At 39.7% G+C, this 140,181-nt stretch overlaps 1 protein-coding gene across 3 annotated transcripts; it reads right to left on the bottom strand.

Annotated features, from left to right (window-relative positions):
- Positions 1-21,579: 21,579 nt before the first annotated feature.
- On the bottom strand, positions 21,580-137,037 carry LOC133612405 (synaptic vesicle glycoprotein 2B-like). Of its 3 annotated transcripts, XM_061969791.2 has the most exons (15): positions 136,809-137,037; positions 82,079-82,611; positions 80,427-80,650; positions 66,864-67,044; positions 54,448-54,599; positions 54,241-54,374; positions 53,900-53,989; positions 48,277-48,390; positions 48,121-48,209; positions 47,963-48,038; positions 45,663-45,751; positions 42,292-42,425; positions 33,677-33,874; positions 29,340-29,499; positions 21,580-22,391 (listed from the first exon to the last, which is right to left on the bottom strand). In XM_061969791.2, the coding sequence occupies exons 2-15, from the start codon at positions 82,318-82,320 to the stop codon at positions 22,208-22,210; spliced, it is 2,067 nt and encodes a 688-aa protein (XP_061825775.1). In that variant the 5' UTR covers positions 82,321-82,611; positions 136,809-137,037; the 3' UTR covers positions 21,580-22,207. The 3 variants fall into 3 exon arrangements, with proteins under 3 accessions (XP_061825775.1, XP_061825776.1, XP_061825777.1); XM_061969792.2 differs by lacking the exons at positions 80,427-80,650; positions 136,809-137,037 and having other exon boundaries at positions 82,079-82,197; XM_061969793.2 differs by lacking the exons at positions 66,864-67,044; positions 80,427-80,650; positions 82,079-82,611; positions 136,809-137,037 and adding an exon at positions 56,201-56,312.
- Between the last annotated feature and the right edge of the window lie 3,144 nt (positions 137,038-140,181).

Raw genomic sequence — 140,181 nt, 5'->3', positions numbered from 1 at the left:
CTGCCGCTAGCTTCCACCTCGGCAGGGAAGAGTGCAACTCGACCAGGAAGGACAAATGTCACCGAGCAGTGACTCAGTTTGTGGTCAAAAGCTTGCAACGATTTGCCACGTAGATGCTCCTTCAGTAGGCGAATGTTCAATTGTCGTCGGAGAAAAAGTAGCATGTTTTCCTACAGCAACATTTTCACTCAGTCAGTATATTATACAGGTACAACTCATGAAATAAGAATATCGTGTACAAGTCCATTCATGTTAGCATCTCAACTTCAAATGTGAAACTATGTGATACAAAGTCATTACATGAGATATGTCAAGCCTCTATTTAATACAACTTTGATGATCATGGCTTACAGTTGTTGTTTTTTGAAAACAACACATTTTCTGAGATTTTCAATTTAAGGTTTTCTTAGGTGTAAGCAATAAACATCAACATTATACCAAGGAAAGGATTGACATTTCTCATGTTGCATGCCGTGAGCCTATACTTGCCAACCCTCCCGAATTTTCCGGGAGACTCCCGAAATTCAGCGCCTCTCCCGAAAACCTCCAGGGACAAATATTCTCCCGATTTTCAGGCGGACCTGAGTGAGGACAGCCTTTTTTCACGTCCGCTTTCCCACGATATAAACAGCGTGCCCGCCCAATCACGTTATTCCATACGAGGCGTCCGGCATACTGCCGATGAGCATGGTGCAGATGGAGAAGATCTTCTCGGCGTCCGTGTTGGCGCACACGTTGCCAAAGCCGACGCTGGTCAGACTGCTGAGGGTGAAGTAGAGGGCGGCGATATACGAGCTGCGCACCGACGGGCCGCAGACCGTGTTGTTGACGTAGGGCATCTCCAGGCGTTTGCCCAGCTCATGGAGCCATCCTTGGGGAAGAGACGGGAGGACAACAGGGTGACAAGAACTAAATCATCCAGACTAGAGATAAATTGTATTATTATGTTTATCTTACCTAAAAATAAATATATTTATTAATTTAAAAAAAAAAAACTAAATACATTTTTACTATATTTTGCTAAAAACATCAAAATTAATTGTATTTTTATTTGTATTTTTTCTGACTCCTTTTTACATCCAGCCATATAATTATACATGAAAATAAACATATTTGAAATAATTAATTTAAAATGATCATAATAATTCATTTAAAATGACCATATTTGTTTATTAAAATAATTGCTTGTTTATCAACAACTTTAGCATTTTATTCATTACATTTTGAAGCTCTCAGAAGCCAAGTTATGTTATATTCCTTAAGATTAAGTTTGAAGTATCAATTATCCAAACACAATTTTGTTTGCATATTTTCAGGATATATATATATATATATATATGAAATACTTGACTTGGTGAATTCTAGCTGTAAATAGACTCCTTCCCTCTTAACCATGCCCCCAACCCCGCCGCCCCACCTCCCGATATTGGACGTCTCAAGGCAGGCAAGTATGCGTGAGCCCGTCATTATATTAGTTTCACTGTCATGATCCGTGGCCCGGATCATGTTTTGTTATGTTCTGTTAGTTTTTGGACTCCCTGAGTTTCTGTTTGTGCACCTCTGAGTTTGTTTTAGTTTCCATGGGGATTAATTGAGTTCACCTGCCTCTGGTTAGTGGTCGGCACGCTCAGCTGCTGTCAACCACTAATCAGAGAGCTTTTTATTCACCTTGCTCGCCACGCTCAGTCTGGCTTCCTTGTTGGCTGTGTGCAACAGTCACGTTGGTTTTCCATGTTTTCTGGCTAATGATTCCTGTGCTAAGTTTTGGTTCTTTAGCTTCTCGTGCGAACGGCACGCTTTCCTTTTGTTTGGTTCCTGTCTGTTTGTGATGTGTAGGATTTATGATAATAAATCATATTCCTGCCTTCACGCTTTCGTCCGCAGTTGTCCGTCTGCATTCCTGACATTCACCTTGTAAATCTAAACAAACGGTATATTGCACAGTGTATTTTCTGGGTGGATGACAAAGATTTTTTAAAGTTTTAAAAATATTCCGAAATGTTTTATTCTTGTGTAATTTCCATATGTTTTATTTTGTTAAATTCTACAGAATCTTTAAAATATATATAAATATTTTCAAAAGTTTTTTAAGACCTCACTGTTGTCTTTGTAAGATCATGTTTGTGACGATCTGTCACTTCACTTCTGGTGATGTTTCCTTGTTAAGTGTTTGTTTCCTGTTGGCGCTCTTTTTTTTGTTCCCTTTCCTGCACGTCTCCCTGAGCGCTCGCTTCCCTCACCTGTCCCTGATTGGCAGCCCGGCACACCTGCCTGCAGTTGCCAATCAGGCGGCTATTTATGCCTGCCTCGCCTGTTCCTCAGGGCTCGAGGATTGAGTATGTTTAGGGCCTTTGCATGTATGACTGCTTCTCCCTATTTTAGATATATTAAAATCCTCTTACCTGCACGTCGTTCCACTATTTCCTGCATCTTGGGGTCACAGCCGCCGCGGCCATGCTGGTTCCTCACAATGTTAGCTCTAAACTAAACAAAATTGATGCTAATCCATTAAATAAGCAGAAACGAAAATTTAATTGGATCCGGAAAAATCCTATCAATTCCCATCCCGACTCCAAAGTGAAAATATGCATGAGAATATGATGTGTATATTTAGTTGAGCTACATAAGACTAAATAAGATAAGATTTTAATTTGATGATGTGTATATTGCATGAACTTATTTTAGTGCCCTCTCTTTGTTTTCTGGTATTACACCAAACCCTCGTTAATTGGTATTGTTAGTCTGTATGTTCACAAAGTAAAAATAACTAATTATGAATCAAAAATGTTCATAGGTACACCTTTAAAAAGTGTTTAAAACTTACTAGGGTTGTACGTGATACCGGTACTGGTATAGTATCGTGATACTAATGAACCAAAAATGGTACTATGTTTTTAAAGTACCGGTTCCCCATGACATTGCTGGTTTTACGAGCAGACGAGCATTTTCGGCAGCGCACAGTCACAGAGTACTTACAAGCAGACACGGTGTGTAGACAAAAAAGGGAGAACGGACGCATTTTGGCCTAAAAACTAAAGATAAAGGTGAAGGTAAAACACTGAAACGCCCTCAGGAAGAGGTGCTTTAAGACATGGCTAGCTCTCTAGCGGCTAACGTCCATCCGCAGTCGGCAGTGTTTTAGCTACTTCTAAATCACTAATTCTCGCCTCCATGGTGACAAATAAAGTTTCTTACAAGTGTCAGGAATCATGCTTCACTACACACCGTAGGAGGATACAATAGCTAACCGCTAACAGCAAGCTAGCACTAGGGTGACCAGGTGTCCGGATTTAGGCCGGACAGTCCGGATTTTTTATGCCCTGTCCGGCGTCCGGCGCAGCATCAAGCCGGACATGTATTTGTCCTCCTTTTTGAGGCACTAGGCTTGAAGAGCGGAGTTTTTTCATCTTTGCTGGGCTGCAGCGCGATAGCCAATCAAAGACCGTAAAAAATGCCCCCAACGCAGTAACATATCAAATGTTTGGCTAAGAGCGGTGTCGGATACAAATCTGCTTATCATTGGTTAAAAAAGTAAACAAGGGTCCATGTGCTGCTGCGGCATGACATTGACAGAAAGTTAGCCTCATGCCAAAACGCAAGACCTCGTGTAATTCTGAATGGACAAAAGAGCACGAATTTATAACGAAAAGCAGTCGAGACTCATTCCATGGCTTCTCATGCACACTTTGTCGATGTGATGTCGACGTAAGTAGTCAGGGGAAAGCTGCAATTGAACGGCATACGGGTACGGATAAACATAAAAATAATAAACGTGCGGCACCTCTTCAATGAGGACATTTTTTCGTGAAGTTTCGTCGCCCCTGGATGACAAGATAACCGCTGCGAGCTGTGCAAGGTGTACCATGCTGTAAAGCAGTGGTTCTCAAATGGTACCCTGGGGGTATGTAATGTAATGTAAGTTCTTAAACTGAACATCAAATCAAGTCGGCTATTCCATTCATTACCATAAACCCAGAGTTTCCCCCATGCCATGATGGTTTGACCCTCAATAAAATGTATGTCAAAAAGAACTGTGAAAAGAAATGCAACAATGCAATATTCAGTGTTGACAGCTACATTTTTTGTAGACATGTTCCATAAATATTGATGTTAAAGATTTCTTTTTTTGTGAAGAAATGTTTAGAATTAAGTTCCTAAATCCAGGTGGATCTCTATTACAATCCCCAAAGAGGGCACTTTAAGTTGATGATTACTTCTATGTGTAGAAATCTTTATTTATAATTGAATCACTTGTTTATTTTTCAACAAGTTTTTAGTTATTTTATATATATTTTTCCAAATAGTTCAAGAAAGACCAATACAAATGAGCAATATTTTGCACTGTTATACAATTTAATAAATCAGAAACTGATGACATAGTGCTATATTTTACTTCTTTATCTCTTTTTTTCAACCAAAAATGCTTTGCTCTGATTAGAGGGTACTTGAATTAAAAAAATGTTCACAGGGGGTACATCACTGAAAAAAGGTTGAGAACTACTGCTGTAAAGCATCACCAGTCCTACAGAAGTTTAGACTGCGGCATGAAAGTGGACCGGGAGATTTTCAGTGACTATCCCACAGCTAAAGGGATGGCCTGTGGCCGAACAAAAGCCAAGGCATTGTGCGAGAACGTCATCGCTCACTATTCGGTACAGGAACATACCGACTACATAAAAGAAAACAACCTACCCTTTTCCGTGGCAACCGACGCCTCAAATAAAGGAACAAACAAGTGTTTTCCCATTGTGGTAAGGTATTTTCACTTTGATGAAGGCATCCAACATGTCCTGTTGGATTTTTATAGTGACAGCAACGAAACGTCAGAAGCCATAACAAACCAGCTGCTGGCAAAACTTTAGATGTCTGGCTTAGAGGTGAAAAACATGTCTGCATATGCAGCAGACAATGCCAGTGTCAATTGTGGCAAACATAACAGTGTGTATCAGAAGTTGAAACTGAGCCAAAAAGATGTGCTCCCTGCAAACTGTTTGGCCCATATTCTGCATAACGCAACCAGATATGCAGCAAGCAGCCTTGATGTTGATGTGGAAAATTTTTTGTGGCATTTTTTTTAATTATATATGTTAACTACATTTAAGTCCACACATGTTATGCTTTGTGGTACTCTGCACTTGAAAAGATTCATCTCAGTGGTCACTTTTTGAACACCACAATGTATTAAATAAATACAAATACTGTTAACAAACACTTGACTTTAATATTTTTTCCTATTCAGCCACACAAACATCATCTTTAAACCACTCAAAATTGTACTATAAATAAGAGTATACCAGAGTCCTATGTACACCATAGTAATTTATTGATATGGCGCATAATGTCCTCCTTTTTGGTGTCATGGAAATGGTCACCCTAGCTAGCACCCCTGAATGTAAACAAATGTCATAGGTGGATCTACACCTAACATCCACTGTAATGATACCAAGTACAATAGCGAATGTAGTCGATACTACTATGATTACATCGATATTTTTTATCGTCACAAAATCTTTCAAATTCATATTATGTTTATAAACTCAGGAAATATGTCCCTGGACACATGAGGACTTTGAATATGACCAATATATGATCCTGTAACCACTTGGTATCGGATTTGTGGTATCATCCAAAACTAATGTAAAGCATCCAAACAACAGAAGAATAAGGGATTATTACATTTTAACAGAAGTGTAGATAGAACATGTTAAAAGAGAAAGTAAGCAGATATTAACAGTAAATGAACAAGTAGATTAATAATTCATTTTCTACCACTTGTCCTTAATAATTTTGACAAAATAATAGAATGATAAATGACACAATATGTTACTAAAAGACAAGTTGTCTAGTATGTTCACTATTTTATTTAAGGCCAAAATTGTTCTTCGGTGGCAATAAGAAACATATGTTTAATGTACCGTAAGATTTTTTGTTAAAATAAAGCCAATAATTCCCTTTATATAGAAAATAACTGAAAAGTATCGCAATTGTGATGATCCGTTGCCCGAATCATGTTTTGTTTAAGTTTAGGATTCCCTTAGTTCTGTTTCAGCACCCCTGTTTTGTGTTCCTGGTTGCCATGGGTGCTGATTGTGTCCACCTGCCTCTGGTTAGCTCACCTGCTCCCCGTCACTAATCAGAGAGCTATTTATTTCTGCCTCTCGCCACACACTGTCTGGCTGTTCTGTTTGCTTCATGCAACATCTATGTTGGTAAATCCTTGCTTCTTGTCCCTGTTCCTGTGCTAAGCTTTTCCTTTAGCTTTACCACAGCTTCCTCTGCTATCGGCATGCTTGTTCTGTTTTTGTATTCTTGCCTGATTTATTTATTAGAATACAATATATTTTTCTTACCTGCACACTGCTTCTGGATGTCCATGTGCATCTTGGGGAAACGACCTACGCATAACCATGCGACCACCCAACCGTAACAGGAATACATTTTGGTACCGGTACCAGTACTAAAATATTGGTATCGCGACAACTCTACAACCTACTAAATAGGGTTTTTTCAACAATCAGAGATCCCTCTGGACATGAAATAACACCCACACAGTCACTTCTTTATTTGTTTATTGCAATAAAGTCATCTCTTACCACATTACGCTTCAAATAATGCAGCTTTTAAAGAATATATTTTTAAAATATTTTCAAAGCCGTGGTTCTCAAACTTTTTTCACCAAGTAACACCTCAGAACACACTTGGCTCTCCGAGTACCACCATAATGACCAACATTAAAATACAGTACCGTAGTAAGCATAGGTGTTCATTAAAATACAAGGCAGAGCTTTTATTTTACAAGTACATTCAATATTTTTGCCCACTGTAACATTACACACGATTCACAAACAACGTCAACAATGATACTCCGTACATATTAACATACTTCTTTTACATACCGCTAGATGGAGCACGCATACCACTAGGTGGTACACGTACTACAGTTTGAGAATCGCTGTTTTAAAGCATTGTGGAGGGAGGTGTGGCCAGCGCGCCTGCAGGAGCAAAGGTCCCCGCCTCTGTTGTGGTGCTGAGGATGAGCACCATCGGATGGGGGCGGGGCATGTGCTGATGGCGAGACACAGCTGACAGGTGATTAGATTTCCCAGGTGTCTTTAACAGTAGGCGGCCGAGAGCAGGAGGGGAGAGAGGATACCGACGTGACTGAAAAGTCACGTTCTGCTGGAGAAAGACTTTGACAAAAATATATGCACATTAAAACTTTGTTAAAACTGCACGTTTGGCTCCTGTTCCGTGTCTACAGTGGAACTGCTAGGAAGCAACTTCTACAAGCATATTCTACAATGTTCTGGTCCTGGATTAAACATTTCCAAGCATACAAATAGTTAAATGAACTAAAAAAAACAATACTACAGTAATATTGGCCACTAGAGGGGAGCAAACCAGTCAGACAGTTTAGTATTGTGGCCACTGATTGGCTCAGCCTCAAGCAACATTACTATAGTAGATTAATAGAGTGCAGAGGTGACTTAAGGGTGTTTTTTATTGTCTGGAGGGCTCTCATAATGGTAAAAAAAACATTTAGTAGGTAGTAAACAGTTATAGTATAATAATGATTCTTACTTCGGGGAAATGCATTTATCGCAGTCATGACGGGAACCAATTAACAGCGATAAAAGAAGGACTAATGTATAGTAATGCGGCTTTAAGCTGAACCAATCAGTGCTCTGATTGTTTAGGTCTCATCTCATGGCCAATACGACTGTGGTATTAATATTTTACATTTATTTAGCCAATCGTATGCTTGAAAATGCTTCACTTACTCTCAAAATATATGCTTGAAAAAAATCAGAATCAGAATCAGAAATACTTTATTAATCCGAAGAAATTAAAACAACAACACTGTCAAGTTTGTTCCATGAACTAACACCCTTGATTAAATTATTACTATTGTTATGATTTGTCTTATTATTATTACTATTATTATTATGCTCTTTGTAAATGTTGGTCCTGGTGAGGATTCACGTGTGTAATTTCATGGGTCTGAAGCTGATAACGTTTGGCAAAGGCTGCTATAAAAAATGTTATATGGATGTCATAAATGGAGTCTATTAAAAATATGAAGATAAAAAAAAAAGCTACCTTGTATTAATGTTGTCTGTTTGAAGAATGAGATATTTTTCTGGGTTATATTGAATCATTGGAATCTGAGTATGTGCAAACATGTACATTATATCCTCTCAGGTACAGTCTCCCCACTTCTCCAGCTCCTCTTTCCTACAACGATGCCCGGAGGAGTCCTCTGACCTTTGACCCTGACTCTGCTTTCTAACTCTTCACAGGTCAGTTGCAGCCAGTCTGGAGAATTCCCATACGGCCGTTTTACTTCCACTTTTACTTCAGAATTGAATACAACATTAGTCTTGAGCAACAGTGGTAGGAACATACGGGGGCCAGTTACCCTGGGACCGCTTTTGTATGTGTACATGCGATGCAGGTGTGTACGAGACAGTCGTGTCATCCTATTCGCCCCAAATAAAATAAAAAAAAATAAAATAAAAAAATTAAAGTCAGTTTGTAGTTGTAAGAAATATTGACATTTATTCTTAAAAATATGGTCTTTTAAAAGGGAACTGTAGTTTTTTGGGGGAATTTTCCCCATCATTCACAATCCATACAGTTCTAAATAGTGAAACACTGCTTGCAAGAGGCGTCTAACAATGCAGATAAAGGGGATTAGTTCGGAATGCCCATGTGGCACTCTAAAAAACATACAAAAGCTGCCAACAATGCTCTATTTACATGTCGTGACCTGCATTTTAACCCAGCTATTGCATATTGTAAGAGCTAACACAGAAGTACTACTTTTCTGCACATCGCCTTGCTTACGCTGCTTCTCACCAGGAATGAGTAGCCCACTAGTTAAAGTACCAATGATTGTCACACACACTAGGTGTAGCGAAATTATTCTCTGCATTTGACCCATCACCCTTGATCACCCCCCTGGGAGGTGAGGGGAGCAGTGGGCAGCAGCGGTTGACGCGCCCGGGAATCATTTTTGGTGATTTAACCCTCAATTCCAACCCTTGATGCTGAGTGCCAAGCAGGGCGGTAATGGGTCCCATTTGTATAGTCTTTGGTATGACTCGGCCGGGGTTTGAACTCACAACCTACCGATCTCAGGGCGGACACTCTAATCACTAGGCCACTGAGTAGTTACTAATAACGTTGGTTGCTATCCGCCATAAAATAAAGAAGGAGCATGAGCTGCTTTTATTGCTCATGTATTGCCTTTAAGTTGGGAAAAGTTAATGCTCGGTTATGAATCATGCATTTCACACAGTGGTGTGCCGTCAAGGCCAGCAAGGCCTTCTCTGCTGGCCTACCATAACCAGAAATCATGATCATAATTAAAGATAAAAGTTATTTTTTATTTACTTTCCCTACATATCTAAAAGTATTCATATTCTCTTCATGTCATATTATGCTCCTTCCAGCGCTGTTGTTTTTAGGTTAGAGTTTTTATCCAATCAGAATTCAGCTAGCTTATGTTGCCATGCTGTACCAAATCTGCCCGAAGCCTTCAGAATCAACATTGTGGGCGTCTGTGCACTGTAAGTGAACTGGGACATACAGTTGATAGACAGTTGCGATAGCTAATCAGATCACGAGTTGTTGTCAGTAAGGCTTTCTAGCTGACTTAAGACAGATGTATATTGTGATGTTATGAGCTAGGTAACATAAGAACTCCATTACCCAGCATGCCACAGTAGTGAAGAGCATGCGCAGTAGCCCCGTTTAGGTTGTTGAATGTAGCCATGTCGGCAGCTTAATGTTTTTGATGAGCACGCTGTGGAGTAAACTTTAAGAACTCAGCCAACACGCCTCATCTGCTTCTTTTATGATTAGACAAGACAACACATGTATTTGCAAGGCCATTTTCGAGAAGGATATTTAAAGAGAAACTACATCTTGTGAGACCATGTCCCGGAAGCTAGCTGTATAAGCGGTACCACTGGCTTATACGGCGTCGAATGGGTTCTACAAATTGTGAGTTGAAATATTTTATTTCTTAATTTTTTCAAGTTTAATATGATTTTTGCAATTTTAATTTTGACAGTACCACATAAGATATGTTTTAATTGCTGATGTGGGTTTATTGATTTTTAAATGCGCTTGAAAATAACTTGTTTTGTACACTGATGAGGTGATTCAATGAACAGTAGTGCGTAAATGTGTTCCTGTATAATATTTATCCAGCAATGGTCATGTGGTGACATAAATGATGGTATTTTGAGAGGTAATCATTGAAGTCGGACATCACAGAAGGCCTAGGTGGGAAACGCACGGCCCGCCACTGATTTTACACGTAGAATAGAAAGTTGTAGCACCAAGCCAAGAAGATCAACTTTGAAAATCCACACGCTACCAACTTGATACTATATGGCTCTAAACAAATGGAACATTAGCTATGTGCACAAGGACACATTTAATCGGATTAAAAGCCTAAACAACTAACTTCGTGTAAAAACGTCATTCGGAATATTCTGACCCGATCACACATGTTCGGGTCAAAATTTCATTCTGACCAAGAGTGGTGGTTTATGCCGAAAGCCATTTAGATTGTAGCGCATTAAAACACATCTTCCGAAATTCGGGTTAGAATTGTCCTAACTGTGCATGTCTTAGATGTCAGATATACTTTGGTGGTGGAGCGGGGGCTAAATTTAATAGTCTTGGAATTAATTTATTGTCTTGCTGCTGTCTTCTCCTATTCAACATGTTCAGACGTAGCGTTATATATACTGTTGAGTTTGCTGCTTTAAAACGAGACTAGCAAAACAAAAGTATCTTATGGAGTGTTATGTATCTGTCATGTCTGTGTGATCATGTTTTTGTTTTGGTCATGTTCGTTTTGGTTTTTGGACTTTTTGTGCACTTTTGTTTTGTCACCATAGCAACCATTAGTTTTCACCTGTCACGTCACGCACCTGTTTCACATTTTGAGTCACGCACCTGCTTTCACTAATCATGTCCATAGTATTTAAGTTCATTCTTTTCAGTTTGTCGTTCTGACGACATCCCCACATTTATGCTCTGCAAATTTCTGACTCTTTTTTCATGTCCATCGCTCACGCTGCTCCTTTTTGTCCATGCCAAAGTAAGTTTTTGTTCCATGTTCATAGTCTTTTTGGGTTTCATAGTTTGTTCTCCGCCATTGTGCGCGCTTTTCGTTTGTACTTTTTTGCTATAGTCTTTTGGTTTCATACTTTGTTCTCCGCCACTGTGCGCGCTTTTCGTTTGTACCTTTTTCTGATATATTAAATAAATCATGTACTCACATTCCCGTCTCGCCCGAGCCAACTTTCCGTTGCATCCCGGAAAAGCAAACACCCAAGACCAAGTCTTGACAGTATCGATGTAACAATAGAAGAAGGGATCCAGTTGTCTTAACGAGCTGTTGTATTCACAAACGTACAGCTACTCCAAGTGCTAACTGCTAGCCTCTAACACATACACAGAATGTTGTAACATGAAGACTCGCCGCAACCCGTACATAATCGCGACATCAAAAGGATAGAGGAGCTAGATTTAAAAAAGAGATGTAAAACAAAAGTAGTGAACAGAAGGTGATGATAGATAAATACCGTGATAATGTCGGACAAGCAGAAATGCACAATCCATGTTTGTTTACAGTGGAAGTCACTGCTTAGTCAGCACCTGCGGTGAGCGAACTCTTCCGTTTATGTTAGGTTCTGCGCATGTCAAAGTAAAGTATTCCGATTTAAGTTGTGATGCATGAAAATGCACGTTATAATCAAATCATTTTTTTCATGATCTGAATGATGATCAGATTAAATAAATGTTGTCCACGTACACGTCGCTACTGTTGCGTAAGACCATCGCAACATCGATAGGAAGCATCTTTTTTTAAACTGAGAAGTGAGGATTATTCTGAATTTAGCAGCTGAAGGAGAACATAATTACTGAAAGATGCAAGCATCCCATCAGTCAGCATCCTTGTGAACATTGTTAGTCACTGTTTTATACATCTTCTTACTGGAAATTGTGATGTCTCATTTTGTATGCATGTTGGAAATAAACTCAAACCATTACCATATTTGAAAAGTTTAGTGGCTAGCAACGAATGTCCCACCCAGAAAATACGTTTGGTATTACACGTTATCATAAACGTGCCTGTTACTATGCTACATACCGTATTTTTCAGACTATAAGTCACAGTTTTTTTCATAGTTTTGCGACTTATACTCAGGAGCAACTTATGTGTGAAATTATTAACACTTTACCGTAAAATATCAAATAATATCATTTAGCTCATTCACGTAAGAGACTAGACGTATAAGATTTCGTCGGATTTAGGGATTAAGAGTGACAGATTGTTTGGTAAACGTATAGCATGTTCTATATGTTATAGTCATTTTTTCATTCATTCATTCATTATTTATTTATTTCAGGCAATGACATAAAAAAGTACAAAGTTGACAACACACAATAATATAAATTAATATGGTGCAAAAGGTAATGTATAGTATGTAATGCATGATTGTCCAGTTTTGCCTGAAAGAAAGTGGGAAGAAGATAATTTATTTAATCCCACCCCCAGTTCTCCATTCAGTGTTATTCACATGAGTTTCACTCTTACTTTGTTCAAGGATTATTATTATTTGAATGACTCTTACCATAATATGTTACGTTAACATACCAGGCACGTTCTCAGTTGGTTATTTATGCATCATATAATGTACACTTATTCAGCCTGTTGTTCACTATTCTTTATTTATTTTAAATTGCCTTTCAAATGTCTATTCTTAGTGTTGGCTTTTATCAAATACATTTCCCCAAAATATGCGACTTATACTCCAGTGCGACTTATATATGTTTTTTTCCTTCTTTATAATGCATTTGCGACCGGTGCGACTTATACTCCGGAGCGACTTATACTCCGAAAAATACGGTACATATTTACATCATGTATATAAAACAATGCTAGAGGTTTTAAACGTTTTTAGAGAGCTTTATAGGAAGAATAAATTGTATCCCCACTACCTGCATTGTTGGCCGCCTCCTACTATAATTTTTTTACTATTTTGAATGCACATAAAAGAGAAAGCCAAGAGTGTTCTTGTCTCAAATAAGAATTGTGAAATTTTTGGATGATGGGCAAAATTCTCCAAAAATGCAGTTCCCATATAAACCACTAATGGTAACATATATTAGCTGGTGGTGTTATTTTTTTATTTTTTGGTTGGAAAAAAGCAAAAATAAGTATTTGGAGCTACATAACTTATTAGCACGGGGGTCAGCAACCCACGGCTCTCGAGCTCCTAGGGGCTCCCTGGAGTTTTTTCTAAAATGGAAAAAGATGGGGAAAATATATATTTGTTGTTTTAATAATGTTTCTGTAGGAGGACAAACATAACACAAACCTTCCTAATTGTTAGAAAGCCCACTGTTTCATATGTTTGTGTGTATGCTTCACTGATGACAGTATTTGGCCTGCGCCGTTTTGTCCTACTAATTTTGGCGGTCCTTGAACTCACCGTAGTTGGTTTACGGGTACAACTTTCTCCGTCGCTGCCACAGAAAGACGTGTTTTATGCCACGCCTTCTTTGTCTCATTTTGTCCACCAAACGTTTTATGCTGTGCGTGAATGCACAAAGGTGAGCTTTGTTGATGTTATTGACTTGCGTGGAGTGCTAATAATCCATGCTAACATGCTATTTAGGCTAGCTGTGTGTACATATTGCATCATTATGCCTCGTTTGAAGGTATATTTGAGTTCATTTAATTTCCTTTACTTATGTCAGTGGTTCTTAACCCTAGGGGTTCGGTGAGTCGGCCTCAGGGGTTCGGCGGAGGTCAAAACACACAACACACCCGACTCATCGCGTAAATAAAAACTTCTCCCTATCGGCGTATTACGGATACGGCAACAGCAAAAGTCACACTGATTTGCAGGTGTGTAATTTGTTGTGAGTTTATGCACTGTGTTGGTGTTGTTCTTTGAACAAGGTGATGTTCATGCACGGTTCATTTTGTGCACCAGTAAAAAAAACATGGTAACACTTTAGTATGGGGAACATATTCACCATTAATTAGTTGCTTATTAACATGCAAATTAGTAACATATTGGCTCTTAGCTAGTCATTATTAAGTACTTATTAATGCCTTATTCGGCATGGCCTTAAAATCTAACCTAGCCCTCTAACCCTGGCCCTAACCCTAACCCTAACCAAATAACTCTAAATTAAGTCTTTGTTACTTAGAATATGTTCCCCATATTAAAGTGTTACCAACAACATATAACTTTGTCTTGAATTTGAAAAAAAAACCATTTTATTTTTCACTAAAGAAGGAATGCGCATATGAAACTGGTGGGGTTACAAGGTTAAGAACCACTGACTTATGTCCTCTGTGTATGTAATTTATATTTGCATGTCTCATGACACATTATCTGTATGTAATATTGGCTGCATTTCTCATTGTATGCCATGTTGTTCCAGACCACAGCAAATGTTACCATGTTGTTCCAGACCACAGCAAACATTACCCAGCTTGCAAAGATTGTAATAAATCCATTAGAAGAAGACAGCCTGTCCTTTCCTTTAACTTGGACGCACACATCTATACTTATGACAGTTTTAAGAAAGTAATTTCCAGGAGTTGTCTAACCCTCTGAGACACTTACTTAAAGGCCTACTGAAACCCACTACTACCGACCACGCAGTCTGATAGTTTATATATCAATGATGAAATCTTAACATTGCAACACATGCCAATACGGCCGGGTTAGCTTAAGTGCAATTTTAAATTTCGCATGAAATATCCTGCTGAAAACGTCTCGGTATGATGACACCTGCGCGTGACGTCACGGACATTTTGGGACAGCATGGTGGCCAGCTATTAAGTCGTCTGTTTTCATCGCAAAATTCCACAGTATTTTGGACATCTGTGTTCGTGAATCTTTTGCAATTTGTTCAATGAACAATGGAGACAGCAAAGAAGAAAGCTGTAGGTGGGAAGCGGTGTATTGCAGCAGGTGTTGTGCTGGATAACGCACAACACCGGATAACACAGCCGGTGTTTCATTGTTTACATTCCCGAAAGATGACAGTCAAGCTTTACCATTGGCCTGTGGAGAACTGGGACAACAGAGACTCTTACCAGGAGGACTTTGAGTTGGATGCGCAGACGCGGTACCGTGAGTACGCATGCAGCTGCGGCTTCCAAACATTTGATCGCTTGCCTGTACGTGCCTGTCGCTATGTGCATGTCACGTACATAACTTTGGGGACTTTGGGGAAATACATGTGCTGTATGAACTTTGGGGAGGTGAACGGTACTTTGGGCTGTGGGATTGAGTGTGTTGTGCAGGTGTTTGAGTTGTATTGGCGGGTTATATGAACGGGAGGGGGGAGGTGTTTGTTATACGGGATTAATTTGTTTCATATTAAATACAAGCCTGGTTGTGTTGTGGCTAATAGAGTATATATATGTCTTGTGTTTATTTACTCTTTTAGTCATTCCCAGCTGAATATCAGGTCCCACCCGCCTCTCACAGCATCTTCCCTATCTGAATCGCTCCCACTGATTCACTCTCACTTTCCTCATCCACAAATCTTTCATCCTCACTCAAATTAATGGGGAAATTTTCGCTTTCTCGGTCCGAATCGCTCTCGCTGCTGGTGGCCATGATTGTAAACAATGTGCAGATGTGAGGAGCTCCACGACCTGTGACGTCACGCTACTCGTCTGCTACTTCCGGTACAGGCAAGGCTTTTTTTATCAGCGACCAAAAGTTGCGAACTTTATCGTTGATGTTCTCTACTAAATTCTTTCAGCAAAAATATGGCAATATCGCGAAATGATCAATTATGACACATAGAATGGACCTGCTATCCCTGTTTAAATAAGAAAATCGCATTTCAGTAGGCCTTTAATGTGTTGCCTTCATTATAACACTTACATAAGGCTTTTAACATTTTGCGGCTACAGAAATGTTTTTATTTTTATTATTATTTTGGTCTAATATGGCTCTTTCAACATGTTGGGTTGCAAACCCCTGTATTCGCATATCACCTGACCACCACAGTCACAAACGCTTTGTTTCCCATGACAGTTGAAGCAGTTGAAAGCAGATAATACAAATGTTGGTGTTGGCTCTTGGACGTTGACAGTGGATCATCGAGAGAAACTCCAAAGAAAGAAAGAAACCCATTCCAATGCACTGACAATTTTGCTTTAATGGTCTGATTTGTCATTGCCACAAACAAACACATGTAATAATAAATATGATTCAAATCAAAGCTCCTGTCGTAATGAACAACGATCACAAAGAACAAATGTTGGCTTCTGCTTTCACTGGTTTCACACACAAATAAAGACACGGGCAAACTCAAATATATTAAAAGCCATTGTTGAGTTATTTTCCCTTTGTTTTCATAAGCATCTGCAGATGGCACCACATTATAAAATGTGAAAATATTGGCAATAAAAAAAAAACACTTCTAAAATATGGATTTTTTTTTGGTTATCAAGAAGTTGGACTTTCATTGCTACATAGATTCAGATTTACAGCAAGTATCAAATGCTTGTGTTTAGTTGGACTGCAACAAAAACCTTTTATTTGTTTCCAAGTGCGGCGGCTATTGTCAGAGGCCCGTTTTACTCAGCAGTGATGTCATGATGTTGCATACAGGGATGGGTACCTTTCACATGTCAGGTGCATGGGAATAAATACCGGTACTCAACGCTAATAATGTTATTTTGCCTGTTTAAATGTGTTAATAAATGCTAAGTGTAAAAAAAAAATCTTGTTTTCTCACACTTTTTTGTCTAATTTTTTTAAAGTACTGTACTGCACTGCATAGGAGTAGTCTTTGCATGCAGTTGCAATTCCGAGATGTTAGATAGCAGTAGTGTATAGCAGGGGTGTCAAACATACAGCCCGCGGGCCGGATCGGGTCCGCAAACAGGTTTTAAACAGCCCGCGGGATGAGTTTGCTAAGTATAAAAATGAGGCGAAATTTTTGAATGAAAGAAACTGCTGTTCTAAATGCGTCCACTAGATGTCATAACAGCAATTATTTGTATCTTTGTAGATGATGCTACATATGTAAAACAAATAAACCACACGTTAGTGCACCAGTCGAGGGAAATGAGCAAACTTCATTAAAAAAATCCTGTAATTAGATTTTTAATAGGAATGTCCGATAAATGCTTTAAAATGTATTATCGGAAATTATCGGTATCTTTTTTTTTTAATTATCGGTATCGTTTTAAAAATTTTTTTTTATTAAATCAACATAAAAAACACAAGATACACTTACAAATAGTGCACCAACCCAAAACACCTCCCTCCCCCATTTACACTCATTCACACAAAAGTGTTGTTTCTTTCTGTTATTAATATTGTGGTTCCTACATTATGTATCAATATATATCGATACAGTCTGCAAGGGATACAGTCCGTAAGCACACATGATTGTGCGTGCTGCTGTTCCACTAATAGTACTAACCTTTAACAGTTAATTTTATTTATTTTCATTAATTACTAGTTTCTATGTAACTGTTTTTATATTGTTTTACTTTCTTTTTTATTCAAGAAAATGTTTTTTATTTATTTATCTTATTTTATTTATCTTTTTAAAAAGTATCTTATCTTCACCATACCTGGTTGTCCAAAATAGGTATAATAATGTGTTAATTCCACAACTGCATATATCGGTTGATATCGGTATCGGTAATTAAATAGTTGGACAATATTCTGAATATCGGATATCGGCAAAAAGCTATTATCGGACATCCCTAATTTTTAATATTATTTTTTTATCTTGATGGATTGAAAATGAACACCAATGAGTTGACTGATGAACATTATCACATAATTTATTCAGAAAGTATAAATAACGACAAATAAAGATAGAGTACTATTAACCGCAATATGTAAGTGTAAAAAACAACAACAACAACATTATGAGTTGGACATTTTCAGAATGTGCTTTTTCTATTTTTAAACAAAGAAAATAATCTGAGGTTGTTTTTATTTTTAAGTTATCGTGCCAGGATTTTACCAGTCCGGCCCACTTGGGAGTAGATTTTTCTTCATGTGGCCCCCCATCTAAAATGAGTTTGACACCCCTGGTGTATAGACTACAGTCGCCAGGAAGTAGTATTTGCCATTACGCTGAATGTTCCAGTCTTTTCTTTGGCTGAGTCCTACAAAGTGTTTAAACTGTAAGTTTTGTATTGTACTGTTTGATTGTAACGTGCATCTCAGGTGTAGTTTTCATTACCAAATATGGAGGTTTTGAAATAGCCATATAAAATCGCTAATGCTAATCTGTAGCATGTCTTTAGCCAATTAACATTGAGCTAGCACGTTTTGAAGATTGGAGCCTTGTTGTACTTTTGAGCGCCTTTTTCTGCAAACGGACGTGACGTGCGACAAAAGTATCGAAATATGGCACGTTTTGATTTCAAGTGACACGTGACCTGGTAGTACTAACAGACATTGGTCAATACCTATAAAAAAAATTACTGAATTTGGTACCCATCCCTCTTCACCACTGTTCTGTTCATTGAACACAAGCCAAGTGTATAGCAGGAGTTATTGTCATAGCGTAATGTATTATTTTGTTTGTCAGCATGTATATAGATTTAAGTCCAGAGAAGTGCCATGGAGCTTCTCACACGGTATCAGATGTGTGTCACATGCAGAGAAAATGGATGATAGTGGTCGACAATCTACGGTTGACTGAAGAAGACAGTTTCGAACTTGCACATGTTGACAGACATAAACACGCCAAGAGAAAACATTAGACAAACATGCAGTTAGTCACTTACACAACCCATCGCAACACTTTGTCCATAAGCGGTCTAATCGTACATGTCAACACTGTACAAGAACAGTAACAACCAGGACTGCCTCGTCTGCACACACACACACACACACACACACACACACACACACACACACACACACACACACACACACACACACACACACACACACACACACACACACACACACACACACACACACACACACACACAGTTCTGTAGTCTCAGTGTGTACTCAGTGTTGTCACTGAACTACAAAAGGAGATTTGTGTCAAAATAAAGACATACTTGTGTGTAATTCTAGACAACACATGACAACTGTTGGACATTTTGTAAATAATCTGTTATAGTTTACATTGGGAGCCGCGATCCAAATTCAACCGTACAGGAGCAGCTGGGAAGTCATTCATCGTCACATGCAGGAAGTCACTTACAGTACATGTCAGTGGATTGGATTTTGCATCTTTTGACTGACACTGTAGTACTTCAACTATATGCTTATCAGTATGACATGTTTATTGTGTAGAACATAAAGCTGTTTTTCGTGTGCCGTCGATCCCAAAATGTATTTAAAATTTTTGGAATGGGTATCTTTAACTCAACAAATTGTTAAACATGATACGTTGACATTTGTTTAAGGTCTATTTGGGGTCTATTGGTCTCAGATGGTAGAGCATCCGGCCAGAAACTTGGGGGTTTCTGGTTCGGACCCAGCTTCTGCCATCCAGGTCCTTGCCATTGTGTCCTTGTGCAAGACACTTGAACCACTCTGCTGTCGGTGTCACTCACACTGATGCAAATGTACATAATGGGTTTCTCAGTGTAAAGTGCTTTGAGTGTTATGCATGTCCACACATGTATGATGTATTTGTGTGAATGCTCCAAAGCATGTGGTTTTCTACACCAAAATTCATCTATTTATTATTATTCAACTTATTATTATTCTTCTTCTCCAGATTTTGGTGCGCATTTTTCACCCGATTCAAACCGTTCCAACTTCAAACTGTTCAGCCTATTCGGGAATCGCGGGATTTCCCTTGACAAATTCCCCAAATTCCCAGATTTCCCAGAATTCCAGGTTTTCCGGGACATTTTTCCCATTCAAAATGAATTGGCCATTTTTCAAACTTGAACAATTTCCAAATGTTTCAACCTATTAAAACCATTCCACTTTCAACACATTTCACCATTTCGGAAATTCAAACTATCGCTTTTCCAAGTCCCAAAAAATTCCAGGATTTTCCAGAATTCCTGGTTGTCCAAAGCCCTATTTCCACCCATTCAACTTACTAAAACCATTCCACCTTCAACACATTTCACCATTTTGGAAATTCAAACTATCGTTTTTCCAAGTTCCAAAAAATTCCAGGATTTTCCAGAATTCCTGGTTTTCCAAAGCCCTATTTCCACCCATTCAACTTATTAAAACCATTCCACCTTCAACACATTTCACCATTTTGAAAATTCAAACTATCATTTTTCCAAGTTCCAAAAAATTCCAGGATTTTCCTGAATTCCTGGTTTTCCAAAGCCCTATTTCCACCCATTCAACCTATTAAAACCATTCCACCTTCAACACATTTCACCATTTCGGAAATTCAAACTATCGTTTTTCCAAGTTTCAAAAAATTCCAGGATTTTCCAGAATTCCTGGTTTTCCAAAGCCCTATTTCCACCCATTCAACTTATTAAAACCATTCCACCTTCAACACATTTCACCTTTTCGGAAATTCAAACTATCGTTTTTCCAAGTTCCAAAAAATTCCAGGATTTTCCAGAATTCCTGGTTTTCAAAAGCCCTATTTTCACCCATTGAACCTATTAAAACCATTCCACCTTCAACACATTTCACCATTTTGGAAATTCAAACTATCGTTTTTCCAAGTTCCAAAAAATTCCAGGATTTTCCAGAATTCCTGGTTTTCCAAAGCCCTATTTTGACCCATTCAACCTATTAAAACCATTCCACCTTCAACACATTTCACCATTTTGGAAATTCAAACTATCGTTTTTCCAAGTTCCAAAAAATTCCAGGATTTTCCAGAATTCCTGGTTTTCCAAAGCCCTATTTCCACCCTTTTATCTGGCGACCGTTCTACTGTCCAAACATTCCTCTTAATCAGGACAAAAAACTAAGTTGTTTTTTGAACTGGAAAAATTCCCGGTTTTCCCGAAGTTCAAGGAATTCCGTAAAACCGTTTCTCAATTCAACAGGTTACCACTTCAACGTTTCTCGACCGATTTGAAAAATTCCAACGCCAACCATTTCAACTTATTCAGACCATTCAAGTTTTTTTTTCACCATTTTCAAAGAAATTCCCAAATTTTGGGAAATTCTCATTGAAATCAATTTTGACATTCTTCAAACTTCCGCAATTCTTTTTAAATCCATACTACATTCTGTTATCATTTCAGTTCAACTTCAGCATTGGAGCATTCACACACAATTCCTTCAGGAATTGCCTCGTTTAGTACAATATGTCATTGTATTCCTGTTTTGTATTTTAGTCTTATCCCCGATCTTGCTGGACATTTTCTTTTCTTTTTTAACTCTTCTAAAAGTTGAACAATAAATATCCATATTTATTTGAACTTGAAACCTTTGTGCAAAATGTTAATAAATCATTTTGGGATGAATTATAGCTAAATATCAGGGAATGACAAATAACACACACATATATATATATATATATATATATATATATATATATATATATATATATATATATATATATATATAATGCAATAACTACACAAAATAAACATATTGTTGTATTAGTACCTCTCTGACAGATATGAACTTTATCTTTGTTGTTGCATTTTATTAATAATAGTAGAGAACCAGATGCTTGGAAAGGTCATGTCTAACAAATCAGTGCCATTGCTATTAATATATGATAGTTTTCATTTAAATTTTGATTAGAACCACATACTGCTTTTAAAAAGTAGGACATTGTTCAAAGCATAAGAAAAATAACTAAGTGTAAGTTGGTTGTAAGTGTTAATATTGCAAATAATGATTAGGAATATATTTTGTTTACACTGAGACAAACTTTGAGACTTTTCCAACAAACGTTGTGATGTCAATCCTCATCATGCATTCAACACAGAGCAGCAGGTGGAATCATAAAGAAATCCTTTTGTCATCATGAGTAACAACATCGGATATTATTTGAGCATCATCCCTATTCTTTACAACTATCAATGGACCCTGACTGTCAACAACACATCACAAACATGACATTTTACTACTTAAAGGTGTTAGCTGTTTCTGTTCTTGCTTTGGAAATAAAAGTGCAGTAAGAGTCCAGTAGTGCTGCAGCAGAGACGTCAACATCAAGCACAAACTCTTACGCGCCTGTTGAACGCCCGCTTTCACGGACCTCACTGGAGAATCTTCTCTCGCGTGTCGGGCAATTTGAGGGCAACCAGGCCGCCGCACACCAGGGCAGCGAAGGACAGCAGGATGGGGATGGCTTTGGTGATACCCACAAAACTGGCAAAGATGGAGCTGCCAAGAACTGCAGCCAGCTTGCAGAGAGCGTTCAAGATGCCGAAAGCCGTTGCCCTGGGATACAGACAAATAATACTTGTAAACCTCAAAATCCCCAAATACTGTACCTGTATCATAATTGGTTCTCAAATTACCTGGAAAAAAAACAAAAAAACAGGACTCAAATTAAATAAACACCAGGGTCTCTGTTCTGACAAGTGTTGGAAACATATTAATATTTTGGTACCAGTGCCGGTTCTAAAAAATTTTCGGTACTTTTCGGTACTTTTCTAAATAAAGGGGACCTCAAAAAATTGCATTATTGGCTTTACTAAAAATATGTTTCTTATTGCAGTTAAGTCCTTAAATAAAATAGTGAACATTCAAAACAATTTGTCTTTTATTAGTAAGTAAACAAACAAAGGCACCTAATTTAGTCTGCTGACATATGCAGTAACATATTGTGTCATTTATCATTCTATTATTTTGTCAACATTATTAAGGACAAGTGGTAGAAAATGAATTATTAATCTACTTGTTCATTTACTGTTAATATCTGCTTACTTTCTCTTTTAACATGTTCTATCTACACTTCTGTTAAAATGTAATAAACACATATTCTTCTGTTGTTTGATACTTTACATTAGTTTTGGATGATACCACAAATTTGGGTATCAATCTGATACCAAGTAGTTACAGGATCATACATTAGTCATATTTAAAGTCCTCATATGTCCAGGGACATATTTCCTGGGTTTATAAACATAATATACATTAAAAAAGTAGTAGACCGGTACGTTTCAGAGACGGTATCATACCGAAAATGATTCATTAGTATCGCGGTACTATACTAATACCGGTATACCTTAAAACCCTACTTGTGACTTTGTCGTTATCCACAGGGCGCTGTTTTGGAGCCCTGCTTATTCATTATGTACATCGGGACTCAGCAACGCGTGGCCTTTGAGCCACAAGCGGCTCTTTAGCGCCGCCCTGGTGGCTCTTTGGAGCTTTTTCAAAAATGTATAAAAATGGAAAAAGATGAGGAAAAAATATATTTTTTGTTTTAATATGGTTTCTGTTGGAGAACAAACATGACACAAACATTCCTAATTGGTAGACATCCCACTGTTTACATTAAACATGATTCACTGATTTTGTCCCAATTTCGGAAGTCCTTGAACTCATCGTAGTTTGTTTACATGTACAACTTTCTCCGATGGTGCCACAGAAAGACGTGTTTTATGCCACTCCTTCTTTGTCTCATTTTGTCCATCCAATGTTTTATGCTGTGCGTGAATGCACAAAGGTGAGCTTTGTTGATTATTGACTTGTGTTGAGTGCTAATCAGGCATATTTGGTCAGTGCATGACTGCAAGCTAATCGATGCTAACATGCCATTTATGCTAGCTGTATGTACATATTGCATCACTATGCCTCGTATTTCAGGTATATTTGAGGTCATTTTATTTGTAGTTTCCGTTTCCTTCAACTTGAACACACACATCTTTACCTTTGGCCATTCTAAGCCAGTAATTGCCAGGAGTTATCTCACCCTCTGAGAAGCCTCCGTTTTAGTAATGTTTTCCAATGTAAAAATGTGTAGAATAAATATTACATTTCGACATTTCTGTCAACGAAGATTTGCATCAGTCTGCGACACCTAGTCATTTTGATAGTAGGCTATTATAGCTAATATAGACACTTATATCATGTGTTGCCTTCATTTTAACACTTATATAAGGCTTTTCATATTTTGCAGCTCCAGACAGATTTAATTCTTTTAATTTTTGGTCCAACTTGGCTCTTTCAACATTTTGGGTTGCCGACCCCTGGTGTACATGAACGACTTGGGTCAAAATGTGTCTGACGCAGTTTCCAAAATATTTGCGATGACTGAACGACTGCTACCCTTACAGTGAAGAGATGTTGAAGAGGGGCGGTGGTGCCAATGGACGCCAATGTGTCGTCATTTTATCTTTTTGACTGATAATCTTTTACAAACCCTGTTTCCATATGAGTTGGGATATTGTGTTAGATGTAAATATAAACGGAATACAATTATTTGCAAATCATTTTCAACCCATATTCAGTTGAATATGCTACAAAGACAACATATTTGATATTCAAACTGATAAACATTTTTGTTTTTGCAAATAATCATTAACTTTAGAGTTTGATGCCAGCAACACGTGACAAAGAAGTTGGGAAAGGTGGCAATAAATACTGATAAAGTTGAGGAATGCTCATCAAACACTTATTTGGAACATCCCACAGGTGTGCAGGCTAATTGGGAACAGGTGGGTGCCATGATTGGGTATAAAAACAGCTTCCCAAAAAATGCTCAGTCTTTCACAAGAAAGGATGGGGCGAGGTACACCCATTTGTCCACAACTGTGTGAGCAAATAGCAAACAGTTTAAGAACAACGTTTCTCAAATTGCAATTGCAAGAAATTTAGGGATTTCAACATCTACGGTCCATAATATTATCAAAAGGATCAGAGAATCTGGAGAAATCGCTCCACGATGATGGCCGGAAACCAACATTGAATGACCGTGACCTTCGATCCCTCAGACGGCACTGTATCAAAAACCGACATCAATTTCTAAAGGATATCACCACATGGGCTCAGGAACACTTCAGAAAACCACTGTCACTAAATACAGTTTGTCGCTACATCTGTAAGTGCAAGTTAAAGCTCTACTATGCAAAGCGAAAGCCATTTATCAACAACATCCAGAAACGCCGCCGGCTTCTCTGGGCCCGAGATCATCTAAGATGGACTCATGCAAAGTGGAAAAGTGTTCTGTGGTCTGACGAGTCCACATTTCAAATTGTTTTGGCATGGGTACACATTCATGCTGAAAGGTACATACAGGTTTTGGAACAACATATGCTGCCATCTAAGCGCCGTCTTTTTCATGGACGCCCCTGCTTATTTCAGCAAGACAATACCAAGCCACATTCAGCACGTGTTACAATAGCGTGGCTTCGTAAAAAAAGAGTGCGGGTACTTGCCTGGGCCGTTTGCAGTCCAGACCTGTCTCCCATCGAAAATGTGTGGCGCATTATGAAGCGTAAAATACGACAGCGGAGACCCCGGACTGTTGAACGACTGAAGCTCTACATAAAACAAGAATAGGAAAGAATTCCACTTTCAAAGCTTCAACAATTAGTTTCCTCAGTTCCCAATCGTTTATTGAGTGTTGTTAAAAGAAAAGGTGATGTAACACAGTGGTGAACATGCCCTTTCCCAACTACTTTGGCACGTGTTGCAGCCATGAAATTCTAAGTTGATTATTATTTGCAAAAAAAAAAAAAAGTTTATGAGTTTGAACATCAAATATCTTGTCTTTGTAGTGCATTCAATTGAATATGGGTTGAAAAGGATTTGCAAATCATTGTATTCCGTTTATATTTACACCTAACACAATTTCCCAACTCATATGGAAATGGGGTTTGTATAATGACCAGCCAGACAAGAACAGCATCCATTCAGAAAACACATTTGCTGGTGAGAGATCGTCTTAACCTCGAGATTCAGGTGAGAATTTGTTATCTGTATAACAGACTGCAGTAACACTCTTTTTACATTAAAATGTATACACATATGTACTGATGTGTATTTCTGGTCTTGTCATCCTCGTCCGGACAGAAGGATGTCACGGCAGTGCAGCTGGATCAAAAGAGACATCGGCGACACTTTACTGAACCAAGAGTTGCTTTATTACAAGCGAGCGTCATTATACAGGACTGCAGTTCCTAGAGGAGGTCAAGTCAAAAATGAGGCACTCCTCACTTGGAGAAGCCAAAGCATCAGTTTTATATTCCTCCTTCCTGTCTCTGGGTGTGTGTGCTGGGTCAGGAGCGTGCCTCCTGACCGTAAAGGGGGCCGGGGTTGTATGTAAGTGACTGAAAATGTTACGGCACACGCGCAGCCTGCTTCTCTCTCCTCGGCGGGAGCACCTAGAAGCTCCGCTGTGAGCTCCGCAAGACACGCCCCCACGCTTGCCGCGCAGACCGTGCCACGCGCCGCCGCAGCTGGAGGCGATCAGCAATCAGCGCACCTGGACCTGATGAGAGGGAGCTGAATAAAGGACCAGTGGACCCAAGGATTCTGGCGGGAACTTAGTTTACCCTTGGTGTACCGTAAGCCGAAGACTTATGCTCTCTCTCTTTCTCTGCGTTTTCCTTCCGTGTCTGACGTCCTTGTTTGTTCTCCCGTAGTTCCTTCCCGAGTCTTACCAGTTGTTTTACCCCCATGGTTTTGGACTGCCTTCCTCGATCCTCGACCCTCGCTCTGGACACAAACTCTGACGCCTCTCTCTGCCCCACGGACCTCACGTGGATCACGGACCCCTTTTTGCCTAGCCCCGCTTCCTCATCCAACATCACGGTAATACACAACAGCTAACTACACACCTAGTCTAACACCTCTCACTCTTGGATTTTGTCACACACTCCATTTCCTTAGTTTAGTTAGTATTGTTTTGTATTATATATATATATATATATATATATATATATATATAATAAATAATCTTTGAACATACTTCCCCCTGGTGTTTTTGCTGTCATCTCCCCTCTGTAACCATAACAGAAAAACAACAGATGCAGATTGTAGCTTAGATGTTTACATTTAGTCTCTTCTCACGAATAGGGCCATCATCGTTGCATACCAAGGTTCAATTTTATTGCTTTTTCTTCCGCGAGAACTAATCCAATCCACACATAAATGTCAGTACCAAAGGGCCCAATGTTATTATGTGCTTAAAGTGAAATGCCTACTAGTTAATATGGTGGTTTGCTTGCTCCCAGATGAATATAAACATTCACCATAAGTAGAACATAATATGAGTTAATTAATTCACTTCAGTACGATGTAAATACATCTAAATCCAGACCAGGACGATTTATACATCTGAAAGTGTTGTCTTACTTTGTCTGCATAGTAATGAATGCTTAAAGGTATTTAGACAATAATAACAATTGTTGTAAAAGCTAATGTTGCCAGAGAAATATAATAATTTGCATGTCCATACTAAAATTAGCTTTTACTGCTGTTATATGGCCTTTTAATAAACAGATAGGTATGCTTTATAATGCTTTGTGTTTTGTATCATTTTCCCTGCGTGACATTTGCACAACACTTGGAGGTGTGAGTTATTATTTCATTCCCAGTGTAATCATGGTAATTATTTCAATAGCTTATATTTTTTTTGTCGGATGGTTATGTTGCCTGCGGCGTCAAATGAGTATTACCGGTCATTTTCCTGCTACAATAGTTTGCCATTTCCCATCTGGCAGCACTGGAACCTGTGGCGTGGCTCAGATGGTTGAGCGGCCATGCCAGCAACTTGAGGGTTCCAGATTTGATACCAGCTTCTGCCATCCAAGTCACGGCCGTTGTTTTCTTTGGCACGACACTTCACCCACCTTGCTCAAACTGGTGTGTGAATGTGAATGAATGTTTGGTGGTGCTCATAGAGGCTGTAGACCAGGGGTATCAAACTCATTTTCATTGAGGGCCATATCGCTGCTTTCAGAGGGCCGATTTTTTTTATTATTATTAATTGACATTATGCATGCTGGTAATAACCTGTGATTAATCATGATTACATTTTTTTATGTATAACTTGCTTTAAAATCATAAATAAAGGTGACAAGCAGATATTGAACGATTTGTTTTAATCTCACAAAAATAGTTTTGCAATACAGTATATAATAATATAATTGGCATGATCAGATATTAAAGTTAAAAATATGCATTTTTTTTTTCTGTCAAAATTGATAGAACGAATGCATTTAGTAAAAAAAAAAAAAAAGTATTTTATTGAAACACATTTTTTCCAGGCTTTCGTGGGCCACGTAGAATTATGTGGCCTAATTTTGTTGTGATGCCCCGCTGGATGCATTGAACAATGTAACAAGGTTTTCCAAAATAAGAGAACAACTTCAACTCAAGTTATGGAAAAAACTGCCAACACGGCACTGCCATATCTATTATTTAAGTCACCAAGTGCAATATTTTTTTTAACATGCCTCAAAACAGCAGCTTTTGAATTTGGGACATGCTCTCCCTGAGAGAGCATTAGGAGGTTGAGGTGAGCGGGGTTGGGGGGGAGGGTGGGGTTGTGGTTGGGGGTGGGGAGGGGGTAGCGGGGGTGTACATTGTAGCGTCCCGGAAGAGTTAGTGCTGCAAGGGGTTCTGGGTATTTGTTCTGTTGTGTTTATGTTGTGTTACGGTGCGGATGTTCTCCCGAAATGTGTTCGTCATTCTTGTTTGGTGTGGGTTCACAGTGTGGCGCATATTTGTAACAGTGTTAAAGTTGTTTATACGGCCACTCTCAGTGTGGCCTGTATGGCTGTTGATCAAGTATGCTTTGCATTCACTTGTGAGTGTGTCAAGAGCCCGAGATATTATGTGACTGGGCCGGCACGCGAAGTCAGTGCCTTTAAGGTTTATTGGCGCTCTGTACTTCTTCCTACGTCCGTGTACACAGCGGCGTTTTAAAAAGGCATAAATTTTACTTTTTGAAACCGATACCGATAATTTCCGATAATACTTTTTAAAGAATTTATTGGCCGATAATATCGACAGTCCGATATTATCGGACATCCCTAAAGCAAATGCATGGGCAATAATATAATAAGGCGATTATACTTTTATATTCTTACATTCACTGTTACAAGCGGCCCTCTGAGGGCAACCATGACTGCGATGTGGCCCTCGATGAAAACAAGTTCGACACCCCTGGTCCAATCCATTATTATTATTATTATTAAGCGGTAGAAAATGGATGGATTATTTTTATTATTATTATTATTATCATTTGTATTACAGATCCAGATCCAGGTTTAAGATTCCAACCCAGAACCTCTGACTGGTGAGGAAGAAGCTACAACCATGCTTCCACCGTGCTGCCTAAAGCGTACCAATGTGTGAAATAAAACGTTCTACTGTAGCTCAACGCCACCTAATATGTATATTATTTATAATAGTTGTGTCAAACCCTGGTACCTTTTAGAAGCAGGGTAGAGTTCCACTGTTACCACCTCGATGCCGTTCCACGCAGCCACACTGACGCCACAGAAGAGACACTGTAGAGCAATGATTGCAGATTGGCTGAAGCTCAGGAAGAGGAAAAAGGTGCAGCCCGCCGAGATGAGCATGGAGCCACCTAGGTGGAGCAGGATGAGGAAAAGAATGACAAAATCACACAAATGCTTGGCACTCCATTTCATAAATGTCAGTCTCAGCACATCCGAAGCTTTAAGGCCTGGGTCATACATTTTGTGCATTCATTTGAAAATCAATCCATTGAAGGTTCTAATATGCTAAGATATTGGAAAAAAGATCAACAGTTAGTTTGATATAAAATAACATATCATAATTAATTTATCTGTTTTAGAGAATATGCTAAGGGCCAAAAAGAAAAAAGATCTGGTGACAGACAATGCCTGGCGGGTGTCATGTCTGTGTGATCATGTTTTGTTTTGGTTATGTTCAGGTTTGGTTTTTGGACTCTTTGTGCACTCTTGTTTGTTTTGTCACCATAGCGACCATTAGTTTTCACCTGTCCTTATGTCACGCACCTGTCTCACACTTACGCACCTGTAAATAATCATGTCACTGCTATTTAAGCCTGTCTGTTTCTGTTGATCGTCCTGGTGACATTATCCTTACTATCTCTGTTTACCTCTGCTACCTTTCATTCCAAGCCATAGTTCCATGCCATAGTTTTCATGCTGTTTCACGCCACAGTAAGTGTTGTTTTCGTTTTCATGATCATAGTTTCTGCCTTTGTGCAAGTTTTGTTTCATTAACCAATGTTGTTCTCCGCCATTGTGCGCGCCTTTTGTTTGCTTCCATTTTGTAGTCTGTTAAAACATGTCCCTACCTTCACGACTTGTCCGCGCCAACTTCCTTTGCATTCCGGGAAAACACAACACCCCAAGGTCCACGTATTGACAGCGGGCCGCACTTTAAGATCATGCTGGCACCATAAACACGATGCTGTTCTTGGCTACGATGCAATCTTTAATAATACTAGGGTTTTATCAGTTTCTTATCAAAACCACCATATAGAGAACATACAAACACTTTATTTATCAAATCCAGAATATCGAAATTCAATGATTTGGTGCATTTGCAAACTGCTAAAATTATGCAAAAAGTAAACTATAACCTGCTAATCAAGAATGTACAACAATTATTTTCAACAAATAAGAAGAAATTCAACCTTAGAGGAATATCTGATTTAAAATATGTGTATGCACGTACAACACTTAAGACCTTTAGCATATCAGTATGTGGAATTAAATCATGAAATGGATTAAGTAAAGAAATTAAACAATGTACTAATATGATTCAGATTAAGAGGCTGTTCAAACTGAAAGTGTTAGCAAAGTGCAAAGAAGAAGAATTATGGCAAAAGTCATGAATTTATTGAAAATGAAATGTTATCAATCTCGTCAAGCAAATCATAACTGATGTACCTACGTGTGAGAAGAACTGATGAATTTAGAACACAGTGATATCAATTGAGTACAAATTGAGAAAAGGAAGTATGTGTTAGTAATTGCTATGAAGAGAAAAAGAGGGAGGGTTAGATAAGTCTTGCTTCTTCCTACTCCTTTTTGGATATGTTATAAAGAAAGTATGAAAAATATGTGATATATCATATTGATACTGTATACATGTTCGAAATAAATTTCAACCAGCCAACCCCTATCATGTTACTAATTTCCTCTACCTATAGTAAAAAAAAACCAGCATCTACCTATATCTTGACAAAATAACAAAAACAAAGAATTGTCTGTTTTTTGGGAACAGTTGGTAATGTTTATGTGCCGTACAACTTTTCATTAACAAAAGTCACCTTAATTTGTGTTCCTAAATTTGTGTTGGATGTCTTAGATCAGGGGGGTCAAACGTATGGCCCACGGGCCGGATCAGGCCAGCCAACAGGTTTGATCCGGCCCGCGGGATGAGTTTTCTCAGTATAAAAATGAGCCGACATTTTTGAATGAAAGAAACTGCTGTTCTTAATGTGTCCACTAGATGTTGGAATAGCAATTCTTTGTATCTTTGTAGATGATGCTACATATGTAAAAAAAAAAAAAAAAAACACATAATGTTAGTACATCAGTCAAAGAAAATGTGCAAACTACAAAAATAATATCCTGTAACTTGATTTTGATATAATTTTTTTATCTTGATGGATTGAAAATTAACACCAATAAGTTGACTGATGAACATTATTACATAATTTATTCAGAACGTATAAATAACGACAGATAATGATAGAATACTATTAACCGCAACATGTAAGTGTAGAAAAACCCAGTAACATTATGATTTGTACATTTTCAGAATGCGTTGTTCCTATTTTTAAACAAAGAAACAATTTGAAGTTGTCTTTATTTTTAAGTTATTGTGCTGTGATTTTACCAATCCGGCCTACTTGGGAGTAGATTTTTCTCCATGTGGCCCCCCATCTAAAATGAGTTTGACACCCCTGTCTTAGATGAAGAGAGCATTTATGATTTTGGTTTACTGTCATGATCCGTGGTCGGATCATGTTTTGTGTTATCGGTTTGTTTTGGACTCCTTTTTAGTTCCTGGTTATGCACTTCCTGAGTTTAGTCACCATGGTTACTTATGATTTTCACCTGCCTTTTCGCGCACCTGTTGCTCATCAGAGACTCTATTTAGTTCTGCCTTTTCCGGTCACTCATTGTAGCTTCGTTCTCTCACAGTTGTGGTTGCAGCTTGCTGCGGGATCGTTCCTCCAATGCTACACGGACTACTCCGGACGACAGCATGAGGTAGGAGTTGGTTTATTTAACTTAAATAGTAAATGGATACAAACAGACAAAAAATAAACAAAAGGAAAGTGTGCCGTTCGCACGAGAAGCTAAAACAAAAACTTACTCAGCACCGGAATCAGGAATCAAGACCAGGAATAAACAAACGTGACTGTTGCATACAGCAAACAACGAAGCTACAATGAGTGACCGGAAAAGGCAGAACTAAATAGAGTCTCTGATGAGCAACAGGTGCACAAAAAGGCAGGTGAAAATCATAAGTAACCATGGCGACTAAACTCAGGAAGTGCATAACCAGGAACTAAAAAGGAGTCCAAAACAAACCGATAACACAAAACATGATCCAACCACGGATCATGACATTTACAGAGTAAACAACTAAAAACTAAGATTTGGGCATTTTTTTTCCTTAACGCATACATTTATCTAAATATGGCTAAGGACACGCATTATTGTGGGTTTCCTGGAAATAATTTTCATCACTAAAGGAAAAATCTAATCTTAAGGAGAGAATCAGGTATGTCTCTTTTTATTTTTGGTCGTCAGCTTGAAGCGCCCCTCTGTCTCCGACTGACTGGTCGTCATGTGATAGTGTGTGACGGTTATGATTTTGTTTACTAGTTTCGATGACCCGCCTTATCTTGCCTCTGATTGGCCAGTCCATAATGTTTTGCCCTAACGTTAGCCAATTGTGACTCATCATACCAATCATCATGGATTTTCTCCGCATGTAAGGATGTTGTCATTTATCCAGGTCATTGTATTTTCTCCATATTTTTTTCACTTTCTCTCTTTGTAGTTTGTAACTTTGATGTAACTACATGGGTCTAAAAGTAAATAAGTTACAGGAAAAGCTACTTGTCCAAAAAAAAAGTAGCTAAGCTACTGCCAAGCTATTGGAAAATATAGTTAGGCGACATACATTGGCTCCTGTGATAGTGTTTACTCACATGTATCCTCTGTATTCAGCCATGCAATCAATTTGTCCATATAGTTGCATATGTGTGTATGTTGTGTGTGTGTGTGTGTGTGTGTGTGTGTGTGTGTGTGTGTGTGTTTGGTATATGTGTCCGTGCGTATGTATGTGATAATGGGAGATATGGGTCATCGGGGTGTTGTTTTTAAACTTTATAAAGCACTTTGCGCTGCTTTTCTTTTATGTATGAAAAGCGCTTCACAAATAAAGTTTGATTGATTGATTGACAGCTTAGCTACATGTAGCTTGTTACTGCCCATCACTGCTAACAACCAAATTCAATGAAGAAGGCAATGCTACTACTGTATTAGCACAGAAAAAAAGTGCAAAAGCATGATGGAGCAACGTGTTCCCTCTTCATATTTCTGACTGCCCCTCATATATGCCTGCCATGATTACAGTAGTCAACAATTGTGTTGTGTGTGTTTATTTTGAACACAATTTAGTCAACACACGTTTTTCTGATATTCCTTAATCTCATAAAGTATGGATGGTGCAAATACAAAATACAATAAGCATCAGAAGCGTGAGCCAGGTAAAATGAACATCACCTATAATCTTGACTCTGCCAATCTTCTCCATGAAGAGGGCAGAGATGATGTTGCCAGGCAACACAGCCAGACTGCCCAGGAAGCTGACCAAATATATGAGGACGTCGTTCTCCTCAACAGTGTCCAGGTGGCATCCATGTTTGTCGTGCTCAAAGGTGTTGTTTTCCATTTTACAATCAATGAACTTCTCCTTCAGGTCTGCAGAACACAGGAAGGTGGACAAGATGGTAGAAGATGCATTTGTGTGTCATACTGTACACTAGTGTTGTCCCGATACCAATATTTTGCTACCGGTACCAAAATGTATTTTGATACTTTTCGGTACTTTTTGATACTTTTTTTTTATAAATAAAGGGGACCACAAAAAATCGCATTATTGGCTCTATTTTAACAACAAATCTTAGGGTACATTAAACATATGTTTCTTATTGCAAGTTTGTCCTTAAATAAAATAGTGAACATACAAGACAACTTGTCTTTTAGTAGTAAGTAAGCAAACAAAGGCTCCTAATTTAGCTGCTGACATATGCAGTAACTTATTGTGTCATTTATCATTCTATTATTTTGTCAAAATTATTAAGGACAAGTGGTAGAAAATTAATTATTATTCTACTTGTTCATTTACTGTTAATATATGCTAATTTTCTCTCTTAACATGTTCTATCTACACTTCTGTTAAAAAGTAATTGTCTTGTACCGTGTTGTGGAAATAAGTTGAGCCAACACACGACGTGCTGCTAACTGTACTTTTATTCACGACTCTTGGGAATAACACATCACATGTCAGGCAACACTTAAACAGGAAGTACCTCATTTCTTGGGCCAATCATATTCGTGTATACTTCAGGGACCGCTCGGAGATCGTATTACCTAAGAATATTACATCCCCTTCTTTTAGAAAAATATGGAACACAACATTTAAGAAAACACACCCTGTGCGATAACCATTACTGAAACGTATTGAAATTCAAGTAGCACATGTACGACTGTCATAAAGTAAGAATTCAACAACAGATTTCAATTATCACTTAACTTGCTTGAATGTCATACTGTTGTAAATAGAAACACAATCACAATGTTATTGAATTGTACATATCTGAACACCATTGAGCATAATTTCTATAAGTCCATAACAACTCTGGGCCTAACCTCACGTCCAGACCTTGTCTGATACCGCACAGGCTGTGGGGCTGTTTCTTCTGTTATCTTTGAGGTGTGTGGTGTGTCAGTGTGCGGTGCATGTTGTGTGTCATGTTTTGTGTTTTCTTCAGTCTGAGTGGTCAGTGTCTCTCTTGTGTCCAAGAGATGTCGTCTATTTCGCCTATATTCTTGTCCTCCTGATGCACGTATGTGATATGATCTTTCGGTATCAGCTGAACGAATGACAACTGCTGGTTTCCAGTAGCCTTTCTCCTGAAAACGGATGTATTGTCCTTCATGCAAAGGTGACATTTGCTTAGCTGATCTGTCATAGTATTCCTTCTACTGGTGTTGTTTGTTGGTTCTCATGATGTGAACATCCTTGTGGCTGATAGTTTTGGGTTGCAGCTGCTGATGGGTGTTAGGCAGGATTGAGCGTGTGCGACGACTCATGAGCAGCTGAACTGGTGATTTGAAGTTGTCCACTGGGGTATTGCGATATTCAAGCAGACTCAGATAAGGGTCTTTCTGATCAGCTTTGGCCTTTTCCATAAGGGACTTTGCAATGTGAACCGACTTCTCGGCTAACCCATTACTTTGAGGATAGCATGGGCTGGAGGTAATATGTGTGAACCCCCATGTGTTGGCAAAAACATCAAACTCTCTACATCTGTACTGTGGACCATTGTCTGATATAACAGTCTCTGGTATCCCGTGTCTTGCAAAAGAAGATTTTAGTTTATGTATAACAGCAGCAGCTGTGGTGCTGTTTAATCTGTTTAGCTCAAAGTATCTGCTGTAATAGTCTACTGTGACTAAATAATCATCATTGTTCCAAGTGAACAGGTCAGTAGCCACTGTTTGCCATGGCCTGTCTGGGATCTTGTGACTTATCATTGGCTCTTTAGTGTTTGATGGTTTATGTTCATTGCAGATGTGGCATTTACCAACTAACTCCTCAATCTGTTTGTTCATCCCAGGCCAGAAGATGATGTCACGCGCTCTTTGTTTACACTTTTCCATACCCATGTGACCTGCATGGATACGGGATAACATCTCTGTGCGCAGTGAGTTGGGTATGATGATTTTTTCCCCCTTGAACAGGATGTTATTCATCTGCGAGAGCTCGTCCCGGTAGTTCCAATACTCCGCTATGTTCTGAGGGCATCGTTTCCTCTCCTCGGGTCATCCTGACTTAATTATCTTTTTCAGCAAGATGAGTTGAGCATCCTTTCCAGTCTCCACCTTGATGTCTTCAAGTCTGGTGTCACTGACAGGTAGGTTGCTATAAACGGTGTGCACCTGCATGTCCATACCTTCACTGAGGCTGGTGTCCTGGTCAGGCAGTGACTTTCTGGAGAGAGTGTCTGCGACAGGAATATCTTTGCCTGGTCTGTGAGTGATGGTGAAGTTATACCTCTGTAGCTGTAGCATCATTCTTTGTAACCTTGGAGGCGCTGCTGCAAGTGGTTTTTGCAAAATGGATTCAAGTGGCTTATGGTCACTTTCCACGGTGATGTGCCGACCATATATGTACTGGTGGAAACGCTTGCACCCAAACAGAATAGCAAATAACTCCTTCTCAATTTGTGCATAATTGACTTCACAATCAGTTAGTGACTTAGATGCATAGCCTATGGGCTTTCCTTCTTGTAATAGTACTGCCCCTAATCCATATTTTGATGCGTCAACTTGGAGTCTGAGTTCCTTGCTCGGGTCAAAATACCTTAACACTGGACCTGGTTCCTGAGTGAGGAGCTCTTTAATCTTTCCGAATGCTTCCTCCTGCTGTGCATCCCATCTGAATTCACTCAAATCTTTTAATAGGTGACGCATGGGTGCATTGACATCAGACAGTCCAGGGGCAAATTTGGACAAGTAGTTAATCATGCCAAGGATTGTTTCCAGCTCACCTTTGTCTCTTGGTGGCTCCATGTCCTTCACAGCTGCAATCTTGGCTGGATCAGGCTTGATTCCATCCTTGGTGATTCGGTGCCCAAAGTAGCTGACTTCAGTAGCACAGATTGTACTCTTATCTGGGTTGAGCTTAACTCCTCGCTCCCTGGAGCGCTGCAACATTGCACGGAGGTTGGTATCATGTTCTTCTTTAGTCTTGCCATAGATGAGGATATCATCGACTATTGCTGTGACACCCTGCAAACCCTCATAAGTCTCGTCAACTTTACGCTGAAACTCATCTTGAGCCGAAAATCAGTCCAAAAGGTAAGCGGAGGAATCTGTATCGTCCGAAAACAGTGTTGAAGGTTGTCAGCTTTGAGGACTCATCTGAGAGCTTGATGGCCCAGTAGCCTGACCTTGCATCCATTACACTGAAGAAACAGGCTCCTGCCAATTTGGATGTGGTGTCCTCAAGGGTAGGCAAGGGGTAGTGCGGGCGTTTGATGACTTTATTTAGATCCCTTGGATCCAGACATACTCTTAGTTTTCCTGTGCGTGGTTTTTCTGCTGCTACCATTGAATTAACCCATTCGGTTGGTTCAGTGACTTTTACAATGATGTCTTGTTTTTCCATGTTTTGTAATTCCTCTTTGAGGCGGTCACGAAGGGCCAGAGGGACGCGCCTAGGTGGGTGAACTACAGGTACTGCTTCGGGTTTAATGTGAATTGTACACTCTCCAGGAAACAGTCCTATTCCTGTGAACACATCAGCAAACTCATCCATAACCGATGTCTCAGGTGTGCTGTGCACAGACAGTATAAGTTTAATGAGTCCAAAATCCAAACAGGCTTTTAATCCTAACACAGGAGGAGCTTGTGTGTCAACGATGTGGACCTTTAATGTCAGATGGATGCTTTTGTACTGGCATTTAATGTTGCATTTTCCTCTGACGGATAACTTCTCACCCCCATAGCCATAGAGAGGGCGTGTTGTTGGTTGTAGTGTGTCCTGTATCCCAAGCCTTTGGAAAACATTAGTGGGAATGACATTAGCTGAAGCCCCGGTGTCTAGCTTGAAGGTGACAGTAGTTTTACTTGGTCCAACAAACACATCTGCATATGCCTGTTCAGTTTCTCTTTTGTTACCGCTGCCTTGTGTAACTGCATCAATAAATAATTCTTCATTGTCTGTCTTGCTGAGTGAGTCAATTTCACTTACAGTGTGCACTCCTGTACTCTGCTTTGAGCGGCATACTTTTGCGAAATGGTTCCATTTGCTGCATATTTTGCACTGTTTACCTTTGGCTGGACAGTAGTCTTTTGCTCCATGAGGCTTGTTTCCGCAGTAGCCACAACTTTTATGACGCTCTCTGTCACCATCAGGTCTGTAGGTGTGCTCTGTTGCCTTGTCATGGCGCGTTTTCCAAGCTGTCTTCCTTGGATAATGGCGACTGATAGCATGGACAGTCTGCTCGTGCAGGCCGCTGTAGCCGCTAGCTATAGTTTTGAGCTGTGCTTGTGCCATGTCATGAGACCTGACTATATCTATAGCTTTATCCAATGTCAAATCGGAACCGACACTCAGTAGCTTTTCTCTTACTTTAGGTGAGTGGATCCCAAACACGACACGGTCTCTCACCATCTCCTCCTTGTTTGCATAATTGCAGTCCTTCACAAGCAGTCTCAAATCCGTCAAAAACTGTTCAAATGGCTCGTTGGCTCCTTGGACTTTTTCGTGAAATTTATAACGAGCAAATATTATGTTTGACTTCGGCATGACGTATGCTTCATAGCGCTCATAGTACGTAATCAGTACCTTACGTTCGTCGTCTGTAAGTGTCCATGTGTTATATATGTCCCGTCCTCTTTCGCCAATCCAAATGAGAAGATAGCTGCACTTTTCGTCCTCTCCTTTTTTCTTAAAAGGACCAGAAAACATCAACTCTACGTGGAGCTTAAACTTCCGCCATGCTTCGGGCAGGTTGCTCGCATCCCAATCCATTCGAGGTGAAGGAACTCCGGCGACGTCCATCTTGTTGCAAAATTCTTCTTTCCTTTTATTCTGACACCATGTCTTGTTCCGTGTTGTGGAAATAAGTTGAGCCAACACACGACGTGCTGCTAACTGTACTTTTATTCACGACTCTTGGGAATAACACATCACATGTCAGGCAACACTTAAGCAGGAAGTACCTCATTTCTTGGGCCAATCATATTCGTGTATACTTCAGGGACCGCTCGGAGATCGTATTACCTAAGAATATTACAGTAATAATCACTAATTCGTCTGTTGTTTGATACTTTACATTAGTTTTGGGTGATACCACAAATTTGGGTATCAATCCGATACCAAGTAGTTACAGGTTCATACATTGGTCATATTCAAAGTCCTCATATGTCCAGGGACATATTTCCTGAGTTTATAAACATAATATAAGCTTTAAAGAAACCTACTACTACTACGGTGTGTAGTGAAGCATGTTTAGCTATTCCTCGTCCTGCAGGGATGATACTTGTAAGAAACTTACTTTATTAGTCGCCATGGAGGCGAGAATTAGTGATTTAGAAGTAGCTAAAACACTGCCGACTGCGGATGGACTTTAGCCGCTAGCAAGCTAGCCATGTCTTAAAGCACCTCTTCCTGAGGGCGTTTAAGTGTTATAACTTCACCTTTATCTTTACTTTTCAGACCAAAATGCATCCGTTCTCCCTTTTCTGTCTACACACCGTGTCTGCCTGTAAGTACTCCGTGATTACGCGCTGCCGAACATGCTCGTATGCTCGTAAACCAGCAATGTCACGGCGTTATGACGACAGGGGGGGCTGGGACCGGTACTTTTTATTAGTATTCATTAGTATCGCGGTACTATACTAATACCGGTACACCGTGCAACCCTACTGTACACTGAAAGTAATGGCAGAACTAGTGACTAAAAAGTAGCGTATTGTCTGTCCTTCATCCAGAAGAACAGACATTTAGGATGTCAAATGTCACTAATGTTTCAAAAGAGTGCTTGTGAATAAGTATAACACCAGCCCTTGATTGTGTGTGGAATTTGTTCCTGGTGAGTAGAGTGGTTTTTGAGCAGTGTCAGAAAAGTTCTATGACTGCTGTCACAAAAGATATACAGTAGTGCCTCGGCTTATACATTTAATTGGTTCTATGACTAAGCTCTTAAAGGCCTACTGAAACCCACTACTACCGACCACGCAGTCTGATAGTTTATATATCAATGATGAAATCTGAACATTGCAACACATGCCAATACGGCCGGGTTAGCTTACTAAAGTGCAATTTTAAATTTCGCGCGAAATATCCTGCTGAAAACGTCTCGGTATGATGACGTCAGCATGTGACGTCACGGATTGTGGAGGACATTTTGGGACAGCATGGTGGCCAGCTATTAAGTCGTCTGTTTTCATCGCAAATTTCCACAGTATTCTGGACATCTGTGTTGGTGAATCTTCTGCAATTTGTTCAATGAACAATGGAGACAGCAAAGAAGAAAGCTGTAGGTGGGAAGCGGTGTATTGCGGCCGACTGCAGCAACACAAACACAGCCGGTGTTTCATTGTTTACATTCCCGGAAGATGACAGTCAAGCTTTACCATTGGCCTGTGGAGAACTGGGACAACAGAGACTCTTACCAGGAGGACTTTGAGTTGGATGCGCAGACGCGGTACCATGAGTACGCATGCAGCTGCGGCTTCCAAACATTTGATTTCTTGCCCGTACGTGCGTGCCGCTATGTGCATATCACGTACGTAACTTTGGGGAAATATATGTGCTGTATGAACTTTGGGGAGGTGAACAGTACTTTGGGCTGTGGGATTGAGTGTGTTGTGCAGGTGTTTGAGTTGTATTGGCGGGTTATATGGACGGGAGGGGGGAGGTGTTTGTTATGCGGGATTAATTTGTGGCATATTAAATATAAGTCTGGTTGTGTTGTGGCTAATAGAGTATATCTATATGTCTTGTGTTTATTTACTGTTTTAGTCATTCCCAGCTGAATATCAGGTCCCACCCGCCTCTCACAGCATCTGAATCGCTCCCACTGCCCTCTAGTCTTTCACTCTCACTTTCCTCATCCACGAATCTTTCATCCTCGCTCAAATTAATGGGGAAATCGTCGCTTTCTTGGTCCGAATCGCTCTAGCTGCTGGTGGCCATGATTGTAAACAATGTGCAGATGTGAGGAGCTCCACGACCTGTGACGTCACGCTACTCGTCTGCTACTTCCGGTACAGGCAAGGCTTTTTTTATCAGCGACCAAAAGTTGCGAACTTTATCGTCGATGTTCTCTACTAAATCCTTTCAGCAAAAAATGGATATATCGCGAAATGATCAAGTATGACACATAGAATGGACCTGCTATCCCCGTTTAAATAAGAAAATCGCATTTCAGTAGGCCTTTAATACAAAATTATTGTATCTTAAATTAATGTTCCCCATTATATTGAATAGAAATTCAAATATAATGAGAAAAAACACCACAACATGTAACATGTTTTTAAATAAGTGCTATGAATTTATTTTATGTAGGTTGTTTTAAAAGCACTGAACTGGATTGCTGTTCAATTTCATTGTTTCCATGCAAAGACAAAGGTATTCTGATTCTGATTCTGAACTTCTGATTCCCGGGCGCGGCCACCGCTGCTGCCCACTGCTCCCCTCACCTCCCAGGGGGTGATCAAGGGTGATGGGTCAAATGCAGAGAATAATCTCGCCACACCTAGTGTGTGTGTGACAATCATTGGTACTTTAACTTTAACTTTAACTTTACATCTTAAATATTTGGGCACGATGACGCCGCTGTATTGGCAGGAGGTCTGTGCTCTAGATGTCTCCCTTTGATTTTCATGTTTTTGGCCTTTTGGATCGGGCCCCTTTGAGAGTGGGCAACAAGGAGTGGCATTTTCGTGGCCTCTGCACTGCTGGTGTGTATTTCTGGTCTTGTCATCCTCGTCCGGACAGATGGGTGACACGGCAATGCGGCTGGATCCAAAGAGACGTCGGAGGCTTTACTGAATTAAAAGTTGCTTTATTACACGCCTGCCCTGTTATCATTGTTCCGAACAGGTGGAAACCTCCAATACCCTCAACGGAAAGAATTGCCAGGCACAGACTCTCCACTTCAAACGTTACGTCAGGACGGACACGTTTTCCGAATCTGAGCTTCGTGTCTATTGCGTTGAGAGACCAGGCAAGCAATTCCATGGTTAGCTTTGGAGGGCAGTGCAAAAAGAGGCTCCAAAAAGTTGAGACACGATTAGACAAAGAAGCAAAAACAGGGGAAAGATAAGGGAGAGGGAAGGGAAGCATCTGCTTTTGTTGAGAGCACAGATGATATCGTTGTAAACGTGTTGGTTGATCGTCTGGCTGTGTGGCATCGCAATGGATGCTGCCATTCAATTCAAGTATGATCAACATTAACAGTCATAGAACTTCTCTGACACACCTAGTAAGTATGGTATTTTTCTACATGTAGTATTTCACATTGATCTACACAGTTTTTCCTCCTACTTTCAATCATAGCTAAACTCGAACCAACCTGAGCTGCTCCGTCTGAACCCACCTGTATCGATGAAGAACGTGTTGCGTATGGTGCAGTTCTCAAACAGAGTGTCGGTGGACCTGATGTCCTCAAAGTGACAGTCTTCAAACAATGAGTCCTCAAACTTGACGGATTTCAGCTCTATTTTGATGAACCTATGGGCATGGGATGTGATACAAAAACAAGCCAACAGACAAAGAAAACATGGACTCTAACTTCTATTGCTGTGGTATTGCAGAATGAACAGAATGGTCTCAGTAATACATAGCAGTCCATCACTACTGGATAGTCCTGCTATGGAAACAAGTTTTGCCGCATATATAGACATGAAAGTCACGGTTAAAATGGCAGCAATGATGATCTCCAGAGTTCAGGAGGAAAACTTGTTTGCAACTTTTCACAGTATTAAAGAGAAGTCCCATTCTGCCTGATTTAATTCTGCAGATAGCATAGAAGTCAAGTAATATACAGTTGTAGGAGCCACATACTGTATAATGAAAACTGTGTTCAATGTCCTTTAATTGCACTGATGATGCAAATTCCAGCTATAGAGCACCAAGTTGTTGTTTTGGCTAAGAAGAGACAAATGATTATCTTAAACCGTATCACTCACTGTTGATGATGAGTCACATTATTAGGAATCTACGAATCTACGTTGTCATGATCCCACATGGCCGTTTTGACATTGTTCACTATTTTCCTGTGTTTTGTATCACGACTTGTTCTGGGCTTATTTTGGTCCTTTTCCCTGTTAGGCACTTTGTGTTGCCATACCTTCACTTTCTGCTCTGTTTGCTGCCAGCACACCTGTTTTCCACAAGTCCATCTAGCCTATTCAGTTTCAGCTTTTGCTCCTTACCGGATCATATTGCTTTGTACCTTGACAAGCGTTTGTCTTCTGTACACATCCGTGCTGCACTACATTTTTTTTGGCACAACCTTTATTTTCCAATTAAATGGACTTCTTGCCTGTACTTCGCCTTCCTTGCTCTGCATTCTGGGGTCCAAATTAACAACGTCAACATAAAAATGCAACAAAAGTACCCTTAAACTGCAACGTCTAAGACAGTGGTTCTTAACCTTGTTGGATTTACTGAACCCCACCAGTTTCATATGCGCTTTCACAGAACTCTTCTTTAGTGAAAAATTAAATGTTTTTTTCTTTTTCTTAATTTAATCTTAATTTATAAATAATAATCATGAAATTATGTTATTATATTAAATAAATACTAATAAAGATATATTTTACAAACAGAACGTTACAGGAATGTACACATGATCCCATGTTTACATCTCATTGTGCACAATGTGAATGTTTTAGTGGGAACTAAATGCGATATCGGAAGGAGGTACAAATTATTTCCAAAGCAGGACCCCCACCCAGACATACAATACTAGTAGTACACAGCTCATGAAAAACAATATGTTGTGTTCATGTCATTGTAAGTGGGCCAAAACACTTATTTTAGAAAATAATCCCATGGAAATGACTGCTATCGTTTGATTATAATAATAAAACATCTATCCATTTTCTACCGCTTGTCCCTTTTGGCGTCATTAACTTGGTATTTAGTCAGGTTTGGGATAGGTGTGCTGCTGGTGTGGCCACAGTGTGCACATCTAAGTTAAAGTACCAATGATTGTCACACACTAGGGTGGCGAAATTTGTCCTCTGCATTTGACCCATCACCCTTGTTCACCCCCTGGGAGGTGAAGGGAGCAGTGGGCAGTGGTGTCGCGCCCGGGAATCATTTTTAGTGATTTAACCCCAATTCCAACCCTTGACGCTGAGTGCCAAGCAGGGAGGTAATGGGTCCCATTTTTATAGTCTTTGGTATGACTCACAACCTACCGATCTCAGGGCGGACACTCTAACCACTAGGCCACTGAGTTAGAGAGAACATTGTTTGGGGGTATCCATAATACGCCGATAGGGAGAAGTTTTTATTTACACGATGAGTCGGGTGTGTCCTGACCTCCGCGGCGGAGGCTCCGCCGAACCCCTGAGGCCGACTCACCGAACCCCTAGGGTTCGATCGAACCCAGGTTAAGAACCACTGGTCTAAGATAATACTTCTATTTGTCAACATCTCACAAAATAGGAATAAATAAGTGACTCTTCATCCAACATCGATAGTTAAATGAAATTATCTTTTGGCCCATGGTGAGCTTTACAAGGCTTTGAGAATTAAAACCGCTATATATTTAGCAATTCAAAGTATACCGCTCACCGTGTCAATTAGGGGTGTCCCGATAAGTTTTTTACTTCCAAATATCAATATTGGAGCATTAAATATAGACAATACCAGCACGATGCATACATCACTTTTTAATTTGGAGGTTTGGACTCTAAGAGAAAGTTTGATTAAATTAAATCACTCAAAGAGAGAACAACGGTAGGTATGGAGAAAACTTAACTATTTATTATTAATCATCTAGAATGGATTTATGCTGTCTTTAAGTTAAAATAGAGAGGTAATTGTTTTTTTGGTCGACACCTAGTTGCCACAATAATCACTAAATTAAGCTCATGACTCAGTAAATTGAATGATCCAGACACATTTGTTACTGGATACTTTCTAGTCAAATGTAACTAAAACTACTTGATACATGTTAATATTGACAAATGCGTTTTAGACTGCAATATTGATCAATTATGGACACTTATTTTATATGTCTAGCTTGTGTGCTATTGTATGCTTAGCTGTTGTGTAGCAACTTGATCCTAATAGCTTATAGCCTACCATGTTTACCTTTCATAAATGACTCCACTGAAATACAAGAAAAGACCAAACTTGTGTGCTTATGGGAGAACATACTAGATGTCCAGCTTTGCAGAAGCAAACGTGCTGCAGGAATGCTTATACCAGACATTTTAAATTAACTCCTATAAAATTCGATATGTGTGTCATTTTGCTGACATCAGACCGATTCCAAAATCAAATTTGGACACCCCTAATGTCAATATCCAGTGATTTCCTTAATGTAATCCTGCTAAAGTTTATCACCTTCACAACTAAAGTATATAGCCATAAGTACATGCAGCAAAATCACTCACATAGCTAATGCTTCACGTACACACAAAAACACAGCATGCACATTGTGATACCAACAAATGAAATGGTTGATCTTGTGTAATTTGCACAAGGTGCTAGTGATCCTCTTTAAATGGAAAGGCTGAAATGCTGATACTGCCACATACATAATGCGGCAGATGCACACATCCCATTAAGATCATTTACAGTACTTCCACTGAGCAGGATTGTGCACAAAACGTGGAGGGAAATTAATTTCAACATTTAAATTTTAGACAAGCTAAATGGATTTATGGCTATGTATGGATCGGGAATTAAACGAGTTCAGTGTCCAGAGGATGGCAAAGTGGCACCTACTTGTCGTTGATGTATTCTCCTTCTTTATGGACTTGGTTCTCCAAGGAAAAGTTGAAGTGAAAGTTCTCCACCTTTTCTTTATGGATCACCTAAAAACAACATGGACCACAACCAACATTATTTTGTTATGGCAGTATGTTAGACCATTGGCGTTGTTAGGCCTGTTTTAGCCCCCTAAAATATTCTTAAACCCCCCTAAATAATTTGGGGAATGTTTTTTTTTTTTTACAAATACATGCCGAGTGACGCCCCTGTGTTAGACCGTATTAGGGATGGTTACCTTTCACATTCGAACCGATACAGTACCCATTCCTGATACCCGGGAATCGATGCCGGTGCTAAACAATACCAAGTTTTAGTACTTTTGTGTGTGTTCATGTGTTAATAAATGGTCATTTATTTATTTACAAAATTAAATTTTTTTATTTAACATTTAACATTCAGCTAATAATAAACTAGGCTGTCCAGTTGTTATGAGTTGTTTTCTTACACATTTGAGTCTCATTTGCTAATATTATAATGTAGATTTTGCATGCAGCTAGATGGCAGTAGTGTATAGGCTAGAGCAGGCCTGGCAATTATTTTGACTCGGGGGCCAAATTTAGAGAAAACAATGTGTCTGGTGGCCGGTATATCTATTTTTAGGAACACTTATAGAAAACCTCACAATAATGTCTGATTGAAAGCTAAAAACGTTATGACAGACCGCCTTAAAAACGGAATGGAATTTAAAAATTTTTTTACTGAATGAGACACCCAGAATGTACATGAAAATAAAGAATGTGGGATTTACAATATTAACTATGAACGATAAAACACTGAATATTGACAACATATGAACGTCACACCACCTCCCGATCGACATATTTTACAATCAAGCGAAACGCAAAAAAACTGCAACTAACACAGCGAAATATGAACACAAAAGGTAAAAAAAAAAATCACCTACAATCTGATATATCTGATACATCACTAAGCTTTAGAACTTTGTTGTAAAAATCTCCTTCCGCATCTGTCCCTGACACCCGCATTTCAGGCTGGCCGCTCTGGAAACACTGTGTGGAAACGCTCCCCACCCACACTGCTTGGTGCCTCGTCTGAGCTGCTGTGACTTAGATTTCCATAATAACTGATTAGATTACCATAGTAACTAATTAGAATACAATAGTAACTGGTATATCATGCAAAAGCGCAGATTCCAACCATTGAAATTAGAGATGTCCGATAATATCGGCAGATAAATGCGCTAAAATCAAATCAAAATAATATAATGATAATAAATCAAATAAAATAATATCGGAAATTATCGGTATCATTTTTTTAATTATCGGTATCGTTTTTTTTTGTTTTGTTTTTTTTAATTAGATCAACATAAAAAACACAAGATACACTTACAATTAGTGCACCAACCCAAAAAACCTCCCTCCCCCATTTATACTCATTCACACAAAAGGGTTATTTCTTTCTGTTATTAATATTCTGGTTCCTACATCATATATCAATATATATCAATACAGTCTGCAAGGGATACAGTCCGTAAGCACACATGATTGTGCGTGCTGCTGGTCCACTAATAGTACTAACCTTTAACAGTTAATTTTACTCATTTTCATTAATTACTAGTTTCTATGTAACTGTTTTTATATTGTTTTACTTTCTTTTTTATTCTAGAAAATGTTTTAAATTTATTTATTATTTTATTTTATAAAAAATTTTTAAAAGTACCTTATCTTCACCATACCTGGTTGTCCAAATTAGGCATAATAATGTGTTAGTTCCACAACTGTATATATCGGTTGACATCGGTATCGGTTGATATCGGTATCGGTAATGAAAGAGTTGGACAATATCGGAATATCGGATATCGGCAAAAAGCCATTATCGGACATCCCTAATTGAAATACTTTGTATAGTTTAAGACTTACAGTGATTTAAAAACATCACTGCACATCATAATGGCAGCTCCAGTTTCCATCTTAAAGATCAAAAAATTATTTGGGAATGTCCGGCGGGCCAGATTGAAAAGCTTAACGAGGCGCATGCGGCACCCGGGCCTTAATTTTCCCAGGTCTGGGCTAAAATGTGTACAATAAGGGTATCGAAATACATTGTTAGTGTTTGATTTTATGTGAATCGATAAGGGGGAATACTGACAAATCTCGGCTAGTATAAATAAAATAACTCAATTCGTTACCCCTCACTACACCATATATATTGAGGTGAAAAGGTCTGAGAAATCCCTATTGACGGCTTGTAGAACTTCCAATAATGACAATGACTTATGGAAAGCGATAACACACCTTGACTTTCAACTGATATTCTTCATACTGAAGGTGCTTGATCATGTCTGGGAACCACACGGAAAGGCCGTAGTAACTGTGACAATATGTGACATAAAGACAAATGTGAGGTAGTTTTTGAGTGCAACGACTGTATAGACATAACGCGAGCTGATTACCTGAAGGCCATGCAGAACCAGATAACGGCCATGAAGAGAGTGGCATAGCGCAATTCAGCAGACAGGAGAGATGCTACGTTCTTCAGCACCTGGAACCAAGACACAATCTCTGTAGAGCACGTCAACCTGAATCTCCCATGGTTGTGACGTACATACCAGTTTACAGAGCGTAAGCGAGCGGACTGCCCACCGTTGCACGGCTGTTCCTGTTGCACTTTGAATCTCAATTAACTCATCCTCCGCTGTCTTAGGAGCCTTGATGTGTGTAACCTAACGAGGAACAAAAGAAAACGAGCTGTAATCAATATGCTAAGTGATCTTAATTTCATTGACAATGAAAACCTTAACATCTTCAACATCAAGTTTTTTTTAACAATTAGAAGCAAATTCCTTTTTTTAACGTATAAAACATTCCCTAGGAAACTCATTTCATTAATGTCCCCAAGTTAAAAGTGAAAATAACATTTTATTCATATTTGGGGATGTTAATAATGCATTAGTTTACATTTCTTCACTCCCTGAGCAACATTTTGAGGTTAATTAGATGCTACATCTTCCGAGGTGTCAGTATAAGACAGCTCATCTGTTATTAAGTTCCCTCGAGACATTTTAATTAAAATTACCTCCAAACTTTTGAAAGTTTTCATCCAGACAATCTCATTGTTTGTTTTCCTCTTAGAGTACGTTGCACCACTGCCTTTTTAAACATTTAAGCTGGAGGTGTCAAACTCAAGCCCCAACTACATCATTTTATATGACCTGGGAGCAGTGTTGGGTTAGTTACTGAAAACCAGTAACTAGTTACAGTTTCTAGTTACTTTATTTCAAAAGTAGCTCAGTTACTTACACCAAAAAGTAATGCGTTACTGTGAAAAGTAACTATTTAGTTACTTCTTCTACAAACGTGTACTTTTTCGTTTTTTAAAGCTCCAATTAATGCCCTTTTAGCCTTCATTTCAGTACTGTTATTGTACTGGAGAATAATACAATCTGTTGATCAACTTGACATGCATTTGCATCACTGAACTCAGAAAGCAATGTGGTCTACATACAACACACAAAGACAAAGATATGTTTCAAAGGGACAATTTATTTCAGGCCAGAACAAATTGACAAAACTATTTTAAATAGCTGCAACATAACATACATAAGTAACAAACAGTATAATAACAACATAGCTGTAAACCTGGCTTCACCCAAGGAAGGCACACTTGACATACACAAAGCCTAACCAGGCATTTTTTCTCTCAAGGAATACGGAAATAAAATCATGTATTCAGGAGATCAACACTGTACTGAAGCCCAGAACACTCTACACATTTCCCCAGTTTTAGTTTAGAGATAAGGAAAGATTGCCCTGGCCCACTAGCATCCCTCTTTATGTTTGTGAACTTTATAGTCTATACATTTAGAGTGATGTAATAATCAAACACTCTAGAATGAAAGAGTATATAAGAGAATTGACAGAATGTGTGTACCTTCAATGATGAGCAGAGGCAGAGTTTGGAGTGTTTTCTTTAGCTCGCTTTCCATGTTTATGTACTCACTGTCCAGGTACTTGGAACATGTTTTCCGTGCCATTTGCTGTTTGACGCCGGTATCATGCTAATTAGCTGCCTGAAAGCGAGTGACTCCACTGTAGAAATAGCCTGCATGTCTTCTAGCACATACACTGCAATGGCTCTATCATTGTTGTCCTGGCTAGTTGTGCCTCCGTTAAAATCCTTAAGTGGAGCTGAAGTGGCATCGGAGTCTGTGTCTCTCTTTACTAGCTTCGTCGAAGCATGTTGCTTTTGTAGCTGTTTCAGCAGATTTTAATTGCTGTTTTGGGCAGTATTCCCGGGTGCGGTCACTGCTGCTGCTCACTGCTTCTCTCACCTCCCAGGGGGTGATCAAGGGTGATGGGTCAAATGCAGAGAATAATTTCGTCACACCTAGTGTGTGTGGACAATCATTGGCACTTTAACTTTAAGTAGATGGGATCTTTGATCCAAGACACAACTTACATTTAACTAAAATGTTCTTTTCTTTGTGCTCGACAAAAGAAAAGTAGTGAGAATGTTAAGAAACTCGACTTCTGGCTTCCCCATGATGTCTTGTTAGTTGTTATGAGAGTAGCGTATGTGTGTGTGTGTGTGTGTGTGTGTGGCCCTTTAAGATATGACAGCATGTGAGGTGAGTGACGTCAGTGAGTGAGTGGGCGAGAGGGGTGAGGGAGCGCAACAGTGAGTGTGTGCAGGTGCTCTAGCTTGCTGGATAGCTGCGTGCACGGTGCAAGACACCAATAAAGTCACAAAGTTGCAACAAACCGCCGGCCTCGTCATTCACCCTCAAGTCCGGAGCTGTAAAGACCCACTGCCGGGTAAAGTGAAGGTTGTTAGCCCCGAAGTACATAGGGCCTGGAGGAACGTCTTCCCTGCGCTCCTCAACTACGGTATGGGAGCCCCACCCACACAAAGCACGCCTTTTCTTTTCCTTGTGACACAGAAGGACGACACCGCAGCGCTCCAATAAAACACACTCAGATCTTCTGTTTCTAGCCGATACTACATAAAAAATAACGTAAAATAACACAGTAACGCATCATGTAGTAACGGTAACTGAGTTACTGAATATAAAAAATAACGCGTTAGATTACTAGTTACCGCCAAAACTAACGGCGTTACAGTAACGCGCTACAAAGTAACGGGTTAGTCCCAACGCTGCCTGGGAATAATGTGCGTCAGTTAAGTACTTCATTTTTTCTTACTAAATGTATTTGTTATGTTACATTTTGACAGAAAAAATACATGCACTGCATGAAATTGCAAACCTTTCAAGTGTAATCCATCCATCCATTTTCTATCGCTTATTAGAGGGGCTGGAGCCTATCCCAGCTAATATTATATAATATTGCATAAAATATATTATCATACAGTCCACCGTTTTTTGTTTAGATAAAAATGCATGCATAAATATTTACTTGGCTTATGATTTTGAAGAGAGTTATTCATAAAATTGTACACTGTAAACATTCTTTTACGGTAAAAAACTGGCAGCTCATTCGACACAATTTTTGTGTAAAAAGCCCCAAAACTGTGGTAGCGTGTTTCCTTCTGTAAAAACAACAATCGTAGATTTTAAACTGGCAGCTCAGTCGTCAGAATTTTACTGTACAAAAACTGTGGTACCGATTTGGTCCACTTTGGACTGCAGTGTAAACATAGTCCACGTGTGCTTCCCAGCAGCCCACTGTCTTGTATTCTTGTCTTGTATAAGGATTAAAAGAATCATATTAGCTGCACGCTGCTTCCTGTTTCCGCATATTGGAATCACGACAGCGCCGTTTTTTGTGGGCAGTCTTATTTACGTGCCTCTACTTTGACTGTCATCTCCCCATCAGCCATGTTGTAGTTTTTAACATTACCATATGTACGACTGACAGATATGTTTTTTATTTTTATTAGAAATGGCAACAGCGTGTACATGCATGTGCATGTATGAGCCAGTCTGCCCCAAAACAAGAGGATAGAGAACAATTAGGAACTTATTGATAAAATGGCGGACTCGCGCAAAGCTCTTCAGGTAAGACTTACAAAGCATGTTTCCATATGAGTTGGGAAATTGTGTTAGATGTAAATATAAATGGAATACAATGATTTGCAAATCATTTTCAACCCATATTCAGTTGAATATGCTACAAAGACAACATATTTCATGTTCAAACTGATAAACCTTTTTTTTTTGCAAATAATCATTAACTTTAGAATTTGATTCCAGCAACACGTGACAAAGAAGTTGGGAAAGGTGGCAATAAATACTGATAAAGTTGAGGAATGCTCATCAAACACTTATTTGGAACATCCCACAGGTGAACAGGCAAATTTGGAACAGGTGGGTGCCATGATTGGGTATAAAAGTAGATTCCATGAAATGCTCAGTCATTCACAAACAAGGATGGGGCGAGGGTCACCACTTTGTCAACAAATGCGTGAGCAAATTGTTGAACAGTTTAAGAAAAACCTTTCTCGAGCAGCTATTGCAAGGAATTTAGGGATTTCACCATCTACTTCACGGTGGCAGAGGGGTTAGTACATCTGCCTCACAATACGAAGGTCCTGAGTAGTCTTGGGTTCAATCCCGGGCTCGGGATCTTTCTGTGTGGAGTTTGCATGTTCTCCCCGTGACTGCGTGGGTTCCCTCCGGGTACTCCGGCTTCCTCCCACTTCCAAAGACATGCACCTGGGGATAGGTTGATTGGCAACACTAAATTGGCCCTAGTGTGTGGATGTGAGTGTGAATGTTGTCTGTCTATCTGTGTTGGCCCTGCGATGAAGTGGCGACTTGTCCAGGGTGTACCCCGCCTTCCGCCCGATTGTAGCTGAGATAGGCTCCAGCGCCCCCCGCGACCCCAAAGGGAATAAGCGGTAGAAAATGGATGGATGGATGGCACCATCTACGGTCCGTAATATCATCAGAGGGTTCAGATAATCTGGAGAAATCACTGCACGTAAGCAGCTAAGCCTGTGACCTTTGATCCCTCAGGCTGTACGGCATCAACAAGCGACGTCAGTGTGTAAAGGATATGACCACATGGGCTCAGGAACACTTCAGAAACCCACTGTCAGTAACTACAGTTGGTCGCTACATCTGTAAGTGCAAATTAAAACTCTCCTATGCAAGGCGAAAACCGTTTATCAACAACACCCAGAAACGGCGTCGGCTTCGCTGGGCCTGAGCTCATCTAAGATGGACTGATACAAAGTGTTCTGTGGTCTGACGAGTCCACATTTCAAATTGTTTTTGGAAACTGTGGACGTCGTGTCAACGTGGCTTCATAGTAAGAGTGCGGGTACTAGACTGGCCTGCCTGTAGTCCAGACCTGTCTCTCATTGAAAATGTGTGACGCATTATGAAGCCTAAAATACCACAACGGAGACCCCCGGACTGTTGAACAACTTAAGCTGTACATCAAGCAAGAATGGGAAAGAATTCCACCTGAGAAGCTTAAAAAATGTGTCTCCTCAGTTCCCAAACGTTTACTGAGTGTTGTTAAAAGGAAAGGCCATGTAACACAGTGCTGAACATGCCCTTTCCCAACTACTTTGGCACGTGTTGCAACCATGAAATTATAAGTTAATTATTATTTGCAAAAAAAAAATAAAGTTTATGAGTTTGAACATCAAATATCTTGTCTTTGTAGTGCATTCAATTGAATATGGGTTGAGAAGGATTTGCAAATCATTGTATTCCGTTCATATTTACATCTAACACAATTTCCCAACTCATATGGAAACAGGGTTGGTAGATTGCACGCCCTGTTCTCCTCACTTAACAGACGCAATCTACTTTGCACGAGTTAAGTAGATCAGCTTTGCGTGTGCTATCAAGTTTGCACATCTTTTAGTACACGCAAACCTTTAGTAAATCAGGCCCAACGTGTATTAACTTTTTTGTATCAACATTTCAACTTTTTCTCCTTACATAATGTGTTTTTGCTCAGTTTTCCCACATTTTGACTACATGTATTAATATTGCTTTTATTTTATTCCTTTGAGAGTACTGTGGGAATGACCGCGACCAGTTGAATGCAAATGAAAATACCAAGTGTGTAGGATATGCACTGTAAAATGTCTACTGCATGTTTTCTTGATGCATCAAATTAAATACGCACAGTATATAAATTGTGCTAGAATAGACTGGCTGTGGCAAAATGGACAGACGCCAAGTCATGTAAATCTGTCATAACTGTGGAGAACTTTAAGTCCTGCACTCTTGATGGATAGTTCTACATACTCACAGTGAATACTTTTTCTGGCTGTCCTTTAGCCCTCCAGTTGGTGTCGTGGACCTGCTTCAGAATCATCCATGCCTCATCGTGCTTAGCATTCTGCATGGATGAAAATTTCAAGGACATAATGTATGCTTTGGACCATCACCTGAATATCATCAATGACAAATTAATTGGACGAGTCATTCATCTTCATTACAACACATATTGAACGCCCATTACGTTGTTGTATCATGTGTGCTTTTTTTTTTTTTTAGAATTAGCAGTATCAGAGAGATGAAAAACAGATAAATATTCATGTGAATATAAATCCAAAACTGGACTCCAAATATGGTGGCAGTCTTACTAACCTCAAGCAGGAAGCGAGGGCTCTCAGGCATGAAAGTGAGTCCGACCAAAGAGGCAACGGCAGGAAGAGCAGCAACCAGAACAAATAACCTCCAACTGTGGAACTGGAACTCTGTGCCCATACTGAACCCCCAACCTGCACACAGACATGTACAAATGACAAGGCGAATGCGCAGTGTTGAATAAATCCTCATATACCAGGTTCCTACCATATCTGGGAATGATTCCCCAGGCAGTGAAAGAGGCATAAATCCCACCGATCATCCAAAACATGCACAACCAGGACAGATGCTCTCCTCGCTTGTCCATCTGAAGGAACTCCGAGAAGTACGAGTAGACAATCGGCACTGTGCCACCGACACTGAAAGAGAAATACAGTTCCTAATTACAGCTGATACAACTGGCATGACACTGGTTTTCAAACACGTTAAGCTTTAAAAAAGTAATATGAAAAAATAACTTCCATCCATCCATCCATTTTCTACCGCTTGTCCCTTTCGGAGTCGCGGGGGGTGCTGGAGCCTATCTCAAACCTCATCACAGGGCCAACACAGATAGACAGACAACTTCTTCAGTTATTCAACAAGAATCTTAGCTCACCAGATTCCTTACATTTTAAAGGCCTACTGAAATGTGATTTTCTTATTTAAACGGGGATAGCAGGTCCATTCTATGTGTCATACTTGATCATTTCGCGATATTGCCATATTTTTGCTGAAAGGATTTAGTAGAGAACATCGACAATAAAGTTCCTAATTTTTGGTCGCTGATAAAAAAGCCTTGCCTGTACCGGAAGTAGCAGACGAGTAGCGTGACGTCACAGGTTGTGGAGCTCCTCACATCCGCACATTGTTTACAATCATGGCCACCAGCAGCGAGAGCGATTCGGACCGAGAAAGCGACAATTTCCCCATTAATTTGAGCGAGGATGAAAGATTCGTGGATGAGGAAAGTGAGAGTGAAGGACTAGAGGGCAGTGGGAGTGATTCAGATAGGGAAGATGCTGTGAGAGGCGGGTGGGACCTGATATTCAGCTGGGAATGACTAAAAAAGTAAATAAACACGAGACATATATTAGCCACAACACAACCAGGCTTATATTTAATATGCCACAAATTAATCCCGCATAACAAACACCTCCCCCCTCCCGTCCATATAACCCGCCAATACAACTCAAACACCTGCACAACACACTCAATCCCACAGCCCAAAGTACCGTTCACCTCCCCAAAGTTCATACAGCACATATATTTCCCCAAAGTCCCCAAAGTTACGTACGTGACATGCACATAGCGGCACGCACGTACGGGCAAGCGATCAAATGTTTGGAATCGTACTCATGGTACCGTGTCTGCGCATCCAACTCAAAGTCCTCCTGGTAAGAGTCTCTGTTGTCCCAGTTCTCCACAGGCCAATGGTAAAGCTCGACTGTCATCTTTCGGGAATGCAAACAATGAAACACCGGCCGTGTTTGTGTTGCTGCAGTCGGCCGCAATACACCGCTTCCCACCTACAGCTTTCTTCTTTGCTGTCCCCATTGTTCATTGAACAAATTGCAAAAGATTCACCAACACAGATGTCCAGAATACTGTGGAATTTTGCGATGAAAACAGACGACTTAATAGCTGGCCACCATGCTGTCCCAAAATGTCCTCCACAATCCGTGACGTCACGCGCTGACGTCATCATACCGAGACGTTTTCAGCAGGATATTTCACGCAAAATTTAAAATTGCACTTTAGTAAGCTATGTGTGTTGCAATGTTAAGATTTCATCATTGATATATAAACTATCAGACTGCGTGGTCGGTAGTAGTGGGTTTCAGTAGGCCTTTAAGTCAATGTCTGATTAATCCAACTACTGTATTTATCGGACTCTAAGGTGCACATAAAATCTTTAAATGTTCTCAAAAATGTATAACCCGCTGCGCCTAATGTTCGGATTAATTCTGGTTGTGCTTACCGTGTGACGATATGTCACCATTTCTGTTTGTGTTTCCGTGTTTGATGTTTATTTTCTGCCAACGCTAGTATTTTTGTTCCATTCTCCTGCATGTCTCCCTGAGCGCTCGTCTTCCTCACCTGTCCCTGATTGGCAGCCGGGCACACCTGGTGGCAGTTGCCAATCAGGTGGCTATTTATGCCTGCCTCGCCTGCTCCTCAGTGCTCGAGGATTATGTTGGGAACTTGCATGGCTGCAGTAGTTGTGACCCCAAGATGCAGGAACCAGGAGAACAATGTGCAGGTAAGATGATTTTAATATATTTAAACAGAGAGGTAATCAGTCGTGCATGTAAACGGTTCTCAACATAAGCAATCCTCGAGCACTGAGGAACAGGCGAGACAGGCATAAATAGCCACCTGGTTGGCAACTGCCACCAGGTGTGCCCGGCTGCCAATCAGGGACAGGTGAGGAAGACGAGCGCTCAGTGAGACATGCAGGAAATGGAACAAAAATACGAGCGCTGACGGGAAATAAACATCAAACCATGAAACACAAACAGCAATGAAGTGACAGATCGTCACATACCGACCTCCAAGCAAATTAATTTGGTACATGGTGTAATGATAAGTGTGACCAGTAGATGGCAGTCGCACATAAGAGATACGACTGCACTGCAGGTTGACGCCCCCTGTTCAATAAATCTAACCTGCTGGCAAGTACAGGTTAGCAAGCATGCCTAAAAATGTGATGTTTTATTGAGAATATAGAACATTACGGCACTAAAAAATCCGTTGGCATATTTTAGTACGACTTTGGTAAGCCACAAAGCAACACCGCTTGACGGATTACTGCTACCGTAGTCAGACGTACTGTGCTTCAACGTACGGGTACTAATATGGCGTGTGTATAAAGTTAAAGTTAAAAGTTAAAGTAACACTGACAGTCACACACACGGTGTAGTGAAATTACCCTCTGCATTTGACCCATCCCCTTGTTCCACCCCCTGGGAGGTGAGGGGAGCAGTGAGCAGCAGCAGTGGCCACGCTTGAGGACCCCAAAATGTCAGATATTTGGGACCGTCTTCAGGTAGGGAATTTGCCTGTTCACCTGTGGGATGTTCCAAATAAGTGTTTGATGAGCATTCCTCAACTTTGTCAGTATTTATTGCCACCTTTCCCAACTTCTTTGTCACGTGTTGCTGGCATCAAATTCTAAAGTTAATGATTATTTGCAAAGAAAAAATTGTCTATCAGTTTGAAAATCAAATATGTTGTCTTTGTAGCATATTCACCTGAATATGGGTTGAAAATGATTTGCAAATCATTGTATTCCGTTTATATTTACATCTAACACAATTTCCCAACTCATATGGAAATGAGGTTTGTAGAATGATCCAGACACGTCTGTTAGTGGATATTTCCTAGTACATTTCTGCCTCTAATACTTTGTATCTGCATATAATATGCAACAATACTTATTTGATACTTCTTTATACTGACAAATGTCGTATTTTAGACTGCAATATTGTTCAATCAAAGTCGCTTATGCATGTCTAGCTCGTGTGCTACTGTGTGCTTAGCTATTGTGTAGCTGCAAGTTCCTAGTAGCCTAAAGCTACCATGTTTACCTTTTGTTAATGACTTTAGCAAAATACAAGAAAAGCCCAGCCTTGTGTGTTTATTGGAGGACATTTAGATATTAACTGGCTCTTCAGCTTTGTACAAGTAAACGCACTGCAGGACTCCTCGTATCTCTATCAGAGCTTATACCGGACAACTTACACGCAAGCCGATATCATCCAATACTTGTTTTTTGCTGCTATCATCCCAATATTTCACATCAATATGAGATCGGGACAACCGTAGTTGATTGTAGACACATTATAGAGAAATCCAACGTAATAATTAAAAGAAGGGATCACAGTCACTTTGCACAAGTTACCATCACACAGTAGAAACCAGTGCATCTACGGTTGTAAATGTACTAGAAGAAGTAAATATATATACACATGAAGATTGATTGTATTAAACACAGACAACGAGGCAGGCCATAGCAGACAAGCTACATTTACAAGACTTTTATTGATGTGCTGCAAGCTGTGTGTGGATGGGAATCTCACGCGTTGTGCCGTGACCTGATTTTTGAGTGTGCGAATCCCAGTGGAATTGTGTTATTCTGAGCTTAAGCATTGTGCTTGGTTCTTAAGTGGAACATCAGGCTGTGCACATGAAGTTTAAATACATTACATGAGCTTCACAGTATTGGGAAAATGAAAAAAATAACTGCATACAGTACATTTTGAGAGCGATGTCACATTCAATATTGTTTTTATAAGTCTTCGATCTCTGTAGTGCTTGATTTTGAAGCCTGTGGGTGTATTTCCATTAAATATTTTAGTACCTCAGCAAAGTGCAAGGAGTGCATCACTTTTATTTTCGTGGCAACAAGATGGGTAAGATTTTACAGTTCCTCTTCAATTTTGTCTGCAATCCACATATTAAGGGCCTTGGGAACCCTTTTCGAAGGTTCACTACATTGCTTATTTGTATATCTAAATCGTGTACGTTATGCTCATGATCATCTTCAAGCCGCTTTCTGACAGTCGCTTCCAGATGCGCCGTTTTGTGGGCGGTCTTATTTACGTGGTTTACCTTTGACAGCGTCTTTTCCACGTCATCTTTGTTGTAGCGGTGTAGCGTGCAAGGACAGGAGTGGAAGAAGTGTCAAAAGATGGAGCTAACTGTTTTAATGACATTCAGACTTTACTTAAATCAATAACGGAGCAGCATCTCACGTGTCCCATGAAAAACGGTCCTACCGGAACTCTCTAATAACTAAAGTTTTTTGGTTGAATAATGTAACTCACTACACCGGTATGTTTTAGCGCTTTCATGGCGAGTTTACTGACAGATATAAGTAAGAACTTTACACTACTTTGCATTAGAAATGGCAACAGCGGAGGGTGAATGTCACATAACAAGAAGATAGAGAAAAAGAAGAAGCTTATCGACTATGGCATCTCTTGGACTATAGGCGGACTTGCACAATTTTTCCGGATTTATGCAGATCACAAATACAGATCAGCAGGTACCAGAAGGTAAGAAAAGTTGCTTTTGCGTAATATTGCGAAACAAAACGTCAGATAATGTCTTACCTTATACACACACCATAATGATACTTGTGTGTTTAATGCGCCGACAATCCATCAAGCGGTGCGGCTTCATAGCTTACCAAAGTCATACTAAAACATTTTGATAGATTTTTGAGTGCCGTGTGTAATGTTCTATATTTTCAATGCAACATATAAAATGTTTTTTGTTTTTTTCTTGAGTCATATTGCCACCATATTGCAGTCTACACGTATCTCTTATGTTTGACTGCCATCTACTGGTCACACTTATTACACCATGTACCAAATTAAATTGCTTCAAGGTCGGTAAGCCAAACCAGAATTATTCCGTACATTAGGCACACCGGGTTATAAGGTGCAGAGTTTTGAAGAAAAAAATGTATTTTAAAGGTGCCTTATAGTCTGGAAAATACAGTTCCATTCTCATTAAAACAGCCACAATACTAGGAGGAGGCGATGCAAATATAATCATTGAGCACTCGCAATGTGATTCATCAACACTAAAGCTGTTTTTTGACCACTGCTTTGAGTCTATAATGAGCATGTTTGAAATGTGCTTTCACAGTTATGCACATATGGCGGTGCAAAGATAAAAGATGCACAGATAATCCTCTGTTATTTGTGTCTGTCAACATATTTGTCATAAATTATAAAAATAGTAGCGATATCTTCTATTCAGCAATATCATTTTATAATTGTATGGCTTCTTGGCGACTCAACGGGCTTATTAAAACAAGTTCAAGTGATTTGTTTTGACTTCTGCTGGCATTTCTTTTGTTTTGATGTTATTTATCCTCTATGGAAAAAAAAAATGCAACATGCATTTTCATCAGTGTTGGGACTAACGCGTTACAAAGTAACGCGTTACTGTAACGCCGTTAGTTTCGGCGGTAACTAGTAATCTAACGCGTTTTTTTTTTTTATTCAGTAATTTAGTTACCGTTACTACATGATGCGTTACTGCGTTATTTTACGTTACTTTTGATGTAGTATCGGCTAGAAACAGAAGCGCTGCGGCTTCCTCTGTCACAAGCCGGAGAGAAGAAAAGAGGCGCGATCTATGTGTGTGTGTGTGGGGGGAGGTGATCCGCGGTTTGATATATGAAACAAACAAAAAAAAGTTGTTGGCACGTTCAGTCCACACACAGCGTGGTCATGGCGAGCGGAGTAACGGAGGAGCTTGAACGCCCCCGCCATTGAATCGGTGTGTTTATAAGTGCAGACTCGGTTGTGCAAAACGAGAGTTTTAAACACATGCTGAACGTGCTTGAACCACGTTACGACATCCCGTCGCGCACCCACTTCAGCAATAAGATTGTGCCAGATCCTTATGAGCAGGAGAAGAAAAAAGTTGTGGATGAACTATCCCGAGCATCATCTGTTGCGCTCATGACAGACGGGTGGACGTCCAGCGGAACTATAAGCGCTCACTTCATCACAGCAGACTGGGAGATGAGAAGACACGCCCCCTCTACGAGAGTCACCTTGCGCAGGTGCTGACACAAGCAGTGGAGGAATGGAAGATAAAGATATCCCAGTCACACGTGATAATGCCAAAAATCAAATAATTACAGAGAATGAGGCAGGACTGGGACCACAGATAGGTGCTTTGCACATGTAGTGAATTTGGCATCACAGAAGGGAATCTCAGTCAATAGGATGGAGCGCCTCCTTGGGAGGATCAGGAAGGTTTCTTACTTCCACCCAAGCACAACAGCTGCTCATGTGCCTAAGACAAAGCAAGAAATGCTAAAGCTGCCTGCTCATACATGATGTCCCAACGAGGTGGAACTCCACTTATGATATGTTGGAGCAGCAGGCAGCTATATACTCTGCATTGACCCACAACACCCTGAAGACAAATGTCACCCTGTCTGATGATGATGTGAGAGTGGCAGATGAGGTCCTCCAGGTGCTTAAAAGTGTTCCATCTCTACTGAGCACTGAAACTTCACCATCTGTGTCAATGATCCTGCCACTGAAAACAAGGATTCTACAATCCATGGCTCCAAGTGTGGAAGACAGCAGCATCACTCCAGATGTCAGGCTTTATTTCACTACCTATGTTTCAAGGAAGATGATGTTTCTTCTTATGTTGCACTTAAACTTGTTTTTTATTAATGGTCATTGGTCCAAGTTTAAAGAAAGGAGGAATGCCTTTTTATGTTGCACTGTTTTTCATTAATTATGTTAAAAGGAAAATAAAAATGTATGTCAAGTTGATCAACAGATTGTATTATTCTCCAGTGCAATAACAGTACTGAAATGAAGGCAAAAAGGGCATTAATGGGAGCTTTAAAAAAAGAAGAAGAAAAAAAGAAGTAACTAAATAGTTACTTTTCACAGTAACGCATTACATTTTGGTGTAAGTAACTGAGTTAGTAACTGAGTTACTTTTGAAATAAAGTAACTAGTAACTGTAACTAGTTACTGGTTTTCAGTAACTAACCCAACACTGATTTTCATTCATTTTTGCATGCATTTCTGGATCATTCCAGATGCACCATTACAACAAAGTTGCCTCCCGGATTGCACCGTTTGGTGTGTTTTCTACAGTATATCACTCAGAAAAGGTGGTGCGTGCTACACATTGCACAACATAACAAAACAGCACATGTTGAACCATTAGAGCATTATCATTACATCATGAATGTGTATGGAAATGAGTGTCTCCATGGTGACAGATGAAAGTACACTCAAAATCCTCATTTTAAATAGAGCAGTCTGTACCAGTTTTGGACTTGTTGTCAATTGTACACACTGTCTTAGTAGATCATCCGCAACACGCCCACTAACAATACACATCATTTTATAGTTTGCACATGCTGTTTAGCGCGTGGTATTTGGATCTTACTAGATCAGGAGCCTCAAGTAACAGTTGCGTGGCTTTCCTTTTAAAAAATGGACGTAAGTGCAAATCTACAAAACAGTGTAGGCTAGTAAAAAAAATCAGATGTTTGAAAGTGTTTGGAGGCACGAATTCAAAACATTTTTTTTTTTTACATTGCAATCAACTTGAAATCGGCCCGCAGATGTGTGCGTGGCTTGGCACGCCTTGAACACGTTCCCTTATAAATAGGCAAACCATATTGAAAGTAGCCATGTGCTTGAGCTTGGCACAGTCTGACCAATTACAAGTCAGTAGGAGGTGCTTCATTCTGGTGTTTCGAGTGCAAACTGAGCGACTGTCAGAATGTCATTGCCATGTCTTCGAGAACTGAACATGGGCTGAAATTAAAAAAAAAAAATGAAACGGTTGAGTCAGAAAGAAAGTGAAGAAGAAGAAGACAGATGTGCGTGTCCAAAATTGAATTAGTACTGCACCCTGTTCGATATGTAAACTTTAGACGAGGGGGACGACTCTGACTAACCCCAATATAAATATAATGTGTGTAATTTACAACAAAGTGTGTTTGTACAGTAGCCTGCTCACATGAGCCAGTTTCATGTGAAACGCCCCCGACGAACTGGAGAGGTACACGTGCGGTAGAAAACAGATGAATGGATTTGTTTGAAATGTTTTACATTCAAACATATCACAAAGGATACAAAAGACTTTCACTCTTATTTGATTACTCAATTTATTAATACAACGCAGGAGAGCATCTTGCGGTAGAAGCCTTATACGTGACATCCTCCTCGGTCTCCGTTGCCGTGACTACCCGCTGCTGATGTCCTCCTGACATGTCCAAGGAGTTTGTTTTTTTTGTTTGTTTTTGTTTTTTGGCACCGCTTTAGTGGCTGCTGTTGGCAGGAGCTCTGTGTTCTTGCATCATCCTTTTGTGTTTCTGATGTTTCCCTCTTGTTTTCATGTGGGTTTTTTTGCCTTTTGGTTCGGGACCCTTTGGGACTGTGTGACAAGGGGTGGCACTTTCGTGACTTCTGCGGTGCTTTTTTGTGACCTTCTGGATCTGCCTCCCGGGAGCCTTTTGGCCATGGAGACCAGCTGCTGGGTCTCTGCCACACCAGAGTCCGTTTGGAGAGACAGGGGGAGATGCGGATGAAGAGACAGAGCTGCGGAGCTGGCGCTGAGCGCTGGGACGGACAAGCTTCACAGTGTCTTGGCAGAATGAGCAGGTATCGGACACCTCGGTTTCCTTGGACGCATCTTCACTCATCCATGCGGACTGGACACTGACTGAGAGTTGGTGGGCAGCCGAGGGTGGAGTCGGCTCTCTTGGTTGCTTTGTTGGGTCTGCTCCTGTCTGGCCATGCTCCCCTCAGGTCACCACAGTGTATATATATTTTTTGTTGTTTTTGTTGTTGTTTTACTTTTGTGGCTGTGTGTAGAAATGGCTGGTTGCATCAGCTCTGCTCTTTTAATGTATTTAATGTCCTTTATGTTCTTTGATGTTTCCCTCTTACACACGTTTATGTGTGCTGTGTCTATGAGTTGTTGTTTTTACCTTGGCCTCAGTCTGGACCCCCTGTCCAGGGGCCCAGGCTTAGACTGAATTTTTTTTTCCTCACCCCCTGTTACCTGTTTCTCACCTTTTTGTAAGGGGCGGCGGAAGTTGGCACACCCGTCAGTGAACCTGTTCTGTCTCCCTGTAATGTTTGTCTGCTCTTGAATGGGATTGTGCTGAAAATCTTAGTTTCCCCTCGGGGATTATTAAAGTATTTCTGATTCTGATTCTGATTCTGAGTCACAGGATCACGTTTTGACAGCAAATGCAGTAAAAAGATTGTCTATAAAATTATTATATCGCCTCACAAATATTAATATGAATATGAAGCATTAAATGCATTGTCAAAAACGTAAATTTGTGTGCTTCTTCTATGACCAGCTCATCTTTTAGATATAAATATTTGTAAATATGACTCTAATGCAGTGGTTCTTAACTTGGGTTCGATTGAACCCTAGGGGTTAGGTAAGTCGGCCTCAGGGGTTTGGCAGAGCCTCCGCCGCGGAGGTCAAGACACACCCGACTCATCGTGTAAATAAAAACATCTCCCTATCGGCGTATTATGGATACTCCCAAACAAAGTTCCCTCTAATTTTCCATCTGATTTACAGGGGTGTAATTTGTTGTGAGTTCATCCACTGTGTTGGTTTTGTTCTTTGAACAAGGTGATGTTCATACACGGTTCATTTTGTGCACCAGTTAAAAAACATATAACTTTGTCTTGAATTTGAAAAAAAAAAACATTTTATTTTTCACTAAAGAAGGGTTGGGTGAATGCGCATATGAAACTGGTGGGGTTCGGTACCTCCAACAAGGTTAAGAACCACTGCTCTAATGGAATCAGAGCCTTAACAACTATGAACCTCATTGCACATCGGGTTTCTCTCTAGGTCGTCTTCAGGCGAGCCCTCCATTGTCATTTCCAATCATCACGGTTCTTTATACATCCGGCCAGCTCGCTAGTACATCCACAAATGTTACTGTAAAACGTTTTCGTGACTGGCACCCATGTGTTGGTTCCCACAGCACAAGTGTGCTGGCTGGCAGCTCCTGGTGTCTTTGGCAGTGTCCTGCAAGTCTCATCCTCCTTTTGTCGTTCATCCTCAATATTCCAGCATAAAGATTGGAAATGTGTGCTCTTGTTGATGATGAGAACTCTAAGTAACATTCTGGTGTCCTTCCAGAGCTTTCTGCAGCATTGGCATTAGGGTCCAGTATTCAAGGCCATCAAGGAAGACAGATTCTACCATCGCATAGAAGTAGCTGAGTTTGGTTTCTCAGGGGAGGTTGGACTTCAGCAGTATTGGCCATGTCATTCAGGGCCCTCCATGTAGGGTCTTCCTCACTTTTTGATCTTGTCCTGTAGAGTTGACCCGTGAGTCCAGGTTCTTGAAGTCATTGACTTCTTTCAGAGCAGTGCCTCTTGTTGTTGAGAGAGGTGGCTGTTCCGCTTGGATGTTATAGGTGACCACCTCAGTTTTCTTGGCATTTAGTCGAAGGCCGACCTTGGCACACTCTGACTCCATACTGCTGAAGAACTCTTGTGCCTGCTCCATGTGGTTGGAGAGCAGGCAGATGTCATCTGCGTCGTCTTGGTCAGTCAGGACTACTGCAGGGTGTCTGCTTGCTCTGGCCCATTGATGGCCTTCCTGAGCACGTAATCCAGGTCTATGACAAAGAGGAAAGTGGCTAGAGTATCTCCCTGCATTACCCTAGCCAGAACTTGAAACTCCTCACTGCCGCCATGTGTACCTGCATACATGGTCTCTATTGCTTTGAGTAAATTGGGAGGGACACTATAGGCCTTCAGGATCCTCATCACGGTGCCTCTATGTCTTGAGTCAAAAGTATTTTTGAAGTCAATAAAGCACAATACAACCGTCAGGTTGTTCTTCTTCACCTACTCTATTAGTCTCCTCAGGGCCAGGATCTGGACTTCTGTGGTCCTCTCCTCTCGAAAGCCGTTTTGTTTTTCCCTCAGGCAATGGTCAATGGCATGCCAAATCCAGTTCACTATCATGCGGCTGTGGACATTTGCAGTGATACAAGTCAGGCTGACTGCCTGAGAACCTGCCGGTATGGAGGTAAACCAGATGCACAGCCTTACGTGCCAGAGAACCAAGCAATAGCCTTACGCCCCTGTTGCAGCCTGGGCCTCGTTTCGCCACGCAGATGCAGTGATGAACATGCATCCCTGCAGTCTGTGGTAAACGATCCAGTCATCAGTGTGCACTCTTCTGTGTTCCCCCTGCTTTGGCACAGTGTGCTAGGTCCTCCAATCTAGATTTTTCTCTCACTGTGCATGGGTTGAAGGTTCCCATTATAAATGGTGTCCGCCAGCACATGAGTGCTTTGGATGGGGTGCTGTGATCGGGCAGGACCCTCCCTCGCGTGTTTAAGGTCCTGTCATCATGATGACCTCCGCAAGGAGGACCAACACCACCATCCGCTGCGATGTTCCTGCGGACTCCTGCCGCTGGAAGTATAGCATTTAGGATGACTTTGTTCTCCATGGTTGACTTTACTATGCTAATTAAGGACTGTGGGGCGCAACTCTTTGCAGTCCCGGTTTTAGTTCAGAGTGTTCCTCACCTAGGTGGGTTGCCGACCATGGCTACGAGCCCCACCCGCCCATGTTATTTACCCATAGCTGGGACAGTGGTTGGCAAGGTGTGTCCGCACACCGGTGGGCCTACACAGCTCACTTCTAGGGCCCACTGCTGTTCCCCGATCCCCGAGAGTTTGATTTAGTGTTCGCAAGGACACTTATCCGTGTGTGGCCACAAGGAGGCACTGCAGGATTCTTGGCGGTGGAGAGGCAATGTACCGGCAAGAGGATACTTACACACTCTGCTCCTCTGTTCATCCCCGCGTGGTGGGCTAACTGGCGGGGCGGTAGCTGATAGTAGCAAGCAGGAGCAACATGTAACATGCACTAACTACAAGCACTTCTACCAAGTATTACTGCACTGACGCATCACCCACACCCTGTATGCAAGCACACACACACACACACACACACACACACACACACACACACTCACACACACGAATTATAGTAAATAGAAAGACATGTGAAGGCAAAAGGGTGTTACCTAAGACAAACATGATACACTGTTTGTGAGTGTGCATTTGTTTGACTTACCCGATGCCTGACAGCAGCCTGAAGAAGAGGAAGAAGCCATAGCTTTGTGCAAACGAGGACAGGAAGACAAAGACGCAGTTAATAGATAATGCCACAACCAAACAGCGTCGACGGCCAACTTTGTCCGCCAGGCCTCCCCACACGAATGCTCCCACCATCATACTGAGGAAGACAACCAGACCTGCAGAAGGAAACAGAGGCAGTAAAAACCTTGTATGCATGCAACACCTCCAGTGTTGCTTTGTGTGCAAGTTCTTAAATTAAATTTAACTTATCTGAAGAATATCTAGTGTTGTGGTATTTCAATTAACTGGAACTTGTGGGGCACTATTGTAGTGAATCACACCTGAGCCATCATAAATTAATGAAATCTCTATTAAACACGTGAAAGTACACGATGTGACAAAGAACATTTTACAACAATCAATCTAGGGATCTAGATATTTGGTCAGGACACTCCTCACTCTTTTGCCTTCACCTTCATTGTCCATTTGTTTTTGGTGACTTTATATACTCTGGACCTAGACGTTGAGTCCGCGACATACATGGCGGACAATAACTGATACAGTCTGCTTTGCCAGCTTTCGCTATTTTCCGTAGTCTTCCCTCGACGGCCAGGTAATACAAAGCACACACTACCTTTTTTTTTACCACATCCACGGGAGCCTGCATTCTCGTTGACTCTCCTTTGACAAATGGACAAAGTTTTTTGGTATGTAGAATCAAAGCTGACCTCGACATTCGAAAGTTCTCTTGACGTCTGAGAAGTGTAGTATCCCAAATAGCTGCAATCGCTTTCTCTTAAGGTATTCATGTGTGATTTCCACAAGCGTCTGTACAGACGGAAGGAGAAACACGGGCATGTTTGGATGACTCACCTCCATATTTCCAGTGGTTAGCTCCGAGTTACGAAACTGCTTTATTATGAAGCTGGATGTGGCGCGGTCTTTCTGACGTCACTTCCTGTGTTGGGCGCGGTCTTTCTGGCGTCACTTCCTCTCCGAACTCAGTTTGTAAACGGTCAATGAGTCCATACAGAGCTAAGAGCCGGAGATTCAAGAAATACACGGCGTACTTACCTGTGTGAAAAATTCTCCAAGGAGGGGGACCTTAAACATTGGTTTAGTGTAGCTGACACGGGGCTTAGGTTCAATACTTATTTGTTTAAGGAGTTCCATCCACCCATTGGTCGTTATCCGGCATAATGTAGACATGGCCTTAGACCCTTGTTTTGTTAGCAAGGCAGGATAGAGCAGCACTTTTATTGTGACGATAGGAACTGTGCGGGTGGTCTTCACATTTTTGTACAGCTGGTACTGAGACAGAGTCTGTTGAAATAAAGAGTGCTTCTTGCGTTGCTGCCGTTTTTTTTTTTTCCTTCATACTCAGCTCGCAGCAACCAGTGTCATCTCACAAGCTCCTTGGGTGCCGTGAATGTCAATCAAGTGACGAAAGTGACGTCACCGTGAAGACTGATAATCAGTCGTTTTTCGGGTCTATTTTTTTAATGCCTCGTGATCGACCGACACCCCTGATCTAAAGTATGCTGAGGTAATTAGCAAAAAGAAGTGGTCCAAGGATAAAGTCCTGAGGCACACCTGATGTAACCTTTAGGAAGTCGTATTTTTTGTTTTTTTAGTGTTTAATTACACAACTACGGAATATTAAAAGCCTTCTATTGGTGGTAGGGCATTTATCCCATGGCATAGATTTGTCCAACCCCAAATTATTTTTGGGTTGTTGTAGAAATGTTGAACAATTTGTGCCCTTGACTGCTCTGTGGCACATGTGATTGACACATTTGCCTAACAGCCAGGTGGTTCTGGGTTTGGATGCCCACATGAGCATACTTGCCAACACTCCCGAATTTTCCGGGAGACTCCCGAATTTCAGTGCCTCTCCCGAAAATCTCCCGGGACAACCATTCTCCCGAATTTCTCCCAATTTCCAGCCGGACAACTATATTGGGGGCGTGCCTTAAAGGCGCTGCCTTTAGCGTCGTCTCTCACCTGAAACCTACTCAGTGGCCTAGTTACCTACTCAGTGGCCTAGTGGTTAGAGCAGTGGTTCTCAACTTTTTTTCAGTAATGTACCCCCTGTGAACATTTTTTAAATTCAAGTACCCCCTAATCAGAGCAAAGCATTTTTGGTTGAAAAAAAAGAGATAAAGAAGTAAAATACAGCACTATGTCATCAGTTTCTGATTTATTAAATAGTATAACAGTGCAAAATATTGCTCATTTGTAGTGGTCTTTCTTGAACTATTTGGAAAAAAAGATATAAAAATAATTAAAAACTTGTTGAAAAATAAACAAGTGATTCAAATATAAATAAAGATTTCTACACATAGAAGTAATCATCAACTTAAAGTGCCCTCTTTGGGGATTGTAATAGAGATCCATCTGGATTCATGAACTTAATTCTAAACATTTCTTCACAAAAAAAGAAATCTTTAACATCAATATTTATGGAACATGTCCACACAAAAATCTAGCTGTCAACACTAAATATTGCATTGTTGCATTGTTGCATTGTAATGAATGGAATAGCCTACTTGATTTGATGTTCAGTTTACGAACTTACATTCATATTTTGTTGAAGTATTATTCAATAAATATATTTATAAAGGATTTTTGAATTGTTGCTATTTTTAGAATATTTAAAAAAAAATCTCACGTACCCCTTGGCATACCTTCAAGTACCCCCAGGGGTATGCGTACCCCCATTTGGGAACCACTGGGTTAGAGTGTCCGCCCTGAGATCGGTAGGTTGTGAGTTCAAACAATGGCCGAGTCATACCAAAGACTATAAAAATGGGACCCATTACCTCCCTGCTTGGCACTCAGCATCAAGGGTTTGAATTGGGGGTTAAAGCACCAAAAATTATTCCCGGATGCGGCACCGCTGCTGCACACTGCTCCCCTCACCTCCCAGAAGGTGAACAAGGGGATGGGTCAAATGCAGAGGACAAATTTCACCACACCTAGTGTGTGTGTGACAATCATTGGTACTTTAACTTTAAAAGGAGACTATTATATATGTCTCCGTTATCCATAGGTTTATCTATAACCCATAAAGTAGGCAGGCATGGAGCTATTTCTCAGCGTGTGTTTATACCAGCCGGCACGTTAATACACTGACACGCAACATCCAGATTCCCATCATGCATTGCTTCAAAACTACGGCAAGTAGTAATGTCCAAAATTTCCAGCCGGACAAACAATATTGGGGGTGTGCCTTAAAGGCACTGCTTTTAGCGTCCTCTCACCTGAAAAGGAGACTATTATATATGTCTCCGTTATCCATAGGTTTATCTATAACCCATAACACGGTGGCCGAATGGATATAGTCACTCATGAACGGTCAGAGAAGCACAAGGCGGCGGCAACGCAGTATTATGGGCCACCTTGCAAGCAACATCCCGTTCTAATTTGCGGATATTTTGACTAAATCCGTGAAGGATATGTTCCCGGATTCAGAGATCGCTCGCCAGTACTCAAATGGCAGAACAAAGGCTAATCAAATAGTGAAAGGTAAGTGTTATTTTTTTTTTAAGTAAGCAGCAAGTACAGTACAGTTAGTAGAACAACTGTGTTTCCATTACTGTATACTGTACTATATATATATATATATATATATATATATATATATATATATATATATATATATATATATATCTCAACAACAACCCACCAATAGAAGGCTTATAATATTCTGTAGAAATACTTTAATTTCAGTGAATTCCAGCTATAAATATACTCCGCCCCCCTTAACCCCCCCCCCTCCCCCCACCCAATCTCCCAAATTCGGAGATCTCAAGGTTGGCAAGTATGCACATGAGTGACTGCATGAGCCTAACTCTGCAACAAACAGCAGTGTGCTGATGGCTTACAACAGGGAGTACTTCTTCATATACTGCAAGGCATAAACATTGTTGACTTGTGTGAACATGCAAACACATCACAATAATTCATATGAATGATCACATTTACAAAATAGTAGTGTCACTCAATTTGTGAATATCAGTGGTGTGCCGTCAGGGCCAGCAAGGCCTTCTCTGCTGGCCTAACATAACCAGAAATCATGATCATAATTAAAGACAAAGGTCATTTTTTATTTATTTTCCCTAAATATCTAAAGGTATTTGTATTCTCTTGATGTCATATTATGCTCCTTCCAGTGCTGTTGTTTTTAGGTTATGTTGCCAAGCTGTACGAAATCTGCCCGGGGCCTTAAGAATCAATAATGCGGGCGTCTGTGCACTGTAAGTGAACGGAGACACAGAGTTGATAGACAATTGCGATTGCCAATCAGATCACGAGTTGTTGTCAGTAAAGCCTTCTAGCTGGCCTTACGCTGTGATTGGATACTCACTTGGGAGTCCCAAGTGAGTATCCAATCACAAGTTGCAAAAGCAAGAAGTGGCAGCGGAACCATACGAGCCATAGAAAGCCACAGAAAACTCACCGGTACAATAACCACGGAGATAAAGTGTTTGTTTTACACCTGGTAATCTGCTGTGGACTGACGAAGGCAAGCAATGCAAGTTTAGCGAGCGGTGCGCGCTCCCGCGAAGGAAATCCATTTTTCGCAAGCAATCACCTTTTGGCTCAACACCGGCAGTGAAATGGGGAAATGCTCGCCACTTTCACACAAATCAACTGACTACGACGGTACCACTGGCTTATTTTTTCATGTTTCATTTGTTTTATACAATTATTTTAATTTTGACAGCACCACGTAAGATATGTTTTAATTGCTGAAGCAGGTTTTTTGAATGTTAAATGCGCCTTAAAATAGACCCTTTTGTACACTGATGAGGGGTTTCAATGCGCACTAGCGTGCAAGTCAGTGACGTGCAGTCAGGGGAGGCAGGTGAGGCGGGGCCTCACGTGCCATCATGGAAAGAAAAAAAATGTAAAAAGAAAAAAAATGTATTAAATTGTTATATGTATCCAGTGATTATACTATAAAGTTATTTTCCATTTAACTTCACCAGTTTTAGATTATTTTTTATTCAAAATCGCTGAATTTTCACATTTGCCGTTCAAATACTGAGAAGAGACTTGCGGTGAGTCAGCAGCCAGTTGTGCCTCGCCATGGATTGCGCAATGACTCGGCTAACTGCTGGCCTGCTGTGCAGTGAGACCGTATTGCTATATGAATTATTTTATACATTTCCATAGTTTAGTTAGCTGAGGTATATAATGTACAGTGTATTTTGTCAACAACTGTATGTGTGTAACGTATTTCTTGTGCTGAGCAATCATAAAACGGCTGCGAATACGCACTGGCTGAGGCTTGCAATAATCCCGCCTCCTGGTGGTAGAGGGCGCTAGTGATCCCAGAGATCATTCTTGCGACTACTCGGCTGCAGAAGAAGTGACAATAAGCAGCAACAGTTAGCAGCGATCGTTTATTTTTTCCTCTCGCCTGAACTTTTAACATGGAGGATTACATATCTAAAATAAAACAGTTTTCTAAACTGGACTTTCAATCGAAGCAGGAGGTAATAATTAAAGGAAGATCTCCATCGAGACAGAGGGACTTTTAAAACTGAAGAAAGATAAGGAAGACTTCTACAAACAAGTTATCGATGCTTTTGTTCAAAAGGAGCTGCGCATGGACTTCATTTATAAGTAAAGGTAAGACCATAATAATGTTTTTTTTTATTAAATGTGCTTTTTTGTGTGCTACAGTTTGTATGTGTAAAGTTAAAGCTAAGTTAAAGTAGCAATGATTGTCACACACACTAGGTGTGGTGAAATTTGTCCTCTGCATTTGACCCATCCCCTTGATCACCCCCTGGGAGGTGAGGGGAGCAGTGGGCAGCAGCGGCGCCGCGCCTGGGAATCATTTTTGGTGATTTAACCCCCATTTCCAACCCTTGATGCTGAGTGCCAAGCAGGGAAGAATGCTGGTATGAGCTTTTAAACATAACCCGTTAACTGCTGCCAATCAAATGGTGAATAAGATACTCTTTAGGGTTCATATGTTTGTAAATGTGACTGTGATGAAGTCAGTGCCTCACCAGCCATCAACCTCACCGCACGTCACTGGTGCAAGTGTGTTTCTGTATAGTATCTCCAGCCGTGTCCATGTGATGACATAAATTACGGTATTTTGAGAGGTGACGTCATACTAAGGAGGACGTCAATGAAAGCCTAGGTGAGAAACGCACGGCCCGCCACTGGTGAATATATCATCTACATCTCTACATCATGTTGGCTGCACTGCAGCACTTTCTTTGCACCGCCCATATTTTTTCACTTCACCGCGCCATTTGCCATCTCCTCATCCTAAACCCTGCTTAATCATTCCCACACTCTTGTTCTCTGTCTATTCCTCCTTCTGCTCTCTGCTGCTATTTATTTGGTGGTGTCTGGTGTTATTTCCGCCTCTTGTTGAGTTTTTTTTGCCTTTTTCCTCTTTGGACATTTGCTCGGATTCCCCCCTTAATATTGACAGTATGTGCTCTTCAACGTCAAACCACACTCTGCATAACAAATGAGCAACTTAAATATGCAGTGCAATAAAGACACCCCATCGGTCACAGTGAGCATATCCTCAGACTGAAGTGGATCAACTTCTGCCTCCTCAGATAATAATGTGCATCAACAGTACTGTGAATGATTGACACTTAGATTATTGTACAGTATGTGTAGTGTAGTGTTATCAACATTTTGATGTGATAAAACATTTTCTTCCTCTGGGTTGATAAAGATTATTATGATTTGTTTCTCATATTTAAAAAAAAAAAGAAAAAAGTTATGTCTTAGGGCTGCAGTTTTTATTTATTTATTGTAATTTCCATAATTATTAGTACACACATGGACACCCCTGGCTAAATCGGGGCCCTATATTTTGTCCTTTTACAAAACATTTCACACTTTTTTTATTTTTGTGAAGCAATTTTTATTTACGGTATTATTTTTCTTCAATTGAATTTGATCCATGTTGTTTTGTACTAAAACACATTCATTGGAGCTAAATTGTTTAATTACTTATTTACTTTTTTTTTAGTTCAAATAAAAAAATAAAAAAATAAACATAAGGAAAACACAGATTTTCAAATGAGTGACTGCATGATCTTGCGAATCTTCCTGACACATCTCCAACCTGGATTCAAACGCAGTTTACAAGATGCAGGACTAATACGGGATGCTGTGCAAATGACTTGGGAAATTTGCCATCATATTCCTGTCAGTGACAGAGCAGGAATGGGCTAAGAATATGTTTGCCGTATAATTTCATAAGAAGCACCCTGTCATTAGTGTTCTCCCAATACCAATATTTTGGTGCCGGTTACAGTAGTAGTGCAAGTGGGTTTCTGTATAGTATCTCCAGCCGTGTCCGTTTGGTGACATAAATTACGGTATTTTGAGAGGTGAAGTCGGACTAAGTAGGACATCACTAACATCGGACTAAGGAGAACGTCTGCGGGCTATACTGGCTCACCTGCACTGGCTTCCTGTGCACTTAAGATGTGACTTTAAGGTTTTACTACTTACGTATAAAATACTACATGGTCTAGCTTCAGCCTATCTTGCCGATTGTATTGTACCATATGTCCCGGCAAGAAATCTGCGTTCTAAGAACTCCGGCTTATTAGTGATTCCCAGAGCCCAAACAAAGTCTGCGGGCTATAGAGCGTTTTCTATTCGGGCTCCAGTACTATGGAATGCCCTCCTGGTAACAGTTAGAGATGCTACCTCAGTAGAAGCATTTAAGTCCCATCTTAAAACTCATTTGTATACTCTAGCCTTTAAATAGACCCCCTTTTTTTAGACCAGTTGATCTGCCGTTTCTTTTCCTTTCGCCTCTGCTCCCCCCTCTCCCTTGTGGAGGGGGAGACACACAGGTCCGGTGGCCTTGGATGAAGTGCTGGCTGTCCAGAGTCGGGACCCGGGGTGGACCGCTCGCCTGTGCATCGGTTGGGAACATCTCTGCGCTGCTGACCAATCTCCGCTCGGGATGGTTTCCTGCTGGCCCCACTATGGACTGGACTCTCACTATTATGTTAGATCCACTATGGACTGGACTCTCACAATATTATGCTATATCCACTCAACGTCCATTGCACCGGTCGCCCAGGGGGCAGGTCCCTACATCTGCGGTCCCCTCTAAGGTTTCTCATTGTCATCCCATTGGGTTGAGTTTTTTCTTGCCCTGATGTGAGATCTGAGCCGAGGATGTCGTTGTGGCTTGTGCAGCCCTTTGAGACACTCGTGATTTATTGCTATATAAGTAAACATTCAATCAATCAATCAATCAATGTTTATTTATATAGCCCTAAATCCCAAGTGTCTCAAAGGGCTGCACAAGCCACAACGACATCCTCGGTACAGAGCCCACATAAGGGCAAGGAAAAACTCACCCCAGTGCGACGTCGATGTGAATGACTATGAGAAACCTTGGAGAGGACCGCATATGTAGGTAACCCACCCTTCTAGGGGAGACCGAATGCAATGGATGTCGAGTGGGTCTGACATAATATTATGAGAGTCCAGTCCATAGTGGATCCAACATAATAGTAAGAGTCCAGTCCATAGTGGGGCCAGCAGGAGACCATCCCGAGCGGAGACGAGTCAGCAGCGCAGAGATGTTCCCAACCGATGCACAGGCGAGCGGTCCACCCCGAGTCCCGACTCTGGACAGCCAGCACTTCATCCATGGCCACCGGACCTGTGTGTCTCCCCCTCCACAAGGGAGAGGGGGGAGCAAAGGAGAAAGGAAAAGAAACGGCAGATCAACTGGTCTAAAAAAGGGGGGCTATTTAAAGGCTAGAGTATACAAATGAGTTTTAAGATGGCACTTAAATGCTTCTACTGGGGTAGCATCTGTAATTGTTACCGGGAGGGCATTCCATAGTACTGGAGCCCGAATAGAAAACGCTCTATAGCCCGCAGACTTTTTTTGGGCTCTGGGAATCACTAATAAGCCGGAGTTCTTTGAACGCAGATTTCTTGCCGGGACATATGGTACAATACAATCGGCAAGATAGGCTGGAGCTAGACCGTGTAGTATTTTATACGTAAGTAGTAAAACCCAGAGGTGTGGACTCGAGTCACATGACTTGGACTCGAGTCATGAATTTGATGACTTTAGACTCGACTTGACAAAATGTGAAGAGACTTGCAACTCGACTTAGACTTTAACATCAATGACTTGTGACTTCACTTGGACTTGAGCCTTTTGACTTGACATGACTTGACATGACTTGCCACTTTCCCCAAAATCCAAAGCTTAAAAAGTTATTTGGGAGCGCTCCGTATTTTTCATTTTCTTCGTCTGTCTATCAGTGTGTTATTCCTGTCAGCTGGTGTGCTGTCAGTACAACAGCCAATCAAATTAGAACTACGTTGTTTTCATCACGCAGCATTCATCCAATCAAATTGCAGGACAACCAATGACCAAGAGTTGTCCAACAACGTGCCAGTGATAAACAATTATGTTAAAGTTGGTTTCGTTCGGGTATAAAAACTACGACTTGGTCAACAAAAAACGAATTGCGGTATGCAAATCACGCAGTTCGAATATTACAGACGGAGACGCAACAACTTCCAACTTCGTTCGACATTTGAAGTTGCACAAAGAAGGGTAAGTTCTGAATGTAAGACAACGTTTATTGGCTAAGTAACGTGACTTTTATTTGCTGTGTAGTTAAATCAGTGAGGCTGCAAACTCACTGCTAACGTTATAACCATAGACATCTTATAAGTAGACGCAGCATAGAGCGCTACTGCCTACTGGCACAGACGAGGCGCGTGGCCGCCATCTTGGAGTGGTGATCCGCTCCACTCAGTGCAATTAATTTGGCAGGAGCAATGAACTGTCAGCGCATTTAATTCATTTTACCTCACTGAATACGACTGATTTTCACCCCGTTTTTTGTCATACGTGTAGCCATGATAACAGACACATGTTTTGGCGTGTTTTATTATTCATAGTTTGCTTAACAGTAATATAATATTCTTATACACTATAAATGACCAGACGTCCGAGATCAAAACTGGGAATATAATCCCAGAGAAGGGGGAAAAAAACGGTAATCTATTTTTAAATTGAAGAAACAATATGATTAGGTTATATATACATATGTGTGTATCCTACATAAACAATGTATGAATACATTAGATATCTATATATCTTAGGGACCTATAGACTGTATCTCTGTTGCTTCAGCAGCAGAGAGTTTATTCTGTCTTGACACTTTGTATTGATATTTTCTATTACATTCTTCCCTTAAATGATAATGTTTGCAGTGATTGTTTTATATGTATTATTTTATGTAAGTCGCTTTGGATAAAAGCGTCTGCCAAATACTTAAACATATATAAACACCTGAAAGTCTTCATATCAGCTAAAACCACCAATCTGTTTCACTGGATTCAGAATAAAACCAAATTCTGTTCAACCCAACAATGTTAGTATTTGAATATTGTTACTTGAAGACTGATTCCTGGTTATAATTATACTGTTAAGAAAGTATTGTCTTATACTTTGCCTAAAATGAGAATGCATCATAATCAGTGGCGGCTGGTGAATTTTGTTTTAGGTGGGGCTGAAAGTTTGTAAACCAAACCCCTGTAGGGGCGTCATCCTCCCCCAGAAGATTTCTTTGTGATTTTCACATACAAATATTGAAGATCTTTGATCCTTCTCAACTCTGTGGTAATATTATTTTCATAAAATACAACCAATAGTACGTTAATGTTAAATCTTACTTGTGAAAAGTAATCCCCCGATTCCTATTTTCAACAGTCCGCTCATTTGAGCAGGAAAACGGTGAACACCACCATCTTTGTTTTCTACCTGTCATCTGTCAGTTTCGGCTGCTCGCCGGCTCCTCATCACCACTTCAAGATGGCGGCCAAATTGCTCACGTCACAGCAACCAATGCTGCGTCTACTTATAAGATGTCTATGGTTATAACGTCATTGCAAACACGGCAATCTGTTGCGTCCACTGCAGTTTGCTACCTTATTCATACTTTTTGTCAAGGGATTTTTTTTTAAGCAGGGTTTCATGAGGTACCTATACATAACGTTACGTTAGTCAATGTATCACACACAGTAACGTAACGTTAGACGGCATTCAGCAGCACCGCGTATTTTAGCCACCTACAAAAAGACAAACATAGTCAAATAAAGGTCAGTTAAAATGTATACTATATTAAGAATATGTGTACATATTGCATAGGGTCCTGACATCTAAAAAGTACAACTCTGTTCATTGTTATGTTCATATATTTGTTATGTTTTTCATGTGTACGCACACATAAACACACATACAGTATGAGATGAGATCAATGAGATAAGGTAAGAACAGGATAGAAACTGCTGTGGAACTAGTTACAATGCAATATGCCATGGAAATACAATGTTAACACTTTTGTGCAAATAAGTACAGTTGCACTTGTTTTTTTTTCAAATGTGTTTATTCTGTAAAGGAATGAGTTACATGTTTAAAATGACTAGTTAATAGTGCTATTTTGAAGTGCAATGTCAGCACTATCTTTTTCCTTGCAATTTCAAATGCACTTGTTTTAATAAATAAATACAGCGTTTTAAAAGCATACACAATCTGTGTAAATATATTAGTCTGTGGTTAAATGACTTGAAAGGACTCGAAACTCAAAATGCAGGACTTGGGACTTGACTTGAGACTTTCCAGTCTTGACTTTGGACTTGACTCGGACTTGCCCTGTCTTGACTCGGGACTTGACTCGAGACTTGAGGGTAAAGACTTGAGACTTACTTGTGACTTGCAAAGCAATGACTTGGTCCCACCTCTGGTAAAACCTTAAAGTCACATCTTAAGTGCACAGGAAGCCAGTGCAGGTGAGCCAGTATAGGCGTAATATGATCAAACTTTCTTGTTCTTGTCAAAAGTCTAGCAGCCGCATTTTGTACCAACTGTAATCTTTTAATGCTAGACATAGGGAGACCTGAAAATAATAAGTTACAGTAATCGAGACGAGACGTAACGAACGCATGAATAATGATCTCAGCGTCGCTAGTGGATAAAATAGAACGAATTTTAGCAATATTACGGAGATGAAAGAAGGCCGTTTTAGTAACACTCCTAATGTGTGACTCAAACGAGAGAGTTGGGTCGAAGATAATACCCAGATTCTTTACCAAGTCGCCTTGTGTAATTGTTTGGTTGTCAAATGTTAAGGTGGTATTATTAAATAAATGTCGGTGTTTAGCACGACCGATAATCAGCATTTCCATTTTCTTGGCGTTGAGTTGCAAGAAGTTAGCGGACATCCATTGTTTAATTTCATTAAGACACGCCTCCAGCTGACTACAATCCGGCGTGTTGGTCAGCTTTAGGGGCATGTAGAGTTGGGTGTCATCAGCATAACAGTGAAAGCTAACACCGTATTTGCGTATGATGTTGCCTAGCGGCAGCATGTAAATACTAAAGAGTGCAGGGCCAAGAACCGAACCCTGAGGAACTCCGCACGTTAAGATAAGAGTTAAACCACGACAAGGCTAAGCCTGACATACCAATACGTGTTTTGATACGCTCTAATAAAATATTATGATATTTGATATATGACGGTATCGAAAGCAGCGCTAAGATCGAGAAGCAGCAACATAGATGACGCATCAGAATCTATCGTTAGCAGTAGATCATTAGTAATTTTTGCGAGGGCTGTCTCCGTAGAGTGATTTGCCCTGAAACCGGATTGAAAAGGGTCACAGAGATTGTTAGACACTAAGTGTTCATTTAGCTGCAGTGCGACAATTTTTTCGAGGATTTTCGAAATAAAGGGAAGGTGGGACCCTTGACCTAAGTTTACCTCTTAGGTCAGGATCGAGGTTAGGTCTTTTGAGCAGAGGATGAATAACCGCTTTCTTGAATGCTAGGGGAACAGTGCCGGAGGAAAGTGATAAGTTTATAATATTTAGCACTGATGGACCTAATAATACAAAAAGCTCCTTGATAAGTTTCCCAGGAAGTGGGTCAAGTAAACATGTTGTTTGTTTTATCCCACTTACACGCCGTAATAGTTCCTCTGTTATTTCATCTAAAAGAGAGAGACTATTTTGGAGGGCGGTATCCGTCTTATATACAGTCGTATCTGTGTTAATAGAACCCAGTTGTTGCTGGGATGCGTTGTCTGAAAACATTGATTGATCACTGAAGTCTTAGGTGAGAAACGCACGGCCCGCCTCTGCAGTATAGTAAATCTGATCTACAAAGGAAGATGGCAGATAGTTTAAAAAGTACAAGTCAAAGTATTTACTTCTTCCTGAAGGGGTCATTATTATGTTTGGAACCCTATCCCAGCTGCACTCGAGCAGAAGGCAGGATCGTGTTTATTGAATTTTCATGAATTTTATCATGACTGAATACCTGTCTACATACAGGTCAACACGAATGCAAGTTTATGAGCTCGATCCCTCGACTGACGTGTTATTGCCAAAATCTAAGACATATCTACTACAGATCTTGAAAATCTAATTTCCTGTTGAATGCTGGGTAATCATTTGGTGCCAGTGAACAATGACGTCAGAACAACACGTACGTATTTAATCAAGTTCTTACCCAACATCCCTTTCTCCGCATTGGACAGGCATAGATCCTTCTCTGCGGAGGGTAGAACAAAGGCCACCACAAAACATTCGACTCCATCTGCCATCAGAGCCAGGCCCAGCACAACGAAGAGCGTCCACTGGAACTTTCCATGGCCGCAATCCTCCATAATATCCTCATACTGTTCCGATAACTCCTGCAGTTCAGAGACTGCACCGCTAGCTCGAGATTTAGCCCTGAGATTGTGTAAAAAAAAAATTAAAAAAAGCGTACATGATGTCAATTGAAAAAATAAATGTTCTATTAAGACAACTAACATGTTTCAGATTTGTAATTAGTTATTATGGAAGTACTTATAGCATTACTTAAGAACATATAAATATAAATATTTAAAGGCCTACTGAAACCCACTACTACCGACCACGCAGTCTGATAGTTTATATATCAATGATGAAATCTTAACATTGCAACTCATGCCAATACGGCCGGGTTAGCTTACTAAAGTGCAATTTTAAATTTCACGCGAAATATCCTGCTGAAAACGTCTCGGTATGATGACGCCTGCGCGTGACGTCACGGATTGTAGAGGACATTTTGGGACAGCGTGGTGGCCAGCTATTAAGTCGTCTGTTTTCATCGCAAAATTCCACAGTATTCTGGACATCTGTGTTGGTGAATCTTTTGCAATTTGTTCAATGAACAATGGAGACAGCAAAGATAAAAGCTGTAGGTGGGAAACGGTGTATTGCGGGCGGCTGCAGCAACACAAACATAGCCGGTGTTTCATTGATTACATTCCCGAAAGATGACAGTCAAGCTTTACCATTGGCCTGTGGAGAACTGGGACAACAGAGAGTCTTACCAGGAGGACTTTGAGTTGGATACGCAGACGCGGTACCGTGAGTACGCATGCAGCTGCGGCTTCCAAACATTTGATCGCTTGCCCGTACGTGCGTGCCGCTATGTGCATGTCACGTACGTAACTTTGGGGACTTTGGGGAAATATATGTGCTGTATGAACTTTGGGGAGGTGAACGGTACTTTGGGCTGTGGGATTAAGTGTGTTGTGCAGGTGTTTGAGTTGTATTGGCGGGTTATATGGACGGGAGGGGGAGGTGTTTGTTATGTGGGATTAATTTGTGGCATATTAAATATAAGCCTGGTTGTGTTGTGGCTAATAGAGTATATATATGTCTTGTGTTTATTTACTGTTTTAGTCATTCCCAGCTGAATATCAGGTCCCACCCGCCTCTCACAGCATCTTCCCTATCTGAATCGCTCCCACTGCCCTCTAGTCCTTCACTCTCACTTTCCTCATCCACAAATCTTTCATTCTCGCTCAAATTAATGGGGAAATCGTCGCTTTCTCGGTCCGAATCGCTCTCGCTGCTGGTGGCCATGATTGTAAACAATGTGCAGATGTGAGGAGCTCCACGACCTGTGACGTCACGCTACTCGTCTGCTACTTCCGGTACAGGCAAGGCTTTTTTATCAGCGACCGAAAGTTGCAAACTTTATCGTCAATGTTCTCTACTAAATCCTTTCAGCAAAAATATGGCAATATCGCGAAATGATCAACTATGACACATAGAATGGACCTGCTATCCCCGTTTAAATAAGAAAATCACATTTCAGTAGGCCTTTAATGTCCCAATACTACTCACCTTGCAGCTCTCTGTGCAGCCTTCACCTCGTCAGGATGTGGTATTCCTTGATATTCTCCTTCATACATCTGGTCCTCCTCATCGTGACCTTCAGTCGCGTCGCTGGCAGCGTCCTCTTCCTGGGGAGGGTAGTCGGCCTGGTAACCATATTCATCATGACCATCTCCAGCACCTTCTCCATACGTCCCGTAGCTGTCACCGCCACTTTGATGGTACACGTTGTTCTGGTAACGGTCCGCCATGCTCGCCTGCTTCGACTGACTGAGTTTGTATGCCGATAAGTTTCGTGAGAATAATGAGACGGTTGCTGAAACCTCTTGTAATTAAGGTTGCAGTATGAGGTGAATCTTTAGTTAGAACATGATGAGTAAATGACTTCAATTGGAGACACACTTATTGCACTTCTTGATTTCTTGTAGTTGCTGTGTAGTGATGCATGTCTCATGACGGTCTCATAGTCTAGTACTGTAGGGTATTTGCAGTGGTGCATCGGTGACTCCAGAGTCCCAAAAACGTCTCTCCAGTGTCCAAACCTAAATACAGAAACATATTGGTTAGTACATTTTCAAAACGCAATTACTTTTTTAATATTTTGGTTTTCCTCTGATCCGACATTGTGCATTAAAAAAACAAATGTTGCAAAGCTGTTTGCAAACTCCAAAACCAGTAAAGTTGGCACGTTGTGTAAATCGTAAATAAAAACAGAATACAATGATCTGCAAATCCTTCTCAGCCTATATTCAATTGAATAGACTGCAAAGACAAGATACTTAACGTTGGAACTGGAAAACTTTGTTATTTTTTGCAAATATTAGCTCATTTGGAATTTGATGCCTGCAACATGTTTAAAAAAAGCTGGCAAAAGTGACAAAAAAGACTGAGAAAGTGGAGGAATGCTCATCAAACACTTGTTTGGAACATCCCACAGGTGAACAGGCTAATTGGGAACAGGTGGGTGACATGATGGGGTATAAAAGCAGCGTCCATGAAATGCTCAGTCATTCACAAACAAGGATGGGGCGAGGGTCACCACTTTGTGAACAATCGCGTGAGCAAATTTTTGGACAGTTTAAGAACAACATTTCTCAATGAGCTATTGCAAGGAATTTAGGGATTTCACCATCTACGGTCCGTAATATCATCACAAGGTTCAGAGAATCTGGAGAAATCATTGGACCCCTCAGGCGGTACTTCATCAAAAAGCAACATCAGTGTGTAAAGGATATCACCACGTGGGTTTAGGAACACTTCAGAAAACCACTGTCAGTAACTACAGTTTGTCGCTACATCTGTAAGTGCAAGTTAAAACTCCACTGGGCAAAGCGAAAGCCATTTATCAACAACACCCAGAAACGCCGCCGGCTTCGCTGGGCTCGAGCTCATCTAAGATGGACTGATGCAAAGTGGAAAAGTGTTCTGTGGTGTGACGAGTCCATATTTCAAATTGTTTTTGGAAACTGTGGATGTTGTGTCCTTCGGAACGAAGAGGAAAATAACCATCCGGATTGTTCTAGGCCAGTGGTTCTTAACCTTGTTGGAGGTACCGAACCCCACTAATTTCATATGCGCATTCACCGAACCCTTCTTTAGTGAAAAATAAAATATTGTTTTTTTCAAATTCAAGACAAAGTTATATGTTTTTTTACTGGTGCACAAAATGAACCGTGCATGAGCATCACCTTGTTCAAAGAACAAAACCAACACAATCATATGGAAATTAGAGGGAACATTGTTTGGGGGTATCCATAATATGCTGATAGGGAGAAGTTTTCATTCTCACAATGAGTTGGGTGTGTCTTGACCTCCGCGGCAGAGGCTCCGCCGAACCCCTGAGGCCGACTCACCGAACCCCTAGGGTTCGATCGAACCCAGGTTAAGAACCACTGTTCTAGGCGCAAAGTTGAAAAGCCAGCATCTGTGCTGGTATGGGGGTGTATAAGTGCCCAAGGCATGCGTAACTTACATATCTGCGAAGGCACCCTTAATGCTGAAAGGTACATACAGGTTTTGGAGCAACATATGTTGCCATCCAAGCAACATTATCATGGACGCCCCTGCTTATTTCAGCAAGACAATGCCAAGCCACGTGTTCCAACAGCGTGGCTTCATTGTAAAAGAGTGCAAGTAATAGACCGGCCTGCCTGTAGTCCAGACCTGTCTCGCATTGAAAATGGGTGGAGCATTATGAAGCGTAAAATACCACAGCAGAGACCCCCGGACTGTTGAACAACTTAAGCTGTACATCAAGCAAGAATGGAAAATAATTCCAGTGTTGTTAAAAGGAAAGGCCATGTAACACAGTGGTAAATATGCCGCTGTGCCAACTTTTTTGCAATGTGTTACTGATTATTTGCAAAAAAAAAAAACGTTTCTCAGTTCGAACATTAAATATCTTGTCTTTGCAGTCTATTCAATTGAATATAAGTTGAAAAGGATTTGCAAATCATTGTATTCTGTTTTTATTTACAAATTACACAACGTGCCAACTTCACTGGTTTTGGGTTTTGTTACTGCTTGACAAGTTATCCATCAAATCATTCACTAGATGTTAAAATTAAAAACTGGCAGCCAATTGCCAAAATTTCACTGTAAAAAAAAGTTTTCAATTCACAGTAATACATTTTGCACTAAAATTCTGGCGACTAAGTTGCCAGTTTTTTTTTACCCTAAAATCTACCGATTATTTTTTTACAGTGTACATAAAAAAATACAGGTATAAAGATTTGACTCATGGTATTATAAGACAATTTCATTATTATTATTTTATTTATTTATTTATACAATATTTCTGTAAAATCCTACAGCAGAGAGAGAAAAAATTAAAGAATAACATAGCAAAGAGGAAGGTGTCAGCCATCATAAAGAATGTTTAACAACAACAAAGAGGCAAAACAATGAGAAAAAAATAAATGAATACATGAATAAATGAAAAAAGAATGAATGAATGATTATTGCCCATCCATCCATGTCTGAGGGTTTGTCCGAATCATTTATTCATGAATTGATTTATCGATCTGTTTGTGTTGGGTTCATTGAGCCGGTTTGCACGGACACGAACACACAACATCTGCACAACAGGCAGCATCGAGTGAAATGTCAACTGCATTATAAAAAAAAAAGCATACAATTAAGAGGTGTTTCATAATTCATGAGATCAGTCTGCCATGCGTGATATAGAGAGGAGAATTGTTAACACAACCATGTAGAGACAGAAATAACATGGGGTTATGCAAATAAGGTGAATGATATAAAGCTATTTAGTTTGTTCAATAAAATGAAAAGGTACAGGGTTGGTGGGTGTCTGATGTATATAATGGTATAATTCAATATATATTTCCACTCCATTTACTTTCCTTCCACTAAATCATGATGAGAAATGTCGGCATGTTAAAGCAGACTGCCGACAATTCAGCAGCTACATATCAACCATTATAAAGGTACCAAGGTTTTCCTGCACTAACTTGAACAACCATTCATTTTCTTGATATGCTGTTATTATCTCTCTGACATGAAAAAACAAACACCATTTAAAAAATGCCATTCAAAAATTGTCATAATAATCTCAATTTTAGTGTAACTCTGAAGTGAAATGTGTTAGACGGGAGTAAAGGGAGCAAACTGAAATAATCAATCACAGAAGACGTGAGTTAGAACCCACAGCGTTTGTGGTTGAAAGACCGTAAAGAATAAAGTAGAGACCAGTTTTTGTGGTTTCTCTCACCGCTGAGAATGTGGATTTTGGCAGAGCTTGTTCATTATCCTATCTTGACTGCAGTGCACCATCACTGGTGCACTGCAGTCTGTAAATGAGTGGTTTGGGTTATGGCTCCTGAATATACAAAAAAGATAGTTTTAAGTAGTTTACTTTGATAGCAACATTGTCATTATATGCAAATAATGTTATATCAATTTGGGGCCCCTAATGGTTTATTTGAACCATTCATTTTCCAGGGTGCAATGATTACACTCTTTGTTTATGTAGCATCCTGCTAATTTATATTTTATAATTTAATACTGTAAGGTCATTGTTATATTGTACAGGACACCGATATTTGGGTTAAGAAGAGTTATGTTTGTTTTATTGTGTCATTGTTCTACAAACCCCGTTTCCATATGAGTTGGGAAATTGTGTTAGATGTAAATATAAACGGAATACAATGATTTGCAAATCATTTTCAACCCATATTCAATTGAATATGCTACAAAGACAACATATTTGATGTTCAAACTGATGAACTTTTTTTTTTTTGCAAATAATCATTGACTTTAGAAATTGATGCCAGCAACACGTGACAAAGAAGTTGGGAAAGGTGGCAATAAATACTGATAAAGTTGAGGAATGCTCATCAAACACTTATTTGGAACATCCCACAGGTGAACAGGCAAATTGGGAACAGGTGGGTGCCATGATTGGGTATAAAAGTAGATTCTATGAAATGCTCAGTCATTCACAAACAAGGATGGGGCGAAGGTCACCACTTTGTCAACAAATGCGTGAGCAAATTGTTGAACAATTTAAGAAAAACCTTTCTCAACCAGCTATTGCAAGGAATTTAGGGATTTCACCATCTACGGTCCGTAATATCATCAAAGGGTTCAGAGAATCTGGAGAAATCACTGCACGTAAGCAGCTAAGCCCGTGACCTTCGATCCCTCAGGCTGTACTGCATCAACAAGCGATATCAGTGTGTAAAGGATATCACCACATGGGCTCAGGAACACTTCAGAAACCCACTGTCAGTAACTACAGTTGGTCGCTACATCTGTAAGTGCAAGTTAAAACTCTCCTATGCAAGGCGAAAACCGTTTATCAACAACACCCAGAAACGCCGTCGGCTTCGCTGGGCCTGAGCTCATCTAAGATGGACTAATACAAAGTGGAAAAGTGTTCTGTGGTCTGACGAGTCCACATTTCAAATTGTTTTTGGAAACTGTGGACGTCGTGTCCTCCGGACCAAAGAGGAAAAGAACCATCCGGATTGTTATAGGCGCAAAGTTGAAAAGCCAGCATCTGTGATGGTATGGGGGTGTATTAGTGCCCAAGACATGGGTAACTTACACATCTGTGAAGGCGCCATTAATGCTGAAAGGTACATACAGGTTTTGGAGCAACATATGTTGCCATCCATTCAACGTTACCATGGACGCCCCTGCTTATTTCAACAAAGACAATGCCAAGCCACGTGTTACGTCAACGTGGCTTCATCGTAAAAGAGTGCGGGTACTAGACTGGCCTACCTGTAGTCCAGACCTGTCTCCCATTGAAAATGTGTGGCGCATTATGAAGCCTAAACTACCACAACGGAGACCCCCGGACTGTTGAACAACTTAAGCTGTACATCAAGCAAGAATGGGAAAGAATTCCACCTGAGAAGCTTAAAAAATGTGTCTCCTCAGTTCCCAAACGTTTACTGAGTGTTGTTAAAAGGAAAGGCCATGTAACACAGTGGTAAACATGCCCTTTCTCAACTACTTTGGCACGTGTTGCAGCCATGAAATTCTAAGTTGATTATTATTTCCAAAAAAAAAAATAAAGTTTATGAGTTTGAACATCAAATATCTTGTCTTTGTAGTGCATTCAATTGAATATGGGTTGAAAAGGATTTGCAAATCATTGTATTCCGCTTATATTTACCTCTAACACAATTTCCCAACTCATATGGAAACGGGATTTGTAATATAGTAAATTGTATGGATACATGTGTTTCCTATGTTCAAACAGAAATTGAACGTTTCATTAATGTGGTTTTGTGCATTAATGTGATGGCTATTGATCGTTCGGATTCGTAAAGTGTCGGATTAAGACAGACAAATCTGTCAGGAAAAGGTTTTGGAGTCTGAGTAGTGTATCAAGTGGCATAAGTAGAGAGTGGGTGGCACAAACAGAGCCGCCTTAACCTAAAACCCAGTTTGAAAAAAAAAAAAAATCCGCATTTTACTCAACAGAACGGTAACAATGCTAAAATATCAATCCATTTTAAAAATAAACTTTTTCATAAATACCAGTGGTGTGCCGTCAGGGCCAGCAAGGCCTTCTCTGCTGGCCTAACATAACCAAAAATCATGATCATAATAAGGATAAAAGTAATTTTTAATTTACTTTCCCTAAATATCTAAAAGTATTCATATTCTCTTCATAGTATGCTCCTTCTAGTGCTGTTGTTTTTAAGTTGTAGTTTTATCCAATCAGAATTCAGCTAGCTTATGTTGCCATGCTCTACCAAATCTGCCAGGAGCCTTACGAATAAACAATGCAGGCGTCTGTGCACCGTAAGTGAACGGGCACATGCAGTTGATAGATAATTGCCATAGCCAATCAGATCACAAGGAAGCAGGAAGTGTTGCGTCCCAGTCATACCGGGCTAGCAGAGAAATCACCAGATATATATTTGCAAGGTAAATTTTCAAGAAAGAAATTTAAAGAGAACCTACATCTTGTGAGACGATGTCGGCCAACCCCGGAAGCTAGCTCAGCTGTCCCAGCGATGAAATGGGGAAATGCTCGCCATTTCCACTCGAAACAACCGACTACGAGGGATACCACTGGCTTATACGGCGTCGAATGGGTTCTACAAATTGTGAGTTCAAATATTTTATTAGGGACCGCAATGTCCCTTTGGGACAGAGGACCCTATTGAATTTGTAAGGTTTTATTATTATTCTTTATTATACCGCCACCTCTTTGAGCTGTAATTTGACTCTCTTAACATGCTTCAAAACTCACCATATTTGACATACACATCAGGACTGGCGAAAATTGCCATCTAATGAAAAAAACAAATCCCAAAACTCAAAATTGCGCTCTAGCGCCCCCTAGGAAAAAACACAGACAAAACTGCTTGTAACGTCCGGTAGGAATGTCGTAGAGACATGAAACAAAAACCCCTATGTAGGTCTGATTTAGACCTAGAGTTCATGCACTGACATCCTTCAGCAAAATCAACAGGAAGTTGGCAATTCCCCCTTCTAAACAACATTTTAGTTAAAACAGTCACTTTTGCCTCTTTGAGCTGTAATTTGACCCCTTTAACATGCTTCAAAACTCACCAAACTGGACACACACATCAGGACGGGCATAAATTGCGATCTAATAAAAAAAACAAAAAAAACAGAAAACTCAAAATTGCACTCTAGCGCCTCCTAGGAATAAAACACAGACAAAACTGCTCCTAGGAAGAAAACACAGACAAAACTGCTCCTAGGAAGAAAACACAGACAAAACTGCTTGTAACTTCCGGTAGAAATGTCATAGAGACATGAAACAAAAACCTCTATGTAGGTCTCACTTAGACCTACATTTCATTCATTGACAACCTCCAGCAAAAATCAACAGGAAGTTTGCAAATCCCCCTTCAAAACAAAAGTGGGGTCAAAACAGTCACCTTTTTTTTTAAACATTATCTCCTCTAAGCGCTTGTCATGTCAGCTTCAAACTAGCACAGGAAAGAGATTGAACTCTTCTGATTAAAAGTTGACGAAAGAGTTTTAATTACTGCTCCGGTTTTGATTTTACGAGCCTTCTATGTTAGCTACCTCTCTTTGTTTGTAATGTATATTTTCTGCTGGATCTACTTTCTATTTTATGCTGCAACTGTTACATATACTGTATTGTAATATTTGTGATATTGTACATGGTAATTGTTATACATTGTATATATTATATAAACATATACTATAATATATCATTGTGGAGGGGAGTGTGGCCAGCGCTAGTTGCAGGAGCGAAAGTCACCGCCTCTGTCCATGGTACTGTGGACAGAGTGCCATCAGATGGGGGCGTGGCAGTGCTGACGGCGAGACACAGCTGAATAGTGAGCGGCCGGGAACAGGAGGGGAGAGAGGATACGAACGTGACTGAAAAGCCACATCCTGCTGGAGAAAACTTTGATAGAATCTATGTACATTAAAACCTGGTTAAAAACTGCACGCTTTGCTACGTTGCTGTGTCTAACAGTGGAACTGCTGGGAAGCAACTTCCACAATCATATACTATATATATAATATGCAAATATTACATATATGTAGGAATGATGTTCGAAATCGGTTCTCCCGGTTGTTCGATAAGAAAAGAACTGATTCCATGGACTCAAATCCCTTTTTGAGAACCGGTTCCCGTTATCGAGGCCACTATAGTAAAGAAAAAGAGTTGGTTCTTTATTCGAATCCTTGGGAACGAATCCCTTCCCACGCACAGGAAATGCCCTGTGGGACCTGCAATCTTATGCCCATTTTATTGTAGACTCTTTTACTGACACCTTGTGGCGATATGAAAATACTACACGTCATTAGTTTGGGCACTTCCGGGTTGAAACAATTGAGAAGTAGACAAGTTGTGCTAGCTCTTACAAGCCTTGGAAAAGATAAGTCTGTAAGTAAACTGTTTAACTTGTTTATGTAACTCAATATTAAAGTGGAAAGTGGTTAAGTTTGATACTAAGATGTTTATTGAAAAACGATTTTTGTGCACTGTTTCAATGGATGTTTTGAGGACTTAAAATGGCTGTCAGTCGTATATTTCCACCATCGAAATAGTTTCAACACTCAGAAGTATTTGTTTGATGATAGTACTGTATATTTGTGTGAAGCTAATATTTACATTTTGTGTATTACATTTCAGTATGTTAATTGAATCACATAGCTTATACATTTGTCATTGTGTGTATTTCAGTTAAAAATAAAAAAAAATAACAGTCCAGTGCAAGACAAAAGTAAAGATAGAAAAAGACAAAGCAAGATCAACAACAATAAAGAGCCTAAATGGATTTATCTGCTTTGGATTGTTTGTTAGCTGTCTGCCAAGCTGTATAACCTCAACACGTATAGTGAGGGCAGAACAGGCAATATGCAATTATTGCCAGGCTTCGCTCTCATGTAAGGGGGGACGAATTGTTGATTGATGACTGTGGTGTTCTTAGTGTCATAGTGTGTGTAGTTAGTATGTTCCAATAGCAGCAGAAGTGCACTTTTTGGAGAGCTGTATTATTTTCAGTTTTGTGCCCAAGGGACTGATTTTATTTAACACTATATTATTATTTATACACCTATAGTGATCACAGAGACAGGTTGTTTTTGTGTTACTGTATATATTTGTTTTTCTGAAAAATCCCACTTAATATACTTTGTGTAACAACAGTCAATATGGTTTTTTTTGTTTTTTTTTCAGGGGGGTAACAGTCGATATTTATTTATTTATTTTATTTTATTTTTTTCTTATAAAATAAAAGTGAGCTTTTGTTAAACCAAATATTGTGGTTTTTTCCATATACAACAACCTATCTGGATTCAATAAGAGAATCGATAAGGAATCGGTTCGATAAGAGGATTCGATAATGGGCTCGAACTCGATAATTTCTTATCAAACATCATCCCTACATATATGTTATATTTAATATTGCTATTACGGTACATTTTTAGTCTACTTTATACCTGCATTATCCTTTCCATCCTAATACTTTCCATTCTTTGTAACTGAGCTACTGTGTGGAACAATTTCCCTTGTGGATCAATAAAGTTTGTCTAAGTCTAAGTCTAAGTGCACGTCTGACTTCTGGCAACAACCACTTCCGGATACAAAACGCTTGTGTGTGTTCTAATCACGGCAGATTCGGTAACAAACAACAGAGACAACAATTAGCACAGCAATGAAAAAGTCCTTTACATGGAAAACCAAAATAGGAAAACCAAGGAGTAGCGTAAAGCCAAACACAAACTGTCGCATGTAGCACACTAGCTCGACCGGTAGCTCGCGATCGACGTAATGGGCACCCCTGACCTAGAAGAACAACAAACAGAGAACCAAACATGACCTGGAGTGAACAGGCCATGACAAATAACATGTTAATGCTAAATATGATTACAACTGCAAATTAACTTTTTTCTGTTTAGTTTATTTTCTTTGATTTTAAATACATTTTGTTCTGCATTGTTAAATGTGCGTGTGTCAAATGTGATCAAAAGGCTGGAAGGTTGTGACATTAACGACATCAACAGGCTTGTTAACATGAAAGATGGGATTTAGGACGTTGCAGAGATTTTTTTTTTTAGCCTGACATAAATATTTACATTTGACTCAGTAAACCAAGGCAGAAACAGCATCCGCACATTCCCATCACCGCTACGACTGCAGCTGGGACTGCTGCACGAGGCTAATCTGAACCTGACCGCCTGCGAGGATTGGCTGGCGGCGACACTCGCTGCTCATTGAGGACATTCGCTGCAGAGTTATACATGCTATCATGTCTCCAAAACATCAGAAAAAGTTGCAAAACCTTCAGGCAGCGATAATTTGGCCCCCGGCAGACCAGTTACGTACTTATGGAGTACACAAATTAATCATGTTATCTACTCAGTGGCCTAGTGGTTAGAGTGTCCGCACTGAGATCGGTAGGTTGTGAGTTCAAACCCCGGCTGAGTCATACCAAAGACTATAAAAATGGGACCCATTAACTCCCTGCTTGGCACCCAGCATCAAGGGTTGGAATTGGGGGTTAAATCACCAAAAATGATTCCCGGGCGTGGCCACCGCTGCTGCCCACTGCTCCCCTCACCTCCCAGGGGGTGATCAAGAGTGATGGGTCAAATGCACAGAATAATTTCGCCACACCTAGTGTGTGTCTGACAATCATTGGTACTTTAACTTCAGCAGTGTTCGTAATACCGACGTTATTCAAAAACAGTGTTAGTACCGCCGTTATTTTTATTAGTAACGAGTAATCTACCAACCCTGTTTCCATATGACTTGGGAAATTGTGTTAGATGTAAATATAAACGGAATACAAATGCAAATCATTTTCAACCCATATTCAGTTGAATATGCGACAAAGACAACATATTTGATATTCAAACTGATAAACATTTTTTTTTTTTGCAAATAATCATTAACTTTAGAATTTGATGCCAGCAACACGTGACAAAGAAGTTGGGAAAGGTGGCAATAAATACTGATAAAGTTGAGGAATGCTCATCAAACACTTATTTGGAACATCCCACAGGTGTGCAGGCTAATTGGGAACAGGTGGGTGCCATGATTGGGTATAAAAACAGCTTCCCAAAAAATGCTCAGTCTTTCACAACTGCCTACAACTGCGTGAGCAAATAGTCAAACAGTTTAAGAACAACGTTTCTCAAAGTACAATTGCAAGAAATTTAGGGATTTCAACATCTACGGTCCATAATATCATCAAAAGGTTCAGAGAATCTGGAGAAATCACTCCACGTAAGCGGCATGGCCGGAAACCAACATTGGATGACCGTGACCTTCGATCCCTCAGACGGCACTGTATCAAAAACCAACATCAATCTCTAAAGGATATCACCACATGGGCTCAGGAACACTTCAGAAAACCACTGTCACTAAATACAGTTTGTCGCTACATCTAAGTGCAAGTTAAAGCTCTACTATGCAAAGCGAAAGCCATTCATCAACAACATCCAGAAACGCCGCCGGCTTCTCTGGGCCCGAGATCATCTAAGATGGACTGATGCAATGTGGAAAAGTGTTCTGTGGTCTGACGAGTCCACATTTCAAATTGTTTTTGGAAATATTCGACATGGTGTCATCCCGACCAAAGGGGATGCGAACCATCCAGACTGTTATCGACGCAAAGTTCAAAAGCCAGCATCTGTGATGGTATGAGGGTGCATTAGTGCCCAAGGCATGGGTAGCTTACACATCTGTGAAGGCACCATTAATGCTGAAAGGTACATACAGGTTTTGGAACAACATATGCTGCCATCTAAGTGCCGTCTTTTTCATGGACGCCCCTGCTTATTTCAGCAAGACAATGCCAAGCCACATTCAGCACGTGTTACAACAGCGTGGCTTCGTAAAAAAAGAGTGCGGGTACTTTCCTGGCCCGTCTGCAGTCCAGACCTGTCTCCCATCGAAAATGTGTGGCGCATTATGAAGCGTAACATATGACAGCGGAGACCCCGGACTGTTGAACGACTGAAGCTCTACATAAAACAAGAATGGGAAAGAATTCCACTTTCAAAGCTTCAACAATTAGTTTCCTCAGTTCCCAATCGTTTATTGAGTGTTGTTAAAAGAAAAGGTGATGTAACACAGTGGTGAACATGCCCTTTCCCAACTACTTTGGCACGTGTTGCAGCCATGAAATTCTAAGTTAATTATTATTTGCAAAAAAATAAATAAAGTTTATGAGTTTGAACATCAAATATGTTGTCTTTGTAGTGCATTCAATTGAATATGGGTTGAAAAGGATTTGCAAATCATTGTATTCCGTTTATATTTACATCTAACACAATTTCCCAATTCATATGGAAACGGGGTTTGTAATTAATTACTTTTAGGTCTGTTACAACGCAGTCAGCGATAGATTGATGTAATGTGGCATGCTACTTTTGATGTGGTTTTATTTATGTCAAGACAGCGTCATAAGTGCAGCAAGTTCAATGCAGGAAATATCTTTTTTACTGGTGAAAGCAACAAGCAGCACCGCACTAAAATGAACTTGATATCAAATAGGAAGAGGCAACATCACACTGTGACACAGCAGACAACAACATACGCACACGCACACAATGATTGAAGTGACAAACTTGCCATCCAAAAATTAATGTTGACAAGAAGATATGACAGCACATTCAATCTATTTATGAAGCAGAGGTAACACAATCCGGTCAAAAGCTAACAGTTTGAAACCCTTGATGACGTCACACATCACCTGGCAATAGGCCCCGCCTTTTAAAAGCACACACACACGTACATTGTGCTCTATATGAAACGTCTTTCAACTGCAAATGCCAGATATTGGAAGTTTTTTTTTAATAACATATTAATTACTTTCCCTATCCATTTATTACATGTATTTAAGATTTAACGCTCATTTTGGCAGCGACAGTGAAACCTGGAGAGGCGTGATTTGGAAGAAGGGCCGCCTGGATCTGAACCCCGAGTGGTGTTTTGGTATTGGACTTATGTGCTCGTCCCAGATTGTCCATAACGAACACCATGTTCAAACATAAGGGTGTCCATATGTGCACTTGGCACCAGTTCCATGATCGACTTTGTTGTCGTGCCATCGGATTTGCTGTCTCATGTTTTGGACACTCGCATGAAGAGAGGGGCGGAGCTTTCTACCGATCACCACCTGGTGGTGAGTTGGCTCTGATGTTGGGGGAAGATGCCGGACAGACCTGGCAGGCCCAAACACATTGTGAAGGGTGTGCCAGGAACATCTAGCAGAGTCTTCTGTCAGGGAGCATTTCAATTCCCACATCCGGAAGAACTTTGAACATGTCACGAGGGAGGTGCTGGATATTGAGTCCGAGTGAACCATGTTCCGTATCTCTATTGTGGAGGCAGCCGATCAGAGCTGTGGCCACAAGCTGGTTGGTGCCTGTCGGAGAGATGCCGTCAAGCTGAAGAAAGAGTCTTATTGGGTCTTTTTGGCTCATGGGACTTCGGAGGTAGCGGACAGGTATCAACAGGCCTTGAGGGTGCATGGGAGTTTGCCCAACCAGTCTACATGTGTTTTGTGGACTTGGAGAATGCATTCGACTGTGTCCCTCGGTAAGTCCTGTGGGGAGTGCTCAGAGAGTATGGAAGTATCGGACTGCCCGATTATGACGGTCCACTCCCTGTATGATTGGTCCGCATTGCCGGCAGTAAGTCGGACCCGTTTCCAGTGAGTGTTGGACTGCGTCAGGGCTACCCTTTTGTCACCGATTCTGTTGATAACTTTTATGGACAGAATTTCTAGGCGCAGTCAGGGCGTTGAGGGGATCCGGTTTGGTGGCTGCAGGATTAGATCTCTGCTTTTTGCAGATGATGTGGTCCTGATGGCTTCATCTGGCCGGGATCTTCAGCTCTCACTGGATCGGTTCACAGGCAAGTGTGAAGCGACTGGGATGAGAACATTTTGAGCTACAAGAAGACAGATGTAGTTTTTTTAAATGCATTCTAACTCGTAAATCATACTTGCCAACCTTGAGACCTCCAATTTCGGGAGGTGGGGGTTGGGGGGTGGGTGCGGGAGGCGTGGTTGGGGCGGGGGCGTGGTTGGGGGCGTGGTTAAGAGGGGAGGAGTATATTTACAGCTAGAATTCACCAAGTCAAGTATTTCATATGTATATATATATATATATATATATATATATATATATATATATATATATATATATATATATATATATATATATATATATATCCCCGCGACCCCGAAGGGAATAAGCGGTAGAAAATGGATGGATGGATGGATATATATATATATATATATATATATATATATATATATATATATATATATATATATATATATATATATATATATATATATATATAAAATAAATAATTGACTTTCAGTGAATTCTAGCTATATATATATATATAAATAAAAGAAATACTTGAATTTCAGTGTTCATTTATTTACACATATACACACACATAACACTCATCTACTCATTGTTGAGTTAAGGGTTGAATTGTCCATCCTTGTTCTATTCTCTGTCACTATCTTTCTAACCATGCTGAACACCCTCTCTGATTATGCATTGCTGTGTGGCACGCACAAAAGTGCTTTCATCAAATGCACTAGATGGCAGTATTGTCCTGTTTAAGAGTGTCACAACATTGCTTTTTACGGCAGACGGACTGCTTTACTGTAGACGTTCTTTATATTGTGGGAAAGCGGACTCAGGTCCGCATGGAGCTGGAGGGGGCGTGGCCTCCAGCTCCGCCTGAATTTCGGGAGATTTTCGGGAGAAAATTTGTCGCTGAGGCGCTGAATATCGGGAGTCTCCCGGAAAATCCGGGAGGGTTGGCAAGTATGTCGTAAATAAACATAAATTCAAGTCCGCTTCCAATGGAAGTTAATTGGACTACCTCTATTTCACCCATAAAGCCCTCTAAATAACCATCCCAAAAGCGCCGACAATACTCCATTTACATTTTGTGACTTGAATATTAACCAAGTATTAGTGAAATTGTTGTTATTGTCACCGCCTGCTGCCACCTTGTGGTTTGTATTTTCAGTTTTCCTCTTTTGGTGCAGTTGACCTTGTTCTTACAATTCTCCTTCCCCCTAGAGTTCCTGTGTTCCTCTTGTGGGTGGAGTTGTGAGACGTGCACAGCTGCTTCCAATTTTCCCTGATGCTACTTAAGCAGCACCTTGACAGCTGGATGGCACTCGGCGAATACACTCCTGGGCTCTCCACACCAGAAGATTCCTATGTTTCGACTTTTTTTTGCTACCTACTATCTTGGCCAGTCCCAGTGCCATCCAGCTTGGTGTTGTTTGGTAGTTTGCACGTCTTGCACCTCCAACCCAAGTCTAGTTTATATTTGTATGAAGTTGCTTTTGTTCTTTTTTCCACGGAGCACATTTTGTTTTCTCTTTTTCGCACCGTCGCTTTTTGTTACCTCCTGCTTGGATTGTTTTTGTGAGTAATTTCCTTAGTAAAAGAACTGTTTTACTCACCATCCTTGGCTTCCTCTACTGTGTTGAACAGAACTGTGACAGTTATACAAACAAACTGTTTTTAGAGAGGAATTGTCACAGAGAGCTGAAAATCTTGTTGCTGCTATATCATTATATATTATACATAATTATTACATATAAATTGGTCAGTTTTGGCTTGCATTTTAGACTTGGAAATGGCGAGAAAGACACGAAAAGGCGCTTGGTTTCACCACCCTTTTTCTTCGCGAGGATTACGAGTCATTCTGTTACGCTTGCGTGGCATTGTGATGCCGGAGGTCGTCTTTTCAAGATGCAGAGGGATGTCAGGAAGCGGCTTGCAGGTGAGAATCAATTATTTATTTTAGTTGCAGAACAAAATATGCTGCGCGGTGCCCACGGCACGGAAAACAAAAAGGTAGCCAAAAGATGCTAATATCAAAATGCAGACTATGAGCGAAACCAAGAACGTAACTTGTTGCTTGGGAGCAAACAAGACCAACAGACCGAGTGAGGCCAGTGCGTAAACTAAATAGCCCTCTGATTAGTGCCCGGGCAACAGGTGCGCGTCCGGAACACTAACCAGAGGCAGGTGACTGTAATCTGCCGTCATGGCAACTGAGAAACACAAACTCAACAGGTGCTGAGAACACAAGTGAACTGAAAACATAAACAGAATATGATCCAGGCAGCGGATCATAACACATTCTTCCTCTAAACGGGAAAATATCAACATCCTAGCAGTAGTCATCCTAGTGAGAGCAGAGATTGTACAGTAAGTGATGTTGTTAGGGATGTCCGATAATGGCTTTTTGCCGATATCCGATATTCCGATATTGTCCAACTCTTTAATTACCGATACCGATATCAACCGATATATGCAGTCGTGGAATTAACACATTATTATGCTTAATTTGGACAACCAGGTATGGTGAAGATAAGATACTTTTTTTTAAATGAATAAAATAAGATAAATAAATTAAAAACATTTTCTTGAATAAAAAAGAAAGTAAAACAATATAAAAACTGTTACATAGAAACTAGTAATTAGTAAAGATTCGTCAAATTAACTGTTAAAGGTTAGTACTATTAGTGGACCAGCAGCACGCACAATCATGTGTGCTTACGGACTGTATCCCTTGCAGACTGTATTGAAATATATTGATATATAATGTAGGAACCAGAATATTAATAACAGACAGAAACAACCCTTTTGTGTGAATGAGTGTGAGTGAGTGGGGGAGGGAGGTTTTTTGGGTTGGTGCACTAATTGTAAGTGTATCTCGTGTTTTTTAATGTTGATTTAATAAAAAATAAAAAATAAATAAAAAATTAAAACGATACCGATAATAAAAAAAACGATACCGATAATTTCCGATATTACATTTTAACGCATTTATCGGCCGATAATATCGGCAGGCCGATATAATCGGACATCTCTAGATGTTGTATTATGTTTGTTGGCTCTCATAGAATCTGAATTGAGTAATCAGTAATGTTGTCGAAGAAATAAGTGAAAGTTGTGATGCGTTGTTTAAATTGATGTGCCGCGTATGCTTAAAATGTTTAAAATACATACATATTAAATGTCATTATAAATGTGCCTTTTACTACATTACATATATACTTACATCATGTATATAAAAACTTGATCGAGGTTTTTAGAGCGCTTTATAGGCAGACTAGAGCCACTCTCATAGGCTCCATTGTAAGCAGACTTTTGATTGCATTTATTAACCAGTTAAAATGAATTTAAAAAAACATGTCTTCTTGTAATTATTGTCATTGAGAGGCAAAATTTCCCAAAAATAGTGCAGTTCCCCTTTAAAGATTTTTTGTTACAGACTAATAAACAATGTTAAAGGGGAACTGCACTTTCCTGGGGGAGAACTTTGCCTATAATTCACAATAATTTTATTTTTAGGATTCTAAAGATACAAAAAAATTAAAATCACTAGCAAGATGCGGCTAACACTGCAGCTAATGGGAGTCACCATGTTGCCTTCAAAGCGCTCTATAACAACTTCAGAATCATCCATAGACGTTGTATGTATATAATGTAGTAACAGGCATAGTCATAACAATATGTAATATGTACGATATTTACCGTATTTTTGTCATTTCTTTAAGCAATACCGGGACTGGTTTTCCTGGGTGCATTGATTTCAATGCCCATAGCAACGCACTTCTTACTTCCTAATGTGTGTGTTCCTACTTCCGTCAACAAATGTGTGTGCGTTATAATCATGGCAGACTTCGTAATAGACAACGAATACGACATTTTTTGGACAAGTGAGGACGCACAACATTATCTTTTTGAAGCCGAATATACGGAGGATGAAGTGCTGCTAAGCTGAGTGAGCACAAAGAGAAGGTGAAATGTTGATGAGAGAGTCAGGACCGGCATGACTTGGTGTTGTAAATGTGGAGATTGCCAAGCTATGCCGACAAAAATGGAGTGCTTCTGCTCCACTGAGTGTAGAACACAATGTTATTATTGATGGAAAGGCTTCTTGTATCTGGACACTGCTCACAACGAAAAACACTGTTTGTGCTAACAAACCCTGCAGTGGTAGAAACTTTTTCCTACTACCCAAAATCAACCCGAAAAAACATCCCCAGCCAGCTGGACCAAACGGGCAACTGTCTATCAAGTGAGTCACTATAATACTGATCATGATACATGCAGAACATCATGCTTGTTATTACAACTACATACACTATCTGTGTACAAACAAAACATACAATTAGGGCTAATACTTTATAGATACTGTAATATAATTGTTCATGTTTTTCAGTTTGTACAGATTGGTGTCATATCGCATTGTGTTGTGCATTACAAACTCAAAAGCCATTCAGCTGTTCACGCAGAGGTTAGCTTTCCTCTTACAGAATGTAAATTAGGTATTATTGATGGTTTTGGATGCATTTTAGAAAGATTTAAAAACAGAATGGAATACTCCATTAGCGGCAATGCTAGCCAGAGGTGTGGACTCGAGTCACATGACTTGGACTCGAGTCAGACTCGAGTCATGAATTTGATGACTTTAGACTCGACTTGACAAAATGTGAAGAGACTTGCAACTCGACTTAGACTTTAACATCAATGACTTGTGACTTCACTTGGACTTGAGCCTTTTGACTTGACATGACTTGACATGACTTGCCACTTTCCCCAAAATCCAAAGCTTAAAAAGTTATTTGGGAGCGCTCCGTATTTTTCATTTTCTTCGTCTGTCTATCAGCGTGTTATTCCTGTCAGATGGTGTGCTGTCAGTACAACATCCAATCAAATTAGATCTACGTTGTTTTCATCACACAGCATTCATCCAATCAAATTGCAGGACAACCAATGAACTAGAGTTGTCCAACAACGTGCCAGTGATAAACAATTATGTTAAAGTTGGTTTCGTTCGGGTATAAAAACTACGACTTGGTCAACAAAAAACGAATTGCGGTATGCAAATCACGCAGTTCGAATATACAGACGGAGACGCAACAACTTCCAACTTCGTTCGACATTTGAAGTTGCACAAAGAAGGGTACGTTTTGAATGTAAGATAACGTTTATTGGCTAAGTAACGTGACTTTTATTTGCTGTGTAGTTAAATCAGTGAGGCTGCAAACTCACTGCTAACGCTATAACCATAGACATCTTATAAGTAGACGCAGCATAGAGCGCTACTGCCTACTGGCGCAGACGAGGCGCGTGGCCGCCATCTTGGAGTGGTGATCCGCTCCACTCAGTGCAATTCATTTGGCAGGAGCAATGAACTGTCAGCGCATTTAATTCATTTTACCTCACTGAATACGACTGATTTTCACCCCGTTTTTTGTCATACGTGTAGCCATGATAACAGACACATGTTTTGGCGTGTTTTATTATTCATAGTTTGCTTAACAGTAATATAATATTCTTATACACTATAAATGACCAGACGTCCGAGATCAAAACTGGGAATATAATCCCGGAGAAGGGGGAAAAAAACGGTAATCTATTTTTAAATTGAAGAAACAATATGATTAGGTTATATACAGTGTTGGGTTAGTTACTGAAAACCAGTAACTAGTTACAGTTACTAGTTACTTTATTACAAAAGTAACTCAGTTACTAACTCAGTTACTTACACCAAAAAGTAATGCGTTACTGTGAAAAGTAACTATTTAGTTACTTCTTTTTTTCTTCTTTTTTTTGTAAAGCTCCCATTAATGCCCTTTTTGCCTTCATTTCAGTACTGTTATTGCACTGGAGAATAATACAATCTGTTGATCAACTTGACATGCATTTTTATTTTCCTTTTAACATAATTAATGAAAAACAGTGCAACATAAAAAGGCATTCCTCCTTTCTTTAAACTTGGACCAATGACCATTAATAAAAAACAAGTTTAAGTGCAACATAAGAAGAAACATCATCTTCCTTGAAACATAGGTAGTGAAATAAAGCCTGACATCTGGAGTGATGCTGCTGTCTTCCACACTTGGAGCCATGGATTGTAGAATCCTTGTTTTCAGTGGCAGGATCATTGACACAGATGGTGAAGTTTCAGTGCTCAGTAGAGATGGAACACTTTTAAGCACCTGGAGGACCTCATCTGCCACTCTCACATCATCATCAGACAGGGTGACATTTGTCTTCAGGGTGTTGTGGGTCAATGCAGAGTATATAGCTGCCTGCTGCTTCAACATATCATAAGTGGAGTTCCACCTCGTTGGGACATCATGTATGAGCAGGCAGCTTTAGCATTTCTTGCTTTGTCTTAAGCACATGAGCAGCTGTTGTGCTTGGGTGGAAGTAAGAAACCTTCCTGATCCTCCCAAAGAGGCGCTCCATCCTATTGACTGAGATTCCCTTCTGTGATGCCAAATTCACTACATGTGCAAAGCACCTATCTGTGGTCCCAGTCCTGCCTCATTCTCTGTAATTATTTGATTTTTGGCATTATCACGTGTGACTGGGATATCTTTATCTTCCATTCCTCCACTGCTTGTGTCAGTACCTGCGCAAGGTGACTCTCGTAGAGGGGGCGTGTCTTCTCATCTCCCAGTCTGCTGTGATGAAGTGAGCGCTTGTAGTTCCGCTGGACGTCCACCCGTCTGTCATGAGCGCAACAGATGATGCTCGGGATAGTTCATCCACAACTTTTTTCTTCTCCTGCTCATAAAGATCTGGCACAATCTTATTGCTGAAGTGGGTGCGTGACGGGATGTCGTAACGTGGTTCAAGCACGTTATCAGCATGTGTTTAAAACCCTCGTTTTGCACAACCGAATCTGCACTTATAAACACACCGATTCAATGGCGCTGGGCGTTCAAGCTTCTCCGTTATTGCGCTCGCCATGACCACGCTGTGTGTGGACTGAACGTGCCAACAACTTTTTTTTTTGTTTCATATATCAAACCGCGGATCAAACCTCCCCTCCCCGCCCCCCCCCACCCCCCCACACACACATAGACCGCGCCTCTTTTCTTCTCTCCGGCTTGTGACAGAGGAAGATTCAGAAGAAAGACACCGCAGCGCTTCTGTTTCTAGCCGATACTACATCAAAAGTAACGTAAAATAACGCAGTAACGCATCATGTAGTAACGGTAACTAAATTACTGAATAAAAAAAAATAACGCGTTAGATTACTAGTTACCGCCGAAACTAACGCGTTACAAAGTAACGCGTTAGTCCCAACACTGGTTATATATACATATGTGTGTATCCTACATAAACAATGTATGAATACATTAGATATCTATATATCTTAGGGACCTATAGACTGTATCTCTGTTGCTTCAGCAGCAGATAGTTTATTCTGTCTTGACACTTTGTATTGATATTTTCTATTACATTCTTCCCTTAAATGATAATGTTTGCAGTGATTGTTTTATATGTATTATTTTATGTAAGTCGCTTTGGATAAAAGCGTCTGCCAAATACTTAAACATATATAAACACCTGAAAGTCTTCATATCAGCTAAAACCACCAATCTGTTTCACTGGATTCAGAATAAAACCAAATTCTGTTCAACCCAACAATGTTAGTATTTGAATATTGTTACTTGAAGACTGATTCCTGGTTACAATTATACTGTTAAGAAAGTATTGTCTTATACTTTGCCTAAAATGAGAATGCATCATAATCAGTGGCGGCTGGTGAATTTTGTTTTAGGTGGTGCTGAAAGTTTGTAAACCAAACCCCTGTAGGGGCGTCATCCTCCCCCAGAAGATTTCTTTGTGATTTTCACATACAAATATTGAAGATCTTTGATCCTTCTCAACTCTGTGGTAATATTATTTTCATAAAATACAACCAATAGTACGTTAATGTTAAATCTCACTTGTGAAAAGTAATCCCCCGATTCCTATTTTCAACAGTCCGCTCATTTGAGCAGGAAAACGGTGAACACCACCATCTTTGTTTTCTACCTGTCATCTGTCAGTTTCGGCTGCTCGCCGGCTCCTCATCAGCACTTCAAGATGGCAGCCAAATTGCTCACGTCACAGCAACCAATGCTGCGTCTACTTATAAGATGTCTATGGTTATAACGTCATTGCAAACACGGCAATCTGTTGCGTCCACTGCAGTTTGCTACCTTATTCATACTTTTTGTCAAGGGAATTTTTTTTAAGCAGGGTTTCATGAGGTACCTATACATAACGTTACGTTAGTCAATGTATCACACACAGTAACGTAACGTTAGACGGCAGTCAGCAGCACCGCGTATTTTAGCCACCTACAAAAAGACAAACATAGTCAAATAAAGGTCAGTTAAAATGTATACTATATTAAGAATATGTGTACATGTTGCATAGGGTCCTGACATCTAAAAAGTACAACTCTGTTCATTGTTATGTTCATATATTTGTTATGTTTTTCATGTGTACGCACACATAAACACACATACAGTATGAGATGAGATCAATGAGATAAGGTAAGAACAGGATAGAAACTGCTGTGGAACTAGTTACAATGCAATATGCCATGGAAATACAATGATAACACTTTTGTGCAAATAAGTACAGTTGCACTTGTTTTTTTTTTCAAATGTGTTTATTCTGTAAAGGAATGAGTTACATGTTTAAAATGACTAGTTAATAGTGCTATTTTGAAGTGCAATGTCAGCACTATCTTTTTCCCTGCAATTTCAAATGCACTTGTTTTAATAAATAAATACAGCGTTTTAAAAGCATACACAATCTGTGTAAATATATTAGTCTGTGGTTAAATGACTTGAAAGGACTCGAAACTCAAAATGCAGGACTTGGGACTTGACTTGAGACTTTCCAGTCTTGACTTTGGACTTGACTCGGACTTGCCCTATCTTGACTCGGGACTTGACTCGAGACTTGAGGGTAAAGACTTGAGACTTACTTGTGACTTGCAAAGCAATGACTTGGTCCCACCTCTGATGCTAGCCACCTAGAACGAACCGATTATTACAAAGTAGAATACAAAAAAAAACAATATATGTGTTCTTGTCTCTCATTAAGATTGTGAACGACAGGCAAAGTGTTCAAAAAAAAAGTGCAGAACCCTTTTAATGAAGTTATTCTTTATTGTAAGTATATATATATATACATATGTACAGTACAGGCCAAACGTTTGGACACACCTTCTCATTTCAGTGTGTTTTCTTTAATTTCATGACATTGTAGATTGTCACTGAAGGCATCAAAACTATGACACCTGTGAAGTGAAAACCATTTCAGGTGACTACCTCTTGAAGCTCATTGAGAGAATGCCAATAGTGTGCAAAGCAATAATCAGGGCAAAATATGGCTATTTTGAAGAAACTAGAACATAAAACATGTTTTCAGTTATTTCACATTTTTTTGTTAAGTACATAACTTCACATGTGTTCATTCATAGTTGTGATGCCTTCAGTGACAATCTACAATGTAAATAGTCATGAAAATAAAGAAAACGCATTTAATGAGAAGGTGTGTCCTGTACTGTGTGTGTGTGTATATATATATATATATATATATATATACATATATATATATATATATATATATATATATATGTATATATATATATATATATATATATATATATATATATATATATATATATATATATATATATGTATATATATATATATATAATATATATATATACATATGTGTTATATATATATATATATATATATAAACATACATATATATATATATATATAAACATACATATATATATATATATATATATATATATATGTCTTAATAAGGTTATCCAAAAAATAGTGCTCGATACCGTAGTAGAGAGCAATATATGTATGTGTGGGAAAAAAGTCACAAGACTACTTCATCTCTACAGGCCTGTTTCATGAGGGGTTCCCTCAATCATCAGGAGATTTTAAAATCTCCTGATGATTGAGGGAACCCCTCATGAAACAGGCCTGTAGAGATGTAGTAGTCTTGTGATTTTTTTCCCACACATACATATATATATATATATATATATATATATATATATATATATATATATATATATATATATATATATATATATATATATATATATATATATATGTATATATATTAGGGGTGTGGGGAAAAAATTGATTCGAATTCGAATCGCGATTCTCACTGTCAAGTCAAAGTACAGAGCAGCACAAACACCACTGATTTGTAGAGCACACTCCAGGCCTGAAGGGGCAACAGTGAGAGCTGAGGGCTGAACATCTCCACCTGCTTCCAACAGATTGGTTTCATTGAATTCACCTGTTCACCTGCTCAGAGCACATGCTCAAAATGTTTGAGCTTCAGTCAGTCACCCCTTTGACATGCTGCTAAGAGGAAGGAAGACAGCTCCTGTTTGGACTCAGAAGACGCAACTGGTGAGGAAACCAAGGGAGAGAAGATAATTGCACTGGGGAGAATGTTTAAAGATAATTCCACTGATGTTTACACAATTGTTTAAGTTGACTGAAAGTAAATTTAAAAAAGTATCTGTGATGTTTAAGTTTATTCTTATAATTAGGATGGATTGTTTAAATTTAATTTCATTCATATTGTTGGAAATGTTTAAATTTATTCTTAAACCTAGACCCTATCAGTGGAAATTTGTTTGGATTGATTTAAAGGAAAGCAAAGCATGTATTATGATGTATGTTTATGAAACACTAATGTGTTTTTTTTGTTGTTGTTGTTTGGTTAAGGTTATCAACCTAATCTACTATTCAGCTATGCCACTATTCAGCTATGCCACTATTCTACTATTCAGCTATTCTACTATTCTGCTTTTCTACTATTCAACTATTCCACTATTCATTCTGTTCATCCATTCATTTACACCGATAACCCACTTTATTTTACTGCTTCAAATCAAGCATCAATAAATCACAAGGAAAAAGGATCGAGTTGTCCCTTTGAGTCCTTCCTGAGTCCAACTGGCCCTTTCAAGTTTGGGCACGGCTGTGAAAAAAAAAACCTGGAGAACTTGACACTCACGTTGTGCGATTCAGAACCGATTCTCATTTATAAAAAATCGATTTTATTTTTTATTTTTTTAATTATTTTTTTATTTATTTATTTATTTTTTATTAATCAATCCAACAAAACAATACACAGCAATACCATGACAATGCAATCCAATTCCAAAACCAAACCTGACCCAGCAACACTCAGAACTGCAATAAACAGAGCAATTGAGAGGAGACACAAACACGACACAGAACAAACCAAAAGTAGTGAAACAAAAATGAAGATTATCAACAGCAGTATCAATATTAGTTACAATTTCAACATAGCAGTGATTAAAAATCCCTCATTGACATTATCATTAGACATTTATAAATAAATGAACAATAGTGTCACAGTGGCTTACACTTGCATCGCATCTCATAAGCTTGACAACACACTGTGTCCAATATTTTCACAAAGATAAAATAAGTCATATTTTTGGTTCATTTAATAGTTAAAACAAATGTACATTATTGCAATCAGTTGATAAAACAATTATAAAATCTTTTTACAAAAATCTACTACTCTGCTTGCATGTCAGCAGACTGGGGTAGATCCTGCTGAAATCCTATGTATTGAATGAATAGAGAATCCTTTTGAATCGGGAAAAAAATCGTTTTTGAATCGAGAATCGTGTTGAATTGAAAAAAAAAAAAATCGATTTTGAATCGAATCGTGACCCCAAGAATCAATATTGAATCGAATCGTGGGACACCCAAAGATTCACAGCCCTAATATCCGTCCGTCCGTTTTCTACCGCTTATTCCCTTCGGGGTCCCGTGACTGCGTGGGTTCCCTCCGGGTACTACGGCTTCCTCCCACCTCCAAAGACATGCACCTGGGGATAGGTTGATTGGCAACACTAAATTGGCCCTAGTGTGTGAATGTGCATGTGAATGTTGTCTATCTGTGTTGGCCCTGCGATGAGGTGGCGACTTGTCCAGGGTGTACCCCGCCTACCACCTGAATGCAGCTGAGATAGGCCCCAGTACCCCGCGCGATGCCAAAACAAACAAGCGGTAGTAAATGGGTGGATGGATACTATTTATGGTTGCGGCGGAGAGTCGGGGGGGGGACTGTTTTTTCTTCCTAAGGGGGTCGTAACAGAAAATAATTGAGAAGCACTGCCTTACGTTCATATTAAGAGGCTGAACTTCTCTTTACGTGTATATCCTAGTGGCCCTGCATTCACCCTCAAAGACAAAGAGAGTGGATGACTGGCAAGAGGGTTCATTAATTTGGGTTGTTTGTTTCAGACCAATGCAAAGAGTGAAGCTTTTGCAGCCTGTTTAGAAGTGACTGATGAACAGAAGAAATACACACAGACGTGCCTTTTTCATCCATTCTTGGTTTCACTGAGGTCTGTCTGTCTGTTAGCAACATAGCTCAAAAACTTATTGGCGGATTTTAATCAAAACGTTCAGGATTTGTCAGAAATGGGATAAGGACAAGTGATTACAATTTTGAGGTGATTCACAATTTTTTTTAAAGGATTCGTTACTAACAGGAGATGAGGCCTGCGAATGTCTGCACTCTCTGAGTGTTTTTGGTTTATGTATTTACTTGATCAGGAAATAATGGATTAACTCAAAAAATATTGCATTATCGTTAATCACGTCATTGTCGGATGCTGGCATGAACACTGCATCAACACAAATATCTTATTCTTACTTAATATCACAACTGGTGCATACAAAGTATTTGAACTTGATGTACAAAACCAGCAAAGTTGGCACGTTGTGTAATTCGTAAATAAAAACAGAATACAATGATTTGCAAATTCTTTTCAACTTATATTCAATTGAATAGACTGCAAAGACAAGATATTTATTGTTTGAACTGAGAAACGTTTTTTTTTTTTTTTGCAAATCATTAACTTAATGATTTGGTCCGGAGGACACGACGTCCACAGTTTCCATAAACAATTTGAAATGTGGATTCGTCAGACCACAGAACACTTTTCCAATTTGCATCAGTCCATCTTAGATGGACTGAAGCCGGCAGCTTTTTTGGGTGTTGTTGATAAATGGCTTTCGCTTTGCATAGTAGAGTGTTAACTTGCACTTACAGATGTAGTGGCACACTGTAGTTACTGACATTGGTTTTCTGAAGTGTTCCTCAGCCCATGTGGTGATATTCTTTACACACTGATGTCGCTTTTTGATGCAGTACCGCCTGAGGGATCGAAGGTCCGTAATATCATCGCTTACGTGTAGAGATGTCCGATATCGGCCTGCCGATATTATCGGCCGATAAATGCGTTAAAATGTCATATCGGAAATTATCGGTATCGTTTTTTTTATTATCAGTATCGTTTTTTGTTTTTTGTTTTTTATTTAAATTTTTAGTTTTTTTATTTAATCAACATAAAAAACACAAGATACACTTACAATTAGTGCACCGACCCAAAAAACCTCCCTCCCCCATTTACACTCATTCACACAAAAGGGTTGTTTCTTTCTGTTAATATTCTGGTTCCTACATTATATATCAATATATATCAATGCAGTCTGCAAGGGATACAGTCCGTAAGCACACATGATTGTGCGTGCTGCTGGTCCACTAATAGTACTAACCTTTAACAGTTAATTTTACTCATTTTCATTAATTACTAGTTTCTATGTAACTGTTTTTATATTGTTTTACTTTCTTTTTTATTCAAGAAAATGTTTTAAATTTATTTATCTTATTTTATTTTTTTTATTTTTTTTTAAAGTACTTTATCTTCACCATACCCGGTTGTCCAAATTAGGCATAATAATGTGTTAATTCCACGACTGTATATATCGGTTGATATCGGTATCAGTTGATATCGGTATCGGTAATTAAAGAGTTGGACAATATCGAAATATCGGATATCGGCAAAAAGCCATTATCGGACATCCCTACTTACGTGCAGTGATTTCTCCAGATTCTCTGAAACTTTTGATGATATTACGGACCGTAGATGGTGAAATCCCTAAATTCCTTGCAATAGCACGTTGAGAAATGTTGTTCTTAAACTGTTGGACAATTTGCTCATGCATTTGTTGACAAAGTGGTGACCCTCACCCCATCCTTGTTTGTGAATGACTGAGCATTTCATGGAAGCAGCTTTTATACCCAATCATAGGCACCCACCTGTTCCCAATGAGCCTGTTCACCTGTGGGATGTTCCAAATAAGTGTTTGATGAGCATTCCTCAACTTTCTCAGTCTTTTTTGCCACTTGTGCCAGCTTTTTTAAACATGTTGCAGGCATCAAATTTCAAATGAGCTAATATTTGGAAAAAATAATAACGTTTTCCAGTTTTAACATTAAGTATCTTGTCTTTGCAGTCTATTCAATTGAATATAGGTTGAAAAAGGATTTTCAAATCATTGTATTCTGTTTTTACTGGTTTTTGGGTTTGCGTGTTTTATTATGACATTGATGAAGTAATGATTGACAGCTGGCCAGCAGCAATGCAACCTTCCAACAACATGTACAGCCTGTTTGCTACTGACAGATGGGCAGCAGGAAATTAGATTCTGGCCGGCAGCCTCATCACTTCACCATTTTTATGCAGCCTGGACCAACCATATCTACCCTCTAGCTTCTCATAAAACACACATACTTAATCTGGTAGTATAGTAGCAGCAGGACTGTCTATATGTTTAACAATTTAAATGTAATCAGATGGGATTGAAATTCCAAATCAGGAATATAATGGAATAATTTACTTAAAATTGTAAAGACTTACAGGTAGTGATTACCTACATTAGGGTTAGGGTTGATCCGGAAATTAAAACTAAGAATAACATCTTACATAAATCGATGGAACAACTCTTTACTCAGGTCCTAGTGATGTACTTTTGTAAACGTGACGTTTGCAAAATACAATGTTTAATCAAGAAAATTAAATAAAAGGCAAAAAGCAGTTCGGGGTCATTCATAAAAAAAAAAACTGGTTCTCTGCTAATTAAGAACAAGCAAAGACAAGCTCCTCCACATGGAATTCAATAAATCTTCATTAATTTGATGAACACATTGTTTTCCCTTTATTGATGCATTTCCCAAGACTAACATCGGTCATTTAAGCAACCCAAGTCATGACAGTAATGAGACAAGTGTGTGTGTGTAGAATGTGCATGCACGCATCAGATGGAGTTTATATCTTTATTTTGTCCTATTCTTTAATTAGTGGCTCAGAAGATGTGGTTTGCTTGAACAGATGTTGGGTCAGATTGGAATCTGATGGTTGACTGGTTTGAAATGTGCTTAGGAATTACAGTACACAATTATGCACGTGTGCTCTCACACATGCTATCCGAAAAGGCCCTAATCAAGCTTTCTTTCTGTATAGAGCATGGGGGCAGGTAGATGTAAGACCCCCTGTAGCACTTAAATGGTCTTCCATGAGTGGTGTTCTTTCTGCAGGATCTGTTTGGTTTTGGTTGTATTCGAGAAGTCCTGCCCCATCGGAGCACCCACTCATGTCTGAATACTCTATTAATATACTGCTGGTTGGATAAAAGGATGATTGTGATATTTGTGTTTGAAGCCAGTCCATCCATTTTCAACCGCTTGTCCCTCCTTGGGTCGCTGAAGCCTTTCCCAGCTGCACTCGGGCCGAAGGCGGGGTACACACCGGACAAGTCGCGTTTGAAGCCCATTGTTAACTTCTACCAGTGACGTGCGGTGAGGTTGATGGCTGGTGAGGCACTGACTTCATCACAGTCAGATTTACAAAGATATGAACCCTAAAGAGTATCTTATTCACCATTTGATTGGCAGCAGTTAACGGGTTATGTTTAAAAGCTCATACCAGCATTCTTCCTTGCTTGGCACTCAGCATCAAGGGTTGGAATTGGGGGTTAAATCACCAAAAATTATTCCCGGGCGCGGCGCCGCTGCTGCCCACTGCTCCCCTCACCTCCCAGGGGGTGAGCAAGGGGATGGGTCAAATGCAGAGGACAAATTTCACCACACCTAGTGTGTGTGTGACAATCATTGGTACTTTTACTTAACTTTAACTTTACACATACAAACTGTAGCACACAAAAAAGAACATTTGATTAAAAAAAACGTGATTATGGTCTTAGCTTTACTTATAAATGAAGTTAATGCGCAGTTCTTTTTGAACAAAAGCATCGATAACTTGTTTATAGAAGTCTTCCTTATCTTTCTTCAGTTTTAAAAGTCTCTCTGTCTCAATGGAGATCTTCCTTTAAGTATTACCTTCTGTTTCGATTGAAAGTCCAGTTTAGAAAACTGTTTTATTTTAAATATGTGATCCTCCATGTTAATAGTCCAGGCAAGAGGAAAAAATAAACAATCGCTGCTAACTGTTGCTGCTTGTTGTCACTTATCCTGCAGCCGAGTAGTAGCAGAAATGCTCCCTGGGATCACTAGCGCCCTCTACCACCAGGAGGCGGGATTACTGCGAGCCTCACACAGTGCGTCTTCGCAGCAGTTTTATGATTGCTCAGCACAAGAAATACGTTACACACATACAGTTGTTGACAAAATACACTGTACATTATATACCTCAGCTAACTAAACTATGGAAATGTATAATATATTTCATATAGCAATACGGTCTCACTGCACAGCAGGCCAGCAGTTAGCCGAGTCATTGCGCAATCCATGGTGAGGCTCAACTGGCTGCTGACTCACCGCAAGTCTCTTCTCAGTATTTGAACGCAAATGTGAAAATTCAGTTATTTTGAATACAAAATTATCTAAAACTGGTGAAGTAAAATGGAAAATAACTTTATAGTATAATCACTGGCTACTTATAACAATTTAATTGTTTTTTTTTTCTTTTTAATTTTTTTTTCTTTCCATGATGGCACATGAGACCCCGCCTCCCCTGACTGCACGTCACTGACTTCTATTATCATCCTAGATCAGTGATTCTCAAACTACCACTAGTGGTACGCCAAATAATCACCTAATTAAATAATCAAACACAGTGTTACTGATCAAACGGCTTTTAATGAATATTTAGGCCTACTACGCTCCTGTATTTTAATGTTTGACGATTGGGTGGTACTTGCAGAGCCAAGTGTTTTCTAAAGTCGTACTTGGTGAAAAAGGTTTAAGAGCCACTGTCCTAGATGTTCTTTGTGGTACCTAAATAAGTAGTGCAGTTTTTTGCTAATTAGGAATAATTAATTACAAATCTAAGAGTCTCATAGCTGGAACTTAAAATACCTGTACACAACCTTCGAAGTATGTTCTTCAACGTTATGAGACATCTAGACATGAAATACGCCCGCACTTTTATCCCTGGACACGATACTGGACAGTGTGCTCTGATTAGCTTGTTCTCCTCTAGTGGCCAATATTACTGTAGCATAGTGTTGTCCCGATACCAATATTTTGGTACCGGTACCAAAATGTATTTCGATACTTTTCGGTACTTTTCGATACTTTTCTAAAGAAAGGGGACAACAAAAAATGTCATTATTGGCTTTGTTTTAACAAACAATCTTACGGTACATTAAATATATGTTTCTTATTGCAATTTTGTCCTGAAATAAAATAGAGAACATACAAGACAACTTGTCTTTTAGTAGTAAGTAAGCAAACAAAGGATCCTAATTTAGTCTGCTGACGTATGCAGTAACATATTGGGTCATTTTTCATTCTATTTTGTCAAAATTATCAAGGACAAGTGGTAGAAAAGGAATTATTAATCTACTTGTTCATTTACTGTTAATATCTGCTTACTTTCTCTTTCAACATGTTCCATCTACATTTCTGTTAAAATTTAATAATCGCTTATTCTTCTGTTGTTTAAATACTTTACATTAGTTTTGGATAATACCACAAATTTGGGTATCAATCCGATACCAAGTCGTTACAGGATCATACATTGGTCATATTCAAAGTCCTCATGTGTCCAGGGACATATTTCCTGAGTTTATAAACATAATATGATTTTTTTTTTTAAACGAAAAAAGATTATGTAACGCTAAAAAATATTGATGTAATCATAGTACTATCGACTAGATACGCTCCTGTACTTGGTATCATTACAGTGGATGTTAGGTGTAGATCCACCAATGGCGTTTGTTTACATTTTGATGCAGGTGAGCTATGGTGTGTAGTGAAGCATGTTTAGCTATTTCTCATCCTGCAGGGATGATACTTGTAAGAAACTTACTTTATTTGTCGCCATGGAGGCGAGGATTAGTGATTTAGAAGTAGATAAAACACTGCAGACTGCGGCTGGACTTTAGCTAGCCATGTCTTAAAGCACCTCTTCCTGAGGGCGTTTCAGTGTTATAACTTCACCTTTATCGTTAGTTTTTAAGCCAAAATGCGTCCGTTCTCCCTGCTCGTCTGCTCGTAAACCAGTAATGTCACTGCATGATGACGGAGGGGCGGGGGGGTTGGAGGCTGCTACTTTTTAGAGGCGGTATAGTACCGAATATGATTCATTAGTATGGCAGTACTATACTAATACCGGTATACCGTACAACCCTACTATAGCATAGATCGTTTTGGGTCATTTGGCCACTTTCATGCTTAAAAATGCTTAATTCATGCCATAAATGTTGTAAAATATACTAAAAAATTGCATTTATTTTTAAATCTGCGATGTAGCGAAACTGCAATATTTGAAGCGCGGTCTGCCAAGGCACAACTCTATTTCCCATTCTGCCCTAAAAGAAGGTATTGCTACTGCCAAGTCAACTGTGTGACAGTGTTACGGTTGTCAGACCTTTATGAAAGTTAATATGTTTATTTTTTACCAAAAATTTGTTCTGACATTGAAATGCAACTGAGTTGTTTGTGTTCAAATCTTGTACTGGATCAAATAATGCTAAAAATGAAATTGAATAATATCAGGAAAAAAAATTCAGTTTGCTAAAAATATAGTGTTTGGAAATTCACTATATAAACATTCGGTGTCAAAAAAAGCGTTGGGAATAAATACAAAAATTAATCGTCATGGGAGTTTTTCTCCTGCACAGACGACAGTGAGCATGTAGCTAAGTGCTCAGGCAAAAACCCTGGAAAGATGCAGACTTAGTACTCACATGCCACAAGTACTTGAGGGAGATGTTGTAAAAGTTATGTCGTGTAAGTAACTTCATTTTGCCCAGTTAATCCCCTTGCATGTAAGATTAACTAACAAATACTAACGTCTGCTACTACAATGGTAGTCTTGTCACGGTGCCACATGTCGGCTCTTGCAGAGGGAGGAGGCAAAGTGCAGGTAAAAAGTTGTTTTTAATTAGCAAACGCAAGAAGCAGCAGCATGTGACGAGCAGTCAGCCACGTGTGAAAAGACTTAAGCTCGTTGTAGCAAAGCAAATGACAGAGAATAGGGATGGCATACAAAGCATCCTAATTGGCAACCGGAGCTGTCACTTGAGATCATGACACGTCTAACACCACCAGAGTTGTGTGTCACATACCAATTTCTGCTCAAATTGTGCAAATACATTCATTTAAAGTACTGTAAAGTCCTACCTTTTTTTCACATTACCTGTTTTATGTAGTGCTCCTGGTTTTGCTATAATAATAACAAAATAAGATGTGGATTAATTTCATAACAGTGAATTTATTACTCAGAGATAATTTCATTTACATCATATACATTATAATACCTGGACTTACGAGTGACCCAACGTATGATTGTTCAAGCTGTCTCCTCGCTAATTGATATGCTTTAGGTTGCGAGCAAGAAATTGGTTACCATTACTTGGCAGACAAAATGTTACAGAACCCCGTGAGCTCAAAAAAACGTTCTGTCTTTACTCGCTGGCATTAGTCTGTAGCTAGCGATTGAAAGAAATGTTTTTCCCCTCGATTGGAAATAAAAAATTGAGTGTGAAGGTGATTGTTGAGAAGAACTAGATTAAAAAATGACCCATCGTGTTACCGACTTGGTGAAGTAGTTTGAGCGTATCATCGGTAGTCTGCACCATACTTACAGGTGCCATATGTAATAATTTCATGTCAAGTCATCATTAAATGGCCGTGATATGTCAAAAGGCATTAATAAATCATGTTATTTTCAAATACCTTTATGACTGATAACAGTAGTTCAGCCGGGATATGCTCATTTCAAAATTATATTTACAGCCCCGAAATATTGTTATTGTTTTCATTTCGATGCCCCGCCCTCCACCGCTTGACCAATTAATAAGTCAGTGAGTATGTCACATCCAGGTTGCCAGCTACGCACCGCCCTCTTTGTCGAACTACTGCCACTGGTAAAGTTACTAAACATGTCAGACCTTAGTAAATCTAAAAGGCGTTGTTACGATTCTCAACTTATTCATGACAAAGCCAGGAACAAAACAAGGTTTTGTATCGGGGATGTCTTGGAAAGATGGAGAGGATTGAAGGCGGAGAAGATTTTTTCATCTGACGCCAAACTTGCTAATTTCTTCCTTGATAGGTAAGTCAGGCATTTACGTTTTCTTATTACTTGTAATAAATGAAAATGGACATTTGGTATGTAAACTATATTGTCCAATAAAGTATGTTCGTGCAATGAATGCTTAGGAGCGAAGCACCATCACACTTGTGTAATACTTAGCATGCTAGCACAGTCAATGACACATAGACATACGGACTAACGGGGGAAATACAGTATATGTATGTCGATGTGTCATCCAACTGAAAGGGCAAAATATCCATCCATCCATTTTCTACCGCTTATTCCCTTTGGGGTCGCGGGGGGCGCTGGAGCCTATCTCAGCTACAATCGGGCGGAAGGCGGGGTACACCCTGGACAAGTCGCCACCTCATCGCAGGGCCAACACAGATAGACAGACAACATTCACACTCACATCCACACACTAGGGCCAATTTAGTGTTGCCAATCAACCTATCCCCAGGTGCATGTCTTTGGAGGTGGGAGGAAGCCGGAGTACCCGGAGGGAACCCACGCAGTCATGGGGAGAACATGCAAACTCCACACAGAAAGATCCCGAGCCCGGGATTGAACCCAAGACTACTCAGGACCTTCGTATTGTGAGGCAGATGCACTAACCCCTCTGCCATATATTTTCGAGAAATAAAACCTAAGTGGATATGTGTAGTGTCAGTACCTATTTCGTTCTCAATATGCTGAAACGCTGAAGAAATGTGTTCCAACATTAGCACGGCTAATTGCGGTTTCTGGTACTGTATGTGCACCAGGCACATATGGGGCGGTATTTGTTTGGCACAATATACCATATTTTTCGGACTATAATTCGCTCCGGAGTATAAGTCGCACCTGCCGAAAATGCATAATAAAGAAGGAAAAAAACATATATAAGTCGCAACCGAGTATAAGTCACATTTTTTGGGGAAATGTATCTGATAAAAGCCAACACCAAGAATAGACATTTGAAAGGCAATTTAAAATAAATAAAGAATAGTAAACAACAGGCTGAATAAGTGTACGTTATATGACGCATAAATAACCACCTGAGAACGTGCCTGGTATGTTAACATAACATATTATGGTAAGAGTCATTCAAATAACTATAACATATCGATCAGGGGTCACCAACGCGGTTCCCGCGGGCACCAGGTAGCCCGTAAGGACCAGATGAGTAGCCCGCTGGCCTGTTCTATAAATAGCTGAAATAGCAGCACTCACCAGTGAGCTGCCTCTATTTTTTAAATTTTATTTATTTACTAGCAAGCTGGTCTCGCTTTGCTCGACATTTTTAATTCTAAGAGAGGCAAAACTCAAATAGAATTTGAAAATCCAAGAAAATATTTTAAAGATTTGGTCTTCACTAACTGACAAAGAAACAGATGACAGATTTGGTGTCCAGTTCAAAGTGTGACATGATTTATTTAAAAATTTGAGAGTTGACTTTTGTATTTTACATGAGTTATTATTTGTACAAACATGGTGCAAAGTAATTCATGATTTGTTAAAAAATGTTAGTGGCTAGCTAGTTAAAATGGGATATTGTGATTTCACAATACTGTCTTAGAAGTGATCATTTGAAAATGTTCAATTTGAAAAATGTGCACTTAGAGAAAATATAAAAATAAAGTGTTGCATATTGATATTTATCTGTTTCTATATATATTTATTGTGAGAAATCATTAAGATGATCAGTGTTTCCACAAAGATAAATATCATTAATTATTAATAATAACATAGCGTTAAAGGTAAATTGAGCATATTGGCTATTTCTGGCAATTTATTTAAGTGTGTATCAAACTGGTAGCCCTTTGCATTAATCAGTACCCAAGAAGTAGCTCTTGGTTTCAAAAAGGTTGGTGACCCCTGATATAGAACATGCTATACCTTTACCAAACAATATGTCACTCCTAATCGCTAAATCCCATCAAATCTTATACGTCTAGTCTCTTACGTGAATGAGCTAAATAATATTATTTGATGTTTTACGGTAATGTGTTAATAATTTGCTCCTGAGTATAAGTCGCACCCCCGGCCAAACTATGAAAAAAACTGCGACTTATAGTCCGAAAAATACGGTAATGCATTACATGTAATGATTTTCTACTTTGTGTATTGACATGGTAGTAGGCTATATGATTTATGCGTAACGTGGTTTATGCGTAACGTGGGTTGACTCATAGAATGGCACTCTGCACTGAAAGGATGGTGATGTGCGTACATGGAAGAGAATGCAGTGCGTCAGGTTGGATGCAACATGGAGTTATGCTGAACGAAATGTGGCGGTAATTTTACTGTTGGCCTTGGCTTGCCATCAAAGTAGGCCTATGCGATATATAATATATTGTATATTATTATATATAATATATTTTGATGGTGGTCCGTGCGGTCAAACTAAACATTTTAGCAGGGTTATGCCAACAATCTGTCCTGACTCCTGATTAAAATATTGCTGCGTAACTTTACAAATACATTTAGCTAATCGACATAAGTAAAATGTGGCATAATTACTTAGTAAACCATCTTGCAAGAAGCATAAACAGGAGAAAACTACAGCGTAGGACTCGTCGATTGCCATTTGAAGTTCCTTGGAGTAGTATTTGGATTCGGCTGCGTATCTGGCAACCTCAGTCATGGAGAGTGGGATTTTGACCGTGATTCCAGTACTTTTTCTGGCCAGATTACTACATATGGCACTTTTTAAGCAGAAGCATAAATAACTCTAGTCAACGACGTCAAATTAATATCCAAACTGCAGAGATTTATCTGTTGAAAGATGGAAAAACTGCTGATGGTGTGTTTGACAGAGAAGCACTTAATAGGAGATACTGTAAAAGTCCACTCTCCAAGGTGGTGTACATTAATATTAAATTACAGTACTTTATAAACTTTAGTTCTTTAAAGTATATTCTCTTGTATTATTTTTGATACAACATTTCATTTTTAAAAGTTTTTTTTTTTTTTTTAAGAATCGTTTTAAATTGTGTTGTTTTTGGGGCAGGGGAGTGATGGGCAAACACCAAGTACATTTACTTTAATTCACTTCAATGAGCGATGTTGATTTGAGATACAAGTGTTTTGAGTTAAGAGCGCCGTCACAGAACTAATTAAGCTTGTAAATTGAGGTACTTCTGTATTCACATTACTGTTATGCTCCATTTCCATGTAAAAAAAAAACTGTAAAAATAAAAAGGCTTTGTTTTTGGACAACATGTGCATATTGTCCTTTTTTAAAGCACTTGTCTGGGCACTGTCTAAGCCGGTGGTCTGCAACCTGCGGCTCTTTAGCGCCGCCCTAGTGGCTCCCTGGAGCCACTATATGAAATATATGAAAATAGAAAATATATTTTTTGTTTTAATATGGCTTCTGTAGGAGGACAAACATGACACAAACCTCCCTAATTGTTAGAACTCCCACTGTTTATAGTAAACATGATTCTCTGATGACAGAATTCGGCGAGCGCTGTTTTGTTCTGCTAATTTTGGCAGTCCTTGAACTCACCGTAGTTTGTTCACATGCATAACTTTCTTCAACGATGCCAGAGAAAGATATGTTTTATGCAACTCCTTCTTTGTCTCATTTTGTCTACCAAACTTTTTATACTGTGTGTGAATGCAAAAAGGTGAGCTTTGTTGATGTTAGTGACTTGTGTGGAGTGCTTATAAAACATATTTGGTCAGTGCATGACTGCAAGCTAATCGATGCTAGCATGCTATTTAGGCAAGCTTTATGTACATATTGCATCATTACGCCTCACTTGTTGTCATGTCTGTGATCATGTTTTGTTTAGTTATGTTTTGCTTGGTTTTTGGACACTTTTTAGTTCTTGTCTTCACTCCCTTGCTTTGTCACCATAATAACCATTAGTTTCACCTGGTTCACATCCTCATGTCGCGCACCTGTCTCACGTTTTCACGTTTTGAGTCACGCACCTGTTTTCACTAATCATGTCAGCAGTATTTAAGCTTGTTGTTGCCAGGCAGTCGGCCTGGTGACATTATCCTATCTTACCCCTGACATTCTGGATTTGCTCTGTGCTGACTTATTTCATGCTTGTATTCCTTGCCATAGTCTTCATGCTTTTCACGTCACAGTAAGTGTAGTTTTTCTTGTCCATAGTTTCTGTCTAAGTGTTTTTTGTTTTTTTAGCCCAAGTTTATCTCCGCCTTTGTGCGCGCCTTTTGTTTGCACCTTTTTTTGTAGTCTAGAGTTAAAAATAAATAATGTACTCACTCACCTTCACGCCTTGCCCGCGCCAACTTTCCTTTGCATTCCAGGAAAACAAAACCCACCAAGATCCACGTTTTGACACTTGTATGTATATTTGAGCTCATTTAAATTCCTATGTCCTCTGTGTATTTAATTTATGTCTGCATTTTACATGACGTATTATATGTATGTAATATTGCCTGCATGTCTGATAGTTGTGTGCCTTTATAGACCACAGTTGCTCAGCTTGTATAGATTGTAATAAACCCATTAAAAGAAGAAAGCCCGCCATTTCCTGTAACTTGGACACCCACATCTATACCTTTGGCCATTCTGAGCCAGTAAATTTCAAGGAGTTATCTCACCTTCTGAGAAGCCTGCGTTTTACTAATGTTTTCCGATGTTGTAAAAATGGGTAGAATAAATATTAAATTTCAACATTTCTGTCAACAAAGATTTGTGTCAGCCTGCGTCATTTTGATAACAGGCTAATATAGACACTTACATCATGTGTTGACTTCATTATATCACTTATCTATCCATCCATTTTCTACCGCTTATTCCCTTCGGGGTCGCGGGGGGCGCTGGAGCCTATCTCAGCTACAATCGGGCGGAAGGCGGGGTACACCCTGGACAAGTCGCCACCTCATCACAGGGCCAACACAGATAGACAGACAACATTCACACTCACATTCACACACTAGGGCCAATATAGTGTTGCCAATCAACCTATCCCCAGGTGCATGTTTTTGGAGGTGGGAGGAAGCCGGAGTACCTGGAGGGAACCCAGGCAGTCACGGGGAGAACATGCAAACTTATATCACTTATATAAGGCTTTTAATTTTTTGCGTCTCCAGACAGATTTTTTTTTTTGTATTTTTGGTCCTCTTTCAACATTTCTGGTTGCCGACCCCTGGTCTAAGCACTGGCACCCATTCAAATGACCAATTTGGCACCGGTGTCATATAATATGAAAACAATACCGACACAAATCACAGCTGACTTGGGGCTAAAGAAGACAGGTTACGTCATGCTCTGGTTGTCAGTCTGTAAAAAGAGGCTCAAGGCTCAGTGCATTTCGTTGCATAAAGTAAAAATGTTCAATCAAAACATTAACTAGCATACAAACAACTGAAGCGGCTTCAAACATGGCTTGTGAAATGATGCATTTGCATTGAATTTCATACATTTCCATTGAATGCATGTTGGCAACACTCTTTCCTGTTACCTCACATACAGTACAGTATTGGATCAACATTCAAAAAAAAAAAAAATTGTCTGGAGCCGCAAAAAATTCAAAACCTTGTATAAGTGTTGTAATGAAGGCAACACATGATGTAAGTGTTTATATTAGTTATAATAATGTCAAGACTCGGACTTTGGCGTGGTTTGTTCTCCCGAGGTGCAAATGATTTGGACCAGACATGACGTGCAGGTGAATGCATATTTAATTTTAACACTCAAAAAAAAAGAATAAACAAAAGGGTGGAAGTACAAAACTTGACTATAAACACAAAACTTGGCTCCCACGCACTCTGGGAGTCGAATGTATTGTACATGCAAATTCACATATGCTCACATACGTACATAGGTACCTACGCTCCCACATACATACACAAATACAGTACATATTTACCTACCTAATGTTCGTACATCCACACGCACATTCAATATACAAACATACACATACACATACTGTACATATACATTCACTGTACAAACACATATACACATTCTGTACATATACATTCATTGTACAAACACATATACACATTCTGTACATATACAAGTACATATGCATACTTACACTCATGCACATAATCACGTTTCATCAAACATATATTAACGTTGTTGCCCTAGGGTAAACTGGGTGTAACACATGGCACACTGACAAAGCTTAACCTATTGTGACTATAACAATCTACAAGGTTAATGTAGGTTGCTTCTCTTTCTCCCCCTCCATTTTTCTGCATTCTTTCGTATCTCAAGTTATCATTACGTATATGTATTGTTGCATTTAAACAACTGTATTGTTGATAATAAAGGTAAATTATTGGTATTGTTCATTATCAATAGCGCTATTTCTATTGGTATTTGTATTGATCCATTTGTAGTGTAATAATGCTCATTGTCATTTCTGTATTATTTTTTATTTTTCGCTAACTGCTTATTTGCTATTACTTTTACCATCATATTTGTACATGTCATATTTGCTGATGTTGCTCTATTGTTGTTGTTGTTGTTGTTTGCTGTTGTTGTTTTTGTCTCTCTGTCTAATCCCCCTCTTGTCCCCACAATTTCCCCCTCTGTCTTCTTTTTTTTTTCTCTTTCTATCCCCTCCTGCTCCGGCCCGGCTGCACTAAATGATAATATAAATACATTTAATAAAGTCAAATACAAATAAGGCAACAAGAGAAGTATCCTACACTTCTCTTTTGTAAAGTAAATCTGAACAGCCGACATGGGCATCTACATCAACTATATGATTTGCCTGAGAAGCTGGACAGGACAAAAAAAATAAAAAAAAAATAAACACAAAACTTGCACAAAGGCAGAAACTATGAACAATGAAACAAAACTTGCAAACTATGGCATGAATAAAGAACTTACTTGGACGAGAAAACGGCATGAAAAAAGAGCAGTAAGGGTCATAAGGGTGTGTGGAGAGTGTGATGTTGCGAAGCTTAAATAGTACATGATTAGTGACATGATTAGTGAAAACAGGTGTGTGACGTGACAGGTGAAAACTAAATGGTGACAAAACAAAATGAAAACTATGGTGACAAAACAAACAAAAGTGCACAAAAAGTCCAAAAGCAAAACCGGACATGACTAAAACAAAACATGATCACACAGACATGACAAATAACCTACTATCAAAATGACTTTAAAAGCCTTATATAAGTGTTATAATGAAGACAACACATGATGTAAGTGTCTATATTAGCTATAATAGCCTACTATCAAAATGACTTTAAAAGTCTTATATAAGTGTTATAATGAAGACAACACATGATGTAAGAGTCTATATTAGCTATAAGAGCCTACTATCAAAATGACTTTAAAAGTCTTATATAAGTGTTATAATGAAGACAACACATGATGTAAGTGTCTATATTAGCTATAATAGCCAGTGTTGGGTTAGTTACTGAAAACCAGTAATTAGTTACAGTTACTAGTTACTTTATTTCAAAAGTAACTCAGTTACTAACTCAGTTACTTACACCAAAAAGTAATGCGTTACTGTGAAAAGTAACTATTTAGTTACTTCTTTTTCCCCCCCCTTTTTTTGAAGGCTCCCATTAATGCCCTTTTAGCCTTCATTTCAGTACTGTTATTGCACTGAAGAATAATACAATGTGTTGATCAACTTGACATGCATTTGCATCACTGAACTCTGCTAAGCAATGTGGTCTACATACAACACACAAAGACAAAGATATTTTTCAAAGGGCCAATTTATTTCAGGCCAGAACAAATTGACAAAACTATTTTAAATAGCTGCAACATAATGGCACTTTAACTTTAAGTAGATAGGATCTTTGATCCAAGACACAACTTACATTTAACTAAAATGTTTTTTTCTTTGTGCTCGACAAAAGAAAAGTATTGAGAATATCTCCATGTTAAAAAACTCGACTTCTGGCTTCTCCATGATGTCTTGTTAGTTGTTATGAGAGTAGCGTATGTGTGTGTGTGTGTGTGTGTGTGTGGCCCTTTAAGATATGACAGCATGTGAGGTGAGTGACGTCAGTGAGTGAGTGGGCGAGAGAGGTGAGGGACCGGCGACAGTGAGTGCTTGCAGGTGCTCTAGCTTGGTGGATGGCTGCGTCCAATAAAGTCACAAAGTTGCAACAAACCGCCGGTCTCGTCATTCACCCTCAGCTGTAAAGACCCACTGCCGGGTAAAGTGAAGGTTGTTAGCGCCGAAGACGTACATAGGCCCTGGAGGAACGTCTCCCCTGCGCTCCTCAACTGCGGTATGGGAGTCCCCCCCGCCCCCACCCACACAAAGCACGCCTTTTCTTTTCCACCGCTGCAATAAAACACACTCAGATCTTCTGTTTCTAGCCGATACTACATGAAAAATAACGTAAAATAACGCAGTAACGCATCATGTAGTAACGGTAACTGAGTTACTGAATATAAAAAATAACACGTTAGATTACTAGTTACCGCCGAAACTAACGGCGTTACAGTAACGCGTTACTTTGTAACGCGTTAGTCCCAACACTGATAATAGCCTACTATCAAAATGACTTTAAAAGTATTATATAAGTGTTATAATGAAGACAACACATGATGTAAGTGTCTATATTAGCTATAATAGCCTACTATCAAAATTACTTTAAAAGTATTGTATAAGTGTTATAATGAAGACAACACATGATGTAAGAGTCTATATTAGCTATAATAGCCTACTATCAAAATGACTTTAAAAGTATTATGTAAGTGTTATAATGAAGACAACACATGATGTAAATGTCTATATTAGCTATAATAGCCTACTATCGAAATTACTTTTGTTGTAATGAAGACAACACATGATGTAAGTGTCTATATTAGTTATAATAGCCTACTATCAAAATGACTTTAAAAGTATTGTATAAGTGTTATAATGAAGACAACACATGATGTAAGTGTTTATATTAACTTTAATAGCCTACTATCAAAATGACTTTAAAAATATTGTATAAGTGTTATAATGAAGACAACACATGATGTACGTGTCTATATTAGCTATAATAGCCTACTATCAAAATGACTTTAAAAGTATTGTATAAGTGTTATAATGAAGACAACACATGATGTAAGTGTCTATATTAGCTATAATAGCCTACTATCAAAAGGACTTTAAAAGTATTATATAAGTGTTATAATGAAGACAACACATGATGTAAGTGTTTATATTAGCTTTAATAGCCTACTATCAAAATGACTTTAAAAGTATTATATAAGTGTTGTAATGAAGGCAACACATGATGTAAGTGTCTATATTAGCTATAATAGCCTACTATCAAAATGACTTTAAAAGTATTATATAAGTGTTATAATGAAGACAACACATGATGTAAGTGTCTATATTAACTATATTAGCCTACTATCAAAATGCCTATGTGTCGCAGGCTGACGCAAATCTTCGTTGACACATTTTACAACATTGGAAAACATTAGTAAAACAGAGGCTTCTCAGTGGATGAGACAACTACTGGAAATGTGTGTGTTCAAGTTTAAGGAAACGGCAGACTGTCTTCTTCTAATAGATTTATTACAATCTTTGCAAACTGGGTAATGTTTGCTGTGGTCTGGAACAACACAGCACACAAACAACTATGAGAAATGCAGCCAATATTACATACAGATAATGTGTCATGAGACATGCAAATAAGAATTAAATACACAGAGGACATTAGTAAAGGAAATTAAATGAGCTGAAATATACCTACAAACGAGGCATAATGATGCGATATGTACATACAGCTAGCCTAAATCGCATGTTAGCATTGATTAGCTTGCAGTCATGCACTGACCAAATATGAATGAAATGAGTTTATTTTGGTCATATAATCAACCATTTTGTGTGATCAATTTAACAGCACAGATTATACATATTAACTTTCATATACATACATACGCAAAAAGAAAAAGAATGACCAAAAAAGGAATAGGCTGAAGCCATGGCTTATATTTGCCTATCATATTACATTCACTGAAAATTTGATTGCCTGGAACATCAACGTTCAAAAAAATCAATGGGATGAAAGTAATTGTTGCTATATTTTATAAGTTTCCATTATTTCACCTTTCAAGGCTTTCTTAAACCTTAACAAAAAAGTGCATGTCTTCAACTCATCACTGAGCTTCCACCATTTAACTCCTAAAACTGAAATATATATTATATATATATATATATATATATATATATATATATTTTATATTCATTCTTACTTTACATATTTCAAAAATCAATATCCCCCTTAAATTATAGTTTTTTCCTATTAATTTAAATAACCTAAGAATACAAGCTGTCGTTCTTTACTCAAAACATAATTTCCATTGTTTTTAAAAACACAATATCTGAAACTATTTACACATTAGAACTTATGCATAATGGATTGGTATGTTCATAGTAGCACGCTTTGTGTATTATTCTAATTACCCTTTTTTGAAGTTTAATTATTGGGTCTGTTTGTTTTATAAACATTTCCCCAAACTTCAACACAATATGTTAAATATGGAACAATAAAAGAATAATATAACATATGCAGACATTTCTAATTCATGCCTGATTAGCACGCCACACAAGTCAAAAACATCAACAAAGATCAAACTTTGTGCATTCACGCACAACATAAAAAGTTTGGTGGACAAAATGAGACGAAGAAAGAGTGGCATAAAACACGTCTTTTTGTGGCAGTGTCGGAGAAAGTTGTACAGGTAAAAAAAAAAACTATGGCGAGATCAAGGACCATCGAAATTAGTAGGACAAAACGGCGCTCGCCAAATCAGTGAAGCATGTTTAATTTGAACAGTGGAATTTCTAACAATTAGGAAGGTTTGTGTCATGTATGTCCTCCTAAACAAACCATATTAAAAGAAAAAATATATTTTTTTACCCATCTTTTTCCATTTTCACACTGTAGAGGGAGAGTGTGATCAGCGCACTTGCAGGAGCAAAGGTCACCGCCTCTGTCAATGGTGTTGAGGGCGGAGCACCATTGGCTAGGGGCGGAGCATGTGCGGGACAGAGCGACACAGCTGGCAATTGATTAGATTTCACAGGTGGTACGTGGTGATCTAATCATCTTTTGTCTTTAAAAGTGAGCGGCCAGCGGAGGAGAGAGGTGGGAGAGACTGGAGAGAAAAGATATCTGAAAAGTATGTACATTAATGTACATTAAAAACTCTGTTAAAACGGCACGCCTGGCTCCTGTGACAGGGTATCCGTGGAACAGGTATGGAACGACTTCCACACACACATTGTTGAAAAAGCTCCAGGGAGCCACTAGGGCGGCGGGTTGCCCACCCCCGCTCTAGCATATTGTCCAAATCTACCAAGTAGCAACCTGGCACATGCACTGCAAAACGTCAGTGTTCAAAAACAAGAAAACAAAAAATACAAAAATTAGGAGTATTTTACTTGAACGAAGCAAAATGATCTGCCAATAGAACAAGAAAATTTGGCTTGTCAAGACTTTCCAAAACAAGTAAAATAGCTAACCTCAATGAACCCCAGAATACCTTAAAATAAGTATATTCTCACTAATGACAAGTGCATGTTTCTTGGTAGAAAAAAAAGAGACATTTTTGCTCAATATGTTGAAAACTATTCTTAAATGAAGTAAATGCTATTGCCATTATCTTGACATAATGATATGCGCTCGGCATTACATTTCTTGAAACCAGCAAACTTATACTAAAAACTAATTTATTGTTCTTAATGGAAGGCAACAAGGCAACCGCTTCTTACTCTCGGTGTCTATAGCCGCTCAGGCAAATCATATTGTCTAAAAATGCATTTTTCCATGGATAACATGACATAATCGCGCCAAGTGCGTGCTCTTTCGGTCAATTAGTGCGCATATATACAGCCCGGCCCCTGGCCCAAAATTTTTTAATTGTAATTTTGAAGAATTTATCTGAATGTGCATGAACTATTTCTGTTCAAAATTGTTTGAAATGCCATCCATCCATTTTCTACCGCTTATTCCCTTTGGGGTCGCGGCTGTCATCCCATACTTGCCAACCCTCCCAAATTTTCCGGGAGACTCCCGAAATCCAGCGCCTCTCCCGAAAACCTCCCGGGACAAATATTCTCCCGAAAATCTCCCGATTTTCAGCCGGAGCTGGAGGCCACGCCCCCTCCAGCTCCATGCGGACCTGAGTGAGGACAGCCTTTTTTCACGACAGGAGGACAACAGGGTGACAAGAACTAAATAATCCAGACTAGAGATAAATTGGATTATTATGTACCTAAAAATAAATATATTTATTAATTAAAAAACGAAAAAACTAAATACATTTTTACTATATTTTGCTAAAAACATAAAAATGAATTGTATTTTTATTTGTATTTTTTCTGACTCCTTATTACATCCAGCCATAGAATTATACATTAAAATAAACATATTTGAAATAATTAATTTTAAATGATCATAATAATTCATTTAAAATGACCACATTTAATTATTAAAATAATTGCTTGTTTATCAACAACTTTAGCATTTTATTCATTACATTTTGAAGCTCTCAGAAGCCAAGTTATGTTATATTCCTTAAGATTTATTTATGCAAGTTTGAAGTATCAATTATCTAAACACAGTTTTGTTTACATATTTTCAGGATGTATATATATATATATATATATATATATATATATATATACAGGTAAAAGCCAGTAAATTAGAATATTTTGAAAAACTTGATTTATTTCAGTAATTGCATTCAAAAGGTGTAACTTGTACATTATATTTATTCATTGCACACAGACTGATGCATTCAAATGTTTATTTCATTTAATTTTGATGATTTGAAGTGGCAACAAATGAAAATCCAAAATTCCGTGTGTCACAAAATTAGAATATTACTTAAGGCTAATACAAAAAAGGGATTTTTAGAAATGTTGGCCAACTGCAAAGTATGAAAATGAAAAATATGAGCATGTACAATACTCAATACTTGGTTGGAGCTCCTTTTGCCTCAATTACTGCGTTAATGCGGCGTGGCATGGAGTCGATGAGTTTCTGGCACTGCTCAGGTGTTATGAGAGCCCAGGTTGCTCTGATAGTGGCCTTCAACTCTTCTGCGTTTTTGGGTCTGGCATTCTGCATCTTCCTTTTCACAATACCCCACAGATTTTCTATGGGGCTAAGGTCAGGGGAGTTGGCGGGCCAATTTAGAACAGAAATACCATGGTCCGTAAACCAGGCACGGGTAGATTTTGCGCTGTGTGCAGGCGCCAAGTCCTGTTGGAACTTGAAATCTCCATCTCCATAGAGCAGGTCAGCAGCAGGAAGCATGAAGTGCTCTAAAACTTGCTGGTAGACGGCTGCGTTGACCCTGGATCTCAGGAAACAGAGTGGACCGACACCAGCAGATGACATGGCACCCCAAACCATCACTGATGGTGGAAACTTTACACTAGACTTCAGGCAACGTGGATCCTGTGCCTCTCCTGTCTTCCTCCAGACTCTGGGACCTCGATTTCCAAAGGAAATGCAAAATTTGCATGGTTGCTGACCTGCTCTATGGAGATGGAGATTTCAAGTTCCAACAGGACTTGGCGCCTGCACACAGCGCAAAATCTACCCGTGCCTGGTTTACGGACCATGGTATTTCTGTTCTAAATTGGCCCGCCAACTCCCCTGACCTTAGCCCCATAGAAAATCTGTGGGGTATTGTGAAAAGGAAGATGCAGAATGCCAGACCCAAAAACGCAGAAGAGTTGAAGGCCACTATCAGAGCAACCTGGACTCTCATAACACCTGAGCAGTGCCAGAAACTCATCGACTCCATGCCACGCCGCATTAACGCAGTAATTGAGGCAAAAGGAGCTCCAACCAAGTATTGAGTATTGTACATGCTCATATTTTTCATTTTCATACTTTTCAGTTGGCCAACATTTCTAAAAATCCCTTTTTTGTATTAGCCTTAAGTAATATTCTAATTTTGTGACACACGGAATTTTGGATTTTCATTTGTTGCCACTTCAAATCATCAAAATTAAATGAAATAAACATTTGAATGCATCAGTCTGTGTGCAATGAATAAATATAATGTACAAGTTACACCTTTTGAATGCAATTACTGAAATAAATCAAGTTTTTCAAAATATTCTAATTTACTGGCTTTTACCTGTGTATATATATATATACATACCGTATTTTCCGCACTATAAGGCGCACCTAAAAACCTCCAATTTTCTCAAAAGCTGACAGTGCGCCTTATAATCCGGTGCGCCTTATATATGAACCAATATTGAGCCACAATAGGTCTCACAACTACGGGATGCAGAACATAACCCCAGCCTCTACTGTAGCTTCTATTCTATGTGCCTTATAATGCGGTGCACCTTATATATGAACAATGTTTTAAAATAGGCCATTCATTGAAGGTGCGCCTTATAAACCGGTGCGCCTTATAGTGCGGAAAATACGGTATGTATGAAATACGTGACTTTATACTCCTCCCCTCTTAACCACGCTCCCAGCCACGCCCCCGCCCCAACCACACCCCCTCCCTACCCTCGACCACGCCCCCCACCTCCCAAAATCGTAGGTCTCAAGGTTGGCAAGTATGTGTCATCCGTTTTAATTTGACAAAATTGTGTCAATGTCATGATTTTTTTTTTCATGCTTTAAATAAGAAATTATTACTTTAAAAAAGTAGTTTTATACTTGTGAGTGTTGATGACACAGCTTTGCAACAGTTGATATTCTAGTTTCAAGCATGTTTTACTCAATATAGGTCATAAAATCTCAGCAACAAGCTGTAATAACTTACGGAGATCATTTAGGACCAAAACCCTTAAAACAAGTAAAACACATAACATAAAATCTGCTTAGTGAGAGAAATTTTTTATCATACAGAAAATAAGCAAATATCACCCGTATTTGAGATATTTAATCTTACTTAGATTTCAGTTTTTGCAGTGTGAAAATGGCTTCAAGGTTTATCTCCAGAGGACTTGGACCACTCAGACCCACATGATGTAGTCAAATATTGACTGCTGCACTGCTATTGTCCTACAGCTTTTACTGTTGGAGACTCGTGCTTCAGATTGAGGGGGCTGCTGTTTATATAACATTTGAAGCTCAAAGCCGGTCCAGATAATATGTGCCGTATAATAGCACAGCCTCCATGTTTGGCAGAAAGTCTCGTGCTTTTTGATTCAGAGCAAGATGTCAGTATTGCAAACTGCAAGCGATGATCAGAGGCAAAAACAAGCCCGCTTAGGACTGATAGATGTGAAGAGAGGAAGCTGAAGAGGCAGCCCAGTCATTTAGACACAATTAATAATGCATCGTGTTCCTATCTACAGCAGGAAGACCTCCCTCTGTGGCACACGCACTTGCACAAACACACACACATTACACGTACCCATTCACATCCTCATATTCATATGCATACACATACACGTACATGTACACATAGACATAGCTATAAACATACGCACACAGGTACACACACACACAGCAGTGCAGTGTTCTGGAACAAATCAGAGCTGAAGTAACAGACACTATATTACAGCAGCATCATCAGATCTGAGGCCACCTGGTTTTGAAGGACAGTGAAGGTGTTTGTTAATGCTTACTACAAACCCCGTTTCCATATGAGTTGGGAAATTGTGTTAGATGTAAATATAAACGGAATACAATGATTTGCGAATCCTTTTCAACCCATTTTCAATTGAATGCACTACAAAGACAAGATATAAACTTCTTCTTTTTTTGCAAATAATAATTAACTTAGAATTTCATGGGTGCAACACGTGCCACAGTAGTTGGGAAAGGGCATGTTCACAACTGTGTTACATGGCCTTTCCTTTTAACAACACTCAGTAAACGTTTGGGAACTGAGGAGACACATTTTTTAAGCTTCTCAGGTGGAATTATTTCCCATTCTCCGTTGTGGTATTTTAGGCTTCATAATGCGCCACACATTTTCAATGGGAGACAGGTCTGGACTACAGGCAGGCCAGTCTAGTACCCGCACTCTTTTACTATGAAGCCACGTTGATGTAAAACGTGGCTTGGCATTGTCTTGCTGAAATAAGCAGGGGCATCCATGGTAACATTGCTTGGATGGCAACATAACATAAAACCTGTATGTACCTTTCAGCATTAATGGCGCCTTCACAGATGTGTAAGTTACACATGTCTTGGGCACTAATACACCCCCATACCATCACAGATGCTGGCTTTTCAACTTTGCGCCTATAACAATCCGGATGGTTCTTTTCCTCTTTGGTCCGGAGGACACGACGTCCACCGTTTCCAAAAACAATTTGAAATGTGGACTCGTCAGACCACATAACACTTTTCCACTTTGTATCAGTCCATCTTAGATGAGCTCAGGCCCAGCGAAGCCGACGGCGTTTCTGGGTGTTGTTGATAAACGGTTTTCGCCTTGCATAGGAGAGTTTTAACTTGCACTTACAGATGTAGCGACCAACTGTAGTTACTGACAGTGGGTTTCTGAAGTGTTCCTGAGCTCATGTGGTGATATCCTTTACACACTGATGTCGCTTGTTGATGCAGTACAGCCTGAAGGATCCAAGGTCACAGGCTTAGTTGCTTACGTGCAGTGATTTCTCCAGATTCTCTGAACCTTTTGATGATATTACAGACCATAGATGGTGAAATCCCTAAATTCCTTGCAATAGCTGGTTGAGAAAGGTTTTTCTTAAACTGTTCAACAATTTGCTCACGCATTTGTTGACAAAGTGGTGACCCTCGCCCCATCCTTGTTTGTGAATGACTGAGCATTTCATGGAATCTACTTTTATACCCAATCATGGCACCCACCTGTTCTCAAGTTGCCTGTTCACCTGTGGGATGTTCCAAATAAGTGTTTGATGAGCATTCCTCAACTTTATCAGTATTTATTGCCACCTTTCCCAACTTCTTTGTCACGTGTTGCTGGCATCAAATTCTAAAGTTAATAATTATTTGCAACAAAAAAAAATGTTTATCAGTTTGAACATCAAATATGTTGTCTTTGTAGCATATTCAACTGAATATGGGTTGAAAATGATTTGCAAATCATTGTATTCTATTTATATTTACATCTAACACAATTTCCCAACTCATATAGAAACGGGGTTTGTACAATACTTTGTTTTAGTGGTTATTGATCTGCTTTTAGTGTTTAAAAAACAAGAAAAGTCTTAGAGATGGTGACTTGTATAGAGCCCCTTTTCTGTTAGTACACACCCTTTCCACATCTCAGCATGGTTTTAGGACAAGCTTTTAGTTGCTCTTCCCGGCGTGCATGTTCCATTTTTACCACTCATCCATTTTCCAACTCCATTCCTGACAATTTCTGCTTGCCAAAGTCAGGTCCAACTGTTTACAAGCTTTCGCTCTGTTTTGAATTTAGGCATCAGTGCTTTGTAAAACCAGTCAAGGGTAGGATTAAAGGAGGATTACCTCCAAATTCTTCAGGACAACCTAAAATCATCAGCCCGGATGTTGGGTCTTGGGCGCAGTTGGGTGTTCCAACAGGACAATGACCCCAAACACACGTCAAAAGTGATAAAGGAATGGCTAAATCAGGCTAGAATTAAGGTTTTAGAATGGCCTTCCCAAAGTCCTGATTTAAACGTGTGGACAATGCTGAAGAAACAAGTCCATGTCAGAAAACCAACACATTTAGCTGATCTGCACTCATTTTGTCAAGAGGAGTGGTCAAAAATTCAACCAGAAGCTTGAGGATGGCTACCAAAAGTGCCTTATTGCAGTGAAACTTGCCAAGGGACATGTAACCAAATATTAACATTGCTGTATGTATACTTTTGACCCAGCAGATTTGGTCACTTTTTCAGTAGACCCATAATAAATTCATAAAAGAACCAAACTTCATGAATGTTTTTTTGTGACCAACAAGTATGACTGCATATCTCGATATATTTTCCGGTGAAAGTATACATATAAAGATGTTAATTTTGAGTGAAATTGAAGTGAATGAAAACTGTACTGTATACAGTCAGTGGCACTTTTATTAACCCAGTTAGTCAAGATGGGTATTTACAGCACAGAGAATAAACTGTTTAAGTAGCACAGAATTGCATAACATAAATAAAATGGAAAAATATTATTTCTACGTAAAATAAATAACATAGCTGTGCAAATAATACAAAATGTATCAAACTCAGATAAAAAATACATTTGCAGGCAAGCACTTTTTAATTCCCAGTCTACGATGTAATGGTTTGTCACACACGTACGGTTATGGTTGGCGCCAAGTAAGTGACTTAGCTTAATTGTGCGGCTATGATCTTCCTCACTTCGGCATACATTTTTGGCAGCATTTATCGTGCGAAATATGCCCCGGCTTGGCAACTGGAGAACAGTTTTGATTTGGGCTTACATGGTAAACAACTCAAATGTATGTTTTATCCAGACGCATACATTTGTCCAAATGTGGCCAAGTAGACACATTGTGGGTTTCCTGGATGTGGTCTACATCGCTAAAAGGAAAATCTAAAGAAGAGAATCCCTCTGCCATATTCCACTAGTTTTTTAATATATAAATTGCTCTTCTCTCTTACGACTCTCTCGTCGTCATTTGGGATGTCTGTTGTGATTTCCATTCCTGGTTCCATGACCCGCCCTATCTTGCCTCTGATTGGCCTAATCTCAACCAATTGTGACTCAACAACCAACCAATCATGGATGTTCTTATATGTGCAAGCACGTCTTGGAAGAAGGAAAAGGAGGGGTTTAGTAACCCATGAGAAGCAGTGAGGAGCGGGGGAGAACAAGGAACACAACAAAAAAGCGCCGTTTGGTAATTTTAACGTGAAATAAATTGTACTAAGATATTTTCTTTATTCATATCTTGTTTAAAAATATATCGATGTATCTTACAAACTCGATATATCGCCCAGCCCTAATGGAAGGCAACAAAAAAAAGTAGATGTCAGGATCCGTATTGGTTTGGACCCCAGGGTGCAGTGACGGCAGGCGAAGTGCAGGTAAAATAATAATTATTTAAAGTACCACTGATAGTCACACACACACTAGGTGTGGTGAAATTAACCTCTGCGTTTGACCCATCCCCTTGTTCCGCCCCCTGGGTGGCTCGGGAATCATTTTGGTGATTTAACCCCCAATTCCAACCCTTGATGCTGAGTGCAAAGCAGGGAGGTAATGGGTGCCGTTTTCATAGTCTTTGGTATGACTCGGCCGGGGTTTGAACTCACGACTAGGGATGTCCGATAATGGCTTTTTGCCGATATCCGATATTCCGATATTGTCCAACTCTTTAATTACCGATACCGATATCAACCGATACCGATATCAACCGATATATGCAGTCGTGGAGTTAACACATTATTATGCCTAATTTGGACAACCAGGTATGGTGAAGATAAAGTACTTAAAAAAATTTTTTTTTTTAAATAAGATAAATAAATTAAAAACATATTCTTGAATAAAAATGAAAGTAAAACAATATGAAAACAGTTACATAAAAACTAGTAATTAATGAAAATGAGTAAAATTAACTGTTAAAGGTTAGTACTATTAGTGGACCAGCAGCACGCACAATCATGTGTGCTTACGGACTGTATCCCTTGCAGACTGTATTGATATATATTGATATATAATGTAGGAACCAGAATATTAATAACAGAAAGAAACAACCCTTTTGTGTGAATGAGTGTAAATGGGGGAGGGAGGTTTTTTGGGTTGGTGCACTAATTGTAAGTGTATCTTGTGTTTTTTATGTTGATTAAATAAAAAAATAAAAATAAAATAAATAAATAAAAAACGATACCGATAATTTAAAAAAATGATACCGATAATTTCCGATATTACATTTTAACGCATTTATCGGCCTGCCGATATTATCGGACATCTCTACTCACGACCTACCGATCTTGTAGGCCTGTTGTTAAAATGACTATCAAATTACAATACTGTATGACTCAGGGCCGCGACAACACACAATTTATGTTTAGGTGTTTGGATTATTTTGTGAAAAAAATTTGCTTTTTTTTTTTTTTTTTTTCGTCAACTAAAAAGATTTGTAAGAAGAAATTCAACTCGAGGTTTAGAACATGCCAGAGGTGGCAATGGCCGTCCTATATGATTTTAAAAAGATTGAGGCTAAGTTCAAGAGAGGGGCATGCAAAATAAAAATGAATGCATTGCTTAACGTTATTTTATTTTGTAAAAATAAAAAAAAACTTTGGTCAAAAACGTCCAAAACTTGTAGTATGAGAAATGTACAGTAATTGGAGATGCGAGAAATGCATTGATTATATAACGTTAGCTAAGCAATCACTGCTGAACAGACGCTACCGTGCATGTCTGTTATGAATACATTGGAGTCATGTTTGCATTACTTGGACAGCAAGTGAAAGATCCCAAATGCATGCTGGTCACAATGTGTTTGACTTGTGTGCATGCAAATATAAAGAATACACCAGATCTTATTATTATTATAATACAGCATACACTCTGCATGATAAAACAATATCCAAACATATCACTCTTGTTATATGATGCAATGCAGTGACACAGCCAATAATTTTCAACAGCAATTTAAACAAATAGTTGACTTACCAGAATGGAGTCAAAGTGAAGTTTAGGAGTACTCAGTGATGTCCCAGTCTCACAACAAATCTCTACTCTACTGTCATTTATCACCCTCAGAATCAGCGTAAGGGAGCGTATGCATGGAGGGCATCACTTTGTCAAGGCGCAGACAGAGCTGAGGGATTAACCATGATAGATCCTGCCTCTTTCTCTCCCCATCATCTGGTCTCGCTCTCTTTGCTGCACTCCTCCCTGCCGCCGCTTTCCCATCTGATGCACAGTGGTAGAGTCCACCTCTCCCACTGTGTTGTGTGTGTGTGTGTGCAGGACCGTACCATTTGGCCTGTCGCAGGGGGAGCGTCCAGAAGTGATGCGGTGGATGGAGGGTGTGTGACGCGGGCTTGGGAGAGCTGGGGTTATTAGTTTGAGAGAAGCAGATGGGTGGCGTGTGGGATGGCGGGGCTGTGTGTGGGGGTGGGGGGGGGGGGCAGATGGAAGTAGGGAGGGATGAATAAATGAGGAGGTGGAGTAACCCAGTGGGGCTGCCCACTGACAGATGTGTTGACGTCGTGAGAGATGCTTTTTACACATTGATGGTGAACTCTTGCAGCTTTGCCCAGATATTAGACATCCGTACTTATGGATGCAAAATTTAAAAAAAATGTAACAAAAGATATATGCTTTGTCTAACACAGAGGTGTTTAAACTAGTGTTGTCCCGATACCAATATTTTGGTACCGGTACCAAAATGTATTTTGAAACTTTTCGGTACTTTTCTAAATAAAGGGGAACACAAAAAATTGCATTATTGGCTTTATTTTAACAAAAAATCTTACGGTACATTAAACATATATTTCTTATTGCAATTTGTCCTTAAATAAAATAGTGAACATACAAGACAACTTGTCTTTTATTAGTAAGTAAACAAACAAAGGCTCCTAATTTAGTCTGCTGACGTATGCAGTAACATATTGTGTCATTTATCATTCTACAAACGCCGTTTCCATATGAGTTGGGAAATTGTGTTAGATGTAAATATAAACGGAATACAATGATTTGCAAATCATTTTCAACCCATATTCAGTTGAATATGCTACAAAGACAACATATTTGATATTCAAACTCAGAAACATTTTTTTTTTTGCAAATAATCATTAACTTTAGAATTTGATGCCAGCAACACTGTTGTGTACCGGGCAAAGGGAAGGAGGCGACACCAAGGCAGAACTGCGGTTTATCAGGTTTATTGAAAACCTTGATAAGTGTGTGGGGTGTGTATGCTACCACAAGTGAATGAGTGCAGACGATGTGTAGTGTTAACAATGTAAGTTTTACCAGGGGGTGTTGTCGGTGCGTGTTGTATGAATCGTTTGTCGAATCCAAGGGGCAAGGCGAAGAGGCAGTCAGCAGGGAGGCAAGCAGTCGGGGGCTGGAGAGAGGCAATGATGTCCGAGTCCAAGCAGAGGTCAAGGGTCGAGGGAGGCAAGCAGAGATCCAGGTGGAGGTCGTGAGGCAGGACACGATCACAGGCAACAGGGAAGACACTGTGGAAGACACAAGGGACATCAAACACGGGAACGAGGAAGAGTACAAAGAAGGCGAGCAAGGAACGAGGGAGTGGTGCCAGACGTGATGCTTACTCAGGAAGATTGGCTACGTTCTGGCGAAGGTCCTTTGGGTCCGCTGGCTTTTATGTTGCTCTCTCTTATCAGGCCCAGGTGTGCTGATGCGAAATTGCTTGCAGCCTTGTCGCTGCGTGGGCGTGCTGTGCCCAGCGTGAGCAGGGGCGTGTCCAAGTGTGCTGCCAGCAGAGGTCCCGGCAGCTCCAGCTGCCGAGGAAAAGCGGGTTCGAATCCGCGCCATGACAGTACCCCCCCACCTAGGCGAGGCACCCGACGAGCGCCGGGGAGCATCAGGATTGGCACGGTAGAAATCCTCTAAAAGAGAGGGGTCGGCAAGGTAGGAGGCTGGCACCCAAGATCTGTCCTCCGGTCCAAAACCCTCCCAGTCGACTAGATAAACAAGCCCCCTACCCTGTCGACGGACCCTGAGGATCTCTTTGACGGTCCAAACCTGGTCCCCGTTTTCCAGGAACCTAGAGGGAGGGGGGCAGGGACAGGAGGGGACAGAGTGCTCTCCGCTACCGGTTTTATCTGGGACACATGTACCACTGAGTGTCTCTTGACCGAGGGTGGGAGAGCCAGTTTGACAGATACGGGGTTAATGATAGAGATGATGGGAAATGGACCCACATAGCGTGGTGCTAATTTCTTGGATGGTACCTGGAGATTTAGGTCCTTAGCCAGTAACAATACTTGCTGTCCCGGGCGATAGGATAGAGCCGGAACGCGATGGCGGTTGGCATTGCGGCACATTTTAGCCGAAGCTCTCTCCAAGGCTGCTCGAGCTGCTCTCCACACCCTCTGACATTTCCTGATATGGGCCTTAGTCGAGGGCACAGCTATCTCTTGTTCTTGCTGGGGAAACAAGGGGGGTTGATAGCCCAATGAACATTCGAATGGTGACATACCAGTAGCGGAGCTCTTCAAGGAGTTGTACGAATACTCCACCCAAGGGAGGAACTTGCACCAGGTTGTGGGCTTCTTACTGGCCACGCAACGGAGCATGGTCTCCACGCTCTGGTTTGCCCTTTCAGCCTGCCCGTTGCTCTGGGGGTGGTATCCCGAAGTGAGACTGACCGAGGCCCCAATCCCCTTACAAAAGGCTCTCCAGACTTGAGAAGAAAACTGGGGACCCCGATCAGAGACGATGTCTACCGGGATACCATGCAGCTTGATGACGTGTAGAGTGAGGAGGTCAGCCGTCTCCGAAGCAGAAGGTAGTTTGCGCAGCGGGATGAAATGGGCTGCTTTGGAGAAGCGGTCCACAATGGTTAGAATAGTAGTGTTACCTCTGGAGGCAGGAAATCCCGTGATGAAATCCAAGGCGATGTGTGACCAAGGGCGGGCAGGAATGGGAAGCGGGTGGAGGAGACCAGCCGGAGGTCTGTGAGAGGCCTTGCTGCGGGCACAAGAAGAACATGCTGCGATGAACTCACATGTATCCTTGGCCATGGATGGCCACCAGAAGCGTCTTCGCAGTAGAGACAGGGTTCGTTGGAAACCAGGATGGCACGAGAACAGACTAGTGTGGCCCCAATCCAGGACTCTGGGTCGCAGTTCCTGATGGACAAAAAGTCTGTTGGGGGGTCCACCCCCAGGTCCTGGATTGGAGCGCAGCGCCGACTTTACGAGTTCCTCCACTTTCCACGAAACCATCCCCACGATGCGAGAGGGAGGGAGGATGGGAATGTCCACTGAACGCTCGGAAGGTTCTTACATAAAGACTCTGGAGAGAGCGTCCGCCTTAGCGTTTTTCGACCCGGGTCTAAAAGATAGCA

Source organism: Nerophis lumbriciformis, linkage group LG10, assembly GCF_033978685.3.
Source record: "Nerophis lumbriciformis linkage group LG10, RoL_Nlum_v2.1, whole genome shotgun sequence".
NCBI classification, from domain to species: domain Eukaryota; kingdom Metazoa; phylum Chordata; class Actinopteri; order Syngnathiformes; family Syngnathidae; genus Nerophis; species Nerophis lumbriciformis.
Note: the sequence above shows the minus strand (reverse complement) of the source record. Positions and strands in the feature narration are given on the sequence as shown.

Excerpts from the sequence above, each read along its gene's own strand:
- LOC133612405 (XM_061969791.2), bottom strand. The coding sequence starts at position 82,320 with ATGGCGGACCGTTACCAGAACAACGTGTACCATCAAAGTGGCGGTGAC. Across the intron at positions 54,375-54,447 it reads GGGAATCATTCCCAGATATG|GTTGGGGGTTCAGTATGGGC; the intron begins GTAGGAACCTGG and ends GTCTGTGTGCAG. Across the intron at positions 53,990-54,240 it reads GCCCTCGCTTCCTGCTTGAG|AATGCTAAGCACGATGAGGC; the intron begins GTTAGTAAGACT and ends TCATCCATGCAG.